General features: G+C 31.8%; 9 protein-coding genes and 1 pseudogene across 19 annotated transcripts; 4 read left to right on the forward strand and 6 right to left on the reverse strand.

The window, feature by feature from the left end:
• Positions 1-742: 742 nt before the first annotated feature.
• LOC127243886 (7-deoxyloganetic acid glucosyltransferase-like) lies at positions 743-8,899 on the reverse strand. Its single transcript, XM_051264108.1, has 2 exons — positions 8,096-8,899; positions 743-1,801 (listed from the first exon to the last, which is right to left on the reverse strand). The coding sequence occupies exons 1-2, from the start codon at positions 8,586-8,588 to the stop codon at positions 870-872; spliced, it is 1,425 nt and encodes a 474-aa protein (XP_051120065.1). The 5' UTR covers positions 8,589-8,899; the 3' UTR covers positions 743-869.
• A 31,291-nt stretch (positions 8,900-40,190) lies between these two features.
• On the forward strand, positions 40,191-43,056 carry LOC127243989 (7-deoxyloganetic acid glucosyl transferase-like). The gene is made up of 3 exons (XM_051264261.1): positions 40,191-40,764; positions 41,370-41,829; positions 42,479-43,056. Exons 1-3 carry the CDS (start codon positions 40,239-40,241, stop codon positions 42,981-42,983), a joined length of 1,491 nt encoding a protein of 496 aa, XP_051120218.1. The 5' UTR covers positions 40,191-40,238; the 3' UTR covers positions 42,984-43,056.
• Positions 43,057-46,355: 3,299 nt separating this feature from the next.
• Positions 46,356-49,078, reverse strand: LOC127243991 (7-deoxyloganetic acid glucosyl transferase-like). Its single transcript, XM_051264263.1, has 3 exons — positions 48,395-49,078; positions 47,493-47,931; positions 46,356-47,006 (listed from the first exon to the last, which is right to left on the reverse strand). The coding sequence occupies exons 1-3, from the start codon at positions 48,933-48,935 to the stop codon at positions 46,505-46,507; spliced, it is 1,482 nt and encodes a 493-aa protein (XP_051120220.1). The 5' UTR covers positions 48,936-49,078; the 3' UTR covers positions 46,356-46,504.
• Positions 49,079-49,408: 330 nt separating this feature from the next.
• On the forward strand, positions 49,409-52,142 carry LOC127243896 (uncharacterized). Of its 2 annotated transcripts, XM_051264122.1 has the most exons (4): positions 49,409-49,933; positions 50,058-50,129; positions 51,779-51,801; positions 51,948-52,142. In XM_051264122.1, exons 1-4 carry the CDS (start codon positions 49,604-49,606, stop codon positions 51,949-51,951), a joined length of 429 nt encoding a protein of 142 aa, XP_051120079.1. In that variant the 5' UTR covers positions 49,409-49,603; the 3' UTR covers positions 51,952-52,142. The 2 variants fall into 2 exon arrangements, with proteins under 2 accessions (XP_051120079.1, XP_051120078.1); XM_051264121.1 differs by lacking the exon at positions 51,779-51,801.
• Positions 52,143-56,260: 4,118 nt separating this feature from the next.
• Positions 56,261-59,588, reverse strand: LOC127243705 (uncharacterized). The gene is made up of 2 exons (XM_051263855.1): positions 58,847-59,588; positions 56,261-56,724 (listed from the first exon to the last, which is right to left on the reverse strand). Exons 1-2 carry the CDS (start codon positions 59,215-59,217, stop codon positions 56,487-56,489), a joined length of 609 nt encoding a protein of 202 aa, XP_051119812.1. The 5' UTR covers positions 59,218-59,588; the 3' UTR covers positions 56,261-56,486.
• A 5,636-nt stretch (positions 59,589-65,224) lies between these two features.
• LOC127243770 (uncharacterized) lies at positions 65,225-66,361 on the reverse strand (annotated as a pseudogene).
• A 16,200-nt stretch (positions 66,362-82,561) lies between these two features.
• LOC127243697 (transcription factor MYB1-like) lies at positions 82,562-86,069 on the reverse strand. The gene is made up of 2 exons (XM_051263846.1): positions 85,668-86,069; positions 82,562-83,752 (listed from the first exon to the last, which is right to left on the reverse strand). Exons 1-2 carry the CDS (start codon positions 85,957-85,959, stop codon positions 82,692-82,694), a joined length of 1,353 nt encoding a protein of 450 aa, XP_051119803.1. The 5' UTR covers positions 85,960-86,069; the 3' UTR covers positions 82,562-82,691.
• Positions 86,070-86,282: 213 nt separating this feature from the next.
• Positions 86,283-101,496, forward strand: LOC127243807 (uncharacterized). Of its 10 annotated transcripts, none has more exons than XM_051263977.1 (20): positions 86,283-88,826; positions 89,041-89,672; positions 89,850-90,059; positions 90,569-90,783; positions 90,883-91,015; positions 91,091-91,580; positions 92,687-92,741; positions 93,571-93,737; positions 93,835-93,973; positions 94,070-94,153; positions 94,501-94,728; positions 95,351-95,586; positions 95,751-95,823; positions 96,203-96,223; positions 96,306-97,175; positions 98,048-98,097; positions 98,171-98,299; positions 98,715-98,780; positions 98,965-99,039; positions 99,125-101,496. In XM_051263977.1, exons 1-5 carry the CDS (start codon positions 86,324-86,326, stop codon positions 90,920-90,922), a joined length of 3,600 nt encoding a protein of 1,199 aa, XP_051119934.1. In that variant the 5' UTR covers positions 86,283-86,323; the 3' UTR covers positions 90,923-91,015; positions 91,091-91,580; positions 92,687-92,741; positions 93,571-93,737; positions 93,835-93,973; positions 94,070-94,153; positions 94,501-94,728; positions 95,351-95,586; positions 95,751-95,823; positions 96,203-96,223; positions 96,306-97,175; positions 98,048-98,097; positions 98,171-98,299; positions 98,715-98,780; positions 98,965-99,039; positions 99,125-101,496. The 10 variants fall into 10 exon arrangements, with proteins under 10 accessions (XP_051119934.1, XP_051119929.1, XP_051119931.1 ...); XM_051263972.1 differs by having other exon boundaries at positions 93,835-93,953; XM_051263974.1 differs by having other exon boundaries at positions 93,835-93,928.
• Positions 101,497-119,216: 17,720 nt separating this feature from the next.
• Positions 119,217-120,416, forward strand: LOC127243948 (uncharacterized). The gene has a single exon (XM_051264199.1). It carries the CDS (start codon positions 119,379-119,381, stop codon positions 120,150-120,152), a length of 774 nt encoding a protein of 257 aa, XP_051120156.1. The 5' UTR covers positions 119,217-119,378; the 3' UTR covers positions 120,153-120,416.
• Positions 120,417-122,556: 2,140 nt separating this feature from the next.
• Positions 122,557-126,162, reverse strand: LOC127243771 (UDP-glycosyltransferase 76B1-like). The gene is made up of 2 exons (XM_051263934.1): positions 125,621-126,162; positions 122,557-123,470 (listed from the first exon to the last, which is right to left on the reverse strand). The coding sequence occupies exons 1-2, from the start codon at positions 126,084-126,086 to the stop codon at positions 122,557-122,559; spliced, it is 1,380 nt and encodes a 459-aa protein (XP_051119891.1). The 5' UTR covers positions 126,087-126,162.
• Positions 126,163-144,179: the final 18,017 nt, after the last annotated feature.

Raw genomic sequence — 144,179 nt, forward strand, 5'->3', positions numbered from 1 at the left:
TTAATTAATCATTGAATTAAAATTTAATTTAACGATTAATATAACATTAAAAGTTAAAATTTTAGATTCATGTCAGCACTTTACGACTCTTAAAAAATTATATTTATGCTTATATTAGATAATTACATTCAACTATTAAAAGAATTAAATGGTATTAAAAAGATTATAAAAAAAAGTAATTTCAACTTAATGATAATAAATTATAATATATATATATATAGCACACACTACTATTTCAATAATAATGGACAGTGACGAAATCAGCAATAAAAATCCGGAAGAGGACGGCAAAATATTGAGTCAGTGTTGTTTTCTTATTCATAGTATACTTTAACAAAAAAAAAAAATGAAAAATTTAAATGTAATGGAAAAATTTTCAACAAAATTACATAAAATTTAATATTTTTTTACTATCAAAAAATAAAATTTAAAGCCTAATAAAAGTATAAATCAACAAACGAGATTTTTTACATTATAAAATAAAAAATCAAGATGAACAAATTACTATAAAATATATAATTTATTATTTTTACATTAAAAGATATATATATTTTGAGAGTTGGGATCAGCTAACCCCTCTAGCCCTTCGTAGTTCCGCCCCTGATCATGGAGCTAGTAAAATAATACCAAATACACAATCAACAATTCATAAAAAATAAAAAAAGTACAAGAAAATTATAACATTGGGTAATTTTTTTTTTCGACATAATTTTCAATATATATATTTTTTATTTTTTTCACAAAAGTTAACATTCAATATAAAATATTATTTTTTTTATTATCGACGTAATTTTTTCAAATTTAAATAGCAAACAAACAAACCATAAAACACTCTAACGTAATTAATTTCCATTGTAAATTTGCTACATTCAATTCCTAGGTATCCTCATGAACTTGATGTCTTCAACAAGACAATCCAAAGCAAGAAATGAAGATCCACCATGGCCAACACTTTTTCGAGCAAGTTTTGCCATCGCATCGGCTTTCTCCGAGAACTCCTCCTTCCTCGACCCCATAAGCTCCCTAATCATCCCCTCGATTACACGTCGATCGCACTTATCCTTCATGTCCAATCCCAACTTCCAAACCTCTTCCACAAATCTACTGTTCACCTGTTGGTCGACAAAATACGGCCAGCAGATCATCGGTTTCCCCTCAACGATACTTTCTAGAGTCGAATTCCATCCACTATGCGTAAAAAATCCTCCCACTGCCGGGTGGGCTAAAACCTCCTCTTGTGGGGCCCATTTAACGATAAAACCCCTCTCCTTCGTATTTTTCAATAATTCTAATGAAATCTCGTCGAATTCCGGAATGTTGTCTTCGACAACCGAGTCAGGCCTTTGGACCCACAAGAATCTTGTCCCACTATTAATGAGGCCGTGCCAGAGCTCGACGAGCTGTCGTTTGGTCACGACGGCGAGGCTTCCAATGCTGACGAAGAGAACGGATTTCGAGGGTTGCGAATCGAGCCAGGAGATGCAACTCTTGTCTTCTTTCCAGATGCTTGTCGATCGGTCTTGAGGTGGCGGCGATCGGGATTTTAGGTGGGTGTGGAGAGGCCCGACGGCATAGATTTGTGGGGAGATGTTTTGGAACTGAGATAAGACGGGAGCCTCGAGTTCTTGGAAGGTATTGAAAATTAGGCCTTGAGCTAAGGGGATGTGCTTGGCCTCTTTGAGGACTAGTTGAATTATCGGGATGTTGAGGTCGTCAGTTCGGTAAAAGTTGGGGAGATCACGGCGCCGGATGATACCTTCCATGCCCGGTATCCCTGGAACCAACTTGTCCAAGTCGTCGTCTAAAAAAAATACAACGGTTAATTGGAGAAACAACGCAAAATTAATTGTTTTCAATTTTTATGTGAATTTTATTCAACGGTAATTTCAAAACAAAATTCATTGAACAATTTGAACATTGATACTCAGTGGCGGATCCAGCCGGATCTTTAAGTGGGTGCACGTCCCAGATAATTTGTCCACATTAGCTAGGCACCAAATTTAAGATATTATATAATTAGTAAGTAATTAAAAAGTGTATTAGTAAAAATAATTATAATTTAATAAAAATAATTATAAATTTAAAATTAAAATGACTAAATAGTTTAGTTAAAATAAGAAAATTATGAATTTTAAAATATGATTAAAAATTATATTTATATTTAAAAAATAAAATGACAAATTAAGTGGAATAGATGTAAATAAAAAGAGTGAACAAATTATGTGGAACAGAATGAGTAAAATATATAAATTATAATTATCTTTTACGTGTTTTTATATATTAAAAATGTTTCATTACATTATTATTTTTAGTTAAAATTGAAGAAAAATATATTTGGTTTAAAGAGTTGCTGTAAAAAAAAAAAAAAAAAAAAAAAAAATTGAAAAAATTATCAAATTAATATACTTTGTATCTGATGCTGTCATTTGAATACAAAACACAATAGAATGAAGAATATTATCATTTGAATAGAGAGTACAAAAATATTTTTATTAGAAGTATATATTATATATAATTATTTATTCTTTTAAAAAAAATTCTAAATGAATCTTTAAAGTAATTATATAAATGAATGAATTTATCATTTAAGGGTATGTTTGTTTGGAGGTTTAGATTAGATTTTCACTATTCATCCCATTTTTTTCCTCCAAAAACATCAAATCAAACACCTATTTTTTATTTTTTATATTATACTAAAAATTAATTTTACATTCAAAACATCGCATCAACACCTATTTATATCACATCATACAACTATTCAAATTTAAAATTTTTACTATTCAAATCACAACTTAAAATCCAAATCCCAAACAAACACACCTATATATATATATATAAATTCAAATGGGGTCCTGTGACCCCACTTCTTCAAAGTAGATCTGCAAGTGTTAGAGCACCCGCATCGGAGGAGATGCGCCACGTTACAATTTAAAAAAAATATATATATATGCAGATTCGTTGCTTACTGGCATCTCTAGCTTTTACTCTGTTGCCCTATGTTTCAATTTAATTGGAACACATGACACTTATTATATATATATATATATGATATATATTTTTTAATTTATATTGAATTTATTGTTATATTTAAATTTTGTAATATTTTTATAGTTCATAATATTTTATATTCTACAAAATGATACCAATATTGAATATATTTTATCAATTTAAAATTTAAAATATATAAATACAAATATTATATAATTATATTGAACAAATCAATATTAGTAAATTTAATTTAATTTATTACATAAAATATAATTATAAATTTTAAAACAATTAAATAATATAAAATTATATTAAACAATAAATATATTTAGTTTATAATTAATTATACATACATAATTAATAATAAGATATTAATAAAATTTGGTTAGATGAATAATTAAGTTATTTGTTCTTATTTTAATTTTAAATATTTATATTGTAATTGCAATGTAATGTAATGTAATTTTTTCTTCAAAAACTTAATTATTTTTTATATTTTATTTAATTAACCAATAATAATTATAACAATAAAAATACAAATTTGATATTACAATTACAATTTAAAAATAAATTAAAACTAAATTTAATTAAATAATAAATAATATATCTTTTTTTCCATAATTTTTTAATAAATCAAAATATTGACAAATAATAATATAATATAATATAGTATAATAATTAAATAAATAATTAATACTACAAATTAAAACTATAATTAAAAAATAATATATATAATATGAAAATAAAAATTTATTAAAAAATTAGGATGAATATCTTTGTTGTGAATATAAAATAGAAGAAAGTATCTTCGCTGACGTGGCAGGGAGAGAAAATGACGTAGATAAGAAAAAGTAGTGGAGATAGCCAATGGTCTTAATACTCCGAACTATGTTAAATCCTGTTATTTTTGTCATCTAAATTTATATATATTTTTTTCTTTATAGTTATCAAAAATACTATTTTTTTTTTAAATTTTTAATATAATTTCTTTTTTTTTTATCTATTTTTTAAAAAACTTATTCTCGATCAAAATATAATAAATTTCAATCACGGAGATAATATATATATATATATATTTTATGACGTAAGAATATTGCAAACAATGATTTAAATGATTTATTAAGGAAGTTTTTAAATCCGCAACTTTGCAATAAGAAATTCTCCTATCACAAATTGTCAACGTTCCTTTTGAGTTAAATGATTTAATCCCCTAGAGATGGAAATCTTTTATTTTAATTTGAATAAAAAATAATATTTATAATATATTAAATAACAAATTTCGAGTGTGTTCCTTTGTGACATCTTTTTTTAGTTTTTACGGTTTAGATTTCATCAAGTTGTGTAAGAAAATATATTCTTCTAATTTTATTACAAAATATTATAAAAGTTTTTTTTTTAAAAAAAAATAAATTTTCAAATCCAATCCAAATTTTAAAAAATAGTACATTCTAAATATTTAATTTGATGATTTCTTATAATATATTCTTTTAAATAATATAATTACAACCTAATATTATAACAAGAGAAACATAATTTTCACAAATTAAAGGAAGTCAAAGAAACACAACCATAAAAATAATACTTCATTCGTCTCATATCTATATATCCATTTATTTTTTATACGGAGTTTTAAAAATATTAATATTATATTGGGATAAAGTAGAAATAAAGGTAAAAAGACTAAATTAATCCTATTAGTATTGTATGATATAAATGTAATGACATTTGTGCAATATATTGTAAATTAAAATGATATTTGTAATGTTAGGTAGATAATACAATTACTAAAAAAAGAAATGAATATTTTGCTATGGGACGAACCAAAATAGAAAAATAAATAGATTGTTCAAGGACGAATGGAGTACTACTAACTGAATATAAATATGCTCCTAGTTAGTATTGACTTTGTGTTCTTTGTATGAATATATTTTTTATGGTAAACTGTTTTTTCAGTCATGTAATTGGACCCCTTTATCATTTTAGTCCCGTAAGTGGAGCCTGTCGCAAACTAGTCCTATAAGTGAAAAATTTTCGCTATTTTAGTCCTCCGGCGCCGGAGACGCCCGCGTAGCTCGCCGGAGGTGTCGTGTACGCCAGGTGTCCCGCCAGGTCAGCGACACTTGGCGGACACGTGGATTTATTTATTTTTTCATTTTTTTTTATTTATTTTTATTGGACCAAATAAATAAAATAAAATAAAATAAAATACAAATAAAATTAAAAATAAGTTTTAAAAAAATTAAAAAATCCACGTGTCCGCCAAGTGTCGCTGACTTGGCGGACACGTCACCTCCGGCGAGCCACGCGGGCGTCTCCGGCGTCAGAGGACTAAAACAGTGAAAATTTTTCACTTATGGGACTAGTTTGCGACAGCTCTACTTACAGGACTAAAATGATAAGGGGGTCGAATTACGAAACTAAAAAAACAATTTACACTTTTTTTATTGGACGCAGATGACTTGCTAATCCAATCAAATCAATATGAACCGTGCGCTGATTAAATAAATAAATCAACATATGATAAGTATTTCATAAAAAAACTATATTCATAGTGCTAATTGATCAAGTCAAACATATTATATAAAGATAATCAATATATAGTTTTATGTTGTGTTATGAGAAATTATATACTGAGTTATAACATAATATATAGTGCATTATAAATATACTATGATAGTATAAAATATATGTTGAATATTTTTATATGATATGCTAATCCGATCAAATCAACACTACTGATTTGATTGAGTCAACACCAGATCCACAATCTTTTTTATCTTATGTATGAAAAATAATGATATCGGATAATATAAAAAAAAATATAATATTTTGTATTAAATTATTGAATAGAATATATATTATATATAGTGTTAAAATGTATTTCTTATATTTTTGATAATATTTATAGATAATTGTGACACCTAAAAATAGATTGGAAGAGATGATTATTGCAAATAGTTAGAATAATAAATCAAACACAGTGGTTGTGTTCTTTTGTGGGTTTTTAATAATTTTACTGTTCAGATTTTTTTTTTATATTATATTAAATATCTATTTTACATTCAAAATATCACATCAATATTATTTGTATTACATTAAACAACTATTCAAATTCAAATTTTACTATTCAATTTTTATTGTATAACTTTACAATCTTTTTATTGACGAAATGGATGTGGTCATCACTTTTTTTATTATTATTATTAGTACGATTTTCGATAAATATGAAGTATAAAAAATATAAGATTTGTTTGATTATAATTTTTTCGACACGATTCTCAATATATATTTTATATTCTTTCAAAAGTCAACCTTCAATATAAAATATTTTTATTTTTATATCATTAATATGTTTTTTTATGTCTCACATAAAAATTTTAAAAAAAAATCTTCCAAATAAAACACTAAACAAACAAACCTATAACATATACATACACTCTTATAATATATAATATATATTCTATTTATTTAAAAAAAATAATAATAATGTAATATAATATATTATTTTTTATATTAATACACAATTTTTATACCTAATATTAAAAATATATATTCATGTAAAAAACACATGATGAACACTTATATTTTTGTTTCAATTATTAGGTGAAATACCTATTGTATTCAATATTTTACACGACAATTTAATATAATTTTAAAAAATAATACTCTCTATTCGTAATATTTAGTCTATTTTGACTTACCGTGAGAATAAAAAATATATATTTTTTACTAAAAACAAAAAAAAAAAAAAAAAAAAAAATAGTTGAAAGAGAATTTGATTTGTATTTAATTATTATTATTATTATTATATAATATTTTTGAAATCTAGATTATATTTTTATTAAAAATCATAAAAAATAGTACTCTTTATGTTTCAATACAATAATTTTATTTATTATTTTTGTCTGTCCCAAAATAATAGTGTTATTTTTATAAATAACCATATCACTGTAAAATTACCCTTACTTTTTCATTTTTATTACACAATTGTCACTATTTTTTATACTAATATATTCACAAGGACAAAAAAATCTTTTACTTATACTTTATACCAACTACCAATATAATATTAATATTTTTTAAATATCGTGTCTAATCCAATTAAGACTATATTTATATTTATGGTACGAAAGAGTATTAAATAAAAACATAAAACAACGAAAACCCATATGCTGCCGAGAAAAACAATGGCAGACAGAACCCAAAACAAAAACACATGCAGTAATCCAATTAACAAATAAAACAACGACACATCGAAAAAATAAAATAAAATAAAATAAAATAAATGAAAAGACAAAAAGAGGCTTCTTTTTTATGTTTTCAAGAACGTTTTTTCTTTTTAATCAAGAATATTTGTATTTAAATAATATTTACTTAAATCTATTAGGACAAAAAGTTTTTTTTTGTTTTTTTAATTAGGTTCAAATAGTAAAAATGAAAGGTGTATTTAATAAACATAATAAAAAATAAATATTTGATATAATATTTTAAAATAAAAAAACAAAATAATGTCATAATTCATCAATCTCAGTACAAATTATGTTACCATTTTTTTTCCCTTAAATTTATGTCTAATTTAATTATAATATTTTATTTTATCCAACTCTAAAGTTTTCATTTACTTGTTGTGTCATTATATTTATTATTAAAAATATATTTATATCTATATAATTTTTTGTACAAATATCATTATAATACTATTATAAGATATGAATAAAAGTATTTGTGTAATTTTTTCTTAATTTGTACTATATTTTTATATAATAATTAATATTAAAAAATCAACACTAAATAGGACCCTTCAAACTGGAAGGAAGTGAAAATAGTATATAGTAATAATTTTATTATTCATATTTTAATAATAATAACGAATTTATTATTTTTTTTTAGCATCACATTTTTATTAATAATTTAATTACAATTTTATAATATTTAAATTTATATATTTTTATTATTTATTATAAAATAAAAATATTTATTAAATATGAATGCATTTATCTCCAAATAAATTTAGATAAATATTGGTTGGAGGATATATTTTTTTTAAAAGAAAAATTTAAAATATATATGTGTAATGAGAGTCAAAAATGTCGTCCTGCTCACTGACCTGGGAATGGAAACTCTCCATCTTCGATGAGCTTAGGCATACACAGATAACTCCACAGCCCACACGGACTGATCGTGTCAAAGTACAGCAGCGGCACGCCGACGTCGCCGGCAACTTCAGCCGCGAAGGCGAAGATCCCGTCGGCGATCAGGCAGCTGACGGAATCCGGCGACACCATCTGCCGGAAAATAGGCGAGGCCACAGCTTCCATGGATTCGATGAGGTTCCCGATTTGGTCCGCCGTCCGAGGGTTTTCCTCCGGCAGGCCGTCGGGGACGGTCTGGAATTTGAGATTGGGGTATTTGGCGTAGTAATTGGCGGAGGTGCTGCAGGCGAGGAGGCGGCGGTGGACGTGGTCGGTGTTGATGAAGGTGACTCCGACGCCGGCGAGGCAGAGGAGCTCGGCGAGGTTGAGCATGCAATTGAGGGGGCCCTGGAGAGGGAGAGGGAAGATTAGGACATGGGGAGCCATTGGAGAGCTCTGATTCGGCATTTTCGGGTTCGAATTTAAGATTTTTGGAATTTAGTTTTGCAGAAGGAAACCCTAGATTGACGAGGAAGACGAAGATGAAGATGGGGAGAGCAGTTTTATATTGGTACGGCACTGTGTGTTTGTACTCTTATGGTTCTTTCTACTAATTACAAAATTATATATTTATATTTATATAATTTCTATCTTTTTCTTCTCTACGCTACGGGCGTTTGGGAGAATAAAATTGCTGTAGAAAAGTCAACAAAGTTGGCTCATCTCTCCCGGCAGAAATGAGTTGTAAATTCACCACCTGTTTATTCGTTTCAGATCATCCCCACAATACAATATTCCTATATTCTAATTGTGTTGTATCTATTATCTTCTCTCATAATATAATTTTGATTGGGGTCCAAGGACGTAGGCAAAATTTTATCAAACTTCGTTAAATTTGGTGTTCTTTATTTTATTGTGGTGTATTAGTTATTTGGCAGTTATTTGGCAGTTATTTATTGTGCTTTAATTTTGTTGGGAAAATTCTGTCAAAAAGACTATAAAAGGTCTAAGAAAATTGGGTTTTAAATGAGCCTCACGTCTCCTCCAATTACCTGGGAATTTTCTTCAGTATTAATTGGGTACGATATTTCGCCGATTGTGTAGGGCTAACCCGTTTTTCACAACAATTGGTATCAGAACCCAGGTTGCTGAGTATGCTCTGTGGTCGCAGTTAATCTGATCTTTCACATCAGAAAAGCGTCTCGGTTAAGCTGTCTTTATTGTGTAATTTTTTTTGTTAATTAAACACTGGAGCAGGAATGGCGGAAAAATCCGGTGAAAAATCAACTTCATATTCAAAGTCGTTGGTGACGTCGTCATCAAGAACGATGGTCACGAATGCCAAATTCGACGTCGAAAAATTCGACGGTACCAATAATTTTGGTATGTGGCAATGCGAGGTGTTGGACATTTTGTTCCAACAAGAGTTGGACAGAGCGCTTGCAGAGAACAAACCGGAGGATGTTGATGATAAAGACTGGACGAGAATCAACCGTCTGGCGTGTGGTACAATCTGGCTATGTCTCTCCAAGGAGCAGAAGTATCCATTTATGAGAGAGACGATGGCGCACAAATTATGGAATGAACTGGAGGACAAATTCACGAAAAAGAGTACAGAAAATAAGCTCTACATGAAGACAAAGTTGTATCTCTTCCAGTATTTGTCAGGTACCACTATGAACGAATACATAACTAGATTTGATTCTCTAGTTACCGATTTGCTGAATTTGGATGAGAAGATAAATGATATTGATAAGGCATTGATACTGATTTCCTGATGAATATGAACATATAATTGTTAGCATGTTGATTGGGAATGAAACAATTTCTTTTAAGGAAGTTACTACTGTTTTGTATTCTAACGAGATCGTGAGGAAAGATAAGTTAGAACACAGGAGTTCGACTGGTGAAGTCCATTTTGTCCGGGGTCATAACCAAAAATACAAACCGGTGAGAAGAGACAGATCCCAATTAAGAGGCAGAGTAGCAAAAGATGAATGTGTCTTTTGCCACGAGAAAGGACACTTGAAGAAAGACTGTCCCAAGCTATAAAAGAAAAAGGGAAAAACAATAGCTGAAGCATGTGTTGCTGATAATAATGAATCAGATTATACATTAGCATGTGCCTCATCGGTGACTTGCAGTGACGACTGGCTGCTGGACTCAGGATGCTCATTCCACATGTGTTTCAGGAATGAGTGATTTGTCAATTTTGAAAACGTTGACGACGGAATTGTCTATCTAGTTAACAATCAACCTTGCCAGATAACTGGAGTTAGTTCGGTTTATCTGAAGAACCACGATGGAACAGTTAAAGTGTTGACAGAGGTTCGGTACATACCAAAGTTTGCCAAAAACCTCATTTCAGTGGGAGTCTTGGAATCTAAAGCCCATTCTATCGGCATTCAGAATGAGATTCTTAAAGTGATCTCAGGAGCACTTGTCGTCATGAAAGGTAAAAGAAAAAATAACCTGTATCACTTTCAGGGCAACACAGTGGTTGGCGTAGCAGTAGCAGTATCATAATCAGATAAAGAAGATGAGATGACCAAGCTCTGGCATATGAGACTTGGGCATGCAGGTGAAAAATCCTTGCAGACTCTGGCAAAGCAAGGATTATTAAAGGGTACAAAGACTTGCAAACTTATTTTTTGCGAGCACTGTGTTCTGGGAAAGCAAACGCGGGTGAATTTTGGAACAACAATCCATAACACTAAAGGCATTATGGATTACATTTACTCAGACGTATGGAGACCAACCAAGATAGCTTCTTTGGGAGGAAACCATTATTTTATAACGTTTGTTGATGATTTTTTCAGGAGAATATGGGTATATCCAATGCGAACTAAAGACGAAGCTTTCAGCAAATTCCTCGATTGGAAGAGAATGATGGAGAACCAAACCGGGAGGAAGATTAAAGTGCTTCGATCTGACAATGGTACGGAATATCGAAATGACCTTTTTTTCGATATTTGTAAGAAATAAGGCATCTCCCGACATTTCACAGTACGGGTTACGCCACAACAAAATGGGGTGGCCGAACGCATGAACCGAACCTTGCTGGAGAAAGTTCGGTGTATGATGTCTAATGCTAATTTGGGCAAACAATTCTTGACTGAAGCGGTCACATATGCAAGCCATCTGATCAATCGACTACCATCAGCTGCACTTAAAAGCAAAACACCTTTGGAGGTATGGTTTGACAAACCTGCAAATGATTATGATTCTTTACGTGTGTTTAGATCTATTGCATATTATCACATAAGAGAATCAAAGCTAGATCCAAGGGCGAGAAAAGCTATCTTCATAGGGATATCATCTGGAGGAAAAGGATATCGCTTATGGTGCCCAGATATGAAAAAAATGATCTTTAGTAGGGATGTTACTTTCAACGAATCAGAGATGTTAAAGAAAGTAACCAAGCAGCAGACAGAGAATACCCCCAGCAGGTGGAGTGTTCTTCCAAGGAGGTGGAGTTCCAGACATCTATGACTAAACTTGTAGATGATCAACAACTGACGATGATGGTTCTTGTACTGAAGAAGAGCCCGGAGAAAGAGAGGTTTTAACCTAAGAACCTCAACAGCAACAAGATTTACCAATTGCAGTTAGGAGGCCAAGAAGAGAAATTCAGAAACCTGCTCGATTTCAAAGTATGGTGGCCTATGCACTTCCTGTTATTGAAGAAGGTATACCACAAACTTTTCTTGATGCAGTGCATTGTTCTGAAAAAGAAAAGTGGAAGAAAGCCATGAACGAGGAAATGCATTCCCTTGAAGCAAATCACACATGGAAGTTAGCTGAGCTACCGAAGGGAAATAAGACAATTGGTTGCAAGTGGGTCTATACTCAGAAAGAAGGATTTCCCAATTGTAATGACGTCCGCTACAAGGCAAGATTGGTAGCCAAAGGCTATGCTCAAAAGGAAGGAATTAATTACAATGAGGTATTTTCTCCTGTTGTAAAACATTCCTCTATTCGTATTTTGTTGGCCTTAGTAGCGCAGTATGATTTGCAACTAGTTCAAATGGATGTACAGACGGCGTTCTTACATGGTGATTTGGAGGAGGAAATCTACATGACTCAACCCGAAGGATTTAAGGTTGCTGGGAAAGAAGATTGGGTATGCAAGTTGAACAAATCGTTGTATGGATTGAAACAATCTCCAAGACAGTGGTACAGACGATTTGATCAATTCATGACCAGCCTGAAGTACACCAGGAGCAGTTTCGATCACTGTGTATATTTTTGTAAGCGACCTGATGGATAGTTTATTTATCTTCTTCTCTTTGTAGATGACATGTTAATTGTTTCGAAAGATAGAAGAGGGATAACAGATTGAAGTTCCAACTGAGCAAGGAGTTTGAAATGAAAGATCTCGGTGAAGCAAAGAAGATTCTGAGTATGGAAATAACGAGAGACAGAAAGAGAGGCACATTGTGCTTGACCCAGAAGCAATATTTGAAGAAAGTACTAGAGCGATTTGGCATGACTGACAAAGCCAAACTTGTTCCTTATTCAAATGCGGTTGGTAGCTTGATGTATGCGATGGTGTGTACAAGGCCTAACATTTCACATGCAATTGGGATCGTGAGCAGATATATGCATGATCCAGGCAGAGAACACTGGCAAGACGTGAAATGGATTCTAAGGTATATCTTGAAAACCTTAGATTTTGGATTGATGTTTCAAAGAAATAATGATACTGGTCAACATGTAGTTGGGTACTGCGATTCAGACTATGCAAGAGATTTGGATAAACGACGATCAACTACTAGTTATGTGTTCACTCTTGCAAATGCACCATTTAGTTGGAAGTCGACCTTACAGTCTACAGTTGCTCTATCAACAACAGGGGTTGAATACATGGCCATCACTGAGGCTGTTAAGGAGGCAATCTGGTTACAAGGATTACTGGATCACTTGGGAGTCTGTCAAAAACATATTACAGTGTTTTGTGACAGCCAAAGTGCTATTCATTTAGCAAAGAACCAAGTATATCATGTTGTCGGACGGAGGTGGAGACTATCCCGCATCTCTTTATTGGTTCGGGGGTTGCCTGACGAGTATGGGAGCACTTTGCAGCGCTGTTCAACCTATCTTTACCGGAGACACATACACTGCATCTACTTGTGTCTTCGTGGCGGCTCTCCTCGGCGCACCCTCAGAGTATCAGGGCGTATGTTCCGTTGTTGATTTTTTGGTTCCTTTGGATTGCTCGGAATGATGCGAAGCACAGGGGGCTTCGGGTATCCTCCGAGAGGATCATCTGGCGGATTCATACACATTTGTAGACTCTTTGGCGAGCTAGGATCCTCTTATGTCGACATTGGGCGGGTGACTTTCATATTGCCGAGGGGCTTGGACTTCGTTACCCCCTCCGACCCCTCGGCCCCCGATCATGGTGCGATGGGAGGCACCCTCTCCGGGATGGTTCAAGCTTAACACCGATGGTGCTTCGCTTGGCAATCTTGGCACAGCGGGTGCGCTGGTATTATCCGCGATTCAGTCGGGGCGATACTCATTGCTTTCCAGACTCCGATTCCACGGGCGACGAACACTTTGGCGGAGCTGACAGCGATCCAGACTGGGGTAGGGATTGCGATTGAGCGAGGATTGACGCCGTTATGGATCGAGACAGACTCGATGGCATGCATATCTCTGATCTCCTCCGAGACGAGCCACTGGACTCTCCAGCGCTACCTTATGCATGTTCGACTACGACTTAGGGATTCGACTTGGAGGATATCTCATATATATCGAGAGGGGAACTGCGTAGCAGATGCCTTAGCGACTTTGGCGGTTTCCCTCCCGATGGAGACGGTGCTTCTCCCCTCAGATATTCCTTCTTTGCTTCGAGGCCTCTTTCGAGCGGACGCCGATGGCCTTCTGTCCTTCCGTTTCAGGTAGTAGGCCTTTCCCTATCTTTGATTCTAGACTTAGCATTGATTGTTGTTACTTAGACTTGATCACTTAGTATTTGATTTATGCCTTCTTTAGGCTAGATACTTACTATTAGTTGGTCTTGTCTGTTTGCTTTACTGAGACTGTATAGCTTGTATTTAGAACTACGTATGGCTTGATCCCGTTTGGGTACATAGGCAGCCCATCCGGGCGCAGCCACTGCTATATAGTTTTTTTAAAAAAAAAATAATAAAAAAAACCAAGTATATCATGCCAGAACAAAGTATGTTGATGTACGATACCATTTTGTGCGGGAAATAATTGAAGAAGGTGGAGTCAGGGTGCAAACGATTAAAACCACTGAGAATCCTGCAGATATGTTGACAAAAGGTGTAACTTGTATCAAGTTTGAACATTGTTTGAACTTTATAAATGTTCTAAAAGTTTAAAGATTGGCGCTGAAAAGCGCATTTGGAGGCCCTGTCATATTTTATGTCGTGAGAGTTTTGAAAAAGATCTTTGGATGGGATTTTGAGATCGCCAAAGGTGGAGATTTGTAGAAAAGTCAACAAAGTTGGCTCATCTCTCCCATATCGCTTGCCGAAATGAGTTGGGGGTGAATTCTTCTATAAATTCACCCAATCTCCATTCATTTCAGATCATTCCCACAACACAATCTTCCTATATTCTAATTGTGTTGTATTTCTTATCTTCTCTCATAATATAATTTTGGTTGGGGTCCGAGGACGTAGGCAAAATTTTGCCGAACCTCGTTAAATTTGGTGTTCTTTATTTTGTTCTGGTGTGTTAGTTATTTTGCAGTTATTTATTGTGCTTTAATTTTGTTGGGGAAATTCTGTCAAAAAGACTATAAAAGGTCTAAGGAATTTGGGTTTTAAGTGAGCCTCGTGTCTCTTCCAATTACCTGGGAATTTTCTTCAGTATTAATTGGGTATGATATTTCGCTGATTGTGTGGGGCTAAACCATTTTTCACAACAATTACAGATAAATAAAAGTAAATGTTGTGATATAAGTCTGATTATATCCTAAAATTTAGGGATATAATTTGGATATTATATTCTAAATTTTAGAGATAGGATTGAGATATTATTGTCATAGACTTAGACTATAAATATCTATGTATTTTCATTTTAACGGGCGCCTGCGTACTTTATAGTAAAATTTCTGGCTTGGTAGCGCCCCAAACGTAGATCATCGTGATCGAACTGGGTGACCAAATTCTTGTGTTATTTTGTCTTTGTTATCTCATCTGAATTTCCTAGGAATTTCCGTAACAAGTGGTATCAAAGCCCGGTTTGTTGGTAAGGTGAACTAGGAGGCATTGGATATTGATTGCGGCTGTGGGAATCCCTTGTGACTTGCGGAAGTGCCTTGTGTCGAAAGTCTTGTGACGGTGTTGGGTCGGTCTCGACTGGTAAGTCAGGCAGCGGGTCACCCAAGGTAGGCAGGGAAGGATAAGGGCTTTGGCAAACGCAGCGGAGAAGATATCCGATGTGCTCTCATATCAAGTGAGCCTTGGGTTTATTTGTGGGAGTCAAGATGGATGAAGTCGAGTATAAGAAGATCGATAGGAAAACGATGAGTGCGGTTCGACTAACCCTTTGGGAGAATGTCTCGACTGAATTTAGATTTGAGGCAAAAGGAATGGGTAAAGATCAAGAATTTTCATAGTTGAAGCGGAAGAACAAGGACAAGGAAGATGCAAGTCAGGTGGTATGTGGAACTGTAAGGGGAACTTGAAACGAAAGTGCGGGGCGCCGAAGAAGGATCAGGGTTCGGCAAACACAGCTGAAGAGATATCTGATGTGCTGATTCTGAGCGTCAGCAGTCCAATGGAGTCATGGATCTTGGTCTCAGAAGCGTCATTCCACTCATGCAGTGATTTGGGAATCATGGAATCCTATACCACAGGTAATTTTGGTGTTGTATATCTTGCAGATGATGAGACACTTAAAATTGTAGGTAAAGGAATGATTCGAATCAGAACACCGAACGGTGGGAAGTGGAGATTGGATGACGTGAGCCATGTTTTGGGTCTGAAACAGAATTTGATTTCCGTTGAACAATTGGATGAGGTAGGTTACTCGACAGTTTTTAAACTAAGTCGTGGAAGGTAACCCAATGATCCATTGTGGTGGCCCAAGGGAGAAGAGATGGAACTCTCTACATGACGAAAACCATGTAAGACGGAAGTAGTCCCGTGGTCATAAATAATTACACAAATTTATGATATTCTTGTATCGGACACATGAGCGAGAAGGGGATAAGGGAGCTCATTTCAAAGGGAAGATTGTCAGGTCTCAAGTCCGTCGATATTGGAGTATGCGAGGCCTGTATCTTTGGGAAGCAACGAAAGATGGCGTTCTCAAAGGGTGGGAGAGACCTGGAAAAGGAAAAGTTGGAGTTGGTTCATACGGACCTGCGGGAACCAGCTTTTGTATCGACCCTTGGAGGCTCACAGTACTACCTCGTGGTCATTGACGACGTTACAAGGGAGGTATTAGTATATTTCCTTAACTGTAAATATGATGTTTTTGATACCTTTAGGAGGTGGAAAACACGTGTAGGGGGAGTAGTGAGCCGATTTATGAGCAATCCTGAAAGACAGTCTAAGGTGGTGACCTTAGATGAGTTGAGGTTGTGTTCAACTTCAATTGGCCTCGATGAGTGAAAAATGAGGCTTGGTGTTGTCATTGCTGATGGAGTATAATGTTGAAGTGGAAGATGTAATAAATCTTCAAGTGGGAGATTGTTGTGATATGAAGTTTGATTATATCCTAAAATTTAGGGATATAATTTGGATATTATATTCTAAATTTTAGAGATACGATTTGGATATTACTGTCATAGACTTAGCTTATAAATATCCATGTATTCTCACTTTAACGGGCGTCTGCGTACTTCATAGTAAAATTCCTGATTTGGCAGCGCCCCCACACGTAGATCATCGTGATTGAACTGGGTTACCAAATTTTTGTGTTCTTTTGTCTTTGTTATCTCATCTTGTTTCCTAGGAATTTTCGTAACAGTAAAAATAAAAAAACACAGTTATTTGAATGAATCGAATAATAATAAATAATTAATCAAATAAAAGAGAATTTTAACGAATGAGAATTAATGAAAAAATATTTTTGATGATAAATTATATACGATATGGTGTAAGATTATAATATTTTAGTACAAAAAAATCGTAAAAATTAAATACTTGAATAATAAATTGAATGTGATTTTCGTAAAATTGAAATAATATAATTTTAAAAAATTATAAAAATTAAATAGTATAAAAACAAATAAGAAAAAATTAAAAAATAATACTGTAACATTCATTTCTCTCCATTTTTCGTGGATATGAGAGAGAAATGAAATAAAAGAAATAAAAATAATTTATTTCTAAAATTTCTATTTCTCTGATTCAAGCAAATAAGAGAAATAAATGTGATTTTCATTTCTCTGTATCAAACACCTAAATATAATACTCCATGTTATGTAACGATTATAAATAGAGAAAATAATACTCCCTCTGTCTTATATCTATATATCTATTTGTTTTTTATACGGAATTTTATAAATATTAGTATTATATTATGATAAAGTAGAAATAAAGATAAAAAGATTAAATTAACCCTATTAGTATTGTATGATATAAAGATAATGACATTTGTGTAATATAAATATTTTTTATGGGACGTACCAAAATAAAAAAATAAATAGATTGTTAAGGCACGGAGGGAGTATATATAATTAATAAATAATTAAAAAAATATATTAGGAAATTAATTCGAATAAAAAATATATACTATTAAAATTGTACAAAATTTACTTATATTTTCACAAAATTGCGCAAAATTTACTTTCAAAATTGCATCCAATTCTCTTGTAAGTTAAAAGAACCTTATGTGAGGGTTGAACCAATGAAAATATTAAAATAAAAAAAATAAAAAAAATTATTTATTAAAAATATTATATTATATAATTAATCTTTAGTTATAAAATATAACATTATATTCAAATGATTCATTAACTAATTTTTTTAATATATATGTAAATAATTGCATATTAATATTAAAATAACTAATTTAATTCATTAATATTAAAAAATGATTGATATAAAATTTAGAATGTGACTGAAGTGTATAATAATTTTATTGAAAAAGAAAATGATAAATAAAGTGAGACGGACAAAAATAAAATAATGGAAAAATAAGAAGAGATGGAAGAAGTATAAAGTTTAATTAAATATATGTTGGTAAAATTGTCCGTAACTCCCATGTCGTTTCGAAACTCAGCGTAAATCTTATATATACCATAACGTCTCCTTATAATTTCAAAAATATTGCATGAAACCATTTTTAATATTTTTTATGTGATGAAAAAATGTTTTTCTATTTATATTTTTTTCCATGATGGATGTTTCATGTAATACTTTTTAACGCATAAGAGGACACTATGCAATTTTTTAAGTACATAAAGAATTTATGCTGAATTTCGAAATTATAGGAAAATTATGAACAATTTTACCATATATTTTTAATAAATAATCAAAAGATTTATTTACTTTAAACATTATCAATAGTAGTAGTATTTGTTTTGCAATTTTCGGTAATTAGAAATAGTCCATTAGTCTCGCCATAAGGTATATATTTATTTTTGCACAGAATTTAAACGATAATAATATTTTAATTAAAATGAATAGTTGAAATAGTGTAAATATAATTTTATCTTTATTTTTTGGTAAAAAAATATTTATGTGATGATAAAGTTGAAGTATTTATGTAAAATAGTAAAATCATAATTACTTTTTTAAAACATATATATGTTAACATGGAGTCAACGAAAAAATATATATATATATACATTAAAGCAGGACAAAGAGAATATAGAGTATTTATTTTTCTTTACCCACCTCACTATATTACTAATAATGTAAATTTAAATCCATTTATATCAATATTGTTATACTCCGTTCGTCTCATAAGAAGGGTTTCATTTTTCATTTTCGTCCGTCCTAAAACAAATGTATCATTTCTTAATTTAGTAATTGTACTACCTACCTAACATAATAAATACTCTTCTAACTTACAATAAATTACATAAATGTCACCACCTTTAAATTATACAATACTAATAAGGATATTTTTTCATCTTTTTTAGTACAATACAATATAATACTAATATTCATAATTTTACGTGCAAAAAACAAATGTTACTCTTTATATGAGACGGAGATAATATTAATTTTTATAATATGTACTCTCTCAGTCCCAAAACTATGATCTTATTTGAGTTGGGCACGAAGTTTAAAAAATATTAATATTATATTGATAGTTGATAAAAAGTATGAATAAAAGACTTTCTTGTCATTGTGAATGTATTATTATAAAAAGTAGTAATATTTGTGTAATAATAATGAAAAAATAAGGATAATTTTATGATGACATAAGTATTTATAGAAATAAGACTATTGTTTTAGGACAGAGATAAAAATGATAAACAAGACTATTATATTGTTACTTCCAAATTATTTTGGGCTTCGGGAGATGACAAGCAACCCAACCTGAGTATTCGACGGGCCGGCCCGAACAATTCAATTCGGCCCAAAGCTATATATAGGGATGAAGACAAATTCAACTTAGATAAGGAAGAAATTGGAAAAATGGGCAAAAACTTGTTCCTAAAATAATAGAAAAATTTAAAAAACATATAGAACAAGTAAATTTATAACTATTTAAGGAAGAAGCCAAATTCTAGAAAGTGTAGGAAATTCATATTTTTCCTAAAATCTTTTATTTGCTACTTTCTACTCTCTTGTTTTTTTCTTTCTTTTTCATATGTAACTAGTAATTAAATTTTTGTTGCAATTCGAATAGTATATTTTCGTGCAAGATCGGCTCGTATACTTTCTTGAGTAGATTGAATAATTCAATTGATATCGATACCGACAAATCCAAATCGATTAAGCCGTCAATATAGATTTTAGTGATATCAACGGTATAAAATATATTACGATCCAACATTAAATACTTTTTATGTCCCATTTCAAAGTAGTCTTTTGAAGTTTTGTAGTAAATTAAAAAATAAAGGTATTTTTTTTTAGTGGAAGTGTTTAAGAAGTTTTGACATTTTCGCTATTTGACTTTATGCATAAATTAATTATATGTGTAATATTATTTTTGTAATTTAGGTAAAAATTAAAGGTATTTTGGTATTGGTGTATGATTATTTTTACTTAAATAGAAAAAAGAAATACATGGAGCAGACGGATGAAAATAATAATAAAATATTTTAAATTGGAACAAGATAAAATATATATTAATTTATTTATTTTCTATTTTTAGGGACATGATTATTTATAAATTGATTTTAATACAAAATATTAATTTTTTAAAATTACCAATATAATAATTAATTTTATCGAATACAAAGAAAAAAACGTCAACTGAGAACAGAAAATATATAGACTAGTACTTTTAGAAGAAGCAAAAGTAAAATTTATTTTTATTAAGAATATTGTATTTAATATTTATTTTTTTATTGAGAATAAAAAAATATATATATACAGACGGCCACTGAAAGAACACATCAAATAATTGGTAGCCGACAAAAATAAAAAATAAATAATAATAATAATAATAATTGGTAGGTCGCTGGTTTGGTGTGCTCAGTGTCGCACGACACTTTATGTGATGGATTCAGACATAAAATTAAATTAATTTAAAATTAAATCGATTCAATCATCTGACATATACCTGCAATTTTATTACTAGTATTAGTATTAATTTTTTCGTTTTCTATTAAAATGGTCACATGTAGTATATACTGATAACTAAAAGTTTGTAATGGGTAATTTGTGTATATATTGACAGAGAATTTTATAAGTTTGTAATGGGTAATTTGTGTATATATTGACGGAGAATTTTATATTCGAAAATTGAGGTGTGAATGACTATAGAAAGCGGTCAGATATAGTAAAAGGTTGTGATTGTAGACTTGAGTAGTTATCACAATTATTTATACTATTTTACTGGTGAGTTTTCAGGTTGAACATAGGAATTTTAAGTCGTGAAATTCAAATCTAGTGCAGATCTTGTAAAAACGGCGAAAAATGCAGTATAAGGACCCGCTTTGCAGCAGATCCAAGTTTCTACTCTACGGAAAGCGGTAACTAAAACCGGTAAAGTGAGCGGAGGCGAGCGGAGCGGAGATGAGCGGCGGAGTACCAGTGATGGTCGAGCGAACGGGACACAAGTGGATGACACAATATATATGTATATATATGTAAGCGGTGGAGAGTGAGGGAGATGTGTTGTGTCTGAACTGTGTGTTACTTAATGGCTAGATTTTCCTGGATGAAATGAGCGAGCGATGTTGGTGTATTAACGGATGTATATGTATAATACGAAAGCGGGGAGGAAGATGAAGTAAATATATAAACCAAATTGTAGAGAATTCTTATAATTGGTATATGACCTTAAGGGATTTACAACAAGAATTCAATGATACCCATAATTGGAATATTATAAGAAAGAAACTCTACTATCACTAGGAATTTCTGTGACCTAATAGACAACCACCTATGCCCCATTAATTATTCCAAATTCTGCCTCATTAGTGGTTTTACCCTTCTATTACCTCTTTTTAATCAAAATTTAATTCAAACCAGTAGTTAAGCAGGTCAACAAGGCTCCCGCGTACTTAATTACATTGAACTACCTTGAAAATGTTTGTGGCAAAAGACAAGGCTTAGATAAACAATTCTTCTGTGCTCTAAACCAGTGAGACAAAATTCTTTACAATTAAGATTTATATAAGTGTGAAAAAGTATGAAAAAATTGGGTATGAAGAATTGAATGATATTTCGTTACTTACTAGTAAAACTGAACTTGAGAAATAAATCATTTTCATTTCTCTGTTTTCATTTCCAGAGAAATAGAGAGAAATAATGTTGCAGTATATGTTTTTTTTTTAATTTTTTAATTTTTTTTTGTACTATTTAATTTTTATAATTTTTTTTAAAATTATATTATTTTAATTTTACAAAAAACAAATTTAATTTATTTTTAAAGTATTTAATTTTTACGATATTTTAAGAAATTGTACTAAAATATAATCTTAAAAAACATCGTACATAATTTATAATTTTTTTAAAAAAAAATTACTAAAAATATTTTTCATAAATTTTCATTCGTTAAAACTCTCTTTTTATCGGGTTAATCATTTAATTTTGTTTGTTCATTCATATATCTGCATTTTTTTTAGATTTTTCAAATGAATTCTCTGTTTTATCAAACAAAGTTCTCTACTCAATTCCATTTCTTTCCAATTCTATTCTCTACTATCATTTCTCTGCAATTCCATTCTCTGTACCAAACGCCCAGTAAGTAAGCAGTAAAGTCTTGGCTAAGGGAGAAGGGGAATCCCCACTCCCTCGGTCATTCTACCCTTACAGGGTTGGAGCTCTCGGAGAACAGGAAGACAACTAGAATGCATAGGAAATTAATTGCTATAATACTCCAGTCGAAGTATATTTACATACAGATATCTGACCCTATTTATAGTAGTGAAAGGAATGGTTGCAAAGAGTTACAAGGTGGTTTCAACCGCTAGGCAGTTAGGCGGTTGGTGTCAGTTATTCTGTTGAAGCAGTTGCTGGCCATAACTCCTAGGGAACTCGTTTTGCTTGCATAGATCTTCGTATCTTGTCGGATGACTGGAGGGCATCAGTGTAGCTAGGCGGGCTTGCTTGTGCTGGCTGGTAATGGAATGTTTGTACCGCTGCAGTTGGGACACTTAGTCAATATTTGAGTTGGGCTGCTGTCACTCTACAGCGGTAGATGTCTGGGCCGTCGCTCGCGAGTGGGAGAGACTGCCGCTTGTGAGCGGTGGAAGCTACCGCTTGCCTCTCTTGTCTTAGTTTTCTGGATGGTGTAATCTTCGTTTGCGAACGGAGGTGGCTGTCGCTTGTGTCATCTGTCTTAACTTTTTTGCCACCAAAACACCGCTTAAAATGACAAATATCGTTAATAATCTCAACAAACAAACTCTAGATCATGACAAGCGATATAGATCAATAAAGTATGTCATTAACCAGTTATTGTAATAGTTTTATACAGAAATTTTCAAGTAATACACAGTTTTGTCAAGCTAAAAATATACTCATATTTGGAGTCATCATATACCAAGGCGAGTTTATTTGTTTTTTTATATATATATAATTTATTATTACATCACTTATCATATAATTTTATTTATTTTTATTCATTTTTTATTTTGATCCGTCTTATAACAAAGTATCTGTTTTTTTTCTTTTTTTTTTTTAGTAATTGTACTTTCTACTAACATTAAAAATATCAACTTACAATATATTACACAAATGTCATTGTCTTTCTATCACACAATACTAATAAAATTATTTTAGTTTTTTCTACTTTATTCATATCACTTTAATATAATACTAATATTCCTAAAATTTCGTACAAAAAGCAAGCGAATAGATAGATAAGGGCCGGGGGAGTATCTCGCAACATTTGACATGTTTATTTTTTATAATAAATTTATCAATATTGAATATATTTAACAAATGTAAATCATTTTAATTAAAATTTTAATATCTTAAACGTATGATCCACTCAAAATTAATATATTCTATCTCTCTTTACAATCAGCTAATTTAATTAAATTTCTAACATCTTACACATAGGACTCACTCAAAATTTTTTTATTTTTATCTATATTTAAAATTTTATATTTTTTATAAAATTAATTTATGTTAATTATAAATAAATAAAAATATTTTTATTTAATTGTATTATATAAAATTTTATTCTTTATAAAATGATATCTATATTATATACTTTACTGACAAAAATAGTACTAGTATTTAAAATATTTATATACATATTCTAAATTTTATTTAATTATATTTATTAATTTTTATTTTAAAAATATCAGTATTACCACTCACATAATAATATTAAAACAATATCATAATTTATTATTGTTAACTTAATAAACTGTATTTTATTAAATAATGTATCACTAATTAAACAAATAATTTGATCTCAAAATAAGAGAAAATAATAATTAGTCCGCCCATAATTTAGAATTTTGGGTCTAATAATTTGTTAAAATTAGTAATGAGAAAAATCTAACGGATACTTAAAATAAAATATACATTTTATTATAAATCATATGAAGTGAATGATAGAATTATTTTACTTGAAATAAAAATTAAATGCACCCTTAGGTTATGTTTACTTAGGGGCTGTTTGGTTTAAAAATTTAATGGGATTTAATGGAATTTGGATTTTAAAATCTCATAAAATCCATATTCTGTTAAAAAAAAAATGTGGAATTTAAAATGATGAGATTTAAAAAAGAGGTCTAAAATTCTACGAATAAAGAATTTTTTTTTTGTAATGGGATACCCTGTTACTTTTAAATCTCATTCTTGAAATTTTAATTTTTACATTTATATCATCTTATAAAAAAAATAATAGTATTATATTTATATAAAAAATTAAATAATGTTAAAATTAATTATTATTTGAATTATATATTTAATTAAATTTATATTTTTTTTATTGTACAATATTTTTCAAATAAATTAATAAATTCATTGTTTAAATTATTATTTATTATAAATTTTATTTGAATTATAAAATTATAGGGACGACCATAAGTCGGGTTCAGTCGGAACTGATATTCATTCCAAATATATATTGTTAAATCCGATATTCAAATTGGATCCGATTATACTAGATCCGACCGAGACTATACCCGGTAAGACTTGATGGATCCGAAAAATTCATTTTTTTTACAATTCTTAAATTTTAATTTAAAATTACACATGTACTGGATCCAATGTATGTTAAAATTTATGAATTTTATTAGAAAAATATTATAATAAAATAATGAATCCGTTAAACTCAAAAAATATTTTTAATATAATTATATTATTCGAAATTATTTTTTCGTATGTATGGTTGATATATTATTATTATATTACCCTGATCATGACCCGGATCCAGGCCTAATACTCAAATAATTGGACTTAACTTCAAATAAATAGGTCGGGCTCGGTCGGTTCTCGAGTTTACGCGAATCTATTGTCATCCTATAAAATTATTGATATATTTTTAATTTATATTAATAATGAATTAGAGGTTTAATTTGTCAAAATAAATAAAATTCATTAGAGGACAATTATGTAATTTAGAATATAAAAAAAATCTAAATCCACGAAATATAAAATCCCACCATATTTTACCAACCAAACATAATATGTAATTCTAAATCATAAAATAAATCTCATCACATATTAATCCTATTATGAAATTTCAATCCCATAAAAAAAATCCATAACCAAACAGCCTCTTATAGTTTGATATCATTCTTTTTACTATTCAATTTATTTTTTTTTAAATAAAATAATAATATTTTTATATAAATTGTTATATTCAAATTAAATCAAATCTCAAAATTAAAAATAAAGTCAAACTTAAAAAACAAAATTAGCGGACTGACTAAAAAATTGATATTCCTAATAATACCTATTAACTATATAGTAGTTAAATATTCTCTTTGTTTCCAAATGACTCTTTTTACGGTCTGTTTCATAATTTTTTTTTATTTTTAATAAATTTATCAATCTTAAACACACATAATAAATATAAATCAATTTAATTAAATTTTTAATATGTTACACATATAATTCATTCAAAATCTTTTTATTTATATCTCTCATCTCAATTAATAAATATTTTTATTTGCCTCTAAAAATCTTTTTTTTTTATATATAAAATTAATTTATGATGATTAAAAATAAATAAAGTATTATGTATTTTCTTTTAATTGGGCAACTCTTTTTGATTAAATAGCTTCTTATTATTCTTGACATTTATCAAATTTGCATATTGGATTGATGGATGAATCTCTTGCATATTGTATCAGTTTGTATGTTAGCTCCAAGTTTTGCTCTCTTGAAGTTTTTTGTTACTATTATTCTCATTGTCTATTTTAAAAGTATACATTTATTTTTTACGCTCAATTTAAAAAATAATATTCTTAAAATTTTTTTGTTCCATTTATTATATTTACTCTTTCATTTTCATCCGTCCCACCTATTTTGTTACTTTTTTTTTGGAAAAAAAGTATAAATTTTAATTTTATTTAAATTTTTTTAATTTATATATTTTTTATTTTAATTAAACTAATTAGTTATCTTAAATTTAAGCTATAATTGTTTTTATTATACAATAATTATTTAAGCTATATTTTTATTAGAAGTAATAAATATTTTTGGTTCAATTGACACCTTTCATTAGTGATACGGTGCCTAAGACAAAGAATGTTTAATTAGTTAATAATAGTGAATTATGATATTATTTTATTACTTCTTCTGTAATTAATAATATTTGTAATTTTAAAGTAAATTTAATGTATATATGATTACAAAATTTAGAATAGTATTTAAATATTTTTTAAATGTATATAACAATAGAAAATATATGCAATATGATATTATTTTGTAGAAAATGAAATTTTCTATAATATAAATAAAAAAATATTTATTTATTTATAATTAAGATAAACTAATATTATAAAAGATGTGAAGTTTTAAAAATAAATAAAAATATTAATTTTTTTAGGAGAAATATAGATATAAAAGGGGTTTTGAGCGGTCTTACATGATGTATGATATTATTATATATTATATAGTTAATTAAATTGGTTTGTATTTGTTAAGTATGTTTTGATCTAGTAGCTTTTATAAAAAATAAAAATGTGTCAATTGTTATGGACAAATAAAAATGAAAAATGTATCAATTACATTGGGCGGAGGAAGTACATTATTAATTACTAATTATACCTCTCCTAATTTTACGTATCTACAGTCAAGTGGACATCATAGCTGGGATTGAGTAGTATTTTAATTATATTGAATAATTAAAAATAGTATAAAGATAAATTTGTTCTTACTTTTTGGTATAAAAGTAATGACGTGTAATAGTAAAATAGAGCTATGTATATATAACGTTCATAGTCACTAAAAAATGACTAATTTGTAATTAGACAATTCAAAATAAGAATATGTATATTTTATGAGCGAATGAATAAAATATTTTATAATTTAGGAATATGAAACTACTATTTTTCGAATATGTTCTAAATAAATTTATTACTGAACCTAATGGTCTACAAACTAGACTAATAAGACAAGTCACGTATGTATGACAGACAAAATCTAAATGCATTAAAATTTTTGAACTTATTACCTTATGATCACAACCGATTGAGAAAAAATATTATTTCTTTTTATATTTTTTTAATCTTAAATGTGCTATTTTAATTTATAATCCTTTACAATAAGATCAAAACTTGCACGCATTATATTAGGTATCAAAGAAGATTCATCTTGACAGCAAACAATTTTGGCGGATGTGCCAAATAAAACATCCTAATTATTTGTATTTTATTACATCATATTATTTAAATAAAAAAAATAAATATATAATTTTTCTGGTCACCTCACTTAATTCTAAATTTATTCTACTCAATACTATCAATCTAAATTCTTGTATCGAAAATCAAATATTTCACCGGAATGAATATAATTTATCTATTCTTTGTAGCGGAGGAGATATTGAGTGTGTTTGTTTATTATTTTTAATTTAAGATATTTTTTTTATGTAATGTACTCTATTTGTCTATTAAATTTATTATTATTTTTTTATATATCACTACTACTTACATATTAATTTTATTATTTTTTATTTTATTTTATTAACACTCATATATGTTTTTTAAAGCAAATAGTATAATTTATACCCAACCAAATATAATAATACAGTCATTAAAATTTATGTTCAGTTCAAATAAATACAAATTTCTTGGACAAAAATACAAGTGTATAGATACTCTTTGTTCTTTCATTTTTATTTTTTTTTTCGACTTAAATTTTTTAATAATAATAATAATAATAATAATAATATATATGTAGACAAAAAAATTGTGTTATATTTTTATAAACACAAAATCGTACAAATTACATAATGATTTAAATATATGCGGGTCCTATTCTCTATTCAGATCCTTTGATTCTCTCTCCGGGTCGATCTATTTTTCCAACTTGGATTTGGGTGGCTTCTTTGATCCGAAGGGATTTTGGTTTTCGGTTTGACTTCGTCGGTTTTTAAGAAACTTTGGTATCCGTGTTGGCGATTTTGATCATCGACTTTGGATTGATGCCTCCTTTGGATGATCCGACGGAATTTGATCTTTGAAGGAGGGATTTAGTGCTCCATAATGCTTTTGGCAGCGTATCCCTTTGACTTTTGGATCGAAGAGGGCCTGGTTTGCGCCTTTTATGAAGAACGCGACGAATATTTTGAAGCTTTGGGAGCGACTTTGGAGGCTCTTCCTTGGCTTTGATGGATTCCTCGATGGCTTTGAGAGCTTTGATCCTTCCTCCGGCTCGGACATATGACGAAGAACGTTAACTCCATCGATTTGTCAACCAATATTGGATCATTTGTCCAAATCGGTGACTTTTCGATGAAGAACGCTTCGAAGGACACGAAGAACAATGAAGAACATTGCAGAGAGTCCAGAGAGACTTACCCTTGCGCGAGTCTTCAAATGAATTTCGGTGTGTAAATGAATTGGCCAAGGCTCCTATTTATAGAGGAGGGTGGCCTTGGCTTCCTTTTCGGATGGTGCCACGTGGATGGAAAGATTTTATAATCTTTCCTTTTTCATCGGATGCCATTTTCCATTTTTGACGGATTTGATTATGCACCTTCCTTTCTCGCCAAAATTTTTATATCATTGCCTTTTTTGGAAGATATTAATTTATATACTTCTTTTATTGACAAAATCTTTATATCATTGCCTTGTTTGGAAGATATTAATTTATATACTTCATTTATTGACAAGATTAATTTATTTTGCTGCCAAATTTATTATGGCTCTATTTATGCACGTAATATTTGTACGATATCTTCCAGTTTAAGCAGATTTTTGTATTAATGGTTGATATTTATTGTACAAAAATTAACATATAAGCATAAATAAATATCATATATTTATTTTATTGAAATTTTATTTTCTTCTAAAATATATGATATCTAATTAATTTTAAATATATATTTTTAGTGTCTACTGTATATATTCTTTAAAGAATCACAAACCAATACAATTGTAGTCTTAAATAATTTAATACAATACTTGTTAGCAAATAATTTAATACAATACCCGACAAAAGTAATTACCTAAACAATGATGTCAGCATTTTGGTGTTATTACTATAAAATAGTTTTAGATCTCTGAAAATAACGATCCATTCACATATTTATTAAATAATATAAATGTTTATTATATATAGTATTCTTTCTATCCATCAAAATTGTCTATATAGATACCATAATTTAATTTGAAAAAAAAATATAATCAGTGAATAATTAAAAAGTATATTATTCCCTCTTGCCACAAAATAAGTATACATTTATTTTTGGTGCGGTGATTAAGGAATAATAGTATTTTAATTATAGTGGGTAGGTAAAAATAGTGAAATGACATTTTTGCTCTTACTTTTTTGGTATAAAAGTAATGATGTGATGTAAAATAGGGGTATTTGTGGAAAAAAATTGGGTACTTAATAAAATGGTTACTTCTTAATTGGATGTCCCAAAATAAAAATATGTATACTTTCTAGTTGGACGGAGGAAGTATTAAATATTACTATTAGAAAAAATGTTGATAATTGCAAAAATTTGTTGCAAATTTTAACCCGTGACAATTAAAATTCACATAAAGTAATTTTGTGACAAATTTATATCACAACTTTTTCATTTGACTATTCCGTAAGTAATATTTGTAGAAAAAATTACAAACAATTTTCCGTGACTATTTAAAGTAACGACTTATGTAACGAAAATGTCCAAGATATTTATATTCCGTATCTTTTGACTATTTCGTCACAAAAATTGTCACGAAATTTTTTCTTAAATATTTTAAGTTGCGGCAAAAATAACCAAAATATTTGCAACATTTTAAATTATTACATATATTGTTATTGTATAATTTCCGTGATTTTTTAAAATCAAATGTCACAACATAAGTAACGAAAACAACTATAAATTTTTCTTATTATCGTTCGTAGCTATTTAAAGTAATAACAAAATAATAAAATCATCTTCAATATCTTTATTTATTTTTACTTGTATTATAATTGAATAATTTTTTTTAACTATTCATCCCTGTTTAAAATTAAGTACTGGAATATTAGCAAAATCTTAATATATATATTTATTTAAGTTATTGCAAATATTAACATAAACCAATATTTAACTATTTATAGTTACCATATCGATAATGTTTTTAAATATATTGTTAATTTTGAAAATTTATATGATAGGTTTTTTTTTAAAAAAAAATGATTGAGTCTAAAAAAATAAAAATAAATAATTTATTGACAATAGATAAAATTCAAAAACTCTAATACTAAAAAAATACTATATGTTAAATAAATTTAATAATTTTTTATATTAATAAACAAACTTCAATTTTTTGTTGAAAATTCATGATGATATATTAAATAAATATGTATATTTTGTTAAAAGATAAATTTATATCCAATAATATTTATATAGTTAAAATATAATAACAAACAAAAATTAATATTTTAGAATAGATAGCTAAGTTGACATTACAGATTGTGTAAGTTTTTAATAACTATAAGGTCACTAGTTCAAATCTTTCGACTTGCAGACCAAATTAAAAAATAATTATTTTCCAAAAAAGGAAAGTGACATGGTATGTGGGACGGAGGGAGCATTTTTTTTTTTTTTCAAAAATATAAAGTTACGAAATTGTTACAACTTTCGTTAATATAAAGTCACGGAGGTGTAATGGTATTATTTTGTAACTTATTGTCACGATAATGTCATCATTATAAAATATTCACGAAATTTTGTTACAGCTTCTGTTGCTATATAAAGTCACAGACATGTCATGGTATTATTCTATAACTTATTGTCATAAAAATGTCACCATTTAAGAAAAAGTCACCAGCAAAATTCTACGGAAATGGTTCCGTATATTTTTCCGTGACTTTTTAGTAAAAAGTCACCAGTTTATATTAAAACCGTGACTATTCTTACCGCAACTATAGCCTAATTTTCTGGTAGTGCTACCTCTGTCACCGCGAATCTATCCATTTATTTTTTGCATGTTAATATTTGAATATTAATTATTATATCAAAACGTAATACAAATCCAGAAAAAATGACAAAAATAATTATATTGGTGTCTTATAATACTAATGTAACGATATTTTTACAAAAAATTATACAAATATAAGGATATTTTTAATATTAAAAACAATGACGTCAAATGCAAATAGATAGATTGACGGTGAATGAAGGTAGTATTAAAACTATTATTGATATTTTGCATATAAAAATACTAAAAATTTATTTTATTTAATTATTTATATTTTATTATAGATAAAAAATATTTATACATATTTAGGGCCTCTTAATTTTTATTTTAAAATTATTTAGACAAAATTATTAATATTTTATTTAAAAATACTAGAAAACTTATTTTATTTAATTATTTATATTCTACTATTGGTAAAAAAAGTAGAATATATCATTTATATATATTTTTAGGGATCTGTTATTTTTGTTTTAATTTTTTTTAAAAAAATAAATATTAGACAAAATTATTATTATTATTATTAATATTTTTTGCAAAAAATATTAGATAAAATATTTTTTTTATTATTATTTATATTTTATCATATGTAAAAATATTATATATATATATATATATTTAAGAGACCTAAATTTTATGTCGCCCCAATCATTCAAAAGTCGGGATCGAACCTAATAACACATTCTAATTTCATTTAGCATGTTATTTGTTCATACTTCTAAAAGTATGCCATGTGCTATATTGTTAATTTATGTGATATATTATATTAATATTAATAATAGATTGCACGTAAGAACATTGAGTCCGTTCGTGCAAAAGTTTTTTTTATTTGCAATTTTCTAAAAATAATATTTTAAATTTTTCTACACAATTCTCTCTATCATACAAAAAAATAAAAATATTCAAATAAAATTTTAAATATTAATTAGAAAAAATAAAATATTTAATTTAAAATAATATATTTTATATTTTTAATTTCATGCAATATATCAAAAATTAATTTATCTAAAAACGACTGAGTGAACAGAATCTGTTCATTGTACGTTGTCTTTTACTCGACGATGCACTTATGTTGAATTTTAAAATTACTCGCTGCCACCCCTATTTTTTTCCGTGTTTCAGAATACGATTAACCAGTGTATTTTGATGTAATGCTGTAAATGCTAATTTATTATAAAGAAAATGATATTTTATTTATTTTTAGTAGATTTTGTTATTATACATATATTATATTTTTAAACTTCGTTTATTTTTAAAGTATATATTTAGTTTTAGCATATAATTTTAAAAATAATACTTTCTCCGTCTCATATCTATCTATTTATTTATTTCTTGCACAGAGTTTTATAAATAATAATATTATATTGAGATGTAATATAAATAAAGGTAAAAAGAATAAACTAACTTTATTAGTATTGTATGATATAAATGTATGACATTTGTATAATATATTGTAGCTTAGAAGAATATTTGTAATATTAGGTAAATAGTACAATTACTAAAAAAAGATATAGATATTTATTATGGGATGTATCAAAATAAAAAAATGGATAGATAATTAAGGGACCAGAGTAATATTTTAATTATAGTGGGGAGTTAAAAATAATATAATTTTAAGCTTACTCTTTGTATAAAAATAATGATATGATGGTAAGAGATAAGTATTTATAGAAAAATCTTCTACGTCTATTAATTAATACTCCCTCCGTCTTATTAATACTCCGTCCTTTCTATGAAATTAGTCCTATTTCTTTTTGGCATGCAGTTTAAGAAATATTGTGTTAGGTAGTTAATTAGTTTGATTAATAGATTTAATAAAGTGTTATATTAAATATTTTTTATTTGATAAAATGTTAAAATATTTTTTTATTTTAATTTTTAAATATTGAATTTTTGATTTACTGGTATTATTTAAAAATAATAATTATTATTATATTTATTGTAATTCAACACATGCATTTAGATAAAAAAAAAAAAAATAATGATTTTAATAACTTAAATGTAATTTATACAATAAAAAATGTAATAAAAAAATTATATAAACAATACATAAAATTTGTCGAATTTGGTTGTTGTTAGAGATAGTTTGTTATGACATACCAAATTTAATATCACATCGCATACGTACAGTACAAAATTTTTGGTATGATATTTTACCGTACTGTATAAATATTTTGGTATACCGAATTTGCGAATAAAAAATACTAAATTACGGAATTAACATGCATATTCGTAAAAAAAATACCGAAATATTTTTGAAATTTCGATAGAAGATGACTTTTTTTGTATGATAACGATATACAATAAGATATTTTCAGTATATATAAATAATTAAAGAAAGTTGGTATTTTTGTATATACTGATTATTTGATACAATATCGATATTTTTTTAATAAATTAAAAAAATTGGTACGGTATACAATATATTTCAATATTTTCGGTATACTATCTCAAACCATCTCTAACTAAATTGTATACATGATATTAGAATATAATATTTTACGTCAAATACCGAAATTAAAAATAAGTTTATAATTTTGCTTTATAAATAAGTTCTATTTTTTATTTTTTTTAACAAAGAAAAAAAAATAATATCAAATCTTATTTCTAATTAATTTTTCAGCCATAAATTTTCAAATCAAACATAAAATTTTATTATATATTACATTAAAATTTAATTTTAAAATTAAATAAATATTTATTTATATAATATTTAATATTTATTATTTTTATATTCAAAATTTTAGCTTACTTCTAAATTTACAATTAACAAATAATAAAACTAAATATATTAGTAAGTTAATAAAATATAGTTAAGTTTTTTTAATTAGAAGTATTAGTTATTAATTATTACTAAAATAGGAAAATAGACTAATTTCATGGACCGCTAAAAAAGAAAAAGTGGACTAATTTCGTGGGATGGAGGAAGTAAAATATAGAGTATATTTTTAGTATATTTGTTTACTAGTTTAGATTGAGATAAATTTTTTATATAAAAATATAAAAAATACTTTATATTGAATTATTAAATTTTATGAAAATATAAAATATAAGTATTATGTAATTTAAAATCGCGTGAAAAAAAAATTAAGATAAACCCGATAAAAGAAATTATGAATAGTTTCATTCTTAAAAACCTTATAACCAAATATAATTGTAATAATTTATTTTCTGAAAAAATAAATATTATTATATTAATATTCAGTCTGTTTACATAACGTTTTTAAATGAATTGATTTTTTTTGTAGGGTATAAGAAACTGTATCTATAATATAAAAAATAATATTTCGTGTTGAATAGTTGACTTTTTATAAAGGAATAATATATATTATATTTATGTGTGTATATTTGTATTTTTTTAATAACATTTATGGGGAATTGATCTATTGAAAAATGCGTTGAAAAAATTATTATATCGCTAAAATATAAACTAATTATCGAATAATAAACTAATTCGATAATCTCAATAATTTTATCGAAATAAATTCGATAATCAATTTATCAAAATAGATTTGATAATCACAATAATTTTATCGAAATAAATTCGATAATCGTCACAATAATTTATCGAAATAAATTCGATAATCACGTCGAGTCGAAGTAGAACTTCTTTCCGTAAAATCGAATACGTCCCGTTAGTGCCTCCGGTTCGTGGCGTAACATTCTCAAAGATAAAACGACGTTCGTCTCTGAATTAGGTGACACCCCAATCACTACTAGAAAAAAGGTTGATAATTGCGGAAATTTGTCGCAAATTTTTATCTGTGACAATTAAAAGTCACGGAAAGTAATTTTGTGACAAATTTATGTCACAACTTTTTGTTTTGACTATTCCATAAATAATATTTGCTGAAAAAGCTACAAACAACTTTCCGTGACTATTTAAAGTAACGGCTTGTGTAACGAAAATGTCCAAGATATTTCTATTCCGTGTCTTTTGATTATTTCGTCACAAAAATCGTCACGAAATTTTTTCTTGACTATTTTAAGTTGCGGCAAAAATAATCAAAATATTTCCAACATTTTAAATTATTACAGATATTGTCATAATATAATTTTTGTGACTTTTTAAAATCAAATTTCACAACATAAGTAACGAAAATAACTATAAATTTTTCTTATTATTGTTTGTAGCTATTCAAAGTAATAACAAAATAATAAAATCATCTTCAATATCTTTATTCAATATCGTTCGTAGCTATTCAATTTTTTGTTAAAAATTCATGATGATATATTAAATAAATATGTATATATTTTTAAAAGATAAATTTATAATCAATAATATTTATATAGTTAAAATATAATAACAAACAAAAAGTAATACGTTAGAGTAGATAGCTAAGTTGGCATGTGTGGTTGCATTGAACACAAATTATAATATAATTTTTTTTTTCAAAAATATAAAATCACGGAATTTTTACAGCTTTCGTTAATATAAAGTCACAGAGTTGTAATGGTATTATTTTGTAACTTATTGTCACGAAAATATCACAATTATAAAATATTTACGAAATTTTGTTGTAGCTTCTGTTGCTATATAAAGTCACGGACATGTCATGGTATTATTCTATAACTTATTGTCAAAGAAATGTCACCACTTAAAAAAAGTCACCAGCAAAATTCAACGGAAATAGTTCCGTATATTTTTCCATGACTTTTTAGTAAAAAGTCACCAATTTGTACTAAAACCGTGACTTTTTTTACCGCAGCTATAGCCTAATTTTCTGGTAGTAAATATTTCGGAGCTCCGACGAACTAAAATAAGGGGCTTAAGCTATGTCGAAAAGTTAGGTAAATATAGATTCCGGAGCTTGCCGGAAAACTCGCTGAAAATTGTGTGGGGTGGAGAGGATTAGAGAGGAAGAACTCCTCATGGTGTGTTGTATCAGTGGGGTGGTGGAGAGGGCCTTTTATAGGCACCTCCATCAAGCGGGGCAATTATCGCCCGAGTCAAAACCGCTGACGATAATTAAATTCCGGGAACGTCCGACGATAAACACCATATTTAATTCCGGTCATAAACATCAATTTAATTCCGGTCATAAAAATCAAATTTAATTTAGATCATAAATATATTATTTGAATTTCAAATAATTATTTATTATATATGCATGTAATTATCTGGTCCGGACAGGTGGCATGCGCGCCTGTGACATTTTAACTCACCGAATAATCGGTTCCGAAAATTATGAATTTAATTTAAAATTAAATTTCATCGATTAAATAATTAACCGATTTTCCAACAAAATGTTGAGTGAACAAACTGATTATATTCCCAGCCACAAATAACCATTTTTTTTATTGTATTATAAATCAATTTAATTAGATTTTTATATAAAAACTATTTTAATTCATTATAAATAAATGAATAAATATTTATTGTATTATATAAAATCTATTATTTATAAATAATATTCATATCATATCATATATATATATAATAGCTCAACGTGGACCCCACTTTTTTCAATATTTATGCAATCTTGCAATTTTAGAATTTTAAGATTTTTTTCTTTTTAATTACCGTTTTAATTCTTTATCAATAAAAATGAGGTGGTTTTACGGTTTTCTCAAAATGTTAGTGTTAGTAGGAAAACTAATTTTTACTCATAGTGTTTATAAATGAGTTGAGTAATCACAATTTTCTAAAATTTTCATTTTATTTTTAACAATTTTCTTATTTTCTTTTCATATTCTCTCAATTTTTTACAATTGTTTTGATACTTTTTGTATTGATTATTGTGTCTTTTTGTTATTTTCTAAATTGTTTATTTTGGTGTGGCGCAGAACAAAAGTTATAAAGTTGTTTTCTAATTGGAGGATTCGCTCGCTTTTATTTCTAAATTTTGTTTAGGTTTGTAGATTTCTTCCATTGCCTAATATTTTCTTTTCACGAGGTTATTTTTTGGACGTTGAAATTGAAATTTTGAATTTATTTATGGTTATCCTTTTTGCATTTTGTATTTAAATTCTTTCCATAGTGATTTGCTTTCAGTTGTAGCATCCAAGGTACAGAAAAGAGAGGAATGTTAAGAAGAAAAAACAGACCAGAAAAAAGAAAAAACGGGAACAAAGAAGGAAAAAGAAAAAAAAAAGAAGATAAATGCAGGTGTTTAGTGATAGGTTTGGTGATTTTTTAATTTGTCATATATATAAAAATTATTTTATTATAAATTTAAATGTAATTTAAATTCTTATTAGCAATTTGATCATAATTTATATTAAGTTATATGTTATTTTTATTATTTTTTTAATCACAGAGAGTTACAATATTGTAATTAAATTATCTGGGGAATTGATTTTATTCTTTAAATTGTAAAAATTAGAAATTGTTATATGTATATAAATAATAATTTTTTAATTAATTTTATTCATAATAAATTAAATTGTTATTTTAACCTTAAATTATTTTAGTTATATTGCATATTTTATTCCAAATATATAATGTAAATCATAATTTATATTACATATTTCTTTCCGGAAAAGTTTGTGCTCGAACAGTCGTGGCTGATGTGGGTGTCTGCAGAGGTAGACTGATGCCGGCTCTATCTGGTGCGTGTGTTTGGCCGAGAATTAGTGGATGATGGTAGATGATGATGATATTTTTAGTTCGAGCTTGCAGAAAATCAGGCGGCAGCTTCTTAAATCAGAAGATGTGTTAAAATTGTTGTTATGGGTGTAGTGAAGATTTTGTTTGTTTTTCCTTTATTTTTTAAGTTTTTGAATATATTTTTTATTAATTAATTTTTAATATATTTGTATTTAAAAATGATAAAATAAATTTAAAATAAATATATAAATACTATCCAAAGATGAATGCATATATTTTACTAATTTTAAAATAATTATGTAAATACATATATATATGTTTAAAAAAACCATAGACTTGGGTTTTAAATTATTTTAGAATTACAACGTATATATTGATAAATCATTTTTATTTGTAATTACGATTATAAAGAAGATATAAAAAAATTATGTTAAATTTTTAAGGGTAAACTATTTTTTTAAGTCCCGTAACTGGACTCCTTTATCATTTTAGTCCCGTAAGTGGAGCCTGTCGCAAACTAGTCCCATAAGTAAAAACTTTTCGCTGTTTTAGTCCTCCGGCGTCGGAGACGCCCGCGTGGCTTGCCGGAGGTGACGTGTCCGCCAGATCAGCGACACCTTGCGGACACATGGATTTTTCATTTATTTATTTATTTTTTAAAATTTTTTAAAAAACTTATTTTTAATTTATTTTTAATTTTAATTTTATTTTTTTATTTTTTTATTTAGTCCAATTAAAAAAAACAATTAAAAAATAAAAATAAATAAATAAATCCACGTGTCCGCCAGGTGTCGCTGACCTGGCGAGACACCTGGCGGACATGTCACCTCCGGCGAGCCACGCGGACATCTCCGTCGTCGGAGGACTAAAACAACGAAAATTTTTCACTTATGGGACTAATTTGCGATAGGCTCCACTTACGGGACTAAAATGATAAGGGAGTCAAGTTACGGGACTAAAAAACGGTTTACCCAATTTTTAAAATGTAATTTATTTTGCAATCAAAATTATTTTAAATAATACTATTATATTATAATCTTATATTTAATTAAAAAATAAAAGTAAAATACTACAAAATTAAATATTTATTTTATAATTGGACGGAGATAGTATAATTCATTGATATTATTTTATTTTTTTATATTGATTAAAAATATATATAATATATGAAGAAATTCGTTGATTTCACTTGCGCACGGATATTCCGCTTGTATTATATAATATTTTATTGAGATATAATCTTATAAATATTTAAACACATAGAGTGTTTTTTGTGAGATTGTTCAAAAAAAAGAATAATGTATAGAGATTTGAATAGAAAATATAAAAATAATAAATATTCATAATGCATTAAGTTTTTATTTTTTTGGAAACTTGTGAAAAGAAAAAAGAAAAAAAAAACAAAGGAATATTCTAATTTTTTTTAACCACGTATGCTATTTCATATTTTTAAAACACCAAAAATACTATTAATATATAAAAAAGTTAAATTGCACAAAATTCACCTGTGGTTTTACAAAATTGCGTCAAATCTTCCATACTTCTAAAATTGTGTCAAATACCCTCGTTGTATCATAAACTCTGCGTCTAACCCCCTTAGCGGTCCTTATTTTACTGTATTTGATCTAAATGCGCCCAAACTGTAAATAAAATTTAGAATCTCAATTTCTAACCCCTAAAATTACAAATATAGTATTTATTTTTCTTATATTTAACTAAAAAAAATTAAAAATAAACTCTTAAACCCTCAGGAAAATAACTATTTTTTAGTATATTTATTATTTTTTTAGACTAAATATAAAAAAAAATGAATATATTTGTAATTTTAGGGGTTTAGAAATTTGAGATTCTAAAATTTATTCACAGTTTGGGCGCATTTAAGTCAAATACGGTTAAATAAGAACCGCTAAGAGGGTTAGACGCACCGTTTATGAAACCATGAGAGAGTTTTATGCAGTTTTAGAAATACAGGATATTTGACCAATTTCATGAAATTACGTATAATTTTTGTACAATTTAGCCTATAAAAAATAATAAAATAATATTATAATTCATTAATAATAATAATTTATTAATCTACTTTAATAAATAACCGTGTTTCTAATTAAACATATCTATCTTTTGTATATATTTTTAATAATTGTAATCGTCTAGTGTGATTTGTCCGTCGGATCTAGTTTGCATGATATTAAATTTGGTTCGGAATTTACCCAGTACCTGGGTAGTGGTCGCGGGTTCCCACGTCATTAAAAAAAAATAATAATAATAATAAAAATAAATAAATAAATAATTGTAAAGGAACATGTTGGTATGTGTGCATTACTATTTTATTAAACTTGATTGAGCAGTACTATCTGTGCATTACTATTTTATTAAACCATACAATTTGAAACAGCATCAAACCGCATCTGCAAGCGCCGCCGCGATGGGCCACCAAGCAACCGGCGCCGCCGCCGGTCTCCCGCCGCACGTCCTCATCTTCCCTCTGCCGTTACACGGCCACGTCAACTCCATGCTGAAGCTAGCCGAGCTCCTCTGCCTCTCCCACCTCCACGTCACCATGCTCCTCTCCGACCACAACCACCGCCGCCACGCCGACGTGGAATCCCACTTCTCCCAATACTCCGGCTTCCGCATCGCCACCATCTCCGACGGCCTCCCCGACGACCACCCCCGCGTCGGCCAGCGCAGCCTCGACATCCTCACGAGTCTGATGAGAGTCGGCGGAGAAGAATTCCGGCGACTAATGGAGGCCACCGACGCCCTCAGCGGCGGCGGCTCCCGGCGGCGCGTCAGCTGCGTGATCATGGACGGCGTTCTCAGCTTCGCCGTGCCGGTGGCCAAGGAAATCGGCATTCCGATCATATATTTCCGTACCGTCAGCGCTTGCGCCTTTTGGGCTAATTACTCCTTCAAAGAAGTGGTCGAAGCCGGAGAAGTTCCCCTGAAAGGTAACGCTATATAATTAGGGATGACAATGGGTTCGGGTAAATCCGAGACCCAACTCCGACTCCGACTCCAACTCAGACCTATTTATTTGGAATCGGGTCCGATTGTTTGGGTATCGGGTCTGGGTCAGGTATCGGGTATCGGGTAACCTTATCGGGTCTCGGGTCGGATCTCAGGTCTAAAGGTGGACTCTACTCGGACTTGATTGATATATTACTAATATATTCATTATATATATGAAAAAAAATTAATTATAAAAATTATATTAGAAATATGATTTTAGTTTAATTTATTTATTATTTATTATTTTATTATAATATTTTTGAATAAAATATATAAATTTTAATATATATCGGGCCGTGTTCAAGTACAATTTTAAATTAAATTTTAAACATATTAAAAGATTTTTTGGGTGTCTTGGTTATTGTTCAGGTCGGGTCTGGGTATGATCGAATTCGGGTACAATCAGGTCCAATTTGAATCTTGGGTCCGGCCCAGCCCGATCCATTGTCATCCCTATATATAATATGTAATTAATGAAGACATATTTTTACTGACCTAAATTTTTAGGTGAAATGATCATTTAATAAAATTTAGATGAATATAGGTAAAGATGAGGACAAATATTCGTACGGGAGCAAGCCGGAGTTGGATTTACTAGTGACTAGTGTGCCGGGGATGGAGGGCTATCTCCGGCGCCGTGATCTTCCGGGGTTTTGCCGAGTAAGCGATGTAAACGATGCTATATTTAGCATGATTGCAACCGAGACCCGACAAACGTCTCTTGTTGATGGACTAATTTTGAATACATTTGAAGATTTAGAAGGTCCCATTCTCGATCAAATCCGCAAACCGATCCCCACTCTTTACTCCATCGGCCCTCTTCACGCTCATTTGCAAGCTCGACTCGAAACCGACAAGAAGAATCGATCCCTTCCGGCTATTAGCCTATGGGAGGAAGATCACGCTTGCATGGCCTGGCTCGACACCCAACCCGCTCGGTCCGTGCTCTATGTCAGCTTCGGAAGTATCACGTTACTCTCCAAAAAGGAACTTTTGGAGTTATGGTAATGCCTAATTCATATCTCTATCTTAGTTTGTGAAATTGAATTTTCTAGGAAAGATGACACTTGTTCGGACTCGTCTAACTCCACTAGTATAATATTGTTTGTTTTGGACTAATTATTATTTTACTTTCCAAAAAAACCTCGTATTAGTATCTTAATTTTTTTTTTAGCAATGCCAATGATGAAGATGCTATCTTCTATGCATACTTAATTATCAATTTTATGGTTTATTTATTTCATTAGCAAAATATATCATATATGTTTGCAAAATTTGTCATTTTTATCATCCGGTTGCACATGGCCGTGCGTGGAACAGCCGTCATGTGAATATGACACACTACCAGAGAACAAAAATTTCGACTTTTGCAAACATACATAATATATTTTGGCAACGAAATAAATAAAGAGCAAAAGTGAATGATATTTTTGCAATTTTCTCTGTACTAATAGTGAAATATAATAGGATTACAAGGCTTATTAGGAAAGAGTATGATTATGTTACTATAACTACAAGAAAGATGTACGCTATCATACGATATTAAAATCGAATTCTTTTACGATAAATTACTCTCTAAAGAATTCATTAACAAAATAACAATACGTATATAGATTTGAGTTTGTAGTTAATTCATACTATTTATAATAACAGGTACGGTTTGGTAAATAGCGGGCAAAGATTTTTGTGGGCAATGAGGCCAGACTCAATAGTCGAGGGTGACGGGGAAAGCTTTGTAGTCCCCGCAGAGTTGGAAGAAGGCACGAAGGCTAGAGGGCATATGGCGGGGTGGGTGCCCCAAAACAAGGTCTTGATGCATTCTTCCCTTGCGGCATTTTTCACTCACAGTGGATGGAATTCAACGCTAGAGAGTATTACGGTTGGGATACCGATGATTTGTTGGCCTTACTTTGCCGATCAAACTATCAATAGTCGTTTTGTCAGTGAAATTTGGAAGATAGGTTTGGACATGAAGGACACTTGTGATAGAGCGATCGTTGAGAGGATGGTGAGGGATGTCATGGAAGTTCGGAAGGATGAGTTCTTTGAAAGGGCTCGTCGAACGGCAGAGTTGGTGAAGAAGGCAATCAACGAGGGCGGGAGCTCTTATGCGAATTGGAATCGGCTTATTGAGTTCTTGAAGTCTACGATCTTATAAAGAAGCTCGATTTTAGTGTTTTGATATACCAACTTTAAGATATTTGGCTTGGTATTGTGTGTCTTTTTAGTTTTGTTTATTGTTGTGAATTTATTTCCGAATCTTTGGATTTATCGAACAAACCTCGTATACAAAATACGAAATCAATTAGTAATAACGAAAGCAAATTAAATCGAATAAACCCAAATCTTTATAACCGAAAAGAAATTGAAATTAAGCACAAAGAATTAGGCATAATATCATTCTGGAAATCAAACAAATACTTCCCAGACTCAATTGCAGAATACGAGATTGAATTTCAATTAGGATTTGAACTTCCCTGTTTGGTCTCAAATTTCAGTAACGGATTCCATCCAAGAAACTTAAGTTTCCTGCTTGTCGATTTCTAAATCGGACAAAGACGACGATCGACGACGACACCAGCAAACGTGGCGGTGGTTGGCAGGGAACCGCGGAAGGCGGCTGAACAGCGGCGAACTCCAGCGGCGGTCGGACCCGAACAAGCAGCTCCCTCTGGCGATTTGCACCGAAATAGCAACGGACGGACTGGAGTGCAGGTCTTCCGATCATCTTCTCCAAACTCTTCTGATCTTTTCGATCTTCTTTCGCCGGCGTTAGGGACGCGACCTTCGGCTCAGTTGGTACGAGAATGGCCCGAGGTAACCACGCTTCAAAGTGGAGGCCGGCGCGTCACTCTAAACCTCGACGCCACCGAAATCGGCCATCGAAAAGGGTTCGACACTCACCGGAATCACTCGCCGCAACCTATCGGTTTCTCTCCCTCTCCCTCTCGGCTCTCACCCTCTCTCTGATTCCTACGGTTGGATGGAGTGATCGTCACATACACCTCACCCTTAAAAATCCCTTTAAACTAACTTTTAATAACTTTTTCAAACTAAAAAATCAGACATGCTTTTAATCAACATAACAACCTAACAAATTGAGTTTGATAAATGGGTTTAGGTTAAAGGGTTTGGGTCAAATCCAGTGGATCGGACTACGGAGTAGACCAACTTATTTATTTATCGAGGGACTTGTCAGGTTAAGCCTCGAACGGCCAAAATTCCCCGCAACTATGCAATTGTTATAATTCATATAAAAATACATTTGTTTTTCTTATAAAATATTATTTTCAATATTCAAAATTAAAATAAAAATCAAACTTAAAGTATATTTTTTTATATGGAACCCACACCAGCTATCATTTGGATGCGCTCTGGGTGAACCTTCAGCCGAACTTAATAGTCTACAAACTACGTTCGACAAAACAAGTTATACTAAGTGAACCATATGTGGCAGAAAAAATTTGAAAGCATCGAGATTTGAACCAATTACCTCACGGTCACGAGTTCATCCCCACACTATCAGGTCATTCCTTACGGGATAACATCAAGTATACATATTTTTTTTAAAAAAAAATATATATTGTTATATATAGTGTGAACATATGAACAAAATAATCTTAACATCAATCAAGTTTTTTTTTTTTTTTTTTTTTGTAATGACGTGAAAACCTGGAAAAACGTATACTTTTTTTTGAATGGGTTGTCTCCTATGGCCACCACAAAATTTGGCACAAAATTTGGCTTCATCTTTATGTTGTTGTAAATTGGTTTTCTCTTTTTAGAGTTTTTTTTTTTTTTCTTCTATATATAGCAAAATAGTTCATTAATGTGATCATCTACATAAAAATAAATAAAGATTATATAATATCAGTTTCTTTTTTTATAAAAAAAAGAAAATTAAAATTGTGTAGTCAAATAATAAATAACTAAGTGAATAAATTTAAGCTTATACTATTTTAATATTCTTTATCGACTCGTGTTATTTAATTATATCTAAGTTCTTTTTTTTTTTTTTGAACTCAATTGTAATTTTGGCTCAATTCTTTCAACATTTTTTTTTAATTACGATTTCCAAATAATAGTAATAATATATACAAAATATTTTTTACAAAATTCAAAAGGTCAAAAAATTTCAAATACTCATTAAAAAAATAAAAATAAATAAATACTCCTTACAAAAAATCAAATATTCAACTTAAAATAATATATTTTATATTTTTAACATAACTTATCATATTACACACAAAAAAATCAATCACACAAAAAACCAATCCATCTGAAAATATTGGATGAATGAAACTTTCTATGATTATCAATAGAAATACAATAATTTTTCTAACAAAATATTATATAATATATGTTTTAAAAAATTTATATCGAACCCAAACACAAACAAAACAAAAACTTTAGGATCCTAAATATACCTAGGGTGTATCACTTTGTGTTTTCAATCAATTTCTTTTATGTTAGACATAGAGAATTGTGCTAGTAATATAAAAAATAAAAATTTGGTTAAATTTTATATATTGTATATTGTGTTAATGTGTCAATATAATACTATTTCTGTCCCATAAGTAAATTTTTATTTGTTTTTTGCACCTAGTTTTAGAAATATTAGTATTATATTAAGATACAGTAGAAATATAATAAAAATGACTAAAATAACCTTATTAATATGTGTGATATAAAGGTAATGACATTTGTGTAATATATTGTAAGTTGTAAGTGTATTTGTAATGTTAGGTAGATAGTACAATTACTAAAAAATGAAATGAATACTTTGTTATGGGACAAATTAAAATGAAAAAATAAATACTTTGTTATGGGACGAAGAGAGTATATTTTTAATAATACGTACAAAGAATTGTGCTGTTGAAAAATATAAAATAGACAAACCCATTGTTCCTTTCATCAATTTTGATTATTCACTTATTTCTTACTTCAAATTCAATAATTAATCTACCAAAACAAAGTGATAACAATAAAAATAGAACATTTAGTCCTAGAGGCAACAACCAAAACTGCCTTAAGCTTTTCATCGTCGTTAGAGCATTTGTTGCAGGCTTTACTTCATTATCTCTTTTATCTCTTTCATTCACATTATATTTATCTTAATATTTAAATTATTTTCTTTATAACTCGTTATAGTAATTACCTCCAACATATTACCTTTACTATTTTCTAGGACCCGCACTAATTTATTTATTTCTATATATTTTGATTACATAGAATATATAAATAATTTATCTATTTATACTTATTTCTATATTTTTTATTGACTAATAATATTTTTATATAATATTATATTATAATTTTTAAATATTAATATATATAAATTTTAATATATTGAAACATATAAGTTACCATTAAAAAATTGAAATTATTCGAATAAATCAACATATATATTAGATAATTCTCTGATAAGTTTAAAATTTAAAATTTTGAAATTTTAAAATTTTTTTAATAATATTTTATTACTTTTTTTTTTTGTTAAAGATAATCGATTTTTGAGAAAGTAAATAAATACTGAATAAATGTATCTCTTATTAAATATAATGAGAAAGGTAACCAGTTGTTATAGTAAAAATTCAAAAGACAATCATAAACGTAATAAGGAATCTGACTACAAGAGATACTCTTTTATCGAAATCGAAACAACAAAATACACACATTTCATTATATAGAAGACTTCAAAAACTCAATAAGCCGATTCAAATTCAAATACGAGCTCCCGCCCTCGCTCACCGCCTTCTTCGCCAACTCAGCCATTTGACGTGCCCTTTCCCAAAACTCATCCTTCCGTACTTCCATAACGTCCCTTACTGTCTTTTCCACAATCGCTCGATCACAAGTGTCCTTAATGTCCAACCCCACCTTCCAAACTTCACTGGCAAAACGGCTATTGATCATTTGATCGGCAAAATAAGGCCAACAAATCATCGGTATGCCGGCCGCAATGCTCTCGAGTGTGGAATTCCATCCGCTGTGAGTGAAAAATGCCCCAAGAGACGGATGCGCCAAAACCTTGTTTTGGGGCACCCATCCTACCATGTACCCTCTCGCCTTCGTGGCTTTTTCCAACTCCACGGGGATGGAGGGGCTTCCCCCGTCGCCCCCGACTATAGAGTCCGGCCTCATCACCCACAAAAATCTTTGCCCGCTATCCACCAAACCGTACCTATCGACGACGAACAAATATTTCGAATAAAGCATAAGTTATATAGAAAAATAATTTTTTAAAAGAATTTATGAACTTTTGCAATTTAATTTTAACTAAAGTATTTTTTCTACCATTTTCGTCCATCTCATTTCAAAGTATTTATCTCCTAATTTAGTAAAATTAATTATACATCAATACCAAAATACCCTTATCTTTTACCTAAATTACGAACATACCATTACACATACAATTACTTTTTAGATAAAATCAAAAGGCAAAAATATCAAAAATTTCCACTAATTAATAAAATATTATTATTTTTTAATTTACTACAAAACTCCAAAAAATCCATTTGTACCGAAAAATACTTCCTCATTTAAGATATTTGTTTTTAAAAACGATATTATAAATTAGAAATCATTTTTAGACATAAATAAATATAATCATAATTAAATAGGGTCATAGTTTCTATTTAAAAAAAAATAATTGAAAACAATTTATTACCATATCTCCAAAAGTTCTTCTTTGGAGAGTAACGTGACGCTGCCGAAGCTGACATAGAGTACAGATCGGTCGGGCTGAGAGTCGAGCCAGGCCATACAACCGTGATCTTCTTCCCAGAAGCTACTAGAAGGAAGAGTCGCCTCCTTCTCGAGACGACAATGGAGAGGTCCGATTGAATAAACCACCGGAATTTGATTCCGGATTTGGTCGAGAATCGGACCTTCTAAATCTTCGAATGTATTCAGGATCAAACCGTCCGACAGCGCCGTCCGCCGTGTCTCTGTTATGATCGTGTTGAATCCAGCGTCGTTCACATCACTTACACGGCAGAACGCCGGCAGATCCCGCCGCCGGAGATACCCCTCCATCCCCGGCACGCTTGTCACCGGAAAATCCAGCTCCGGCTTGCTCGCGTACGAATATTTGTCCTCCTCTTTACCTGCTATCGCCATAATTGTTATTTTAATTAATTTTAAATTAATTGTTTATAATTCACTTAAAAGGTCTATACGAGACTTTCTTATTTTTTCTAAAAAGTATTGCTTAAAATTCCCAATAAATTGAATGAAAATTCTGTTTTTCAAAAATATTATACAAATTATAAAAAAAAAATAATTATGATAATAATTAAACAATCATTTTCAAATGGGATTTGTTAGCTTTTAATTTCGGTACTTCTCCATCAAAATATAATATTTTTATTAAAAAAATTCTCTTATTGTATTATTTAAATCAAAAATTTAATTTTAAATTAAAACTATATAAACTCATACTACTTTTTAAAATAAGGAAAACTTGTGTAAACTTTTCAAATATGGTAAGCAATTTTGTCTTAATTCTATCCAAATGGAAAAAAGTTTCTTTTTTTTCTTTTGTGGAGGATTGGGGATTAGGGTTTGTGCCTTTGAGGGGAATTTCGCCGGCGGCGATGACTTCTTTGAAGGAGTAATTGGCCCAGAAGGAGCAGGCGCCGACGGTACGGAAATATATCACCGGAATGCCGATTTCCTTCGCCACCGGCACGGCGAAGCTCAGGACGCCGTCCATGATTAGGCAGCTGATGCGCCGCCGTGAACCGCCGTCGCTGAGGGCGTCGGTGGTCTCGATTAGTCGCCGGAATTCGGATCCGCCGACTTTGACCAGGCTCATGACGATATCCATGGCGCGCTCGCCGGCGCGGGGGTGGTCGTCGGGGAGGCCGTCGGAGATGGTGGCGACGCGGAAGCCGGAGTAGCGGGAGAAGTGGGACTCGATGTCGGCGTGGCGGCGGAGGCGGCGGTGGGTGTAGTCAGAGAGGAGCATGGTGACGTGGAGGCCGGAGAGGCAGAGGAGCTCTGCTAGCTTGAGCATGGAGTTGATGTGGCCCTGCATCGGCAGCGGGAAGATGAGGATGTGCGCCGGGAGATCGGCGGCGGCGGCCGCGGCGGTGGCTGGGTGGCCCATGGCGGCGGACTGGTTTGACCTAGACGATTGAATTGGTTTGATTGATTTATAGAAGAATTTTATGTGTGTGGCTGAAATTTTAACTGTTTTTGGATATTAATATTTAATTTGAGAAACTCCTCGCTGAGCACGAGACCATTAGTACGTGTTTGTTTGAGACTTTAAATTCTGTGTTTGAATTTTGAATTTAAATACAATTTCCGTTCAATGGAATATTATAGTCTCTACCGTCTACTTATAAAGTATGTACTCTTTCCGTCCTAGAGCAAGTTGTCACTATCCATTTTGATACATTTTATTATAAAGTTACCGTTTCTTATTTTAGAAACTTTTATACACATTTAAAATAACAAATACTTTTGTATTTACATTTTATTATACACACATTCTATATTTTTACACAAATAACGAAATTAAAACACATTTAATACTCACATCATTAATTTTATACTTACCTACCCATCTAATATCTATCCAACCCACCATCAATTTTACTCTCTCACCCACCTTCCTCTCGATTAGGGTTTATAACCCTCGCGATCCTCTTCGCCGTTGTTGTCGTCCCTTTTTTTCCGACTCATTTTTTCCAGTGATGTCGTTCGCCCCACGCTTCCCTGCAGTGGCGGAGGGCCGCTCCCCCCTCGAGAGGTATCGTTTACGCTCTGTGGATGGGTTTTCAGAGTTGTTTAGTGACTCTAACGATTCCTCCGAATCGGCCGTCGTCGATGCCTTTTTCGTCCCCGATTTCTCTGGATCTACTACCACGAACACTAATCCCATGGTGCTCCATGGATTCGCCCATGATTCCGAGCCGGAGGTTGATTCCAGTGTTGCCCTTGTTCGAGCCAGGCGATCGCTATTTCGGATACCTTCTTCGTCGACCTAAGGTAGGATCGAAGTGGCTCCATTCAGTTGTTCTTCTACCCGTGGAGTTGTCATCGATATGCTTCGTATATATTGCCCTCTCGCCGTCGAGCCACTGGAGTACGGTGTTGGAGGTTGGTAGATTTCATTATCTTCAAACTCTGGAGATGTTGCCCTAATTTTTTTTTAACGTACCGTGAGTGAGCTTGTTGGTTTTTGTTAATGAACTTATTAATTTTCGTTTGTTGTTGTTTGTAGGCAAAACTGAAAATCATTTGGGTAAATGATTTACTATCCTACATGTTGGATGGTATGATCTCTACATGTGAGGTATAAATCGATATACTTGTTGCGAAAAATCGTGGCTTAGTTGATTGTCCCTGATTATGTGTGTGTACAAAATTTGTGTGGCAAGTCATTGTTGGTTCTTGGTATGAATAGCCTGAGATAATGAAATTTTTAAGCCTTTAGTGATTTGAATTAGTAGGTGGCTTACTGTTGCATAAAAACAAGTTTTTTTTAGACTTATACCTAGTATAAAGTCATCGCTCGTTCAACGTGAGCATGGTCCCTTATTTGATTCAATACATTTCTTAACAATTTATTGAATTCAGGTATTCAATGATCTATACATTGAAAGAATGTTTTAACGTTGTCCCTTGTACTCAATGATGATTTTATAATCTGAGAGCGAAAGTCCCGTGTCCCTAAATCACCTCATTGATCAGAACCAATATGAGGAATCTTGTAGTTGTTGCCCCCATTGCATGCCATTATTTCCCTAAGACAAACTTGCAAGCTTAGGAAAACATTGTTTAAAGTTGTGTCGGATAGTTGCTCAAAAGATCTATGCACCGCCTGTAACAGTTCATCCACGTTTGACGATATGGTTGAAACTTGTAGTGACTGTAGTGCTCGAAACCACCCCAAATCATTTATATTTTTGTCGGGACTGTTTAATGGCTGAAAAGTGAGATGGATATCAAATCCATCGCTGCTTGCAGCCTTCCTAAAGTCCGGATCACTGTCATGAATGTGTGGTTTGACATTGTCTTGTTGTATTAAAATGTTTTTGCTTGCTCTTGCTGGTCATTTCGCTTTAATCATTGGAAGTAACTGCATATATTTGGACATGCATTAATGTGGAACTCATACTCAACTATATTCATATGTAAAAGTGGTAATACCTCATTGATTATTAGTGGCTTGGTGACTTCCTTTGTGATTGAATCCATTGGCTTTGTTTCCAAGGTGTCAACAGGTCGGTTTTTTGATTTATTTCTAGCTGGAACTTGTCTTGTGAAAGGAAAAATACCTATTTTCCTATAAAAAAAAATGCATTGCCCTTCTTCTCCATATAAGGGTTTGCTCACAATACACATAAACATTACCTTTGTAATGAACATTTTGCTTTGGCAGACCCTATAAGGATCAAACTCATCGGGGGTGAGATAATATTTTTCAGTATTACGAGTAATATAAAACCATTTTTCATCTATGTGTACAACATTAGATATGCTCTTAAACCTGATGACATTCATATCTTGGCCCACTTCGACATGATTCAGACTGAATCTCAATCTGTTGATTATGTTGGTTGCTGTCAGTGCTAGTTTTATGGCATTACTGTGGTGCCTGATCAGACCATCTTTGGCCCACCTTCCGACAGTGGACTTGCTAACACACATTTCATGTGCCACACTACGATAACTGCCACGCTTACTGTACGGAAATTTTTTGCATGGTTGTGTTGTCGAGAATGTGTTTCTTTTCACGCCCTTTACCTATTTTATGGTTGTTTAAATTGATTGGCATACTTGATTCTTGTTGTTGCATGACTCTTTTCCATATTCTACGTACTACATTGCGTGAAACACCGAATTTGATTGTTGCTCATTGATCTTTCCATGTGCGGGCCTTCGATTCCTGTTGTTTTCTAACAAAAATTGTGCTATATTATTGAGTTCCTCGCTCGTTAGATTCTTCGTTCTCGTCATTTGAGGTAATGAATTTTATCTTCAAATTCATTGCTATTAATGATGTATTTATAGATGTAGTTTGAGAGAGAAATGAAATTATTAAATTGAGGGATATTAATATTTTGTTACGAGAAAAACTGAAAAACTATTGTATAATTCTCTTTTTCAGGTGAAAAATAGGGAGATGAATGTAATTGGTGTTGCACTGTCCGTGGCCACAAGTGGATGTATGTTTGTGAAAAAATTGTGTGTTCACATTATTTAAGTGTAATATTGTCTATTGATATTAATTATGTATTAAACAACTATATTATGCGTTTTTGAATTGATTATGTATTAAGTAATGTATATTTTTAAAATTAGATTAGTGTTTGTATTAATTAATATTAGTTTACTTTTTAATACTTTATCAATGACTTAAGGGCATTTCTATCTTTTTTCATTATTTTGTACTATCTACAAATATAATATTAAGGTAAAATTGCTTATAACTCCCCTGTGATTTCAAAATTCAGCGTAAAATTTCTCTGTATTTTAAAAATTGCATGATACCCCATTATATTTTAAAAAACGTTGCATGAAACCTCACCACCATGAAACTTTCCTCATGTGATAAGATGATGATTTCATATCTATATGTTTTGCATGGCATGGGGGTTTTATGCAATATTTTTGAAAGTATAAGTGAGTGTCATGCAATTTTTTAAAGTAAAATGGGGATTTATGCTGAGTTTCGAAACCACAAAGTAGTTTCATACAAAATTTTTTAAGGTATAAGCGAACGTCATACAATTTTTAAAGTAGATGTGGAATTTACGTTGAGTTTCGAAACCACAGGGGAGTTATGAGCAATTTTGCCTAATATTAATATACAAAAAACAACGTGACAAAAGTAAATGACAATCTTTTACTAGGACTGAGGGAGTATTAGTATTATATTAATAAGCAAAATTCGTTTTTGGTCTTATTTAGTATCATAATTATTAATTTTGATCTCATTAAATTTTTTTATCAATTTTGATCTTATTCAAATGATAATTTATCAATTTTAGTCTCATAATGGTCGAGTGAGACTGAATACGGACGTGTTGACTTGAACACGACCGTGTTGGATGACTCAGAAGAGTGATAGGGCATCTCAGCAGCCAACACGGTCGTTTTGATTACCCTGCACTAAAGAACACGGTCGTGTTCTGCCCGTGTTCTAAACACGGTCATGTTCTTAATGTTCATGACTCAGTTCTCAACACAGTCATATTCTATATAATGTTTACGACCCTGTTTTCTATAGTCATATTTATTATTCACTTATTCCTTAAAATTATTTGATATATATTTATAATTCAACAAAAATATTTTTTTCAAAATAAATCAATTTTAAATATTTAAAAAAATAATTAAAAAAATAATAATATATTAGTATATATTTTTATACTCAAAGAAAAATATACAATTGACTGACAGCAGATGGTCAGTGGTGTGGTGCGCACGGGCTCCGTCAGTGGCTCATCCAACCATATAATAATAATAATAAAATAATTATAATAATATTAATATTATTATTTAATATAATATCTTCTCCCTGTACAGTACATAGATACGTTTGCGTTGAAAACAACGGCGGCTTTTTGCCGATCCCAACTTTCTCATTCCATCCAATCTTCTTTGTTTCTGCCTTTGTTGCTGAATTCAGCGGTTGCTATCTGCTATTTGGTTTCCTTGGGCGTTTCCGATCACTGCGACTCTTTGATTTGGGTATACGCGCTTGCCACCGGTGTTCGATTGTTCTTCGGGTTTTTGGCGGTCGATTTGGTGGAATTGGGATTCGGGATTATTTCTAAGGTTTGTGATGAGTGGCCGTGTGAATTTGATCTTCGGTTTTTGGTTCGGCCTGAATGGTTATTTGCATGGAAAGAGAATGGATTGTTCGGTAGATCTGCTATCTTTGGGTTCGTGCTGGTATATTATGTATCAATTTTTTTAGTTTTTGCTTTACAGTTCCATTTTTAGGATTGGAGTGGTAGAATGGTTATAAATTGTCCCTGATGTAAATTGAATTGTGTGAAAAATCATTGTGTATGTTGCATGCACTTGTACTTTCCTTGGAACTCAGGTTAGCATCTTTGTGAAGGGGATAATTTGCTTTTCGAATTCCAACTTCTCAAGGGTTTCTATTTGGTCTGTCGTGACGGCTGCCAATAGCGAAACTCGTTCGTGTAATTATTAATTACAAAATAAAATAATTAAATGAATAATACTCTCTCCGTCTCATGTAATATGGGCGTATTGCTGTAAAAACGGGAATTTGGGTAAAGTATAATTAGTGAGTAATTAAGAAGTGTATTAGTAAAAATAATTATTATTTAGCAAAAATAATTATAGATTAAGATTAAGATAAGTAAATAGTTTAATTAAAATTAAGAAAATTATAAAATTTAAAATTTAAAATCCGATTAAAGTGCATAATTATATTTTCAAAAATAGAAATGACAAATTATGTGGGACGGACGAAAATAGAAAATACGGACAAATTATGTAGGACGGATGAAAATAAAAAATACGGACAAATTATGTGGGACGGAGGGAGTATATATATATATATATGAAAATAAAAATTAATAAAAAATATATTGAAACTGAGGGTGTGTTTTTGTAGACGGGTTTGGGGGGATTTGAGTTTAGATTTGAATTTTGGGATGGATTTGAATTTTGTTATTTTTTTGTGTTTGGATTTGGTTGGGATTTGGAGAGTTTTGATGTATATTGATTTGATGGATAATGAATAAAATAATATAAATATGTATTAAATTTAATTGATAAAATTAATATTGTATAATTTAATTATGAAATTATATTATACACAATATATATATTTAAAAAAATTTATTCATATTATAGAAAAATTTATTCCGTACAAAATGACGTATATATTTTATATATTTTTTTATCCTATAATTATTATAAATATTAAATAAATGTAATATTTAAAAAATATATGTATTAATAAAAAAAAAAAGAATGCAGCAAAAGCTGCATTTGCAACCTTTGTCCTTCAATGGGGAATCTGGCTGATTTGAGAGAAAATACTATGCATAATTACACAATGTTTTCCGGCAAACAAGCCTTGGAAAACAGACAGTTGAGTTTCTTTGTTGTGAATATAAAATATAAGAAAACATCTCCACTTATATGGAAAGAAAGAAAATAACGTAGAATATTTAATTCTATCATTATGAAAAGTACAAAAAACTTAATATTCTCTATGTTTCTATTGAATTATTTTTTTTTTATCCTTTTCATTTTCCTTTATTTCATTTAAAAATAGTTTTTTATTATATAATTAATCATATTCTAATATTATAATATCTTTAACTTTTATATATATTACAAATATACTGTATAACGTAGGAAAGAATAATAATGTCAAAATTAATTTAGGATATGTTTCTTTAAGGGAGTTTGGGAAAAATTGGGTTTGGGTTTGGGTTTGGGTTTGATTTTTATTTGAACTTTGGGATGAGTTAGGATTTTGTTGTTTCTTTTGTGTTTGGATTTGATTGGAGTTTGGGGAGTTTTGATGTGTATTGATTTGATATATAATAAATAAAATAATATAAATATGTATTAAATTTAATTGATAAAATTTATATTGTATGATTTTATTATGAATTTATATTATATCCAATATATATATAAATTTTTATTTATTTGTATTATAAAAAAATTTATTTTCTATAAAATAACATATATATTATATATATATTTTTTTCATTTAATTATAATAAATATTAAATAAACTTTTAATTTAAAAAAAAAAAAAAAGAAAAAGAGGGAGTTTGGCGCCTAATATAATGTACACGGTAAATTGGGGCAAGCCCTCTAAAAAAATATACTCTTATATATTTTTAATAACTAATAAAATATTATTATTTTTTAATTTATTAAAAATATAAAAAAAATACATTATTATTAAACAGGAGAAATATTAAAATACTATTTTTTGTTTTCTTCATCACAGAGTTCCACGTCAAGGAAAGAGTCAAATCAAGTGTACAAATAAATTGTGATTGGTGAACATGATTTTATAACACTAAGGAAATATAAAATTATTCTTGCCAAATGTGATGTTTGAAATTTAAAAATTGAACACTTTATTCATTAACACAAATATGCAATTTTTTATAAGCATAAATTTTATTACTCCCTCCCCCCTCGCTCTTCCTTCCTTTCCGTAATAAAGTATCTATCTACTTAATACTCTTACAATAATGTCATCATCTTTATATCGTACATACTAATAAAGTTATTTTAATCATTTCTATTTTATTCCTACTATATCCAAATATAATACTAATATTTTTAAAACTACTTGCAAAATGCAAATAGATGTTATATATATATTCCACGTTTGTGTTTTTAATATTCTCTATCATCCAAAAGTTTGTGTTTTTAATAACAAAAAAAATAAAATAACAATAGCAATAATAGTAAATCAACCACAATTCATCCAACTTCATAGCACATAGCTTGAAGAAACTAAAGTTGTATACATATATGTTTATATATATATATATATATCCAACGGTAACATTGTACAAACTAACGTACATATGCTTCCGGCAGAGTCCCGAAAGACAGCAACCAAGTTCGCTTGCCGGAGCACTCACCGGAGCGCCAGGCCAACGGCGGCACAGCCCCGCCAGCGGCATCACGAGGGTATGTTGAAGTGAAAAAGCCACGAGACAACGAACGCAAAAACCATACAGGCCAGCAGAAAGTTGAGGAACCGGTGGCCGTGCCAGAAGTTTCGCGAATCTGAACTCGGCGCCACCGTCGTTGTCGTCGACGCAGCATCAGCCTCGCTCCTCTCGTTCCACTGTTCCACGGAATCCGTCTCGGCAACCCCCGATACATTCTGCGCGATCGATCCGCATATCTCGCAGGTTCTGAGAATTTAAAATCGAGTTTAACTATGATCGGTAAAAAAAAAAAGATATACAGCTTTTCAACACTTAAAAAAATCGAGTCTTTAGACCAACAAAAATAGAGTCTCGGAAAAGAGGGCATCAAGCGCAAGATGCTGATAAACAGACAACATTGATATCTCAAAGCAGTAAAGAAATTCCTGTAAGAACACAACAAAATCAGTCAAAAAAAGGCGAAAAGGCAGTCGGGTGCGAAACTGTTCCTAGTGCTTCGATCTTTTTATCTACGACAGATTCTTTCGAAGCTTTTTCGCTGTTTGTTTCCGGAATCTTTCTTTTTCCTCAGCCCTTTTAGTTCTTATCAAGAGCTAAAGCTGTGAACTGTCCAAAGCAAAAGCTCAATTATTGAAATCTTTACACTGAACAAAACCACTTTGCTGCCTCACCTCTTCGCCTTTTTTCGTTGTCGATCACTTTGTCTTATCGCGTCAATAATCAACAAAAAACGTCGAGCAAAAATACGCACGTAAACGGGGATTGCAAAAATAGGCAAAGCTATTATCGAAGAAAATTAAAATCTACGAAACCAAATATTATATGAGCTTTTGGGATCCCTCTTTGATACCACTTGTTAGAAAATTTTCTTGAACTTTAATAAATTATTGAAACGAACACTATATACTCGAACAAAACTAAAATCTAATAAACGAAACTTTGTAAGAGCTTTTCGATCCCGTTCTGGTACCGCTTGTTAGAAATTTTTTTTGATGAACACCGTGTACTCAAACAAAAATAAAATCTAAACAACAAAATTTTATATGAGCTTTCCCGTTTGTGTTCTGATACTACGTGTTAGAAAGCTTTCTCGAACTTCAGAAAATTATCAAAACGAAGACTGTATACTCAAACAAAAGTAAAATCTAAACAACGAAATTTCACATTCGATACCACTTGTTAGAAAACTTTCTCAAACATAAAAAACTTATCGAAACAAATACTGTAACTCAAACAAAACTAAAATCTAACAAACGAATTTTCATATGAGCTTTCCTGTTCGTGTTCTAATACCAAATGATAGAAAACTTTCTCTAACTTCAAAAAATTATTGAAATGAACACCGTATACTCAAAGAAAAATAAAATCTAAACAACGAAATTTCACGTCTGATACTACTTGTTAGAAAACTTTCTCAAACTTAAAAAAAAATATCGAAACAAACACCGGAAACTCAACAAAACTAAAATCTAAAAAGCAAAATTTCATATGAGCTTTTCCGTTCTTGTTCTATATGAAATTAAAAAAATTATCGAAATGAACACTATATACTCGAAGAAAACTAAAATCTACCTAATCAAATCTCATATGAGCATTCAAATCCCTTTCTGATACCACTTGTTAGAAAATTTTCTTAAAGCGAACACCATATGCTTAAATGAAACTAAAATATATTAAAAGAAACTTCATCGATCCTATTCTAATACCACTTGTTAGAAAATTTTCTTGAACTTCAACAAATTGTTGAAACGAACACCCATACTCGACGAAAACTAAAATCTACCAAACAAGACTTCACAAAAGCTATCCGATCCCATTCTAATACCATTGGTTATAAATTCTTCTTAGAACTTTTAACAAATTATCGAAACAGACATCATATACTCGACGAAAACTAAAATCTACCAACTGAAACTTCACAAAAGCTATCCGATCCCGTTCTAATATATTAGTTAGAACATTTTCTTAATAGTTCAATGAATTATCTAAACGAACACCATATACTCGACAAATACTAAAATTTACCAAACAAAACTTCACAAAATCTATCCAATTTTGATCTAATACCATTAGTTCGAAAATTTTCTTACAACATCAATGAATTATTGAAACGAACACCGAGGAGACAGCCACGACAAACACTCGATACAAATATCTATAAATATCTTCACTATATAGGGATATCTTATCGATGTAGAATGAACTCTTTCAATCCCATTTCGACGAAACATAGATATAGATGTAAAAAAGAATGCCAAAGATCATCATACTACAACTACAAAGCAAACATTCGAAAATTAAGATTGTAATGAAATGAGATAAATAAACATGACAAAAAAATGAAAATTGAATAAAATTAGTGACTGACTTGTTGCCCTTGATCTTGAACCAAGCTTCAGCACATTGTTTGTGGGCAGCAGCCAAATCTTCTTTGCAAGAACAGCCGAGTTCGATCGGAATCCCGCCGGAATCATGGTGGCTGCTCAAATCCATACTCAGATGGCAAATCCGGCAATCCCTAATAATTTTATCACCAAAATGCAGATCCGAAATCGATGAAATCTCCACCGAGCAATCTGAGCAGTTGGATTCGCATTTCTGATGATGCTTGTTTTTGTCGCCATTAATCTCTGTTGCGGCGGATTGGGCGTTTTCCCCTTCTTCTCCGGCGGCGGCGGGAATGGAAGTAGCGGACTCTAAGTCGACGACATCATGGGACTTTGGGTGTAAAGACGACATTTCTGAGAAAAATTTAAGTTAGGAATCCTCATGTAAGTCAATCTGAGGATTGATTGAGAGATCTGAGAGAGGTTTTTAGCAGAAGAAATCAAAGGGTTTTGGGGGAAATTGAAATCATATTTTGGGAAATGGAAATGGAAATGGAAATGGGAGTCGAATCGTATGTTTTTTTGTTTTTTTTTTTGGTTCTAGTGGTGTGTTAATGACATTGACAATGAAGAAGAGCGATTTGGTGAGTTTCGAATTAAGAAATGGATGTAGGGAGGGATGAATACACTTTCATGAGACATGTGAAAAGGGGAGTGAATCTGTACCACTGTAATACAGAACCAACAGTAGAGAGAGAGAGAGTAGAGAGAGAGAGGGGTTTATTTGAACAGGTGATGCTGTTTGTGGCTGGTAATCGGTAATTGGTAAATGGACTCTCAGAAGTCGACTCTCTTGTGAAAAGGGTTTAGGTGAATAACTTTATTTATTTATTTATTTATTTATTTTTACTTTATTTATATATTTATTTATTTATTTTTACTTTGTTTATTATTTATTTATTTTTATAATGTATGAACTGCTTTAGCTATTCTTATTGAATTTACAAGTTGGAAAACTAGGGTTGATAAGACAATACTCCCTCCCTTTCAAAAAAAAATATTCATTTGCTTTTTGACGCATTTTTAGAAATATTAATATTATATATTAGATATACTAAAAATAAAGTAGAAACGACTAAAATAACTTTGTTATTTTAATGACATTTGTGTAATATATTATAAACGTAATGATATTTGTGTAATATATTGTAAGTTGTAAGAGTATTTGTAATGTTAGATAGATAATACAGTTACTAAGAAAGAAGATACTTTGGTATGAGACAAACTAAAATGAGAAAATGGATAATTTGTTATGTGACGGATGGAGTGGTACGTATATATTTTTAATGTTTTGTAAATATTCATTAAATAAAAAATTGTTTATTTTTTTAAATATATCAAATATTTATTTTCTTTTTATAAATATTGCATTAAATATTTTTAATATTTTAATATTTTTGAAACTTTTTGTTTGGCTGCTATATCGAAATAATTTTTTTAAGAAAAATGTTCCCTTCGTCCCAAAAGAGATGTCTTTAAAATGTAAAATATTGAAATGCCTTTGTGTTTTTAGAATTTTAAAAAGTAAGTTAAAATAATAATTAGAGATAGTTTGAAAAAATATATATAATTTTGTTATAAAATGGAAACTATGATTACTAAATAAAGAAAACGAACAATTGTTTTGTAATGGATGAAAATAGAAAAACAAAACAATTCTTTTGGGATGAAAGAAGTACATTATATCTGTCCTTTTTTAATTTGTCATTCGATCTATTTTAATTTTTAATAAATTTAACAAATTTTATATATATTTAAGAAAATAAGTTAATCTAATTAAATTTTTAATAATTTTTCCGATGCAGTAAGAATAAAGTACAAATGACTAAAATAATCTTAGCGGTATTGTGTGATATAAAGGTAATTGTGTAATATATAATAAGTTGTAAGGGTATTTGTGATGTTAGTAGACAGTACAGTTACTATAAAAAAATTAGATACTTTGTTATGAGAAAATAAAAAAATGGATATTTTATTATGGGACGGAAGGACTGTTTATAGACCATCCAAAACTTCTTTATATTTTTATCTCTACTTAAAATTCTTTATTTTTTTTTTATAAAATTAGTATATGTTAATCATAAATAAATAAATATATTTGTAATTTATTTATATTATATAAAATTTTATTTTCTATTACAAAATAGTCATATTATATATTTTTTTATTGAAATACATGATGTGTTTGTTTAGTGAGATAATTTAAAAGAATATTTTTTTCATGTGAAGTGCAGCTAATTATGTAAAAACTAAAAAGATAATACATATATGTGATATATTAATATTTTTTGAAAAATATATGTAAAAAAAAATATAAAAAAATAAACCCTGCAGTGTTTAAAATATTTAAATATTTATTCTAAATTTCTTTTATTTGTGTATATTATTTTGTATTTTAAAAATATCAACAATACCATTCTTATAAAAAATAATAAAATAATATGATAATCTATTATTATTATTATTATTATTATTATTATTAATTTAGTAAGCTTAATTACTTTAAATATCGTGCCACTAATTAATCCGTCTATAGGAATTGAAGAAGTATTATTATTATTTTTTTTATAAAATATCAAATCAAAATACTATTTAATTTAAATTTGATAATATTTTATTTCAATTTAATTTTAAATTACAATTAACAAACCCTTAGGGTGTATTTGTTTGGGGTTCTCGTTTTGAATTTAAATTTTAAATTAAATTTAAATTAAAATAATTGTTTAATACGATATAAATAATTTTTAGATTTGATATTTTGAATATAATTTTTTTTAGTATAATAAAGAAAATTTGATTTGATGTATTTAAAAAAAATATTATTAACAATATTATTTTTTAAAAAAAAAAAATTCCAAACAAACACTTAAAAGCGAATATTTGAATTTTAGGTTCGATTTCTAAATACTTAAATATAGGTATTAATGTTATACTTTAAATATAAAATTAATTTTTAATAAATAAAATAAAATAAAAGAGTTTGATTCGACCGATTAGTAAAATTCAATCCAACAAATAAACAAATCCAGAGTCATCATTATATTTTTTGTTTTCTATAGACAATTTTTTTTATAAAAATATTCTATTTTTATAATTTTGAATTATCACTGATTTATTTTTTTATTAGTCGATGTTGTTGTATAATAATTAGATATTCTTATATTCTTTTTGAAGGGAAAGACGGAGGTGATGAATTTGGAAAATTATCGCTGTGCTTTAAATTAACGTACGTAAAATATAAAAAAAAAATATACAGTTTTTATTATATACAGAGTTATTCAGCTTACATTTACCACTGTAGCGGCCGTCTTATTTAAAATTATAATAATACTATTCCTTATGTCTTTTTCATATGAAAATTTAAGTATATAGTATTAAATAAAATAAATTAAAAAATAGGTAATACGATAAGAAATAAAAGCCTATAATTATAATTATTATTAGTTTTTATTGGAGTGATGTAATGAGATAAAATTAAATTTTTGGTTAATAAAAAATATTTGCAGTATTTTCAAATAATTTGAACCGGTGTAACCAAATTTTAATTAAATAATTTTAAAATAATTAAAATTTTATTCGAATGAAAAATATTTACAATATTTCGAACTGAATAGAATAGAAGAGAATTATTAATATGAATTTTAAAATAAAAATAATATAATCGAAAAAATGTTAGAGAATCGAAAGTGAACTTAATCTAACAAATATAAAATATACAGTATTTGTATTTTAACCGAATTTGCTCGATTAAGTGAAAATTGGATTCAATTCAATGGTTTTGACGGTTCGATAAAAATATTTTGCGCACCCAACTTTTTCATATTTATTATTGTCAAAGTGTTTTTTTAGATAATATGTGTTGATACTGATTTTCAACAATAAAAAGTAAAATATGAAAAAAGAAATTATTTTTGAATTTGATTATTAAGATGCCTGAAATTAAGAATCCTTAAACACCGTACGATATATAAAGAAATTGAAGAAAAGAAAATACTAAAGACTTGTAAAAGTAAAAGGATGATCCCAAAAGAAATTTACTGAATTTGATGTCGATTGAAGATGCCTCTTCCAGATCGTAAAAAGACCTATTTAACAACCCATGTCAACCACCCCAATGTCATTATCAGGTCGTGCCTCCATACCCGCTCACCGGTTGTAATTTCTTCCAACTGCTCTAGAACTGCTATTCATCTACCTGAACACCCACTACTTCGCCTTCCCTTGCCCGACCTTCCTCCGTATCGACCGCTTTATCTTTTTTCGTCCGACTTCCCTTTGTCCGACCTCCATGCCAACCAACCTAAACGCCTACTGTCTCCTTTTTCCTTTGTCCGACCTCTCCTTGTCCGACCTCCATATCAACCGATCACCCAGTCAAAGGTTCTCCCGAAGAAGCCCATTCCTTAATAGCGCCTTGACCATTGGGCTTATATTCAAACTCATTTAAGATCCTAATACCATTGACAGGCTCATCGAACTATACACCAGTCTATAGCACAATTTATGAGCTCATTCTCGAAATCCCTACACATTGATTTTTTTCACTCAACAATATAATTATGATAGGTTTTTACTATTTTGCCTTTTGATAAGAATTTATAAATTATATATAGAAGAAAAGGTAAAAAAGGAAATTTTCTATAAATAAATAAAATTTACCAAAAAGTTTAGATTTTTATAATTAGAAAACTTGCAAAATTTTAGTATTTTCTTGTCCCATGAAATATGATTATTTTTATTTTTTAGTAAATTTATTCAATTTACGTATATTTAACAAATACTTTTTTCATCTCAATTGAAAGAGGTCGTTTGTGATTTCATAGTAGATTAAGAAATAATAGTAACAATGTGTACAAAATTTTGATATTTTTATCAATTGACTTTGGTAATTGTAAGTATAATGATATGTTTGTATTTTAAATAAAATTAAATAATATTTTGGTATTATTTATAATTACTAATCTAAAATATAAAGTAGATACTTTTAAATAGGACAACAAGAAATGGTAAAAAAAGTATTTTGATTTGGAATGAAGAAAATATAAATCAATTTAAATAAATTTTTAATCCGTTAAACGTACCATTCAAAAATTCTTTATTTAAATCTCCATCTTAATAAACAAATATTTTTTAATCTATATTTAAAGTTTCTCATTTTTTTTATAAAATTAGTTTTAAATTAATTATAAATAAATATATAAATTTTATTTATTTGTATTATATAAAATTTTATTGTCAATGTATACTATATTTTGTTAAAATATATTAAAAATATTTAAAATATCAACGATACTACTCATATAAAAATAATAAAATATTAATTTATTCATCTACACTACTTAAAATATCGCCTCCCTAATTAAAAGGATCATCAGACTCGGAACGGAAGGAGTATAATATAGTTTGTATAAATATATAAATAGTTTATTATGAAAAAATCTTATTTATTTTATTGTGAAATTTGAAATTGATTTAAAATATAATATTAATTTAAAATTTTATCTAAATAATATTTTGATATAATATTTTATAAAATAAAAAATAACTTATTTTATTAAAAATTATATAAACTAAATAATGGTATTTTAAAACTCACAACCAATCAACATACTCATAAAATAAAATTTTAGAATAATAGGAGAAAATTGTATTATTCAAAATTGACATCCTACTCTTATACCACAATGCTGAGGCACCACAATGCCGAGGCACATTTTTCCGCTTAGCATTTGAACCCTATTAGGTTATCCGCATCAATGAAACTCTATATGGATTTCTTTCTTCTCTCTAATTTCTTCCACGACATATTTTTTCTCCATCACGTTATCGGAGAAACTCATTTCATTTTAGGGCACCCGCAATCCAGATCTCATTCTTTATCCTGTGCCACGTTAGTTTCACTCTCATCCACGTCACGAAGAACTTCAATCATATTTCATATCCACATCAAAGAACCTTTTAAAATCTCTTTTTTTTTTCCGCTCATTAAATATTTTATATAATAAAATTATATTTTTCAATCATATTTTATTCTTATAATATTTAATAAAAATAAAACAATTATTTAGCATAAATAAATAAAATAAATAAAAATAATAATTTCATACTTGCATAATAATTAAAAATTCAAACTCAAAATTTAATGAAAAATACATAATATTACAATATATTTTTCAAACAAATTAAATAGCCGATTGACCAAACTTATCTCAAATGTGTTCAACTAAATCCGCGTTGAGTTGATGGTGTGTTTCCCTAGCCCGGAGTCGCATTATATTCCGTAGGTATTGCTCCATAGTTGCATGTCTCGTATTGTTGTATGACCAATTTGAGTTAGCACTTGTCTTCACTTGATCATATTAAGATGTATCGTAATAATGCATATAAGTATCTCTTTCATCTTCTACAATCATATTATACAATATGATGCATGCTTTCATTATTTTACATAGTATATTGATATCCCAAATAAGTGATGGAGTTTTAACGAAGGCAAACCAAGCTTGTAATACACCAAAGGTACGCTCAACATCTTTTCGAACCGCTTTTTTATGTTGCACAAATAATTGTGCTTTATAACCTTGAGATAGACAAATTGATTGAACAAAAGTTGCCCACGGAGGGTAAATTCCATCAGTAACATAATATCCCATATTCTATTGATGACCGTTGATAACAAAATTAACCTTTGGAGCTCTCCTATTCAAAACATCATCGAATATCGGGGATCGATCAAGTATATTAATGTCATTGCATGTACCTGGTGTGCTAAAAAATGTATGCTAAATCCATAGATCGTATGACGCTACAACTTCCAATATAACTGTAGGTTTGCCATGATCTCCACGTTCGAATTGCTCTTTCAAAGCAGCTGGACAATTTTTCCATTCCCAATGCATACAATCAATACTTCATAGCATGCCTGGAAAACCACGTGTCTCTGCAACAAATAATAATCGTTGTATATCAACAGAATTTGGTCGTCGTAGGTATTCGTCACCAAATATAGAACACATCCCTTCAACAAATTGCTTCAAACATGCCCTTGCAGTGCTCTCTCCAAGATGAAGATATTCATCAACAGTGTCAGTAGCTGTGTCGTATGCCAATACATGTATTGCTACTGTGCATTTTTGTAATGCTGACAATCCATCTCTTCCTGTAGCATCACGCCGTTGCTGAAAGAACTCCATTTCATTGGAGAGGTGATCTGCGATGCGAAGAAAAACATGCTTTCTCATTCGGAACCTACGGCGAAAATAAGAACTTGGATACACGGGGTTATCAGAAAAATAATCATTGAATAATCGAGTATGACCATCTTCACGATTCCTCTCTATGTATGTTCTCCGTCGAAGTTGTCGCGAGCTTCCCTCATCTTCATTGTTGATGTGCTTAATCTCTTGATACAATTGAGCATATGTTTTTGCCAAATGACACATATTTTCCAAGTCTTCGTCGGATGAATCGGACAGAGATAAGGATGGGGCTGACATTATTTTGGGAGAAAATAAATGTATTTTAAAATATGAAAGGTTGAACTATTGTGTAAATGAATTATATGCATATGAATTGGTAACATATATATAAATAAAAAACTAGTTGTGGGGAATATAGTCGTTGGGAATATAGCCATTGGGAATATAATCGTTGGGAATAAATCCGTTGAGGAATACAGCAGTTGCAATGTTTACTTTAAATACACTACATACTTCATATAATCTACACCATCTCCTTATAAATCTTCTCTCTTCATTTTCTTCTCTTTATATTTTCTCTTGAATTTCCCATGAATGGATCTCAACTCTCAAAATTCATCAAACTCTCAAGATCCCCAAAATTCTTTTTGATTTCCAAGTTTTATGAACATGTTAGGAAATCAACCAATTCCCTACATCTAATCTCCTATTTCAACCATTCAATCCTTCACCAAATTATCAAATTCCTCCAAACTTCTATCCTCCACATTTTCAAGCATTCGGAAGTTCACCATCTCCTCAATTCATGATGCAAGCCACTGAAGCAATGGACACCCCACAATACTGCACACCTATCAATTTAGCAGATGATGATGATGTTCCTGAAAATACAAAAAATAAAGATACGAGGAAGATGTGGAGCTGGACCTAAGACGAACTTTTAATTAGTGCATGGCTAAACACAAGTAAGGATGCCGTAACCAACACTGACCAACCAAGTAGTGCTTTCTGGAAAAGAATTGCATCTTACTACATGGAGAACAAGCCCGAAAGTGCAACGAGCAGAGTTACTCAATGTAAAAATCGTTGGAGTAAGATATGTAAGGCTGTGCAAAAGTTTGTTGGGTGTTATGAGGAGGGTAATCGAAACATACGCAATAGACAAGCAAGCAAGGATGTCCTCGATGCAACAAAGAAGATATATTCAAATGACGGTGAGAATAAAGGCTTCGTCCATGAAGATGCTTGGTGTATACTCAGAAATGAGTCCAAATGAAAGGCCAGTTACTGTGAATCATCTCATAACAGTGGTGGAATTTCAAAGCGAACGAAAATAATTGAAGATGGTGATTACTCAAGTTCGTGCCCGGAGACACCATACTTTGATGTGGATGACCCAACTTCTCCTACTCGCCCCCTGGTATTAAAGCAAGTAAGAAGAGGGAGAAACAAGTGCAAAATGAGGAATTCAATTCAAATCCTACTGAAAAATATGAAAAATTTTACGAAAAAAACAACGAATTTAGTCAAGTTGGAACATATGGCAGCTGTCAAAGAACAAAGTTTGAAATAACAACTCGAGAAAATAGAAGCACTTCTGAAAGCTAAAAGATTGGACAAAACAACGAGGAAGATTGATCGGGATGCTAAACGACTACAAATTACTTCAAATAAGATGGAGATGCTCATGATGTTAATGGCCAAAGGTGATGATAAACTGACTGATTTTGAAAAATGAGTGAAAGAAAGGTTGGCACGCGAATGCTTTCCATAAGTTTGCATTCAAATTTATTAGTATTTTTTATGTATTTTTAATTATAATATATATTGTTTGCAATTTTAATTAGGTCTCTTAAATTTGCATTTAAATTTATGAATAATTTTATGCATTTTCAATTAATATTTTTATTGTGTGTAATTTTAATTAAGTCATGTAAGTTTACTTTTAAATTTATGAATATTTTCATGTAATTTTATTTTTATTTGTATTGTATGTAATTTAATTAAGTTTATATGTTAATAAAATTATATTTTTCTAAGCAATATTATAATTAAATTAATAGTAGATATTAGATTAATTTTTTTATAAAATATTCATTAAATACTATTTAAAATAAAAAATAAGAATATATTTAAAATTTCTATTATTACAAATATTAAATAAGTTTTATATAATAAATTTAAATATAATCTTTATATCAAACAAGTTAAGATAAATATGATATATACAATTTTAATAAAATAAGTATGACATATATAATTTTAATATTATTTATTAAATAGTAAAAATAGACATACTTTAGCCTCCAAACGAGAAGAATCACATGAGGAGACGCATAATCGCAGCGTGCGGTTCTTGATGTCAGAGGAATTTTTTTATTTTTTTATTTTTACTAAAATGGTGATGTGGGAGGCGCTAGGTTGGAAGCACCTCCGGTTGTGGATAGTCTTATACCTCCATCAAATAAATTTATTTACACAAATTTTAATTTCTCTTTTCTCCATATTATTAAATTATTTATTTTTAAAATAATTTAAATAATAGTAATTTTGTATCTAATATATATTAATTAATATCTATTTATTTAATAATTTATAAATAATAAAAAATATTTCTTATTATTATTATATTGTTGTTGTTGTGATCGATATTAATATTATTATTTAATTATAATTATTTGTATTTAATATAATAATCTATATATAAAATAAGAGAAAAGTATTTGCAAATATAACAATGCAATTATTTTAATTAAAATAATATCGAACAACTTAATTATTTGGAGAACCAAATATCTGCCACATCTGTTCAACTAAATCTAATTTTAGTTGATGATGTGTTTCACGATTTCGAAGTTTGATTCGATTTTTTAAATACTCTGTGATACTGCAATGATAAATATAAGAATGGTGTAAGAAACTAGTACAATAATCAATTCAATAAAATTAATGTGATGTAAAAATTTAATTTTATGGTATAATTTTTTGTATTTATGTATCTTTAATTTTTTTAAAAAAAATTTCAATTACATATTTAGTAAGTATATATATTTTAATTAGTTGTGTAATTTAATGAATAAATTATATAATAATTAGAAAATTAAATTTTTATTATTATTAATTGATTATACTTAATTAAAATTTTCTTAAACAAAAATATATATTGATATCATTTTGTAAAAAATAAAATTTTATAAAATATAAAAATATAAAAATTATTAATAAATATATATAACAAAAATAAAGTGCATAAAAGATAACTAAAAATAAATATTTTTTTTTCCATGTATTCTAATTAACATATGTCAATAATTATACCCATGTCAGAGTTTTACGCCAATCAACGTTGCATAGGTAACCGACACTACACCCTGGCATCAAAGAATTTGACTTTTAATTTTTAATTTTTTTTTAACTGTCTGTGTGGGTTTCTCTTGTGGATAGCCTTACAATCATTTTATAATGCCTTATCGTCATAATTGACAATAAAGTCTCAATATAATTATGATGTTACTCCCTCCGTCCCACACAATTTATTCATATTTTCTTTTTCGCCAGTCTCATGTAATTTGTTATTTTATAATTTGAAAATATGATTATACACTTTAATCACATTTTAAATTTTAAATTTTATAATTGTTGAGTTTAGAAAATGGTCTAGGGATTCGCTTTATGGGCCCATTGGATCAAAGTGGACCAGTATAGTTTTGAGTTGTGGGACTTGGTTTCGGCCGAATCAACAAAAGGGTCCAATGAACCGAAACGTTGTGCATGATGAGTTGGGCCGAATGGTTGCAGGATTAAAATTGCCCTGGATGAAGGATAGACTACCCGAAAACTGAGTGGGCGCATCCTTTGATGATAACCGACTTCGGTTATTAGAAGTTTTTTTAAAAGGTAACTGTCAGGCAGTTACCTAGCCAGATTCCGAACCGAATCCATTTGTCTGAAAAAGTGGCAAATGAAAGGATAAGAAGGAAAGTACGCCTAAAGGAAAAAAAAAAAAAAAAGACCTTTGTTCAGACGTTTAATTTCTTGCTCTTTGTCTACATTTCGATTTGCTTTTTAGGTAACGTTGGTGCTTACGGATTCATATGTAATCTCAGTCATCCCATCAAATTCGAAGCATTCATTGGTTTGAATTTTACTTTATTTTGTTAGGATTTGATAGCTAAAATATTAACGACCACAGTGGGAGCAATTCGCAAGATTACCAAGTACACATGTCAAGACAACTTTATTCAACTCTGTTCTGGTCGAATTGTTGAAAGAAGTCATAACCACTTGGTTGGTTCTCAGTCTCAGCCCCCAGTACAGCTGCGGGGAGGATATCCATGTCAGGAGCAATCCCGCCAGTTGGGGGTACAACTCAAGTGCCCACCAAATGGGCGGCCTATGTTCAGCAATTGAACAACCAGCAAACCGCTACCATGCAAGCAATGCTCCGTGATCAGCAAAATTTGATGCAGAATATGATAAATCAAGCTTTCTTAAGGGTTACACTTCAAACAGGCCCCACACCCTCAGTACTATCTCCATCCCGACTTCAGGCGAATTTTGCAAGACCATCTTATATTGAGAGCACAATCCCAAGTGTCACGGTTCCGAGCAGGGCGGACAAGGGGAAGTCGCATCTTACTTACCCCAATAATGTTCCACTAGGAACAAGAACAGAGCCCCCGCCGGGTTATTTGAGAGAAGAACGCCTGGGAGGACAAGGACATGATCCCATCATTATACATGACAACCCACCGTATAGGGTTGACCCGAAAGACGCCGCTCATGTTCTTAGAGTACACTTCGGGATGAATCCTCAAATGATGAACCGCCCAATGTATCAGAGGCCATTTCCAGAAAAAATTATCAATAAACACCCCATCCCAAGGAATTACCGGCCTCCAGATTTTCACGTCTTTTTGAGTGAAGACGATTTTTCTACTATAGAGCATGTGGGGTGTTTTACTGCTCAACTTGGTGAAATCAGTAACAATCTATACCACAAACTGCAGTTATTTGGGCTCTCGCTGACAAAGACGGCATTTTCTTAGTTTGCTAGTTTGCCACCCGGACAAATCCAAAAATGAGAGGATTAGAAGCCATTTTTCATGCCAGATTTTTTAATCCCATACCCACGGTTTCATTAACCGATTTATTGGAAACAAAGAAGATGAACGAAGAAAGTGTATCCCAGTTCATAGAGTGCATCCGGTTGATGAAAGGCAGATGTCCGACCATTATTGACGAGGGAGAGATGACAAATTTGGTATTCCGTAATATGCACACCAAGCTGAGGGAGGCTCTGACGGCCCATGACATACGAGATCTGGCGCAACTTGCATCAAAGGCAGGACGTTTGAAGTCTTTGTTCAAATAGAAAGACCAAAGTCTGAGGAGAGGAAAATTCAAGCAAATGACCAATATATGAGCAGAAGTTTATACCTCCGAAGTAGCAGATCGCGAGGGAATAGAAGAGATGATTTTTGAAGTCATTAAAGGGAAACCTTACGTTTGTTCCAAAGTAAAGCCTACACTAGGGACAGAAACCAACAAGGATCAACCTACTTTTGATACGTCTAAGGCTGATGAAATCTTCGATATATTATTGGCTAATGGGCAAATCCGCATTCCAAAAGGACAGAGGTTGACCACTAATGAAGAGATCAAAGGGCGACCATATTGTAAGTGGCATAATTCATTTACACACAATACGAGTCAATGCACCAATTTTCGAAAAGAAATACAAAAAGCCATCAAAGAAGGAAGATTCAAGTATGTCACTCTGGTGTTGAACAACAACCATTTTTGAAAGTCACTATGGCTACCATCAACATGGGAAAAAGACATGAGTCTAGGAAAATGTCAGAAGTTTTGTCGAGAGTGGCCGAAAAATGGGACAATTCGGCAGTACTTTCATAGTTGAGGTAAAAGATAGAGTGTTCGTGCGCCCTGGATCCATGCGCAAGCCCCAACCACCAAAGAAAGATGGCTGGAATCGAAATCGGAAGCCCTTATCCATCGACATCGATCCAAGATTCCCTGGGATGAATCGTACACAAATTAGAAATTCTAAGCGAAGGTGTGCAGCCTTGCAAGGAAAATGGCCGAAAAATGGTTGGAATAAGCAGAATGATGGGAAATTCAACCAAGAGGCGAATAATAGGCATCTGAGGCAAAATTTGAAAGGGGATCTCAAACAGAATGTCAAGATTCTAAGTCGAATAGACAAAGAAGACCGTCGTCCAGAAAGAATGGAATGTTTTAGGTGCCATTTTTGCCACCAGATCAATACAGGTCCCGAAGAGGAAATAAATTTCGGACCCGTACCGATGGTGTTCGGAAATTTCTCACCAAACAAAGTGCGGGACTTGCTGCGATTAAAGAAAATTCCTCCTAATAGGGAAGACCTGATGGACTCTAAGAAAAATTGTGATCAGGTTGCCCATACTTTTACAGTGAGAATGTTGAGCGCCCACCAAATGGATAAAAAACCAATATAGGCTCATTTTTTGGACGATCCAATGCCCGAAGAAGAGTGGGCTTCGCTGAGCCTATACAAACCGCTCGAATCAACTTGAGCTATTTTCCCACCGATGCCGGAAGAAGCAATCTCACATCTGAAATGACTTTATGTGGATGCACATATTTATGGGAAACTGGTAAGTAGAGCTTTAATTGATAATGGTGTATTTTTTAACGTTATGCCTTTGAAAACCTTGCACAGGCTAGGGAAGAACAAATCCAATCTTACACCAGTCGATATCGAGATGACCAGCTTCACTGGCCAAACGACCAAGCCGAAAGGCATGATGGTTGCTCCTACAGAGGTGTGCCTGAAGATTATTTCTACCGTGTTCTTTGTGGTAGAAGCAGACACCACCTATTCGGTTCTGCTGGAAAGAGACTGAATCCATGCATCTTAATGTGTGCCGTCTTCACTTCATTAGCAGGTTTTTTTTCACGAACTCAGCAGGAATTTATTGTGGTTTTGGTTCGAAAGTACATCGATTGCTTATCTTGGGACTGTAGGGAAATGCCAGGACTGGATCGAGGCCTGATCGAGCATTGGCTTCCTATTCGGACAGGATTCAAGCCTTGTAAGCAAGCTCCGCGATGAATCACACCAGAATTAATGCCTCAAATTAAGGAAGAAATTGAGAAGCTTTTGAAAGCCGGATTTATTCGATCTTGCAGATATGCAGAATGGTTGGCCAACATAGTTATGGTAACAAAAAAGAATGGCAAGGTTAGGATCTGCATTGATTTTAGGGATCTAAATTTAGCCACCCTTAAAAACGAATATGTTATTCCAGTGGCCGATATGCTGATTGATTCGGCAGCGGATCACCATATTCTTAGCCTGATGGATGGAAACGCACATTATAATAAACTCTTCTTGGTTGAAGAGGATATCTATAAAACAACCTTTAGATGTCTCGGAGCTTTTGGGATTTACGAATGGACCGTAATGCCATTCGGTTTAAAGAATACATGAGCTACCTATCAGAGAGCTATGAATGCTATCTTCCATGATCTGATAGGTAACTCCATGGAAGTCTACATTGACGACGTTATCGTTAAGTCAACCGACTTTGAATCACACTTGACCGATCTCGAGCAGACGTTCATTTTAATACAGAAGTACAACCTTAAGATGAACCCAATGAAGTGTGCTTTTGGGGTCTCAGCTTGAAGTTTTTTGGGGTATCCGTTCCACCATAAGGGGATTGAGGTTGATGCTAACAAAGCTAAAGCCGTATTGGCTATTCGCCCCCCTGAAACTGTTAAGGAAGTTCAGAGCATGCTCGGTAAGGTAAATTATTTAAGGAGATTCATAGCCCACGCAGCGGGCAAAATGAAGCCTATCACCAAGCTCTTGAAAGCCAGAACAAACTTCGATTGAGGGAAAGAACAACAAGAAGCTTTAGACGCGATTAAACAAGCTCTTGCGAATCCACCAGTTTTGGTGCCACCCAGGCTCGGTCGGCCTTTCAAGCTTTACATGGCATCTACGTACGATACAGTGAACTGTTTTCTGGTGCAGGATTGGGACGAAGGAAAAGAGATAGCGGTGTTTTACCTCAGTAAGACATTAATCGGACCCGAACTCAATTATACTATGCTTGAGAAAATGTGTTACTCGCTGGTCTTTGCATGTACCAAATTGAAGCATTATCTTCTGCCAAAAGAGACTGAGGTAATTGCCAAATTTGATATTGTTAATTTAACCTTCAAAGGCCTAACATGTAGGGGAGATTAATGAAATAGGCAATTAAGTTAGCCCCTTTTACGCTGTCATACAAACCCTTGAAAGGGGTCAAAGGCTAGGCAGTAGCTGATTTTTCGCCAGAGTTTTCTCAAACGGATGGCATGGATTCTGGTCTCGAATCCCTAGTTAGTGTCAGACCTTGGGTACGCGGGAGCGTTCGGGAGCCGAGGTCTCCTTGGAAGGCCTTGGGGCCAAGTGGATCAAGCTCTATTTAAAGTTGGAAGCCATAACTCATGATTCTTCAGAGTATGAGGCGTTAATTTTAGGATTGAAGACATTCGTAAAGAGAGAAGTTTAGTCAGTAGTTTTAAGAGGGGACTCTCAACTTGTTATCAATCAGGTGTTGGGTTTGTATGCCTGCAATCTTCCCCATTTAAGGAAATATAGGGACCTGGTTAGTGGCTTATTGGCCAAGATTGCCGAGGTCGTAATCGAGCATATCCCCAGGACGGAGAACCGTTGTCCAATGAAATGGCGCAAAACGGTCATACAACGCATTGGGGGATTAATTGCGTTGTAGGGGAAGATCCTGATCAGGAGATACATAGTGCAAACTAGAGAACAGAGATCAAGAATTATTTGAGGAACCCAGACACCACAGTACCAGTCAGTGTTCGTCTGAAAGCCCTACGTTTTTGTATAATCGGTGGATCCTTATATAAAAGGACATTGGAGGATGTTCTTCTCCGATGCCTGGGACCCAAAGAGTCGGTAGCTGTCATGCATGAAGTCCACGGCGGAATCTGCGACACCCATCGGGCATGTTTGAATATGAGATGGACTATTCATCGTTTGGGATACTTTTGGCCTAAGATATTCGAGGATTGCATAAGATTTGCTAAAGGATGCGAAGAATGCTAAAGACATGGCCGTTGAATCATTTGTCCAGTGTGGAATTACAGGCTATTATTAAGCCATGACCATTTAAAGCTTGGGCTATGGATATCATCAGGAAGATTCATCCGTCATCATCTAAACATCATTGCTTTATTTTGGTGGCAATAGATTATTTCACCAAGTGGGTAGAAGCAATTCCTTTAAAGAATGCCACCCAACATGAAGTGATTGATTTTGTTCGAGAACATATTATTTTTCACTATGGGATTTCGCACACTATTGTGACAGACCAGGGGCTCATGTTCACTGGGGAAAGGTTCGTGGAATTTTTGGGAGAATTCAACATTAAGTTACATCATTCCTCGTGGTACTATCCGCAGGCTAATGGGCAAGCCGAGGCATCAAACAAGATTATCATCAATATTATCAGGAAAATGGTGAGCGATAATCCGAGGAGGTGGCACGCGTTGCTACAACAGGCTTTGTAGGCGCATCGAAACAACCGGAATTCGGCTACCAGGTTTTCACCATATCAGTTTACTTTGGGGCAAGATATAGTTTTACCAGCTGAAGTTAAAGTAACTTTTGCCCGAACGGCTTTGACCAAAGTTGATAATAAAAATAATTTGTGAAAAAGGATGTTTCAGTATCTAGAGGAGTTGGACGTGTCTCGAATGGAGACTACTGATCATCTGTATTTGGAGAGCCAGACTCGAATGAAATATTACAAAAAAAGGGTCAATGCAAGAAAATTAAAAAAAGGAGACATGGTATGAAAGACTATTTTACCGACATACAAGAAGACGGATCACCTCGGGAAATGGTTCCCTAATTGGGAGGGACCTTACATAGTTCATAAAGAGATTGGAAATGGGGTCTTTATTATCATTGACCAAAATGGAAAATCAGTACATGATTGCATTAACGCAAAATACTTGAAAAGGTATTACCTAGCCTTTTCATGGCTCGGGGCCGACTGAACGGTCACTTTATTACCGAACCCATGAGGGGATTCGAGGCTATTCGGGGCCCGAGCTAGTCATCATCGGGAATGGTGATGCAGGGGGTATCCTCGTCATTATCGGAATCCGGAGCCTAGGGTCCAACAGTTATTAGGGGATCTTCATCTAAGAGATCATTCAGTTCGGGAAGATACCTTTGTCATTGTTCTTGCATTTCGTCAAGGGTTCTTTCGGTTCTTTTCTTCATATCATCCAGGGTCTGACGTTCTCTATCAACAAGCACCCGCAAACGGGTAAAGGCTGCCCTTTGCTGAGAAAATTTGCTTACCCAGCTGAGGTCCGGTAGGACAACCATCATATGGTGTTCGATCAGATCCATATGGTGTTCGAGATCAGGGAAGGGACTAGGCATGTGTTTGGAGGGTTCATAACTCTCAGTGACCCGTTGCATCAGACGGGTAGTTCGGTGTAAGGTACGGCGTCCTCTCTGAGAAAATTTGAATTTGAAATCAAGTTGTTTAAGCACCTGCAGTAGGTCTTCTGCATGAACAGAGACAGGGTGCTGCCCAACCAAAAAGGTTTGAAGAACACCTTCCCAGTTCGTAATCGGGACACGAATGCGGGGTTGCTGAGAAGACATATTAGTCTCTTGATCTAAGATTTCTACCTAACAGGTATTGATTGTTAGAATTAAAGGCTGGTTGCTTATTTATTGTGTTAGGTTACTGATATTTTGGCCTGATTTATGGGTTTGAGATTTCAAGCTAACCAAGTGTTGACGTAAAATAAGGAAAAACATAAAAGACAATGTCTATTGTAAGCTACAAATTTACAGGCTCATCACATAAGTGAGTTGAGCGCGGTTAGTATGTCTGACCATTTCTGGTTTAGCCTGGTCGCCCTCTGTTGAGCAACAGAGGAAGTTCTTTCTGCTCGTTGTTTGATTCGGCTGGCAATTTCCAGGTCATGGGCAAGGGCTGTCCGGCGGTCTGCTGGGTCTCGTACCACCTGATTTTCATCAGCTAGGCACTTGTCCAATTCAGTCAGCTTCTTTTCCTGTCTTAACAACGTTTGCTGCAGATGCTCGATTTCTCATCTGTTCCTGTCCATGTCTGCAGAGAGTTGTTCCCTAGATAGCTGTAAAATTATTTTTCGTTGTCGCGATCTGCTCAGGGTTGAATCCACATCTTCCAGAGTGCGGTTAAGGGAATCGGTCAAAAAAAGTTGGGGTTCCTGAGCTGTTGCCAATTGAAGAAACGGTAAGTCTATTACGACTTCCGACAGTCGCTTAAGAACCCGATCAAGCACTTGACTAGCAGGGGATCCGACAGGCTGATTGTTCAGCAGACTAAGGAGATTGTCCGTTAGCTTGTTTAATTCGTCGACGGTAAGGCTGGTCAGATCTCCCAACTATCCGGGAGATCACCTATCGGTTGTTAGTAGAGAGAACAACGACAGAAAGAGAGTTCAAAAAACCTGGGGCCTGCACAATAGAAAAAGTGGGACTAAATATGATACAAATATGCTGGTAATAACAGAAATGCAAATTTGGTGACCTGGTCTGGGGCTGCTGTTTGAGCCGAAGGGCCCAAAAACGCGGATGGATCAGGCTGATTTTGGGGTCATTCTGGGGCAGTTAGTGTACGCGTTGAATCCACAGGGGAAGGAATTTTTGTTTCTTCCCTCGTTCGTGATTGAAAAGGAGTTCTTCCAGTCGGCCTAGCAGAACGCTCTTCTGCTGCAGACATGGTTTGCCGTCGCGGATCGTTGTCGCGGATCAGCTTTCACCGTTCCAGATACGTCGCGGCATATCGGCGCGGTGTATCGGTCAAATATCGGTCAACATTATTTTTATATAAAATTTTTTATTTTAAAAAATGATAATATACACGATTAAATATATTAAAACATAAATATAATTAATTTTAAAAATTATATATATAATTTGATCTAAAAAATAATTTTACAATTAGTTATAAGTTATTCTAAAATATCAATTTTAATGAAAATCAATTTGGATAAATTAAGTAAAAATTAAAGACAAATCAAAACAATTAAATTTAAAAATTAAATAAACAAAATAATTAAAATAATCTAATACTAATTCCGATCCAAAGTAAACAAATTAATTTTATACTTATATTTACAAAAATTAAGTTAAATGGACTTAAATAATTATTTAGGTTATTTTCCAAAATATTTTCAATCAATTATTCGCTACTCGTTCTTCTTCCCAACCTGCACTATCCTTTTCCCCAACCGACAACACTGCTCGATCTTCCTCTCCAATCCTCTTCTTCTTCAGCAACCTTCTTTATTCACAACGCAGCCGCACCTTCCACTACTTCTTCATCTTACCGAACAATATCTTCCCTAAATTTATCCTAAACTCACATCTTCTCCTTTCCAAGTTTCAAATTCCAAATATGAAATTGAAGTACTTCACAAGTTCTACGTATTAAATTGAAGTAATGGAAGGAGAATGATTGACAAAAGCATCTCCAAAATAAAAAAAATTGAGTGATTTCATGAAGATTTGGAAGAAAATCGGATTTTTTTTCAGTACCGGAACGGTCCTGCCCATTCCGGTTCCGGATCGGCCGAGTCGGACCCGAATCGGCCGATCCGGCGAACCATGGCTGCAGACAAGGCCGACTCCTAGAAAGTTCAGACAAGTAAAAAAACATGGTTGTTTTAGAATATCCTAAATATAATAACTCACCGTACGTGACTTATCGTCTGAAATCGGGTGTAACTTGGCCTCTGTTCTCGGCAGGTAAGTGTTCAGGAGCTGGAATGTTGGTGGATGGCGGTTATCTTCCGATCTGTGCTTCTAGATTTTGCTCAGTTATTGGTGCGGCGGTAGACAAGTGAGTTGGGTTTGTCGGTGTGATGGCTGGATTGGTGGTTGGCCCAGTTGCAGCTGACATACGAACGAGGTTAGACGTATATATATAAGCAAGATTAAAGTTTCTCCAAAGCATGAATACCTACTAGGGCTCGTTGGACGGCGAGTGATCGGAATTCGGGGAAGAGTGTCATGTCTACTTGGAGGGAGGCTAAGTAGTCTTCCCTCTCTTTGCACTGCTATTCTGACTTCGCCGGCTTGTCCGCCGCAGAGGCCTTGGTTTTCTTGCGGGAGGAGCTAGCCCCGCTGGCTTTCACCCCTCGCTGTCGTTTCGGTCGCGGGGGTCCAAGAGCAACCTGCCCCGTCAAAGGTTGCGGTAGTAGGGCCAGCTGGGACCCAGAATTGGTGACTGGAGGAAAAAGAATTTTCATGCAGTCATCGATTGGCTTCCCAACTACTGGCCAAGCCATTTATGTCCACCATTCTCGAAAGGCCGGAATGACGTCTGGGCAGTCGTGGAAATGAGTATAGATATGGTTGATCAGATACTTAATAAGCTTATCAGTGTAGGGCTTGATGGCGTATTCGGCTACAATGTTTTGTGTATGGGTTCGGACAAGGTGAGTAGTGAAGGTCAAGGCTGGAATCCCTTGGCGACAACCGAATTAACGCGCCAATTAGTGCGGGTAGTAGGGGAAGGCGGAATATGTTTTCTTCATTTTCTCAAGTTTTTTTCTAGCAAAGAGAGAACACGGTCTTAACGGCACTTCCCAGGAGTATTTGAGAGTAGGGTGCGGGGATTCAACGGGTGGCTCGTACGGAAAAGGTATGGACGGGGGATGTAGAAGGGCGGTGTGGCAAAAGTGGTCAGATGGAAGTAGGGATAATAGTTTGAGTCGGTCATATCATACTCCAATATAGCTTTAAGAAGGATTTCAGGGTTTTTGTGGTGTTTACAGTCAGAACAAAGGAATAGGACATACTGACCGAATGATATGTCCGAATCTAAAAGAAGTGGTGGCTGACCGAAGAAGATGGGATGAAAGTATAGACGGAACCAAAGTTCCAGAAAGCAGACCGGACCTGAAAAAAATGGTGTCAAGTTTGGTAGAGCTAGATAGTTTAGTGCAGACTTTAGAAAGGCCCTCGTAAAGACTAGAGAGAAATAGGGTGCCGATCGATAAGAATTGGCCCTGAGCCAGGTGAATGGTAATGTCTGTGTGGGTATAGGTGATGGATTTAGAAGAAGGGCATATCACATATCTGTCATGATTGGGACATGGACGCGTAAGAATATTGTGCAGTAAGAATCAAGAACAAATTCGGAAAATAGCTACATACCTGCAGACCCAATACAGTAAAAAGACAACGTGCTCCTCGTCGGTCATTGGGGTATCTTGTGCGGTGGCATCTTTATTCCCCATCCACGGTTTTTGGTTATTGGTTCATGACCAGTCAGAGTCCCGACCACTGGGTCTTCCCCAACAATCGGAAGGTGGGCGATCGTTAAAACGTCCATCAAAGTCGGGCCAATTGGTCCGGTGGGCAGCAGAAATGCACTAACCTTCGTGGTCCCAGAAAGCGGCCATGGCTAGAATGAATGTTTAATTGATATTGAAGTTTTGACATGACAACAAAATGGCCTTGTCCAACCCCTGCTGCTTCCATTGCTTCCCAAAACTTTTCTTTACCCTTTCGTACCAAGTCCGAAACTCGTCCTTGAGATCTAGAAGGTTGGTTTTGATGTCATCCCAGAGGCGAGCGGCATTAAAAGCTCCGTTGTGTATGGCAAGACGACGATTATGCTGCAAGAAATTCAGTGTTGGGGACCCCTCGGCGATGGTAGAGACAAAAGGGCACACTACCGGAGTAACATTGGAAAAGGGGTTCATGGCCAGCGCCGGCGCAAATCCGTCAAACGGGATGACAACGGTGTTGCTCTCCATAGAGGTGCACGCAAATGATCTAGGCTGAGTACAGCGAAGTTTTGATTTCGCTGGAGGTGTTTGGTAGCAGTGAAGAGAAAAGTAATAGCAGTGAAAAAGAGGGTAATAGCAGTGAAGAGATTTTATTTCTCTCCTCCTTTTTGTGATGATGATGGTACAGACCTAGGGCAAAGTACGGCAGACGTCATGTCAACAGTCATCTCTTTCGAGATGTGACTCTTGATATTCTCTGAAAGAGAGGCAAGTTGTTGAGTTCAGAAAATGGTCTAGGGCTTCGCTTTATGGGGCCCATTGGATCAAGGTGGGCCAGTATAGTTGAGTTGTGGGACTTGGTTTCGGCCGAATCAACAAAAGGGTCCAATGACCAGAAAAGTTGTGCATGATGAGTTGCGCCGAATGGTTGCAGGATTAAAACCGCCCCGGGCGAAGGATAGACTATCCAAAAACTGAGTGGGTGCATCCTTTGATGATAACCGATTTTGGTTATTATAAGTTTTTTTAAAAGGTAACAGTCAGGCGGTTACCTGGCCAGATTTAGAACCGAATCCATTTGTCCGAAAAGGTGGCAAATGAAAGGATAAAAGGGAAGCACACCTAAAGGAAAATAAAAAGAAAAAGGCCTCTGTTGAGACTTTTAATTTCTTGCTCTTTGTGTACATTTCGATTTGCGTTTTAGGTAATGTCGGTGTTTAGGGATTCATATGTAATATCAAACCATCCCATCAAATTCGAAGCATTTCTTAATTTGAATTTTACTTTATTTTGTTAGGATTTGATAGCCAACAATAATTTTTTTAATCTTTATAAAACTATTTAATCTATAATTATTGTTACTAAATAATAATAATTATTATTTTTACTAATACACTTCTTCGTTACATACTAATTTCATTACATACTAATTATATTTTATCCCAATTCTTGATTTACAATAATAGAAGACCCAAATTACATGGGACGGTGGGAATATTATTCAATGATACTCCCTCGGTGCAGGATCATCTTTTTGTTTAGAAACACATATTTTAGATAGCGCACATTAATGACTTATTAATAATAAATTATGATATTATTTTATTATATTTTTATATAAATTCTGTTGTTAGTATTTTAAATATTTTTAATATTTTATCTCAATAAAACATATATAATATGATTATTATTTCGTAGAGAATAAAATTTTATACGATACAAATAAATATAAATATATATATTTATTTATCATTACCATAAATTACCATAAATTAATTTTATAAAAAAACTGAAAGTTTTAAAGATAAATAAAAATATTTATAATTAAAAAAAAACAAATTTTTTTGAACGAATCCAAAGTTATAAATTTTATGAAATATATTTAAGATTTGATAAATTTATTATAAATATAAAAAGTCATCTTCAGCACAAAAAAAAATAAAAAATATATATATATGGTCATCTCGGAACCCCTGGTATCCTTTGGCCATGGCGGTTTTACACAAGAGGTAAAAAAAATTGAAATACTTGGAACAAATATAACAAGAACAATGACAAATGAATATAAGATAGAATACTTATCACGCCCAGTTAAAATAGAATACTCATCGGCTGATAGTATGAGAGATAACTCGTGAACGATCATAAGTTGAAACTCCCGATGCCTTCCGATCGTGCCTGAGTCGCAAGATTCATTTTGCAAACATTGTATACATCGACAATCACCAATTCAGAGCAAAACTTCAACATTCCATGGAAAAGCTAATGCATTTCTAGCGTGCTCAGAGTAAAGAAATCAGCTAAAGCCTTCTACCTGAGCGCGCAACGTATGTGCCGTTGTTGTTGCCACTTCTCTTGTCGTCTTGAGAATTTGGTTTCTTCCTTCACATGGTAAATGGTCACTTTTGGGGCTTCCTTCCACATTCTTACATTCGGATATGCCACCAGAAATTCGCTGGTCATTCCCGCCACCGGAAACACTCCTGGTACTCTTGAGACCACTTCTAATCCAGGCAATATTTTTCAAATCTGCAGCCACATGCAGCATCTCTTGGCTTGAGAAAGTCGGGGGTTCTTCATATTCGACAAATTCTGCTCCCAACAATGAGTTGGGATAAGAATGTCGACTGGAGGCTGCACAGCAGCCATAGCCACATTGGGTTGGAACCACAGGGTCGTCACCAACGAATCTGCAAATGTCAAAACTCAGCTTGGATGGCTGAAGCAGAGACCCTTGCACCGGCAAAGTTCCCGGAAATGGAGAGTCGTGTCTGGGAGGATTATACACACTGAAAGCCCCGACTTTTGTGACAGGCTGAGAAACCCCAGGCTGGCTCTGGTTGGCAGAGGTGTAATTGTTTTCAGATGCGAGTGGATTTCGCTCTGGAAGACAATTGCTTACAGAAGTTCGAGTGTTGTCTTCGAAACTCTTTAGCTGATCTTCCACCGGTCTCACATCTCCCCTATCTGCAGAACTCAATTTCATATTTCCACCAGATAGATTAGGTGCACTTGGTTTGAGCGAATCACATCCTAAAGTAGTTTGGGCTTTGTCATGTTCGCTTGGTTGAATCGTTACGTATTTTATTACCAGATCATCTGAATATTTCGAGGAACTCAAATTTCCGCCTGATGAGGTTTCATCCGAGAATGTTTTGTCCAATACAGTGGTGGCATTAGGCAACACGAGGCCAGCTGCTGGTACTGATCTCCTGTGATTCCCAGACCTTCGCTTTAACGAAGAATTCCAGTGGTTTTTGATTGCATTATCTGTTCTCCCTGAGAGAAGTCTTGCGATAACTGCCCATTTATTTCCATGAACTGCGTGCGCTTCTATGATTAAACGATCTTCTTCCTCTGCAAAGTAAGAACCAGATACTATAAATAATAGTAATTTGACAAACCAAAAAGAAGACCAGTAACTTGAATCTAAAAGCATTATAAGCTAGCAGCCCAAAAAGGAGAAATTAAACAATGGATGACAAATGGGTTAAATTCACAGACCTCTCCCTAATAATAAAATGAAAATGCAGCACAACTAAAACTTGATTAGAATTGTGCAACCACTAACGGGAGAGGAAACTATAGCCTACAAAGTGATCCAGTAATTCAAGATAAATATAGATATAATTGCTGTAGCAATCTCAGAACCAGCAACAACCTTCAGCCCCATACTGCCATCTTTTTCAAGAGATTGGGAAGATATCCATATCATCAACATCAATTTTGTAAAACAGAAGTGTAAATTTTCATGCTCCATTGTGCAAGAAGCATATTGTGTCAACGATGTGATGAGAAGAGACAAGAAAATGGATTGAAAACCAGACAAGTATAGTGAAAACAACAATATTACTGATTGAACACATTATATATTAATAACAATCATCATTTAAGACTCATCAAACTACATGGGGCCCGACATAGTTGCCAATAATGAATGGCATGGCAAGGCGCATAGGTCTTTTGGGCCATGGTGCGACGCGCACCATAAGAAAGTGTAGCACAGCTATTCATAAATTGAAAATAGAAATATGTGTGCCAGTCTTAAGTTATAAATAATTAAATATGCCAATCTATTGTAGAAGATAGGATCCTATAGTGAAGAGGCTCAAAGATGAGATTGTGAGAAAGAATAAATGGCTTGACTAAAATGCTGCATCACTTCATCATAGTTATTTTAACAACAAAAGATAAACTTTTATTATTTGTTTTAATTGTATATCTTTATGCTGTTAAGCTATTTCAGAAAATCTGGAACCGTTACATTGAGGTTCATTCCATTGGTAGCTTCTATTTCATCTTAGTATAAGGTAGAATGTTACTATTGAGGCCAACAATTTTCATAAGTTTGTAAGAATATCTCAGGAACTTCTTACTAATCTCTTCAAAAAGTATATCCAACGCTAGGTTCGATTAAGAACTGAAATGTTTGTACGGTTCCCGTACATGCAAGCGACAAGCAATGATCAGAGAACAATGCAGGAAAATTATATTGATGCAGCAAGATGAATAAGAGATACAGAAAACTTACAAGCAACAAGCAATTGTGCAGGTCAGTTTCTTTGTTAGCTTCTCCATAAACAAAGCAAGCTATTGCCCAAAATTTCTACTAAAATCAAACACACTAATAGATATCGATCCACATATATTTATGTAAATATAAAATCATTCAGCATTAGCCTTACGGTTATCCATATGTAATTCTTTAGAAGTCATGCATGTTAGTACTCCCAGCTATGCAAAAGAAAGAGACTGTTCTTCACATATTAAATAGAAGGCAAAGGAAACGAACACAGAGGATCTCGCCATATATAGTTGTTTCTTATCACAGTGTGATTCCATACTTCAACGATGTAAATCAAACATTGTACTCACACATTAACACCGTAACTAGTTTTTAACAAAGCTCAATAGTTTGTAACCTAATAAACAAAGCTAGATTCGCAAAAACACGAATTCCTTGGCCACAAACATAGCACCTTAACATCTAATCATAAACTATATTCATCATAGGTGACAAAGAGATGCACCATAGATATAACCATCTATAAAAAATCATTAAAATGAAGCAACTCCAGCATATCCCGAAACATGATTTCATCTAAAGTATTGATTAACACAAGACCTACTAGAACAAGGCACAAAATCGAAAACCATTCGTCATTAATTACCAGAAACAAAAGTGCATACTCACATTCAAGCAAAACAAAACACTAGCAATGATAATAGCGGAAAAAATATCTTATCCAACAAACAATATCAAAATCTCTACCAGAAAACGGCCTGCGCTCGACCGAGGGGTCGAGCTGATTGCACCACCGTAGACGGCACGACTTCCCAGTCCGACCGGGAATCCCCCGAGCAATCAGGCTCCAATTCCTCGCCCCGAACTTCCCCACCAGCTCGCTGAGAACCCTATCCTCATGCGGCAACCACGGTCCACGAACCCTCCCCCCCTTCCCCTCGCCGCCCCTCGCTTTTCCCCCATCAACCGCCATTGCATCGCTGCCGCTCGCCGCCTCAACCGGAGACTCTCCCACCACCTCCTCTTCCACTTCGCCCATCCCTCCAACTTACCCTCTACCGCAACAAGCCACCGCAGCTCCGCCTGCAACCGCACCTAACAGCCTTCGTAACTGCAGGGACGACTAACACACAAAAATTTCAGCAAATGCGACTTTCTCCACCGGACAGTTATATACAGCGGTTTTCCTAAAATGACATCCTTGTCCTCATCTAAGAACATTTCTTGGGAGGTGCAATACGACGTCGGAGACAAATAAGTTTTGCAAATACGACGCCGTATTAAGTTCAGGGTAGTTTCGTAATTTGAAGTGGCTGCACTTTCCTGGTGCAACTGCTTAAAAACCCTTCGTTTAAACCCTCTTTTCCAATGCCGGATTTGCTCTGGGTTATCTTTTCTCATTCATGGAGTTTATATGTTCTCCACTCTCAACCCATCCTCAATTTTCTCCTGCATTTCCCTTCCTCGAATGGAGACGACGCTCGAAAATCTTTTCAGGTATGTCCTTATCCAACCCTCGAAAACTTCCCCTGCGTCGCTCGTTTCCGTTTCCCCCTATTTCGGCCAAAAGATCCCTAATTATAGCTCATTGTGGTCGACCGACGAAGCGGCAAAATTATCTCAGGAAAAAGCTTACTCAACAACAGCAACAATTCCAGCAGGCGAGCGGCAACCAGACTCCTCGTAATTTGGATAAAGTAGATTTTTTTGACTCCGAGTTTGTTAACTCCGTTGAAGGAAAGGAGAGTCTCAATGAAATGAATGTTGGTGGTAATTTGCGTTATTCTGATGATACTGGAAATTTAGTAGTCGAACCAGGGAATAAGAAATTTGGGGAATCTATGATGTGGAATAAGCTAGAGAGTTGGGTTGAGCAGTATAAGAAAGATTTGGAGTTTTGGGGGATTGGAACACGCCCTATATTTATTGTTTATCAGGATTCTGGGGGTACGGTGGAAAGGGTGGTTGTGGATGAGGAGGAAATTTTAAGGAGAAGTCGAGTTGATCCACAGTTGGATAATGAAAGTGAGGAAATGGATGAAGTTAATTTCAAGATATCTTTTGCAAAAGATTTGGCTAGAGAAATGGAGAATGGTGGTACTGTGATTTCAAAGAATAGTTCAGTGGCTAAGTTTTTGCCGACAGGTGAGGAATCAAAACTTATGGAAACTATAAATGGTGTTGCATTGAAACCAGGCTTGATATCAAGAATGTCAAGAGTTGGAGTCTTGGTATTATGCAGTGTCTATGTGATATGGGCCATTGGAAAACGTTTAACTACGAAGAAGGATGATAGAAAGTACACAAGGTTGGAGAAGGAAATGCTGCGAAGGAAAATAAAAGCTAGAGAACAGAAAGAAAAGTTGGTTATGGATAGTGTGGAAGTTGTAAAAGCCCCGAAGGAGCATGAAACCTTGTCTCTTGCAAGGCCTAATCTTGATAAGGAAGCACTTATGAATAGCATTATTGAGGTGAAGAAATCTAACAGCAAATTGAAATTGGCGGAGGAATCCACACACGAACAGAAGGAATTTGAAGCAAAACTTGAAGAAATCAGGGCAATGGCAAGGCACGCTCGAGAAACTGAGAGTGGAAACACTGCTGGGGATAATGGGGAGGAAGAGAAATATCAAGATTTGGAAGATTTACCTGACTACGGTGAAAGTCAAGAAAATAAACATAATGTTCAGAATCGTAGCATTGGGAAGTCCGCTGATGAATGTTCAACCAAGGAAAGTGAGGCGGTTTATGAAGATAGTCATGGTGTAGAAGTTACAAATCCTTGTGGATCCGAAAGCACAAGACCTCAAGTATGCAACAAATCCTCCGATTTAGATGAGGCAAAGTTAGACTTGGATTCCCCAGGCAGTCAATCAGACATGAATGAAATTTCTCACCCGAAGAAGTTAAAGATAATAACATCGGCTAAGGAAGCCAGGAAATACCTCTTAAGAAAGAATAATAATGTGGAGGCTAATAAAAAACATAAGGTTAAGAAAGATGATGCAGCAGAAACTGCTTCTACCATGGCAAGGGCAATTGTAGAATCTGGTCATGCAGACAAGACACTAAATTTAGCTGATGACACTTCCCGTTTGGGCTGCATGCATGGGTTTTTGCATCTTTCCGATGATCATAGTGTCATTACTGAAACAGCAAAAGTTAATGTGGTTAACCCTTGTGATTTGGAAAAATCCAGAGTCCCTGCAATCCATGAAGTTAGTATGAATAAGAATGAAGCTGGAATTTCTATGCTGAAGATGTCTGGGGATCAGGAAGATGAAACTAAAACAAGCCAAAACAATAATTGCATAAAACAAAAATCTTCTGTTGTTGACGGGGCAGCTTCTACATCAGCTAAAGTTGATTGTGAAGACCTAAATTCTAGAGAAGTATCTAATAAACTCGAGAAGCAGAATTCTGATGGCTCTGAAAAAAATGAATCATTTGCTCCTCATCAGGTGTCTGGAATTACCAGTGTTAATGATGGAATGAACACAACTGCAGAGTTATCAAAACCCGTAAAAAAGGAAAATTGGATTGAAAATAACTTTAATGAACTTGAGCCCATTTTGGAAAAGATTGGAATTGGCTTTAGAGAAAATTACCTGGTTGCACGGGAGAAAGCAGCTCAAGAATTGGATTCAAAAATTGAGTTAGCTCAACTTCAGTCTGAGTTTTCTGAAGAGGAGCTTGGATGGATGAAAGATGAAAGGCTTAGGGAGATTGTATTCAAAGTAAGAGAAAACGAGTTATCGGGAAGAGATCCATTTCATGACATGGAAGATGAGGATAAATCCATGTTTCTGTGTGGGCTTGAGCAGAAGGTTGATAAAGTAAATGAGAAGATGTTGAAACTACATGAATATTTACACTCGAACATTGAAAACCTTGATTATGGAGCAGGTAAAATATTTGTCATGTACATTATTTTCTTATGCTAAAGCAACCCACTAAGTGCTTTTTTGCGTAGTGTTTTAACTTATGATGTTTTCCTTTGACGAGCAAGCATGATCTTTACGGAGGATTTATTCAAGCCCTTTCTTTTATAATTTGAATAAGGACCCTTCCATTGTGAAGTGTTGAGAATATGCTTATAATGTGTCTGCCATTACTACAGATGGAATTAGTGTGTATGATCCCCCAGAGAAAATCATTCCACGGTGGAAAGACCCACCTGTAGAGAAGAGTCCCGAGTTTCTGGAAAACTTTATGCAACAAAGGAAGGTCCTTGCTGCTGAGAGCCTTAAAAATTCATCTATCTCAAAGAATTCTGAAAAATCTGCCATTCGTAATTCAGAAGACCCTTCTTCCCAGGATAACCTTCAGGAAGTTTCTGGGACTGAACACCAGAAAGATATATTAGCATCTTCGAAGACTGTTATACAAGGAAGTGATGGTTCAGTTAAGAAGGGAAAAAGATCTGGAAAGGAGTTTTGGCAGCACACCAAGAAATGGTCTCAAGGATTCCTGGAGTCTTATAACGCAGAGGAAGACCCAGAAGTTAAAGCTGTTATGAGGGATATGGGAAAAGATTTGGACAGATGGATCACTGAGAAAGAAATAAAGGAAGCTGCTGAGCTGATGGACAAACTTCCTGAAAAGGGACAAAAGTTTATCAAACAAAAACTCGACAAGGTAAAAAGAGAAATGGAACTGTTTGGACCACAAGCTGTGGTGAGCAAGTACCGAGAGTATGCAGAAGAAAAGGAAGAAGATTACCTATGGTGGCTAGATCTTCCTTTTGTACTGGTACACGACGTATTCCTTTTTCATCTTATATCCGTGTAATTGCAAATTTGCAACTGTTGCCTTAACACATCTGATATTGTTATCATTTTTATTCGCTCCAGAGATGAACCTTGGCTGCAATTCTATGACTCAAATAGTTGCCATCTAATCTATATTATTGTCACTCTGCTTTTTCAGTGCTTAGAATTGTACACTGTGGACAATGGGGAGCGAAGGGTGGGCTTATATTCATTGGAGATGGCCGAGGACCTGGAATTGGAACCCAAGCAATACCATGTTATTGCTTTTGAGGATGCTTCTGACTGCAAGAGTTTTTGCTACATTATACAAGCTCAAATGGAAGTGCAGGGAAATGGCAATGCATTTGTTGTTGCTAGGCCACCCAAGGTAATCCGTGCATTTGTGTTATGTCTTAAGTAGTTAAAAAGATTATATTGTATTCTTGAATGCAGGTAAATAATTTTATCCATAGAAATTCAATTGTAATTAGCATGGATAAAATTTGGATCTTTCCAGCTTTTCCACAGAATTTATACCGCCACAGTTGCCAAAATGAGAGGATACGATACCATTTGGGTTGAATTACTTGGTGATTATGTTTGGGTTTTGGGTTTGGTTTAGGTTTAAATAGTGAGTTGGATCTGATATTTTGTAAGAGGAAATAAACCTATTTTTAACCGAAAGAATCACCAAGTAAACATATGCTTTATAACTCACCTTATGAATGTTGGTTGTCAGCAAGTGGCTGAGTTAAATTATTAATGCCGGCTCTCCTCTTCGACACTGTTGTTTTACTTTGTTTGTTGCTAAATCCCAATGATACATACTACCTTCCTTCCAAATTGTTCTTGGTAGAAACAATGAGAATCTATATATGTCACGCTTGATTTTTGCAGGATGCTTTCCGGGAAGCCAAAGCAAATGGGTTCAGTGTAACTGTTATCAGGAAGGGTCAACTGCAGCTGAACATAGACCAAACACTAGATGAAGTGGAAGAGTCTATCAAAGAGATAGGTAGCAAGATATATCATGATAAAATCATGAAGGAACGTGGAGTCGACGTAAATTCTTTAATGAAGGGGGTATTTGGCATCAGTAAATCAACCAAAAGGTAAAACTGAAATCTTTAGATGTATTATGCATCTGAGTGGGTTTGTCCTTTATCCTCAGCCTCAGGCGATACTGATCGTTTGTTTCTCTTTTATTGCAGGAAGAGGTCAAAGCAAATACTGAAACACATCAATCCATGAAAACTAGCTCCGAACTTTGAAGTGGAGGTTTGATGGTTGAGTTTCATCAAGGCTGATCTGATTGCATTGCACCTCAGATTGTGCTTTGTGCTTGTAAGAAGATGCACAATTTCCATAGAGTTATCTATAGATTGGGTTTTTGCATGCTAATAATAGTACATCTTTCAGCATATGCATTGAAGGCGCAAAGCGAGTATGTCCAGCATATAAATAATAATGAGAAAAAGCACGACGTCTGGATTGACAGGCAGAGCAGATCGTATAATCGTATCGTGGGACATATCTATGATCTCATCTAAGACAACTAGCTAAATGCCACCACAAGTTGCCTGAGAAACTGAGGGGATTTCTCGAGCACAAGATATGATGAAGTCGTTAAAAGCGATGATGAACCAGTACTTCCACCTAGTTCGATTACACGAAGCTGTGCCAAGAAGTTTCAAACTAATATTATGGCATTAGTTCTACACTTGGAAGAGGAGAACATGCATAAAGTGGAAGCATGAAGGCCAATGGAAAGAGCGTTGTCAATATTGGAGTGCATCCATGATCCATGCACTTCATTCCGTTGTAGACCACAATTTGTAATGCCCATCGGAGTTGCTACTCACATCATTATCTCATGTGGGATCGGAGGTGTTCTACATTATTTAATAAGGTGGCCTTTTAATCTAATAGTTGGACCTTTCTTTAGTTATTTAATTTGTTAAGCCTTATTTTTATTTTTTAAATTAGTGGGGTTTAAATAATGTGTACTTATTGTCGAGTAGAACTTTTTGCCAAGCTTTGAAATTTATATCAATTAAAGTCTTCTTTTTTTTATTCCACTATATTGAAATTAGTGTGTTAGTTATGATTTTTCCTTGCGTATCATTCTCAAATTGGGTCATTGGGTTGATTCTTTGGGTTCATGGCTTTCGAAACTGACCGGAATTTCTAGTCAAATCATTCGAGTCTCCATTGGTTTAAAGGTGTTTGGTCTAGGCAACGCTTGGGTTCACATCTGATCGATTGACGAATCAGACACCGGTAATATTTTTCTTTATTTACTTAGTTTTCATTCGAATTTAGTTAAAGTTTCGACTAGTATAGTTAAGTTACTTGGGTTGTGTCATCAATTTGGTAGAAGAGCTTGTTTTTATCGGAATTCTTATTCCGGTATAGTACTAGTAATCTTTATTTTATAAGGTAAACTGTTTTTTTAGTCCCGTAACTGGACCCCCTTATCATTTTAGTCCCGTAAGTGGAGTCTGTCGCAAACTAGTCCCATAAGTGAAAAATTTTTGCCGGCGCCGGAGACGCTCACGTGGCTCGCCGGAGGTGACGTGTTCGCCAGGTGTCCCGCCAGGTCAGCGACACCTGGCAGACACGTGGATTTATTTTTTTTTCAATTTTTTTTTTTTTTAAATTAAATCAAATTAAAAAATAAAAAATATACAAATAAAATTAAAAATGAATTAAAAATAAGTTTTATAAAAAATTTAAAAAAATAAAAATAAATAAAAAAATCCACGTGTCCGCCAGGTCACCGCCAGGTGTCGCTGACCTGACGGACACGTCATCTCCGGCGAGCCACGCGGGCGTCTCCGGCGCCGGAGGACTAAAACAGCGAAAATTTTTCACTTATGGGACTAGTTTGCGACAGGCTCCACTTACGGGACTGAAATGATAAGGGGGTCCAGTTACGGGACTAAAAGAACAGTTTACCCTATTTTATATTGTTCAATTTTGTTATGATCTTTTAATTTTTTTTTTTTGTAATAGCATTATCATTGTTGGGCTGCCTCAAGATATGTAGTTGAGAGACCTATTCGAACAGGTATGCCTCCAAATTAGTTTTACATGATAATTTTATCACGGTTGCAACTTGCAACCACAGTTTGCGATTGCAATAATCGGATCATTGCTATGGTTGTACTTGTTTAATATCCGGAAAAATCAGAGTGTGTTTTTTATTTTTTGTATGTTTTCCTCTCATTAATTTAATATAATATCTATAAGTAAATGATCATACATGTATGTTGGTTGAACATTAACACATTCAAATATAAAACAGTGGTTATATGTGTATTAGTGCAACAAATCTTGATTTTTGACTGAACAAATATGCTTTTAATGGTAATACAAATTAGTTCAACATTATATATTATTCAATCGATCAAATTTATTTGATACTACTTATGTTTGTTTTAGTTGAAGTGATAAATTGTAAATAGCACAGAGAGTTGTTAATTGTCATATGAGCCAAGTTGCTTAAAAGCTTAGCTCGCTAAAGTTCAAGCGCCACTTGAGCTTGGTTTGTTAATTATAATATGTTGAACTCAAAAAGGTGCTCAAATAATATGAGTCGAATAGGTTACACTTGATAAGGTTCGATACCACATTTGACTATATAATATATAATTGCTGTGCTTGTTTTGTTGATTTTATGTGAGTGGATATATAGTACATATTGTGTATAGTTATGTGTATATATTATATTTTTTAATAATATTTATTGGGACTCGTGTAGGTAAAAATTGGTTGGATGAACACACCCAATATAATGATGAAAATCCCTATAACTGTCTATTATGCCAATCAATCAATGCATATAATTACATATGCTATTTTATAAAATTAATTTTTATTTCCCCAATTCTTTGCAGCTTGTCGAGTGCGCACACATTTAAGGAGGATGCATAATTTGGTAAACAGAGAAGCAGAAGCATTAGATGGAATTCATCTTGTTCCGAGTGGGATGGATGAGTTTATAGGTATCAAACAGAAGCAGTATGCATTTCATTGTGATGCAATTAAAGGAAAAATTAAACTGGTAATGAGTAAATATTCCTTCTTCCTATGCATTTTTTCTTTCTTTCTTTCTTTTCCTGTTAATATACATTGTTACTCAATCTGTTACTTGCATCTAGCTTTCGGAACCCTTTGAAGTTTTTTAATTTGATTTTTGGAGAAGACCAGACAGTTTTCGTGAAACTGAGCTGCACATAGAAGCCACAAATGAGGGTATTGTTCATGCTATCATCTCATGGTACTTGATTTGGCGCATAGGTCATTTTATTTTGATGTATTATCAACCTTCTCCTTTTCATCATCAATGAGCATGTATTATCAGGTTAACATGTGGATTTATTTATTCTCATTCAGGTGGTTGCTTCCTTCAACTAGACAGTCAAGGCACTGTATTATATTTGACTGCTCCAAATTGGATACACTGCAGTGATGCGAAAGGTAAGAGAGTCCTAAGTAAATGAAGGGCAATCTTCAACACCATCCATATGCCATTCATCTTCACCCAATGTGGAAGCAATTGTGTATGTGTGATATTATACTGCCACTCATCAGCCTTTGTATATAATTTTAGGAGATATATAATCAATTAAGCTGTTGATGACGTATTGCAATTAAGCAATTTTCTATGAACTTGTGGTGATATATGGAAACATCATTGTGTTTATTCTAATACTTGGTCTGCCAAGGAGGAGAGATGATTTATTGCAGTTTTGTTTACGTGAGTTTTTCAGCAGTATAATCAATTTGCTAGCAATCTGCTATTGTGCACCATGCTTATTATCTAGGTACTCAAAATTGGTGCGACCATTGGAAACAAAGTGTTTGGTTCTCCCCAAGATCAGATGACTTGCATGCAGTCAAAGATGAGGAGGTTCAATTACGTGCTGCTCATACTGAAACAAGCATCTTGTATAATTTGAATGCTTCAGGAGACGAGAAAGAGGTTCCACATCACTATTTTATATGGCGATAGTGCCTGGAGATGCATCATGTGTGCCGCCATTAAGAGTGCTGTAAGACTACCTTACCCTTAACAGTAGATGCCATTTAAAGATTAAAGCTAACCCCATGCTCACCTTGAGGAAAAATATAAAAATGAGACTGTGCATAATGTTTGATGCATGTTGAAGGTTGTTTTGCATAGAATTTTAGTGATTTCTTGCTTAACAGCTATAGTTTTTTTCTGTTTTCTGCCAGTTTTTTACCTTTACCGTTTATATTGAATGCTACTATATTGGCCACGGCTGGGATGCTTCATGGATATGAAGAACTATTGCACCTGTTCCACTTTTATGGACTCTACTGTCCAATAAGAAATAAACTGAAGAAATTTAGTTCAGCCTCAATAATTTGCTTGACACTGTTACCATTTATTTATTTACTTATTCTCTTTGGGTGGAGAGGATAATCAACTTTTGATCTCATAATTGTTTGATCTAAATACAGCTGTACAAGTATCTCTTCAAGTTAATGGTATCTTACTTAGATACTGTGTTGCTTTGTTGCCATACATTCCTTGTTTGTTTTCTGCCTATGGTATTTGTCTGTGATCTATGTAACCAATCTAGTGGTATACTAACCTCTTGTCCCTTCTATGCTTGGCTTGACTTGAATACTCTTATTTTCATTTTTCAGTTGCATCAGAGACAATCTCCGGTGTGTTTAGTTGCAGATGATAGCATTTTCTTGTCAGTTGCCATCGCGCATCTTTCCAAGAGTTTGCAGTTACTTGCATTATTTCCTGGACTTGGAAAGAAGGCTGTGCAATATCTGCAATTGGTTGCTGCAGCAAATAGCTACTCTATGGACGTATAGTCTTTATATATAATAAGGATTTGCACTTGACTCTGCAAGCTTCACAACAGAAAAAGGTGAAAAAGATATTACATTTAAATCTTCCACATAAGAAGTTTTGGGGTTAAGAATGATTATTCACTTGACCTAATTGATGGTTCTTTGTATAATTTCTCCGACTTCATGTTTTCCAGTTATTTACCAATTTGCCTCCCACTGAAACAATGCATTTGCTCTGCAGAATAATTTGTTTGTTGCGGAGCCATTCTAGTATGGACATGATAATGCTCTTCCCTGGCAAAATTACGATTTTGGTAGGTTTGAGTCCTTTGCGAGATTTATCAGTATTAAATTACAAGTGTATCTTGCTCAGATAAGAGTAAGATTCCATTTAAAATTATTCAACTTAATTTGTTGTTTCTTTCCACCCATATGTAATTTCCCTTAAACAATAATTTCTTTGAATCCTTTTAAACCCAAAGCACTGCTGGTTTTGATCTGATTTTGTACTTAATGCAAGTGATCCTGGTGTGAATAGAAGCCTGAAAATGAAAATTTCTCTTGTATTTGGTTGTCTTTATTTTGCTTTACCAGGAGTCTGAAACATTTTTGCTTCTTAAGTTGTGAGAAAAAGTGTTTTTCGACTTTGGAGTAATTGGCAGGAAATTAACACCATTGAATTGGTTTTTGCAGGAAATATGCCCAAGGTTGAGTGTAAGTTATGCCATTTTTGCTTCTTGTAGTTTCATCTGTGGGAGGCTGGATCTGTGATGTTTGACGGTAACATTTGTTTCAGATACTCAGCAGCGATGCAGTTTGATTTCTCGAAACCAATGTTCTAGAAAAGAAAAAGACATTGGTATTTTCTCTGGTCAAGCCGTGAAGCTTTTGAATGAACCGAAGCAATGGAGATTAAGGACTGCAATTCTTCAATGGTAGAGGGTGTTTTTTGATCCATCCATCCTCACTCTGCTTCCTTGAGAGAGTTGATCCGTCCTAGCATTTATCATCTGTTTTAGTGTTTTGCTGCTGCTGGATTGAAATCTCAAATCTGGCAAATAGTGCACAAGTCAGTCAGTCATGAGACAAAGCATCAAAGGAAGTCAGTCGTCTTCAGTTCAGTTCAGTTCATATGGACTGGACTGGACTGGACTGACTGCATGATGTGAAACAAAAAACAATGCCTGTGGCTGTGGCTGTGTGGCTCTGGCTGTCAACCATCATCACGTTTTAGAAGAGGAGCTCATCTCATGAAATGTTTCATGCATTCATTCATTATTCAAAAAATCCTCATTAATAGAATAATAGGTTTTTGAAACTATGTAAACAAATGAGTCAGTGCTCATTGCTCCGGCCCTCGCTCCTGCCTGCCCTGGTTGGTCCGCCCCCCTTCGAATTCGTCGATCTCAGGCTCAGGCTGTTACCAAGGATCATTTCATTTATTCAGGTAGGACCTTTTCTTTTATACCCGATCCGACGAAGACCACTCTATTCGGGTCGGATTCGTAAGTAGTAGTAGTATTATAAAATAAATTACTCCGGCGATCTATTGAGAAGCCAATAAGAAGAAGAAGAAGAAGAAGAAATCATCGATGGCGAATGGTAATCTGCGCTGTGGGAAACGAAGCCGGCAGAAGAAAAGGAAGAGGACGAATTCCTACTGACGGTTTGTCTCGCTTGGTTTCCTATCTATCTTTTTGGAAATCGGTTGTTTGTTTAGTCCTGTGACTGTCCTTGTGTGTGTGTGGTTGTGCTCTGGTTTTAGCATTCGATTTTCCGTTGGTTTGGGAGAATGGTGATGCTCTGATGGAATTTTAGGGTTTAAGTTGTAATATCTTTGAATGAATTCATGTGTTTGTGCGTCAAACCCGATGAAGTTTCGATAAATATCTAAAAAGTGTTGGTCTTTCTAAATTAGTGATATGCGTAGTTCATGTTCAATTGAGATTGTTTTATTAGTAACATCTGTGCTTCACGAATAGTCGCATCATTACGCATTCCGAGCAGTGAAATAGCATGATGGAAATGTTAATATAATTTGGGATACACATGTTTCTGTCCTCTCCATAATATATGGATATTTGATATAAGCCATATAAGTGTACAAGCTTGTAATCTTATAGTATTGTTACTGTTCTGATAATTCAATTTGGGTAAACACTAGGTTTGCCATCAGTGACTACTTTTTCTTCATCAAAGTACATGCCTAAAGGAAGTGGCATCTGATTATTGCGAATCCTATTAGTCACACAAGTCCTGTTGAGTCTAGCGCTTTGGATTTAGTAGAGGTATATTTTTTACGTACACCACTGTAGTGTAGTTTGCATTGTATCAGGTTCTTAATTGCACATTTGAGTTTTGAATGTTTGCCCTGAGTTTTTTCCAATTCAACTTAAAATATACTTTGTTCAGTATAGGGCTCTGGTTACTAAATCAAAATGTGAATGTTCCATATAATTTAGCGAATATAAATTGCTGCAACATTTCACTGCCATTATTTTTAAGTATTAATATGGGTCTGATGGTTCACTTGCTTAGGAAACTTTTAAGAGATACTGATGGGATTCTTGCTACATACACAAATCAAGGTATGTGGTTGATAGATGAATATTTTATTTAAGTAATTAGTGGTTTTAAAGATCTCATTATACTTTTTAATAGTATTGAGTGATGGAACTATGTACTGGAGAAAAGACTGAAGAAGACAGTTGCGGATTCCAAATTACAAATTTTTCCCATGTATATGATGATGTTACGCTTCATTTTCATATTATTCGACTTCACAAACAGGTGTGTGGAAGTTTTTTTCTTGGGTTTCTTTTTTGACTAATATTCCATGTTTAGTATTGATGGTTTCTATATGAATTTTGGTCGTGCTAAATTATTTTGTTCATTCTGTTTCTTTTCTTTTTTGTTATAATTTGTTGAGTGGGTGTCATTTGTTCTGTTATGAAATTTTGAAATGCATTAATATGTAGTATGCTTTTCTTTGGTGTTAGTATTCGTTGTTTTTTTTTTGTCTTCCCCAAGTGCAATGCGTATGTGATTTATTTTGGGATCTAAAGGCCTCAGGTGTCTAACAAGCTCACTTGTTCCTATAATGTACATAAAAGTTTCGATCATTTTCTGTTTATGAATTAAAATGGAATATTTACGAGGGTCCATTTACCATGTCACAAGTTAAATATTCATTTTCTCAATGTAGATTTATGCATGGGTTGGTTGCAACTTAAAGCTTGGACATATATATGCAGCTGCACCTACACGAGCCGTAAGTTGAAGATTGTTTTTCATGGTTTGGTTTGTTCTTTATGTAAAATTCCAATATCATTCCATTCTCAACTCCAAATGATGACTACTTTCTGACATGCCTTGGAAGATTAAATATTTGGGGTATCCATCAGGAGTCACTTCTCATTGTTGTTATAAATTACGAGAATTGTCATCTTGCACAGAATGATGGTGTTGGCATAGCTTCTTAATTGGTGGGGCTTCTGATAATGTAGGATCTGGTATCGCACGACGAGCAGGTTTGTTTTTCATAAGTAAATTTGGTCCTACACGATTGGATAGCCATCCATTTACCTCTGATGAATGAAATGGCTTGTATTTCAGTTCTCAAGACTGGTTTCAACGTTATATTTGCTTGTAATATACCACAAAAGAGTCCTGTGCTTGAGGTTAGGTCTATTTCTCTCCCTCTCCCTCTCTCTCTCACTAAATTCGTTAGGTACCCTGACTAGATAAAAAATTGCAAAAATGATGATGTATTGTACTCACAAGCATTATCAGTACGAAGGACTTTAATAGGATGGGAGAATTGAGTGTGAATTATCTAAGCAAAATGAGCATATATAGAAGGTAATTCAGAATGATTTTTCAAAAAATAAATCCAAGTAAATCGTGAAAAATCATCAATAAATATAACATAATACTGAAAACCACTGACGGAAGCAACATGAGAAGGATCCCAAATGTCAGAATGGACTAAAGAAAAAGATTCAGTAGCAATAGATTAACTTTCTGAAAAACTAAGAGCAGATTGTTTGCCAAGTTGACAATCGACACACTTAAAAGACTCAAAACGACCTGGACTTAAAAGACCTTTAGTATGAAGTGACTGGAGCTTACTGGAAGACGCATGAGCTAGGCGAATATGCCAATGAAGACTAAATGAATCAGAGGTAAGAGCTGCAGAGCAGGGATATGTGCAGGAGGTACGAAGAGACTCAAGCTCAAATAACCGACCCGTTTTGCGTCCCGTCCCGAGAAGCTGACCCGTTTGAGAATCCTGAACCTGCACACCACCAGAAGAGAATGTAACGGTAAGACCTTGTTCAACTAATTGACCAATAGAGATAAGATTTAAGGCTAAGTCGGGGATGCAATATGTATCAGGAAGATATAAGGAAGGGGAGGACGCAAGACCGGTGTGGGTAATATGCATGGTAGTACCATTGGCAGTATGTATAGGTGGTAAATGGGAGACAAGGGACATATAAGTCAAGTTCCGAGGGTTAGAGGTCATATGGTTACAACAACCATAATCAAAATACCAAATATATGTACCTGGAGTGGTAGACATAGCAGAATTGGTTTCCATAACCTGTTTGATGATGGCTTCTATGTCGTGAGGATTGTAAGGCGCATGCTGAGTCTCATCAGTAGTAGCAACCGTAATCGTACAGTCGAAGAAGACCCACTAGGCTCCCGAGATTTGGGAGCAAAGCTACAGGAATCTCTAAGAGCAGAACTACCTGAACGTTGAGATCTTGTGGGACAGACCGGAGCAATATGCCCACGCAGAAGACATGAGTGACACTCAATCTTCGGACAGGTAAACCAAGTGTGATCAAGAGATTTGCAAACTCGACATTCAGTACGAGCAGATCAGGACTGGCGAGACACAGCTAAAGCAGAATCAGAACTTGGTGTCTTAGCCAATTGGAGACGGGTCTCCTCAAAAGTAATCTCCTGAATGGCAGCATCAAGAGTAGGCAAGGATGTCGATGTAGGAGTGAGGCACAAACAGCCTCATATTCAGGTCGAAGGGCCATCAAGATCTGAATAAGGTCAAGATGGTCCTGGCCAATTTGTGACTGCCGGAGACGATAACGAATAGGCTGAACCTGAGCAAGAAATTCATTAACAGACTGACCAGGTTGCTGTCGGGCGGAGCTCATCGTCGTCCAAAGTTGATAATAATGAGCAAGACCTGTGGTCTGAAAACGAGCAGCAAGGAAATTCCATGCCTCCTTTGCAGTATCAAAAGGAGTCAATTGTACCTGAATCGCAGGTACATAAGTATTGCGCAACCAAGTAAGAATCTGATGATTCTTACTATCCCAATCTTCCAATTTGGCAATATAATTTTAATGCCCCCGAGATGTGGGATCAACATGCACAAAAGGAGATGGAGAGACAAGTAGTCGAATATCGCCAGTGACAATTCGCCATAACTTCCTACCAATCAAGAAACTTTTCATAGACTGCATCCAAAGATCATAATTATCGCCGGACAAGATAGTAGTAATAGGTAAATGAACGTCCATACGCTCCATAACAAAAAAAACGTATAAAAATATGTGAATCACGAAATCAAAGCCCAAATAAAAAAAAAAGTAGATCGAATAATCCAATAGGTATCAGTCGCAAAATGAGATCAACTCCGATGACAAAACCAACCACACCACGACGTAGGGAACAAAGCAGGAGGCGGCGACCGAAAAAGAAAAAACGACCACCGGAGAAGGGCGGATGATGGACGGCGAACAACGGCGGCAACGACTAGGGTTTTGGTTTTGGAAAATCATGCTCTGATACCATGTTAGAAATTTTGGGGGAAAATAATGAGATTATCTTATTATCGTCAAAATAAGGAGCCTATATATAGGCCATACAAAATAGACTCGATAGACTCAAATCTAAGTAATCTAATCTATGAATAAGATCAAATCTAAATATAAATCTACTAAATCTGAATATCTAAAATATCTCAACAAATAATATTTATAGTTTTAAAGTAAATTTAATATATATGATTAAAAAAATTAAAATATATGTTTAAATATTTTTAAAATTATATAGCAATTAAAAAATATATGCAATATGAATATCATTTTGTAGAGAATAAAATCTTCTATAATACAAGTAAATAAAAATAAATTTTGTTTATTTATAACTAACATAAATCAATTTTATAAAAGGTGTGTAGTTTTAAATATAGATAAAAATATTTATTTTTTTTACGAGAGAGGTAGAAATAAAGGAGTTTTGAGTGGGTCCCTACGTCATTCATGGTGTTGTATGTTATATAGTTAATTAAGTTGATTTATATTTGTTAAATATGTTTTGGTTTAATAAATTTTTTCCAAAAATATAAATGTGTCAATTGTTACGGGACAGACAAAAATGGAAATAGTGTCAATTGTGGTGGGTCGGAGAGAGTAATATTTAGCAATATTACTTTAAAATATTATTTTTTTTATTAATTTATTGTTATTGTTGGTTATGATCAATGCTATTGTAAACAAGCATGCTACTATTTTTACTTTTTGCTTTTATTTATTTGATCAACGGTATATATGTATGTAATAAACAAGCATGCTACTATTTTGTTACTATTGTTTGAATAAAATTACTTCAATTCATTTAAGTTTTAAATATAATTTGATCAATGAGTATATTATTTTAAATATTAATGTATTTTTCATATTATTATTAAAATAATTCTTAATATGACTCTATTTTACTATTTTTCCCCCTATTGTTACAATAAAATTATCTTAATTTATTTAATTTTATAAACATAATTTGACCCGTTGCTATATATTTTCAATCTCTAAGATTATATTATATCATCAATATTATTAACATGATCTTATTATTATTAATTTTTAATATTTCTAAGATAATGAAGTTATAACATGTTCTATTTCGGTGATCGATCAACATGAGATGAATCATTATATCACTACTGACCAAAGTAATATTAAATAATTAACTTTATTGTATTATTGTATTCATTGATTACTATGCACACGTCCGTATATTTGATATATATATATATAGATATAATATAAAAATATATATGATCAATTTCTATTATTATTGTAATTGCATTATTTCATATTACTTTATTGTATTATTATTTTTGGCTAATGTAGTTCACGGATAACAAAATTCTATAGCAGTAAATGAGGACATTGTTCATGATCAACTGTTTAGGGGTATGTAATTTTTGTATTAATATTGTAAATTATAATTTATATTCAGTTAAATATGTTTTGAAATTTAAATTTAATTTTTTTTTAAAAAAAATATGTATAAGTTTTCAGATAAATATTAATGTCAGTGATGAAGATACAAATGAGAATGATCAAGTAGAACAAAATAATTATCAAATAGGTATGAATTATTAAATTAATGTCATTGTTCGTAAACTTTCCATTGTTGCACCACGAAATATTATATATATATATATATATTCTTCATTTAGTTTTTACATTTGCCTAAATATAACTAATATTTATATTAATTTAAATTTCATTCTATTCATACTGGATTAAACAACCAATATGATAATTTATGTTAGTTTTTTTCTTAATTTAATTCTCAATTTAAAGAAAATAATAGATTATTATAAATTTCGTAAATGAAAATATTACTTTTGTAAGAGAAAATATTGAAAATGGAATAACAACAAGGTTGGTTTTGAGGGAAAGAAACATAATATGTCAGTACTGTAAAGCACGCATGTGGTTAGAAGAAAAAAATGTTTGTAGTTTGAATTTGTCTCCTAAGTTCGGGCTTTGTTGTCAATCTGGAAAGGTCTCCCTACCTTTATTACCATATTCCCCGCCATATATAGCTTCATTACTGAATGATTTCAACTTTAGGAAAAATACACGATCTTTGAATTCTATATTTTCTTTCACATCAATGGGTGGAAAAGTTGACATGTTTTTCCTCGAAGGAAGAGGTTGACCGTGCTTTAGAATTTCTGAAGAAAATTATCATAGAATAGGATCTTTGCTTTCTTCACCGGGAGAAAATCATAAATTTCTCCAACTATATATTTTTTATGCACAAAATGAAGTACATCAGAGATTAAGTGTCTTGATAAAAATGAATTCACAACTTCTGAAGTCATCTGTTACGGGTATACAAAGAGTGTTAGATGAGGTGAATCCTTATGTTAGGATTCTCCGTGCTGCAAAAGATATGTTGCAAGAGATATACGAGCTGATCTACATATAAGGATTTTACATTCAGATGTAATAAGACTTATATTAAACCAACTGTGGACAAAGTTGCAGCTTTGATTGTGTGAAAAAATTCTAATGCTCCACAGTATCGTGATGATGTAATTTTCTGCAAAAATGATGGAACTTTGAAGATAATCAATGAGATTCATCCATCTTATACTCTGTTGTAGTATCCATTATTATTTCCTTATGGTACAAATGGATAGAACTCCAATATTCCCTATAATGAATCAGCTCAGCAATTAAGAAGAGAACATGTATCAATGAGAGAGTTTTGGGCCTTCAGAATTAAACATAGAACATCTGAAGGAACAAAAATGTTGCAAGGGGGACGTTTGTTTAATCAACTTTTAGTTGATTGCTATGCATCAATGGGACAACAAAGACTAAATTATATAAAAACACATCAAGCTGAAATGCGTGCAGACCTGTACCAAGGTTTAGAAGATACAGTAGTACTTGGAGATACAGATGCTACATTTGTTGGTAGAAGAATAATTCTACCATTTTCTTTTACCAAATACCTCGTAATATGATGCAACACTATCAAGATGTCATGGCAATATGTAGGAGTATTGGACCACCAGACTTTTTTTTTATTACATTCACATGTAATCCAAATTGGACTGAAATACCACGTGACTTATTACACATCCCTAATTAACGCATTGAAGATAGGCCAGATATTGCTGCAAGGATCTTTAGAATGAAACATAGACTCCTCATGAAACATCTGAAAAAATGAAAAGCTTTCGGTGATGTAATTGCAGGTATGGTAACATATTTTATTATGAATATTATTATTTTTTCTATATTAAAATATTCCAAAAATTTTTACATACAATTACTAAAATATTTCATCTATGACAGATGTTCATGTCATAGAATTTTATAAAGAGGATTGCCTCATTCGCATATATCTCTTACTTTGGCTGAGGGATATAAGCCCAATTCAATTGATTGAATTAATTCATTCATATCTGTTGAAATTCCTGATAAGAGTAAAGATTTTCTTGTTTATCAGACGGTCACACAATGCATGATGCATGAGCCATGTGGAGCATACAATCCTAATGTTTCTTGCATGGTGAATGGAGTTTGTTCAAACGTTATCCAAAGAAGTTTTCAAGTGAAACTACCATTGACAAAGATGGATTTGTGTCATAAAAATGGATAAATAACCTCTGAAATACAGTGATTGTAAATGGAGTTGAATTGGATAATCGATAGGTGGTTCCTTACAATCGTGATCTTCTGGTTTTGTTCGATTGTCACATAAATATTGAGAAGTGTGCATCTTCAAATTTAATGAACTACATGTACAAATACATGTGCAAAGGAAGTGAGAAGGTAACAATTGTCATTGAAAATAATACCGATAGTGCTCAGGCCAATATATGAACATACAGACTAGTAGATGAGGTGAAATGATAATTGGATTTTCGTTATGTTTCATCTATTGAGGCTTGTTGGAGGATTTATGAATTTGGTTTGCAAGGTCATAATCGAACTGTTGAGCGTCTGCAATATCATCTGTCAAACCAACAGTTGGTGTTATTCCACAATGACGATAACTTGGTTAATTTTGTGAATCAAGATAGGGCATATCACACAATGTTAACCAAATAGTTTGAAGCAAATAAAAAATATGTCGAGGTACGACATACGACTTATGTTGAATTTTCTTTCAAACATTTAAAGAGGCTTATGCGGCGCATGGATTTTTGGATGATGATAACGAATGGAATTTCGCAATGTCTGAGGCTTCGACGTGGTCATCTCCATTGAACTTACACAATATGTTTTATACTATGCTTCTATTCTCAAATTTAACCGATCTTGTGAAATTATAAGAGACACACTGAAGTCCTATGATTGATGACCTACGTTATAATATCATGCACCATAATCTCATGACATCAGCGAAGAATATTTAAATGAATTATGTTTACACGAAATTGAGCGCATATTGAACAAGAGTGGAAAATCATTATCAAATTTTCCACCTATACCCACACCTTCTAGTACTACATCTGGTATTTTTTTTCCAAACAAGTGATCTCAGAAGTCTCAATTTTGATCATTTTGAAGAGAAAAGATTGTTTGAAGAGTATTTTCATGGATTGAACAATGAACAATTGCGTATTACAATACTATTCTACAGTCTTACCACGAAAAAAATGAAGGATTTTTCTTCGTCAATGAGAGTGGGGACACTAGAAAAATATAGTTGTGAAGAACATTAATTGCAAAATTTTGATCCGACAAAAAAATTGTGTTAGCAGTGGCGTCCTCTGGAATTGCTTCGTTACTCCTTCCCGGTGGTAGAACAACACACTCCCGTTTTAAATTCCTATTAATCTACATGAGAAATCAACATGTCCGATAAATTTCAATTTTAATTTAGAACAATTAATCCGAGAGACATCTATCATTATATGGGATGAAACTCCAATGATTCATCAATATGTTGTTGAAGCAGTTAGTGGGACTTTTAAGGATCTTTTGAAATGGATAGAAAATTACTCTAATGTATTACCATTTGGGGGAAATTATGCATTTTAGGTGAAGATTTCAAGCAAATTCTTCCGGTAGTCATGAAAGGAACACAAGAGTTGATTGTTGAAGCATATTTACACAATTCTTATTTATGGGAAATGTGTACGGTAAAACATCTTCATAGAATTATGCGGTTATTTGGATGTAATACATCATCACAATCGCTTAATGAGATACACAAATTTTCTAATTGGATAAATTATGTCAGAGAAGGAAAAATACCTTACCAAAATTTTGGTGATGTGGACGAATCAAGTTGAATAGAGATACCAGATGCATTTATTATTTCGAATACAGAGAATGCTCAATGTTTTTTTATTAATCAAACATATCCAAATTTGAAGGAAATGTATAAAGATCATGTACTTCTCCAAGAAAGAGCGATTTTTGCGCCGAAAAATGAAGATGTTGATGAAATAAATACAATGATGCTCTCCATGCTTCTTGGTGATCTTCAAGAATTCTATTTATCTAATTCTTTATGTGTAAGTGGAGCAACTGATATAGACCATTGCTTATATCCCCAAGATGTTATAAATTTTTTGAAAGTTTATGATATACCAAATCATAATTTAAAAGATAAAATAGGAGCACCGGTTATCCTATTGAGGAATCTAAACCAGTCATTGGGTTTATGCAATGGTACATGATTGACTGTTGTAAAACTTAGTTCAAAAACACTTGAATCTCGAATAATGACAGGATCACGGGTCAGTGAACATGTCTTTATACAACGGATTGTATTTACTACAACAGACGCTCAAACAAACATCTCAATAAAAAGAAGACAATTTCCTATGAAATTAGCCTTTGCAATGACAATTAATAAGAGTCAAGGACAATCTTTGAAAAAAGTTGTTTATATCTTCCAAATCCTGTATTTAGTCATGGACGGTTATATGTTGCATTATCTAGGCTATCAGACCCTTCGGGGTTAAAGATCATTTGTGTACCAGGTGGTGTTAGATGCAATAAAATGTTGAATTTTATTTAATTTCTAACAAATTACATATTTCAGTATTATATGTTACTTATTGGTTATAGTATTTTATGATTGAATTTAAATTCTATATTGATTAAACTATGCAGGCACGTCAAATATCATATGCAAGAATGTAGATTCATTAATGCCCACCAGTGAAGTCTGTAACATTAAAGTATGACATATAAGAATTACTGAGTTCACATGTTTAACTTACAAGAATAAAACAATTAGATTGGTCGTTGTCGACATCAAGGTATAACTTTAAAAAAATTTAATCAAATTAATTAAATAACAATATTAACTTCTCTTTTTTTTTTTTAGGGATTTTACATAGAAAGAGTTATATTTGATGCCGACAATATCATTTCTGCCACAACTCTTGGCAAAAGAAATTTATATAGAATATATAATGTAAAAGTTATAATGGACCCGCAAACTTATAAATTTCTTCCGCATTAATATAGATTGTTGTCAAGGCAAAATTCAATATTATAAAAAATAAACTCTCCTAATAATTAGTACCTTCGCCACTTCTTCAACATATTGAGCTTTCGGGTCTAAGTCGACATGCGGATGATGAAACACAACTATTTGGTACGAAGTTCGATTTTTTGAATTTAATTATATCTTTTATTTTTCAATTTTTTTATAATACATGAAACAACATAGATGTATTTGGCATTGTTGCATATATAGTGTCTTCGTTCCATAATCATTACAGACAACTTACCAGAGAAATTATTCTTCTAGATACATAGTATTACTTTTATATGAATATTTTTAATTATTAATATATATTTCTGTTAAATAAACCTAGCATATTATATACTTATAATAATAATAATTAGTATGTCAGTTGTATGGATGATTTTACATGATCAATTAGCAATGTTGTAAGGAGAAATATTATTTCATGTCTTCAACATAACAATGTCATTACAGCATATGGAGTTATTGTAAAAGGCTCATTTGGTATGATTATTGATATTATTATTACTATTAGGAAAAATAGCAAAAAACCCCCTGGTTTTCGAATTTGCTTAAAAAACCCCATGGTTCTAAGATTCCATAAAACCTACATGTTTTTTAAAGAATGTTGAAGAAAATCCATTTTCCGTTAGGACTTAACGGTGAGTGCATCTCAGGCGTCTATATTGCGATTTTTTTGTACAAAATTTGATATATCACTATATAAAATTACAAAAATGCCCTTCTCAAAGCATCTCAAAATATATTAATCAGGAAATAAGGGTATTTTAGCCATTTTACTAATTTAAAAAAAAAATGTTTTCAAATTGCATCGACCACTGTGCACTACTCCTTCCTTCAATCAAATAGATGCGATTCACCCGAAAGAAGAAAAAGAAGATTCCATTTCTATATCGTACGTATCTTATTCCAATTCCAAATCTCAAAATCTATGATATCTTGTAACTATCTCTTCTGTTTCAAATTGTATGCATTTTGATGCGATCCAATTTACCAATAAGTTTCAATTACATATATTCTCTATCTATCTGTGATTGAATTTGGCTATATAGAAAAACAGGAAAAAAAAAAAGAAAAAAAAAAAGAAAGAAGAAGACAAGGAAGAAAAAGATGCACAAAAGGGGGAGTATTCATAAATAAATAGATTGTGATGTTTGTGAAAAAGAAAAAAAAAATGAAATATTTGTTACTAAAATTTTATTTATTTATTTATAAATTACTTTAATATATTTTTATTTGGATTTAGATTTTCTTTTTTTAGGATCTTTCAGTTATAGTTTATTATTATTTCTCGTAGTAGTTTTATAATTAACTATTTTTATTATACATAATTTATTTATTTTTTTAATTTGATTTTTCTTTTACAATTTTTTCATGTATTGATAGTGGAGTTACGGTTATTTTAGTGTGTGAGTTCTTTATGGAGTGGTTTTAATGGCACAAACAATATTTCAAGCTACAATCTATTTTACTGTCTATTATTTTATCTTCTAATAGAAAATTTTATTTCTTTCTCGTCTTCTTATAATTTCCTATTATTTGATTCGTACTAATTTTTATTAATTATATTTTTTGAATTTTTGTATAGTTTTTTAAAGCATTGTTATTTTTTTTATGATAAATGCAAAATCTTTGTACTTGAGAAAATTACCACCGGGAGCAGAAATCGATTTCTTGAAGTAAGTTTTCTAGTAAAGTTTTTTTGAATTTTTGTATAATTCTTTTTACACGGTGTGTATTTTTATGGCAGAAGAAAGATCTGAAACTATAATCAAAAGTTTTATTTTTTGCACATGTTCTTACTGTTTCTTGCTATTTGATTCATACTCATTTTTATTAATTATATTTTTCGAATCTTTGTATAATTTTTTAAGCCGTGTTTTTTTATGGTAGAAAAAAAAAATCTTTGTACGGAGGATATTGCCACCGGGAGCAGAAGTCGATTTCTTGAAGTAAGTTTTCAGATAAAGTTTTTTTTGGAATTTTTGTATATTTTTTTTACACAATATATCTTTTTACGGCGGAAGTAAGATCTGAAACTAGAATCAATTTCTATTGTAAATTATTTTTTTATCTTTTAACATAGTGTTCTATTTCTTCCCCATCTTGTTATCGTTTCCTGCTATTTGATTCATACTCGTTTTTATTAATTATATTTTTTGAATTTTTAAATAGTTTTTTAAACCGTATTTTTTTATGGTAAAAACAAAATCTCTGTACCGGAGATTGCCATTGGAAGCAAGAGTCGATTTCTTGAAATAAGTTTTGGAATAAAGTTTTTTTGAATTTTTGTATAGATTTTTTTTTTACACGGTATTTTTTTATTGCAATAAACTAAGTTTTTTTTATTCTCTAATAGAAAATTTATTTCTTCGGCATCTTCTTACCATTTCCTACTATTTGATTCATATTTTTTTTATTAATTATATTTTTGAATTTTTGTATAATGTTTTGGGTAAATTGATTTTTGTATAAGTGGAAATTTTTTTGCAATGCCTAAGTAGAATCTGCGTGGCACACTGATGGACACGAGTCGGCCAGATCAGTGCTACGTGGCTGACACATGTCTGCCATGTAAATTATTTTTATTTTAATCTCTTTAAATATAAAATAATACAATTATAAACATAAAAATAAAAATTAAAAATAAATAAAATAAAATAAAACTAGGCATATTTCCGTCAAGTCAGCACTACGTGACTTTTAATAATTTATATATTAGTATATTTTTTAATTATATTTTTTATATTTTATATTTTATTTTTAATATAACAAATATAAATTATCCACGTAGCGGATCGCGTGGCGCTGATCTGACATACATGTGGATAATTTTTATTTTTTATTTTATATTTTTATATTTTATATATTTAATTTTATTTTTATTTATTTTTATTAAAAAATAAAATTAAAAAAAAAAACTTATCCAGGTGGTGGACATGTGTCAGTTACGTGTCGGCCACCCTGGCCGACACGGCACGTGTCCGTCAGGCTGCCACGTAGATGCCACTTATGACTAAATTGAGAAAAAATTTCTCTTACGGAACTATTTTAAGATAGTCTTCAGTTACGGAACTAAAATGATAAAAGGGTTCAGTTACGAGACTAAAAAAACAGTTTACCCTAATTTTTTTTTACACGGTGTAATTTTTTATGCATAATATTCTACCGTAAATTTTTTGATCTTTTAAGAGAAAGTTTTATTTCTTCTGCATCTTCAAACGGTTTCCTATTGTTTGATTCATCCTCGTTTTTCTTAATTATATATTTTGAATTTTTGTATAGTTTTTTAAACCATGTTTTTTTTTATAGTAGAAACAAAATCTTTCTACCGAAGGGGATCGCTACTAGGAGCAAAATTCCGTTTTCTTGAAATAAATTTTTGAATGAATTTTCATTGATGAATTATCCAATTGTAGCAAAAATTTATCTCATTCGTTTTACTTTTTTTAAAAAAATTAATTTTATTAAATAAGTTATTTTTTAATAAATTTATGCCTATTTTCATCTTCAGCATTGAAAAAAAAAAAAAAATTGTAGAAAGAATTATCCAATATTTCTTTACATCCACAGTATCTATTTTTTAAAAAATATTTCATGTGTATTTAATAATTACTAATAATTGTAAAACTTCATCTCTTTCATTTACTTTTTTAATTTTATATTTTATTAAATAATTTATTTTTCTATAAATTTAAATTTGTCTTGAGCATTCAAAATAAATTTCTTTATTATAGTATATAGTTTTATACTTGGAAAAATATTTTGTATCCAATAAAAATTGAAATATTAATTTTGATTAGCAAAAATTTATCACCATGTATTCATTTTAGTTTTTTAAATTTATATTTTATTAAATAATTTATTTTCTATAATTATATTTTACTAAGTATTATTTTGTTTCTACACAACTTGATTTATATTACATATTTTATTCCAAAATATGAAAATATTTGAAAATAAATATAAAATTAATAAAAAAAATTCTATAATAAATAAATAACAATTTTTTTATAACCAAGTTATATATAATTATTCATTGATTGAAAGCGTAGAAAATAAATTTGAATAATTTAAAATATCAATAGAAGAATTACATGGATTTGTAAAATATATAAAATAAAATATTATCCAATTATATATTAAATTATTTATACAAATTAGAAAAATTATTGGTATATTTTAATACTTATCATGATTGAATATTTTTTGAAAAATGATAACTCAAGAAAAAAAAAACTAATAAAATCAATTAAAACATTTATTTGAATAACAATCAAAAGATGTAATTTTAAATTATTTATATACAGTAAAATAAATAAATAAATAAAATAATCAAACAATCTAGTCAACCAATAAACTGAAATTATAATTATGTATTTAAAAATAAAATAATCGAACAAATAAATCATGATGAATGCGCAACAATGTGCGACACAACGAATCAAGATGCTAGGGTTCAAATCAAATCTTCAGGTGCATATGAATGTACGAACAATAGGAGTGGCGGACTCAGATTTGTGTGAGCAAGGGAAACGGAGCAGACTTCCTGAATTTTTGAGGCCCTCTTGGAAGGAGAAGGGTGAAAATAAGGAAATAAGGGTTTATTTGGTTCAAGAATTTTTTTTATGGGACTGAGATTTTGCAGTAGGATTTACATGTGATAGGATTTATTGTATTTAGATTTGGAATCCTATCCTGTGTTGGTTGGGAGTGTAGATTTGGAATTCTATCTTGTGTTGGTTGGGAGTGTTTGGTTCAAAGATTTTGATTTTTGATATTTTAAATAACGTAATTATCCTTCCACGAATTTTATTTATTGTGATAAATTGAACTTTACATTTTTTTTTTCATAAACTTTATTTTTTACTAAATTTAGTGTATTCTAATAAAAAAAAAATTAATACGATTTTCGATTAATAATAAAAGATATAATATATATTCATATAAAATATATATTGTAATATATAATCTATACAATAAAAAATACGACAATTTAATTAATTTTTTATACTATCGACATTTTTTCTCATATTTAATATAAAAAAACAATTTAAAATAATAATATAAAATTAATACACCATTAAAATAAATTTAAATTATTAATCGATATTTTAAATTATTAATTTATTTAAATTATCATTAGTAAAAGAATTAAATATATATAATATTTTTATAAATAAATATATGACTTGTAATAATATGCTTAAATATAATATTATATTTTATAAAATCAATAAAATATAATTTAAATGTAAATATATATTTATATACATTTAATATTAAAAATGAAAAGAAATATGATTTTTTTATGGGAGGGTATAATATTAAAATGAAAAACACAATGACATAGGATTTTAAAGTAAGAGGGTACACTGTTGCTGAAAATTCTTGCATTTGCAGGATTTTAAAATCCCATGCACTTAAAATTTCATTATCAATTTTATAACCAAATATGGATTCATTAGAATTTTAAAATTCAAATCCTATAAAATCCCACCACATTCACCAATCAAACAGCCCCTAAGAGTATTTGCACAAGGAAATTGGAAAAAAAAAATAATAAAATTAACCCTATTTGATAAAAACTGATAGAAATGAGTAAAATTGTAAACTTTACATGAAACTGTAAACCCACTAACTATATCACTTAGTCCACGTAAAATTGTGGAAAAAAAATTAAATATATAAAAAATTTCAAAATTCTCTAAATATAAAAATTCTACTTGAAATATATAATAATAATAATAATAATAATAATGATGATGATGGTCTCAAAAGAGAAAAATATTTATATAAAATAATATCAAAATAAAATTTATTAGATAAACAAATCTTATAATTAAAAAAAAAAAAAAAAAGTGAAAACCATGTTAATAATTTGATGGATTGAAGCACTATGTCACGGGTTAACTTTCTTTCCTCAAAGTAATCGTGCTCTCCTTAGCAATTCACTCCCGTCGGCTCCTAAGGTAGACTTTCCGACTTAGCAAAGCACCACAAAAGCCAAAGACTTTCTAGAGAGAGAAAGTGTGGAGATGAATGTTTTTTATCGCCAAAATTTGGGTGATCCAAATGATAGGTGTGAAGGTTCTTTTGTAGGCCAAGGACTCCAAAAAACAACCCTAAATGATTTTAGAGTATACAACCCTCAAAGCAAAAAATACACCAATCTAGAATGTTCTACCAACTACCAAGGTGAGCCCAAAGGTCACGCCAAGTTCTACCACCTTCCGGAACATTCTAGAATATTCTAGTGAGTTTGAGTGAAGTGTTTTGCATATGAAAAAGTGCTAAGTATAGAAAAATCACTGTGTTGCGACCGCTCGAAAGTCCGACCGTGACGTGACAACTCTCCTCCACTTAAGCCTTGATGTCCTCGTCAAGCACTCGCTCGGTACGCCTCGATGTGGTTCTTGAATTGCCATAGGTCTTGCTCTTTCTCCCGCGTTGCCTCGCTATCCGGCTCGCCTTTCCACTAGACTAAGTACTCGGTCCAACAGGGTGTCTCCCGTTTGCCCATCACACGATCCGCCATGATTTCCGCAACATCTTTATCGTAGGACACCGTGGTCGTCGGTGGAGCACGGAGTGACTCGTTCCGGGACGGGTCCTCGTTATCATTGTGGTACGGATTCAATAAGCTTACGTGAAAGATCGGATGGATCTTGAAGTTGTCGGGTAGGTTGAGTCGGTAGGATCAAGAGCCGACCTTCACCACCTCGGACAGTCCCTTGTACTTCCGTGTCAAGTCTTTGTGTACTTGACGGATCGCCTTCACATTTCTCCCCAACATTCGGACCAACACTTGGTCCCCGATCTCAAACTCCCGTGGACCGTGCTTGTCATCCGCCCACTTCTTCATCCGTTTTGCGGCCTTCGCCAAGTATGCCATTGCTATATCGTGCTCCTCGTTCCATCCTTTAGCAAGTTTGTACGCCGCCGGACTCGCTCCTTCGTATCCCCGCGCCAACTCATGGGGCGTCGTCGGTTGTTGCCCCGTCACCAACTCAAAAGGACTCCGATTGGTAAACTCACTATGCTGCAAGTTATACGAGAATTGTACAACACTAAGTAAACGAGCCCAATCGGTTTGGTTGGCACTCACAAAGTGTCGGAGGTAGATCTCCAACAAGTGGTTCGCCCGCTCGGTTTGGCCATCGGTTTGCGGGTGAAAGCTCGTCGAAAAGTGGATACTCGACGCCAAGAGCTTGAAAAGCTCCCTTCAAAACTTCCCGGTGAAGCGTAGGTCACGGTTACTAATGATATACCTTGGCACTCCTCAATACTTGACCACGTGCTTCAAGAATAGTCGGGCGGCTTCCTCGGCTTTGCAATCCTTCGTTGCCGGTATGAACGTCCTATACTTGGAAAATGTATCGATCACCACATGATCGATCCGCATCCGTCCGACCTTGGTAATGCCGAGGTGAAATTCATCGTCACACTATCCCATGGCCGCTGCAATCGGAAATGGCTCCAAAAATCCCACCGGTTTGGCTTGCTCAACCTTGTCTTGTTGACAAACCAAGCATGTCCGCACATAGACATTGATATCATCTTGCATGTTAGGCCAATAAAACGATTGCTCGACCAATGGCTTAGTACGGTGAATACCTGGGTGTCCCGCCCATTTGGAGTTGTGGCACTCCTTAAGGATATCCCGCCGAAGATTATCCCACCACGGCACAAATAGTCGATCCCTGACCGTGAAGAGTAGGCCATTCTCTTCCCAAAATTTCCTCGTCGTGCCCTTCTTAGCCATTTCTATCAAGTTCGTAGCTACGGAATCCTCAGATAATCCCTCATTGATCCGGTCGGTAAGGTCTACTAGCACTTGAGTTATCGCCGTAAATGAGGCCTTCCGACTAAGCGCATCTGCCACGAAATTGGCTTTGCCCGGCTTGTACACCAATGTGTAGTCGAACTCCGCCAAAAAGTCTTGCCACCATGCTTGCTTCGGGGTGATTTTCTTTTGATTTTGGAAGTAACTTGTCGCCACGTTATCTGTATGGATCACAAAGTGACTCCCGAACAAGTAGTGTCTCCATGTCCGAAGACAATGGATGATCGCCAACATTTCCTTGTCGTGGACCGGGTACCTCCGCTCCGTGTCATTGAGTTTCTGGGACTCGTACGCCACGGGATGCCCATCTTGCATCAATACTCCTCCAATGGAATAGTCCAAGGCATCCGTGTGAAGCTCGAATAGCTTCAAGTAGTCCGAGAGGCTAAGTACGGGGTCCTCCACGACCGCCGCCTTCAAGTTCTCGAAAGATGCTTGGCACTCGTCGCTCCATCCCCAGCAACCTTCTTTTTCAACAAATTCGTCAACGTCGTGCCCTCGCCAAGTATCCCGCTATGAATCGTTGATAGTAGTTCACCAACTCAAGGAACGACCGAAGCTCCGAAACATTCTTAGGCAGTTGCCATTCGACAATATCCCGCACCTTCTTCGTGTCCATCAAAATCTCGTTTTGCTTCACCTTGTGCCCAAGGAACATCAACTCCGTTTGGGCGAACAAGCACTTCTCCAATTTCATGTACAACTCATTCTCCCGCAAGGCCCATAACACCAATCGCAAGTGCTCCACATGCTCGTCCAAGGACTCACTATAGATGACTATGTCATCCAAATACACCACAACAAACTTGTCCAAGAACGAGTGAAATATCTTATTCATCAAGGTGCAAAATGTAGCGGGTGCGTTAGTTAGGCCATAGGGCATAACCAAAAATTCGTATGAATCATACCTTATCACGCAAGTAGTCTTCGGCTCGTCGCCTTCCGCAATCCAGACTTAGCAATGCCCCGATCGCAAGTCCAACTTCGAGAACTACTTGGCTTTCCCCAAGCGGTCGAACAAGTCCGCCACCAACGGTATTGGGTACTTGTTCTTGATTGTCACTTTGTTGAGCGCCCGGTAGTCGATACACATCCGGAGACTTCCGTCTTGCTTCTTTTGGAATAACACCGGGGTGCCATAAAGAGCTTTCGACAGTTGGATATAGCAGGCATCCAACAACTCCTTTAGTTGTCTCTGAAGCTTCTCCAATTCGGGCGGAGCCATCCGGTACGGACCCATCGTCGGAGGTCTCGCACCTTTCTCCAATTTGATCTCGTGATCGACCTCCCGCCTCGAGGGTAACTTCTTTGGCAACTCGGTAGGCATCACATCCTTGAACTCGGTTAACATGCCTTGGACCTTCTCTAGGACATCTTGGCCTTTTGACGGGTCGTCTTCCTTGAGAGCTATAAGATACGTCACGTGCCTTCGCTTAAATCCCTTCGACACTTGCATGGCCGACAAAACATGCGATTCGAATTTTTCAATATGTAAAGGGACATGAATAACTACATCACCTTCGGTGAAGCTCATCGACTTGGTTTTGTGGAAGATCACTGTCATCTCCCTCATGAACTTTACACCGAATATCACCTTGTAATCACTCATCGGAAGCACCATGAAGTCCAATTTTCCGTGCCATCCTCTGATTTTAACCGGAACTCATTTGGCCACACTGGTGATTGGTTTGCCGAATCTGCCAGATTCATCCATCCGATTTCCTTTGTCTCCTTTACACCCATTTTTATCGCTTTGTCTTCGGACAAGAAGTTTCGAGATGCTCCCGAGTCCATCAAGACCTTCGTAGGTACCCCGTTTACTTTGACCTTACAGTATATAAATTCATCATTGGGTCCCTCCTCTGTGGGCACCATAAACATTTCCTCATTCGCCTTTACGGCATTGAGGACTCTCATCGCTCCCAATCTCGCCTCATCGGGCTTCTCCCGCTTCTGTTGGACTACGGTGGTTGCATTGAGAGCTTTCTTCTTCAGACAATCCCGAACAAGGTGTGGTCTTCCACACATGAAACAACTCTGATCCTTTGCACCGGTCTCGGCTGCTCTCTCCCAACCTCTAAAGTAGGGTTTGTTCATCGGCTTGTAGGGCTTTATTCCCCTACCTTTGTCCTTAACTACCTTCTTGGGCACGAAGTCCCGTCGGATCTCCAAAAGATCTTCGGCCGCCGATATGGCTTCTTGCAATGTTTGGACCTTTTGGTGCCTCAACTCAACCACCGCCCATATTTGCAACCCCTCAATGAAGTTAAACAATCAATCCTTCTCGACCATCTGGGGAGTTCGAGCATCAACGATGAGTACTCGTTGATGTATCCCCTAACGCTCCTCGTATGTTTGAGGTCGCACAACTTCTTATTGGCCAACTCTTCAGCATTCTTTGGGTAGAATTGATCCTTCAAGTTGGATTTGAATTCCTCCCACGTATCGATTTGGGCTACTCCTCGAGCAATGTCATTGTGGCGCCTCCTCCACCACAAACCCGCATCGTCCAACAAGTACAAGACCGTCATCTTGATTTGTCCTCATCGTCTTGTATTCTTTTTGCATCCATATAGTTCTCGATGGACCAAAAGAAATTATCAACTTCCTTAGTATTACGCTTACCCGAATACTTTGGAGGTTCCGGAGCTCTAACGCGTGAACCTTCCCGTACCTTGGTGCCGCCACCCTCCAAGGCCGCCTTGAACAAGGCTCGATCCTCCTCGAAGCGCTCCAACCTCAAAGTCGTATGTTCCCCCAACTCGCCTAACTCCACCGCGGTCATGGCTTTGAATTCCACCCTCAGTTTGTTAAGGGACGCCGTCATGGTACCCTTCAATGCATTGATAGATTCCAACACGAAACTCCTCAACTCGTGGAGTCCCGCCAAGGTGTTGTTCTCGACTTCGCCCATGTTTGTCTCCAGGGTGTCCAACCGTTCTATGGACTCCCCCACGGCAAGCTCCAGCTTGACTGCCCATGTCTCTAAGTCAGCAAGGAATTCCCGAGACCTGCTCCGTCTCTCCTTGCGTCCATCTTGGCCAACAATATTTCCATCCGACACGTTCCCGTTGTGTTCTCCCGACATCCCTAGTGCTTGCCAAGATCGTTGTTCTGATACCACGTATCACGGATTAACTTCCTTCCTTTGAAGTAACCATGCGCTCTTTAGCAATTCACTCCCGTCGGCTACTAAGGCAGGCTTTCCGACTCTGCCAAGCACCACAAAACCAAAGACTTTCTAGAGAGAGAAAGTATAGAAATAAATGTTTTTTATTGCCAAAACTTGGATGATCCAAATGATACGTGTGGAGGTTCTTTTATAAGCCAAGGACTCCAAAAGATAACCTTAGATGATTCTAAAGTATACAACCCTCAAAGTAAAAAATACATTGAATGTTTTACGAATTACGAATGTGAGTCCAAAGGTCACACCAAGTTCTACCACCTTTCAGAACATTCTAAAATATTCTAGCGAGTTCGAGTGAAGTGTTTTGGATATAATAAAAAAAATGCGTAAGTATAGAAAAATGCTGTAACCGAACAGCTCGAAAGTACGACTTATGCGCTGAAAAGTTTAACAAGATGGAGGGATTGCTATTGGCTGCCTTCAATGGCGGCGCAGGGTTGAAGTTGAACACACCTGTTAGAGACTGCAATTACTTTACCAGACCAGACAAGCCCAGAATCATATTCTAAATCTGCATTTGGCCAGTCATCGACATGGCTTCAAGGTTTTCTCGCAAGTTTGGATTCAATTTCCTCAATCCAGCGCTTTACCCTCTTCGAAATCCCTCGCACAGAACCATTGATTCCTCTCTCACCAAAATTGTGATCCTAAATCAAGTCGATCCTCCGACGTTTCTCTTCAAAGCAGCAGCCGGAATCCACCCGCTGTTCGACCGTCGCCAAGTTTCGCTTCATTGGATCGCTAATTTGAACTCGTTTCAAAACCCTAATGGCGGAATCAGATTCCTATCCACCTCAAATCCGCCTCCCTCTCCATCCGGCGACGAAGTCCCCAAAACTCCAGGCGATAATCCGAGCCAGAATCACGAATTTAAGCACCAGGAAATCACCGGACCAACCGTGGAGCGTGATTTATCAGCTCTAGCGAACGAGACTCGCGAAGTTCTTGAGGCGATGATGAAGTCCGTTTATAGTTTGAGCAAGGTTTTGGCTGGTTTAGGGCTCGTGCATCTTAGCTTGGGCGCATGGATATCTTACTCCACGCGGAATTTGCCTCTTCCGGAGGCGTCAATTCAGAGCTTGCTGGCGTTTGGGCTGCCATTCTCGGTTGCATTCATGCTCAGGCGGATGTTGAAGCCGATGTACTTTTTTAAGAAAATGGAGGAGCAGGGGAGGCTGCAGATTTTGACGCTGACTCTTCAGGTAGCTAAGAATTTGCGTACGTTTTTCGTTCGTGTTCAGGGCGTTTCTTATCTTTGCATTGCTGGTGCGTCAGTTGGTTTGATCTTTGTTGTGGCGTCGAGATGATTGATGTTTGATCAATTTTGTTGGTGGCTTAGTAATAAGGTTATGAAATGATGATGATGATGATGATGATGATGATGTTATGGATTTGGAAGAAAGATTATTGGTTTCTTGCATCTTGTTTTGTGCTGTTTTCGATTGCCATTCATATTTAGAATTGAAATTTTGTTTCGATGCATTTTGTATTGATCGAAGATATAGCAAATATGGAGCATTTCTAATTGCATTTTGTTGTGGATTCCGAATAAAGATTATTTGTTTCTTGCATCTTGTTTGTGCCTTTTCCGATTGCCATTCAAATGTAAATTTGAAATATTGATTTTGTCCATTGCATTTGATTGAAGATGTAGCACATAAAGAATATAGAGCATTTCTAATTGCTGTTATGGATTTGGAAGAAAAATTTACTCTTTCTTGCTTCTTGTTTGTGCCTGTTTTCAATTGCCATTCAAATGTAAATTTGAAATTTTGTTTTTGTGCTTTGCATTTGATCGAAGACGTAGCACATAGAGAATATAGAGCATTTCTAATTGCATTTTGTTATGGATTTGGAAGAAAAATTAATTGTTTCTTGCTTCTTGTTTGTGCCTGTTTTTAATTGCCATTCAAGCATACAATTGAAATTTTGTTTCTGTGCTTTGCATTTGATCGAAGATGTAGCACATAAAGAATATGGAGCATTTCTAATTGCCTTCTGTTATGGGTTTGGCAGAAAAATTAATTGTTTCTTCCTTCTTGTTTGTGCCTGTTTTTAATTGCCATTCAAATGCAAAATTGAAATTTTGTTTTTGAGGTTTGCATTTGATCGAAGATGTAGCACATGGAGAATATAAAGCATTTCTAATTGCCTTTTGTTATGGATTTTGAAGAAAAATTATTGGCTTCTTGCATCTTGATTGTGCCGTTTTCTATTGCCATTCAAATGTAAATGTAAAATTGAAAACTTGTTATGCATTGCATTTGATAGAAGATGTAGCACATGAAAAATATAAAACATTCCTAATAGATATATCGGCATATATGACTGTCTTTAGCACCTAGCCATACCTTTAATTTCATAAAATTCTCAGTAGAACTCAACTTGCATCTGTTCATTGAAAAGTGCCCAAGTTTGAGGGAAGAAGGAAAAATGGTGTTGCTCAAGATCAGTTTACGATTCATAGAGCAGGTTAACAATGGATGATGCCCTATAGATAAGACTTCATTTCCTTGGCGTACGGTATTTGATTTACTGACTTCATGCCCATTATCAATCTTCTCAGTAATCCTGCATTACTGAGAAAAATATAGAGTTCTAGATACGTCGTTTAGATATATTTTTCCGCTCCATCTCCTAGTAACATTCACACTTCTACATTATTCTAGAAAATCAAACTATACTTGTTCAATACTTCTTATGGTTAATGTGACATTATGCTGTTTTCTTCTTGCATTTGTGTTGCCTCCGTTTCGAATTCACCCCGCAGTTTGCATTTTATACGATGCTGCTCTATTTTGTTGTGTACTTAAAAATTTTGTAGAGTAATCTTTCGTGGCTGGGTACTTATTGAGCTTAGATAGCTTTAATAGATTGATATTAGATGTAGCACGATCTAACGGCGAAAGAGAACTCCAACATGGATCGAACTTGTTGAACAATTGGAGCGTAGATGTCTCTTTATTTCAAGTCGATGGTATGAATTCGCTTTTGTCGGGTCTCTAGGAACCGGTAATGGTGTTTAACTCCAATCAACACATTGTAATGATATACCATGCAGATATTAATGATAAATCCAACACAATAGTTGTTGAAACAACATGTGCTAACATGTGATATGTTATCGGATTATATATTATATTAACATAAATTGTGTTGTCAAGTCTCTGTGCTAACACGTTATACGTGCTAGGTATTGCTGAATAATACTCTCTGTCAAATTTATTCTTACCTTCTTTATTTAACACTTACTTGCAGCAAATACCATTAATTTTATTACATTCTCTTTGTTCTCTCTTTTATTACTAACATTTTTCCAAAATACCTTATACTATTTATTTATTTTTTCTACTCTTTCAATGAAATATTTATTTTTTTTAATCTTCGTGCCGACAGAAATAGTACTTTCTCCGTTCGCCTCTGAGGGTCACATTTATCTTTTGCGTCATTGTACTTACTGTTAAAAATATCATTATATTTGTATAAATTTTTGTACAAATGTCCTTATATTAGCATTATAAGATACTAATTGAAGTATTTTTGCAATTTTTTTTTTTTAATTTGTACTACGTTTTGATATAATAATTAATATTAAAAAATTATCATACAAAAAGTAAATGAGACCCTTAGAGTTGTACAGATATAGTATTATTTAGTACCATAACAGCAGAACACTCTAGGAATCACCAAGAACATAGATAACTTAGAAATTCATGTATCCAACATTGGAGATATGAAATCTACTAAGGAATTAAGCCCTTTGTAAGAAGAACCACCATCGCTGAGACTAGACTCTATCTTCTTCTTCAGACATGAACTCCTCTGCCTCATTTCCTTACCTTCTTCCTCCACCATCAATCTCCGAATCTCCGTCGTAATTTCGCCCCTTTCGAACCCCGTCTCCAGCCTGATCCCTACTCTCCAAACATGGCTAACATACCTCGAATTGACTAACTGATCGCCGAAGAACGGCGAGCAAATCATGGGAACGCCCTCACAGATACTCTCGAGCGTCGAATTCCACCCGCAATGAGTCCAAAACCCGCCGATCGAAGGATGGCGCAGCACTTCTTGCTGCGGCGCCCATTCGATGATGCGGCCTCGATCGCTAGTTTCTTCCAAGAACCCTTCCGGAAGCATCTCGACCCAATCGCACCCGCGGACCAATCCCGGCCGGATAGCCCACAAGAACGGCTGCCCGCTGCAGGCTAAGCCCCGGGCCACTTCCTCCAGCTCCCGGACATCCATCTCGACAACGCTCCCGAAACTGACGTAGAGAACCGACTCCGGGGCTTGCCCGTCCAGCCACGGGACGGAGGCCTCGTCGTGTGCGTGGAAGCTGGTGGAGGCAGCGGAGAAGCACTTGTGGAAGGGCCCGATTACAAATGTGGGGACGGGGAAGTAGAGGCGGCGGAGCTTGGCGAGGTCGGGATCTTCGAGGTCGCCGGAAGTGTTGAAGATGATGGCTGAAGCTTTCTTGGTTGCTGCCATCATCTTGGCTATGTTTTGGTATGCATCTTGAGGGTTGTTGCATAGTTGGTCCATGAATGGAATGTCTTTCACCTTTAGGGGTGGGAGTTCTTCCACAGGATCATCTCTCATTCTTCTTGAATTTGAATTTGAATCTGATTATTATTATTATTATTGCAAGAATCAAAGCATAAGTTTATTTACCCCCCGTCCCACATAATTTGTCCATATTTTTTATTTTCGTCCGTCCCACGTAACTTGTCCTTTCTATTGTTGAAAATATAATTATGCACTTTAATCGCATTTTAAATTTTATAATTTTCTTAATTTTAATTAAACTATTTACTTATTTTAATCTTAATCTATAATTATTTTTACTAAATAATAATTATTTTTACTAATACACTTCTTAATTAATTACTAATTATATTTTACCTAAATTTTCGTGTCTACGGTAATACACCCATATTACATGGGACGGAGGGAGTACAACACTTCGTGATCTTTTATGTTGTTATTTACTCTCAAAAGAAGAGATTCATGGCTTCGCCAGAGCCCAATACAAATAGGAATTTATGGGCAGCTGACGCTTCAGTCTCCAAAATATATTCGTGTTTTTAATGTAAAAAGTAATAAATATATTTATTTTTTTTAATTTGACGCTTCTATTTTTTATTTGGTAGTGTAAAAATAATTAAAATTTTGTCTATTTGTTGATTTATACTTTTAACTTTTAATTTTTTTTTAATAAAAAATATTAAATTTTATATAATTTAATATTCTGTCACATATAAAATATTTTTTTTGTCTGTCTCACATAATTTTTCTATTTATTTTTTTAAAAAATAATTATATATTTTAATCATATTTTAAGTTAGTATTAGTTTTATTAATATACTTGTTAATTATTAACTAATTATATTTATTTTTTATATTTTTATTGGGACGAAGGAGTTTCAATCATTTAAAAATACAAAGTGAAAACATCATAGTTTAATATCTGTTTGGTTGGCTTCAAATGTAAAATTGACACCATGCTCTTAATTTTTTTAAAAAATATTATAATACAGGAGATTTACTTAAAATTTATTCAAATATTTCATTTCTATCTTTCTTTCTTTATTTATGTGCAAATTAATTTATGTTAATTATAAGTAAAATTCTATATTTTTTTAATTTATATTATATAAAATTTTATTTTTATATTTATATTGTATATTATAATTTATTCAATTATAATTATTAACATATTTAACACATATTTTCAATTTTTTAATCTTATATACTATATTAAATCATAAATTAAATATTAATTAAATAAAACACTTTCAACTCAACTTCCAACTCAATAAACCAATCGGTAACCAAAGGCACCTTAAGTAGTATAGAATGAATTTATAATCAAAAGGTCATGAATTAACCATATATTACACATTTAAAAAATTTTGTTTAATTTATGGAATACTTATTTATTTCGTCCTGAAAGCCCTTCGAAGGTCAGGACCAATCTTGCCATAAAGATGTCGAGTTAAGGTGGTTAACTTATTAAGATCCCGCATTCAAAATCCATTTAGGGTTGTGTGTCATATATAGTCTAAGTGTGTTTATCGTATTAGCATAATTTAAGTTATTGCGTTCGGCCAGAGTTTATTTAGTGTGTATTCGAATAGTAGCTCGTAGATTGAATTATCATTGAATTATAAGAATTCATTTTTAATAAAGAACTATTAGTGATGAAAGAGGTAATGATCAAAATAAATTATTTTTTTGTATTTTATTAAATAGGACTATTAAAAGAAATGAATGAAGTATTTCTCTTTTTTGAAAAATAAATATTTTAAATAATAAAAATTTGAGAAAAAAAATGTATGTTCGTTTTGTATTTGTTGGATGAATATGTTTTTAATATTAAATTATTATTATTGAACATAATGAGCTAAAATTTCTATTCGTGTTCGGCTTGTTTAATTTAACGAATTAATTTTTAACGACATCGGATGAGCGAACGAGACAAGCTCGCAAACTGTTTGTTTGTTTAACCCACATAAGCATATACTTCATTTGTTACTTAACTATCTATCATTTTTTTTTAAAATTTTGATCTGTTCCTTAAATTTACATTATATTACAAATATGTCACTACAATAAATTTTTACTTTGAGGACATTTTAGTCTTTTTATGTCTATTCATACGGTATTCCAATACAATACTAATGTTTTTAAAACTTTGTGCGAAAAATAAACGAATGGATATATATAAAACTTAATTATATATATATATATATATATATGGAGCACGTAGTACTTGTGTGAGTGAGGTATCCTTTGGCAGCCAGGTCAGAAAGCGCAGCAAAAGCCAGGAAAGAACAAACGCTGCTGGTCCGCATCACAACTCGCCGGACCTCCGCCGCCTCCGCCACCGCCTGCGTGAAGTACCAATTGGCGTCCGTTATTATGCATTTCACTCGCTTCCGAGCCATCTCCGCCGCCAGGCCGCGGCGGAACGGCTCCGCGCAACTGGCGTTGACGAGCCTGATTATCTGCGCGGGATCGGCGGCGGCGGATTCCTCCGGCGAGAGGCCGTCGGAGAGTGGGCGGAAGGTGAATTGGGGGTAGTTGGAATGGCGGGGAGAGTTGAGCGTGGCGTGGAAGATGGAAATGGCGAAGCCTCGGGAATGGAGGATTCTGGCCAGCTGAATCATGGGGCTCATGTGGCCCTGGAATGGCAGAGGGAACAGAATTAGGGTTTCTCTCTCGTCTTCGTCCGCCATTGTTGCCAGATCTGATCCGAGCTTCTGTGTAGTGTAATTACATAGTACTATTTATAAACAAACCCTAACTCTAACTCTTAAGATACATATATGGATATATTTTTTATAATATTTTTAAATTTTATTTTATTTTTTATCATTTTTTATTTTTTATTTTAAAAATAAAATTATCCACGTGTCCGTTAGGTCAGCGCTATCTGAAAGAGACGTGTCATCCACACGCAAATATCTTCTGTGCGAGATGACTAAATGTGCAAAAAAAATTTAATTATGAAACTATTTTAAAATAACTTGACTAAAATAACAAAAAGTCCAGTTATTGAATTTAAAAATTAATTTAACCTATTCCAATTTTTTTAATATATACTATTATTTGTCCTTTATATCCATCCAAACGTTTTTTCAATAAAAGATGTCTTTTTCACGTTTCAATCAAATTATATATTCGAAATTCAATATACAAGTCATGGGTAGAAGATTTTGATTTGAAATTGAGTGATAATTTGAGCTTTAGGGGTTAGTATTCATTTAAGATTTTATTGAATTTTAAAAATTTATGAATTTTTTTGATTTTAGAAAATTCATATAATCTATGTAGAGTTTGATAGATTTTAAGAGTATATATTGATTTAAATGGATTGAATGTATTTATTTAAATGGATTTTTATAAATTTGATTTGATTGTTTATAGATTTATATAAATTTTATAGGATTGTAAAAAAAAAATAATAATAATAAAAATTATTGATTTCTATAATTTTTATAAATTTATATAAAACATATTTGTAGATAAAATTTATTTGAATTTTTATGCAAAAAAATAATTAATTAAAAAATTCAATTAGAAATATATATTTTCAAAAATTTTGCTATTATATTTTTATTTTTTTAAAATTATTATCATTTTCACTGGTATATTATAATTTTTTAAACTATTATTTTTTATTAGGATATTATAATAATATCAATAATAACTATTATCATAATATCTATTTATCATGAGAGATTTTATACTTTACAATTTGTTCATAACTTTTAAAATTAAAATTCAATAAAATTTACATTCTTTTAAAGTTATGATTGTTAAATACAATGAGATTTTAATATTTTAAAAAAATTTTAAAATTTTGGATTGAATATTTTTCTATTTTAAAAGACTTTTAAAAATTTAAATTAAATATACACAAATTTTAAAAGTCCAACAGAACTTTACAAAATTATGATTGAATACACTTTTCCTACCATAGATAGTATTTTATAGAAAAAAAGAATATATTTTTATTAGAAATTTTATCAAAAGAATGATTAAATTTTTTATTTATAATATAAAACAAACTATGTGTTCTTTTATACTATTTTAGGTTGTTTTTTTTTTCATTTTATATGAACAGTGATTTACATGTCAGAGTGTTTTTGTTTTGTAAAATAATTTAAAGGAATTTTTTTTTTTATATGAGATATAAAAAATTATATAAATAATAGTGTTTTTGTTTTGTAAAATAATTTAAAGGGACTTTTTTTTATATGAGATATAAAAAATTATATAAATAATATATAAAAAAAAAATTATGTGTAATATATTTATTTTTTTGAAAAAAAAAATGTGTTGTTTTTGGCAAAAGGAACGCACCAATTTTTATGTAGAAATAAATAAAAAATTCCTTCCGTCCACATAGATAGTTTTATAATATATACTTTTGTGTGAAAAAATAATATTAATATTTAAATATTAGTCGATGCCTTTTTGTGTGTAAAATTTTTTTTATGTTTTAATCTTTTATTGTATTGTATTGTATTGATGTAAATAACTTTAAATTTAAGAATATTAGTATGAAAATTAAGAAACTATATATAATATACTCTTTTCATCTTAATTCGAAATATTATTTTTACTATTTTGATTTGTCTCACTTAAAATATCTTTTTTTCATATTTTAAACAAGGTGATTCATATACTAATACCAAAATATCCTTAATTTTTACTTAAATTACAAGTATACATTGCAGGAAATCAAATAACAAAAATGTTAAAAGTTTTTACACATTTATAATAATTAATAAAATAATATTATTTTTTTAATTTATTATAAAATCTCGATAGACCCTTTAATTTGGGACGAAAAAAATATATTTTTACATCTTTTGCTGCGTGTAAATATTTTTTGGTGGTTATGTTTGAAGATAATTTTAGTATGTAATGTAATCAAGTTTACAAAAAAGTAAAAATATAAATATTATGTTTGGACATAAAAAATGACAAAATATAAATTTTATAGAAGCACCCTTAATGGAGATATCTATCTTTGTGTTTTAAACTTTAAATTAAACTTTATTCATTCATTTAAATACATTTTAAATGATAATTTATTTAATAAATTCAATTTATATTTATTTTCATATCTTTAAATTTTAAATTAATAAATATCATATTCAATATTGGTATTACTTTATAAAATATTAGTTCTGTTTGGCTATAAGAGTCTCGTTTACTTTTTGCACGTTGATCTTTAAATATTATTTATTATATCAAAACGTAGTACAAATTAAGAAAAAAATGCAAAAATACTTTCATTAGTGTCTTATAATACTAATAGAAGGACATTTGTAAAAAATATATATACAAATATAAAAATATTTTTAATATTAAATACAATGACGCAAAAGATAAATGTGGCCCTCAGAAGCGGATGAAAGAAACATAAAATATTTTATAAATAATAAACATGGTAGAAATTTTGAATATAGTAATATATTTAAAATAAATAAATACATATATGGACACGTAACACAAAAAAAAAAATTTCCATCATATTTCGGTATCTCTGCAGATATGCTATATCTCTGAGGATAATAATTTTTGTTCACCCAATTTATTTTTTAGTGATGTAATTTTTATAAATATTATAAAAATATAATATATATACATATTAATTAATATATATTTAATGTATTCACTTTATATATTTAGATAAATATATTTTTTATATTTCCTCCGTTCTAAACATATAATTTTATTGTGTTGGGCACGGAATTTAAGAAATATTGATATTATATTGGTAGAGAGTAAAAAGTAAGGATAAATGACTTTTTTGCCCTTATGACTAAATTAGTGTAAAAAATAGTGACAATTGTGTAATAATAATGAAAAATTAGAGATAATTTTATGGTGATATAGTTATTTAAAGAAATGAAATTATTATTTTGGGATGATTAAAAATAATAAATAAAACTATTGTATTAAGGCGGAAGGAGTACTAAATGCTGGAAATGTGTAATGTAGAGATTTCACGCACAATCTTATTTTAATGTACTCTAGAGTCTACTCTAACAATTAATCTAGGATTATCAATAATTAATATATATTTAATCTACAATAATAATTTAATTAAATAATTGAAATGTTTCGGGTGTGTTTGCCTAAACATTGTCCTCTGGTCTATTTAATTTGTCCACATTAGCTGGGGTGTTTCATGTATTGTGTAATTAATAATTAATTAATAAATATATTAGAAAAAATAATAATAATGTAATAAAAATAATTATAAATTAAAATTAAAATTAAAATAACTAAATAATTTACTTAAAATAGAAAAAATTATAAATTTTGAATTTGAAAATGGAATTAAAGTGTATAATTATATTTTCAAAAGAAAAAATGACAAAGTATGTAAGACGGACAAAAATAAAAAAAATTGACAAATTATGCACAACGGAGAGTATAATATTTTGATATAATATTTTATGGAAAAAAATAATATAAAAAATTGTATAATGTGCACTATAGTAATCTTCAATCGACTTTTTTTTTTCAATTTTTTATTATTTGAATTTTATATTTTTTGAAAAAAAAAAAAGAAGTTATTTTATCTTTTTATAAATTGGCACACGAAATATTTTTTCTACTCAAAATATTTACATTTTACTATTTTCATATTTTCAAATACAAAGTTTATATATTCTTTTTTAGTAAATGTGACCCTCCTACTATAAATTATATTTTTTTTCATTCTTTTATAGATAACTCATTTTTCTATCTGGTCCAATGATCTCTTTTTATCTTGAATAATTTTATTTATTTTAAATATATTTAATAAATATAAATTAATTTAACTAAATTTCCAATTTTTTAAACGTATGACTCATTCAAAATCATTTTAGTTTTATATCTCTTCCATAAACAAATAGTAAATTTTATTTACATTTAAAACTTATCAATTTTTTTTTTAAAAAAAAACTAATTTAAGTTAATTATAAATAAATAAATATATTTTTTATTTATTTGTATCATAAAAAAATTTAATCTATAAAATGGTTATCATATTGTATATATTTTATTAAGATATAATAGTAAAAATATTTTAAAATACATATTTTATTTTTTAAAAAATTATATATATTAATTTATATTTTTAAAATAACAACAACATTACTAATGTAAAAGATAATGTTGGGTTTTTGTCCTTTGGATCCACCCCAATACAATATATTATACACCTGATCTATGCCGCCCATTAGAATCTGGGTCTGACCTGTGATCCACGATCCGCGCCAGCCTGCCCTGATCCGTGAAACGTGACCCGCGCTCGCACCTATGCCCACTTATCTAGTCTGTACTTTTGACCCGTGCGCGACCCATGACTCAGTTCAAGATCCGCGTCTTTTTTATTAGACGAGATCTGTACCATCCGATCTAGGTCTTAGATCCTGGTCATTCATTCCCTTATATCCTTCATATATATTCAGTGAGAGATGAGCGTCGTCTTACAATCAACCAACACTCTCTCTCTACTCACACACCTCTCTAGCCTTTCTCTCTCAACCTCCCTCTGGCCTTTCCTCCGGTGTCTTTTCACGGCGATGTCTTTCCTCCTGTAATCTTGTAGAGTTCCTATGGCACGTTTCCCCTTTGGTTTGTAGTCGCTCGTAGCCGCAAGGGGCTCGTTCGACACTGTAGGCCTTCGGTTGCCTTGTCTGTTTGTTTTGTGGGTTATTTTTCATGTGTATTGCGGTCATGGCCGGTTCTTATGTGTAATCGCTAGATTATGTGTGTTTTGTTTCGATTTTGGTTTTTCCGAGTTGGTTAGGGCTGAGCCTAACAAAAGCTAGTTCAATATTTTGTTTTTACTCGATTTTGTTAATAAATCTTAGTTTCCGTTCATATTTTTTAATTACAAGTAGTATCAGAGCTTTTTGGTGTATTTTTGTTTTCGAAATCGAGTAATCTTTTCGGTTTTAAGGTTTTTTTGTTGTAAATCGTTAGATCTATCAAGGATCTGGTTGAATCAAACTGTTTTAAAGTATATCGATTCTTTTCCTTGTAGATCTGCTTGAAACTGGCAGAAATCTCACTCGATCCATGCTTTCTAGCCTCGGTCGAGTGTGATTTGAGTATTTCTTAGACTTAATCGCTACAAATCTGTATAGTTTGGTTAAGTTTGAGTCGAGTTTGGCAAGTTTGTTACAAAATTGTTTCTATTTTTGATAAACGAGTTTTTGTTTTTCAAACTTTCTTTAAATTCAAGGTGTAAATCGGGTTAGTTGTCTTTGTTTTGTAAAGTTTTGTTAAAGATCCTTGTGGATCTATACTTGGGGAGTCAAAATCTAAAAGATTTTTTCAAATCTTAAAAGTTTGATAAATATTTTAAAGATCTTTTTATAATCAAACTAAATCTCATTTGAAATCTTTAAAATCTTTAAACCTTGTTTTTGTTCTTGTTCGTTTGTGTCGGCTTGTGTATCAGTCCTTCAGTTTCGGGGATTCTAACACTTTGTTAGAAGAGAAACATTTTGTGTTGTTTTTGTTTTTGTTAAACTGTTTGGCTAACCCCTATTTTCTAGAAAAAGAGAATAGGTTTTTTTTTTTTTTTTTGTGTTTTTATCTACTATTTTGTAGAAATATAAAATTTTTGTTGGTGTCCTACAAGGGTAACACCTTAACTCATATTGTTTACTGTTTTTTGTATTTTTTGAATTAATTTCTGCATTTAATTTTTTTTTTGTGCCCAAAATAAATTGTAAAGGATATTGTGAAACCAATGTTATTAAACTCCAATCCTCACTTTGTGAGTGATTCTCGAGTACCTCGGTTGATTAGTCACGAATGTATGTTGTAATAGTTAGGTGATATATTTCTTTGATTGCCTAATTGCTTGCTATGATTATCTGTTGTGTGTGATAATTTGTGTTTGTTTTGTTTCATGAGATTTGTTTGTCATATAGTTTGTTTTTGTGTGAAAATTAAAATAAATAATTTTCTGAAATTAAAGACAGAATTGGTTTAACTCTAGTTTTAATATTCAACCATTTGATGGGAAAATGGATTTTGCAATTTGGAAACAAAAAATGAGAAGAATTTTAGTCATTCAAAGAATGATTAGAGTAATTGAGCCGGATCATGTAGCTCAAGTTCCTCTAGAGAGGAGGGTTGAGTTAGATGAAATGACTTACTCTATTATAATACTTCACTTAGCAGATCATGTAATTAGAAAAGTAGGTAAACAAGAATATACTTTGGTATTATGAAAAAAATTAGATGAATTATATGCTCAAACTTCACTTCCTAGTAGATTGTATTTGTTAGGAAAAAAAATTAGTTTTAAACTTGATTTGTCAAAATCAATTGATGAAAATCTGGATAATTTTTCAAAAGTAACACAAGATACTCCCTCCGTCTCATAACAAAGTATCAATTTTTTCATTTTAGTCTGTCCCATAACAAAGTATCAATTTCATTTTTTAGTAACTGTACTATCTACCTAACATTACAAATACCCTTACAACTTACAATATATTACACAAATGTCATTACTTTTATATCACACATACTAATAATGTTATTTTAGTAATTTCTACTTTATTATTACTACATCCCAATATAATACTAATATTTCTAAAACTACGTGCAAAAAGAAAATAGATATCTAGTTATGGGACGGAGGGAGTATAAAACTTACTGGTGATAAAAATATTGATGATTATAGTGCTATAATTTTGTTAAATGTCATACCTAACTCATACATGGATGTTAAATCTGCTATTAAATATGGACGTGATTTTGTGACATTATATGTAGTCATTAATAGGTTAAAATCTAAAGAATTAGACTTACAAATTCATAAGTCTAATAAAGGTGAAGTCATGTATACTAGAGGTAGGTCTCCTTTTAGATCAAATTAAAAGGGTAATTTTGAAAATAGTAATAATAGTAATACAAACCAGAATAATAGTATAAATATAGATCTAAAAGTAGATGAAACAATAGATTTAGAACTCCAAATAAATGAGATAAAAGATGTTATAATTGTAGTAATCCTAACCATTTTATACGTGAGTGTCCTAAAAAAAAGAATAATAACACTACAAACAGTAATAATAATGGTAGCCAACATGTTAATGAGTTAGCCAATATGACATTACTTGATCAAAATTGTGGTGATATATTTACTGTTATTGTCGACTGTTTGAATGTGAACAATGTATGTATAAATGAATGGCTTATTGATTCTGGATTCACTTACCATATGACTCCTTTAAAATCAATTTATTTTTAATACAAAACTTTAGAAAATTGCACTATTTCTATAGCTACTAATAGTGTTTCTAACATGCTTGGAATTGGTAGTGTAAATTTAAAATTTTACATTGGTTTTGTCTTAAAATTAAACAATGTGAGTCATGTTTATGGTTTATCACATAATCTGCTATCTTGTGCTGTTTTATCAGATTTAGAATAGAGGAAAAATAGGAAAATAATTGTAAATTACTAAAGGATCTTTAGTTGTGTTTAAACCTGTAAAACGTAATAATCTATACGTTACTTGTGCTAAACTAAGTAATATACCTGTAAACACAATAAATTATATTAAAGAGAATACTGATTTGTCTCATAAGAGATTAGGACACTTAAGCAATAAATAATTAGAAACTTTACATAATAATGGATCCTTATGAAATATAAAATTTAATCAAGTGTCATTTTGTGATAATTGTGTGTATGTAAACACCATAGGGTCCAATTTTCCTCATCCCCTAGTGAAAAACATGAATTATCTAAATATGTGTTGGATTATTTACATGTTGATGTGTAGGGTGAGCCTACACATGGTGGGTCTAGAAATTTTTTATTTGTAATTGATGATTTTTCAAGGAAAACATGGGTATTTCTAATGAAAAATAAATCAGATGTGTTTGAGATTTTCAAAAATTTAAAAATTAAAATTGAAAATCAAACTGGAAAGAAAATTAAATTATCTGAGAACTGATAATGGTTTAGAATTTTGCAACTCCTACTTTGATGATTTTTGTCAAGAAAATGGTATAAATAGACATAGGATTGTCCCCTACACACCCTAGCAGAATGGGGTGGTTGAGAGGATGAATCAGACTCTCTTGGAGAGAGTTTGAAGCCTTTTGGCTTCATCCAGTTTGTCTAAAAAATTCTGGGGGGAAGCTGTTATGACAGCAGCTTATATAGTCAATAGATCACCATCAATTCCCTTCAATGGTGCTTGTTCTAAATTTAATTGGACAGGTACGAAAATTGATTTTTCAAATATTAGGGTGTTTGAGTGTTCTTGGGGGGAAGCTGTTATGACAGCAGCTTATATAGTTAATAGATCACCATCAATTCCCTTCAATGGTGATTGTCCTAAATTTAATTGGACAGGTACGACAATTGATTTTTCAAATATTAGGGTGTTTGAGTGTTCTGTTTTTATACGTATTAATAAAGACAAATTAGACCCTAGAGCTGAACAATGTATTTTCTTGGTTTATCCGGAGGGAGTTAAAGGGTATAGATTATGGTTAAGATATAGTTCTGGTTTTAAAACTGTTAGTAATAGAGATGTTGTTTTCAATGAAAATGAGATGTCCTGTTTAAATATTGAAAAATCTGTTTTGGATAAATTTGAGATTAATATTGAAAATCTAAACTATAGTAATATTCCAAATGAGGTTGAGTCTAATGTTGTTAGTATAGGCGAAGCAGAAAATATTGAAAATAATGCTGAAATTCGTGTAGAATCTAATGCGAGAGAGGAAAACGTAACTGAAAATGATAAAAGCATTTCTGAAAATCAAAATGAATCTGATTTTGATGATAGTAATTAAAATTAGTTAGAAAATTATCAATTGACTAGAGATAGAGATAGGAAAATCCCTAGATTGCCTACTAGGCTTGGTGATTTTGATTTGTCTTCTTTGGCTTTTAGTGTATATGAGAATTTAGATGGTAATGAACCTAAGACATTTAGGGAGGTCATAAATTCTGAAAATAAAAATAAATTGTTAAAAACAATGAAAGAAGAAATAAATTCATTATATGATAATAAAACTAAGTGTTTGGTCTCTAAACCTCCTAATTGTTCCTTAATTGTAAATGAATTTATAAAGTTAAACAAAAAGATAATGCAATTAGGTTTAAGGCTAGATTAGTAGCTAAGGGTTTTACCCAAAAGGAATTAATAGATTATAATGAAATTTTTGTCTCTGTTATCAAATTTATTACTATTAGAGTCATGTTAGCTTTAGTTGCATTTTATGATTGGGAGCTAAAATAATTGGATGTTAAAATAGCTTTTTTGCATGGTAAATTAAATGAGAAGATTTATATGAAATAACCTGAAGGTTTTGTTGATAAAAACAAAATGAATCATGTTTGTTTGTTGAATAAGTCATTGTATGGTTTAAAATGGTCACTTAGACAATGGAATATCAAATTTGATAATTACATGAAAAATCTTGATTTTATTAAAAGCAAATCTGATTATTGTTTGTACTTTAAGACTGTTAAAAACCAACTTATTTTTCTTCTCATTTATGTTGATTATTAGTTCATGTTTAAAGCTGATTGATCAAGTGAGTACGTGTTTATGTGATAATTTTGACATGAAATTGTTGGGTGATGCCAAAGTAATTTTAGGCATGTGTATTACTAGGGATAAAGAAAATTCAAGACTGTTTTTTAATAAGTTTGCTTATATTTCGAAAATTCTTAAGAAGTTTTCTATGAGTGATGCTAAGTTTGTCTATGTTCCTATGACTTCTAATTTTGTGTTAAGTAGGGATCAATGTCTAAAATCTAATTTTGAATATATGAAACATATGTCATATTCTAACGCAATAAGTTCCATAATGCAGTTAATGGTTAGCACTAGGCCAGATTTAGCTTATGCTATTAGTTGTTTAAGTAGGTATATGTCGAACTATGGTTTAGAATATTGACATGCATTGAAATGACTCTTTAGATAGGGATTCGAATTATGAAAATGATAGAAATAGTAGGAAGAGTACAACTTCCTACGTTTTTACTTTGTGTGGAACTTGTATAAGTTGAAAATCTCAATTGCAACACATTATAGCACTATCCACTATAGACTCTGAATATGTTGCAATAACTGAAGCTTTAAAGGAAGCATTGTGGTTAAAAAGATTAATCAGTGAATTAGGTTATTTACAGCATGTTGTTAATATTTTTTCGGATAGTCATTCGGGATCCAATTATGTAAAAAACCATGTATTTCATGATAAAACCAAATATATTGATGTGCGTTTTAATTTTATATGTGATATTGTGTCTAAAGGAATTTTAAAAATAAAAAAGATTCTTTATGAGTATAATCCATCTTATATGGGTACTAAGGTTTTACCTGTAAATAAATTTGTATCTTGCATGAAATACATACATTATGACACATTTGATTAGCTTTGTACTACCGAGAGTAGTTGATAGGCTAAGTTAATATTTTTGACTAATATTATGTCTTTTCTTTTATGCTGGTAAATACATGGACAATGATGTACTCCATCAACTGGTAGGGGTGAAAAAAGTAAACACGACCCGAAAAACCGACCCGTTCAACCTGAAATTTTTCAGGTTCGGGTTTTGGGTATTTCGGGTTTGAAAAAAATCCGGTCGACCCGAACCCGAAACAAAAAAAATTTGTGTCGTGTTCGGGTCGTGTTTCGGGTTGACCTGATAACCTGAAATATAAAAATCAGGTTAGGTTTTAGGTTTCGTGTTTCGGGTCGACCTGAAATTTTTATTATTATTATTTTAATTTATAATAATTATATTATTCTAAATATAAAATAATATAAAAATAAAAATAAAAATGATATTTTTTAGGTCAATTTTATTTTTTTTAAATTTTCAGGTTTGTTTAGTGTCGGGTTCGTATCGGGTTTGTTCGGGTTTCGGTTGACCTGAAACTAATTCAGGTCAACCTGAACTCGACCTGAAAGAATTTGTGTTGTGTTCGGGTCTAGGGTTTTAGGTCAGATTTCGGGTTCGGGTCGGGTTCGGGTTGACAGTTTTTTTGTTATCCCCATGGCTCAACCCGACACAAACATGACCCAAAAACACGAATTGACACCCCTATCCACTGGGACGAAAAATCAAGTGGAGGATTTGTTGGATTTTTGTCCTTTGTATCCACCCAAATACAATACACTACATACGTAATCTATGTAGCCCATTAAAATCTGGACCTCACTTTTGATCCACGATCCGCGCCCGCCTGCCATGATCTGTGAACCGTGACCCGCACTCGCACTTGTGCCCACTTACCTAGTCTATGTCTTTGACCCGTGCGCGATCCGTGACCCGGTTTGAGATCCGCGTCTTTTTTATTAGACGAGATCTGGACCGTCTGATCTAGGTCTTAAATCCTGGCTATTCATTCCCTTATATCCTTCGTATATATTCAGTGAGAGATGAGCGTCGTCTCACAATCAACCAACTCTCTCTCTCTCTATACTCACACACCTCTCTGGCCTTTCTCTCTCAGCCTCACTCTTGCCTTTCCTCCGGTGACTTTTCACAACGGTTCATGGAGGTGTCTTTCCTCCTACAATCTTGTGGAGTTCCTGACACACGTTTCTCTTTTGGTTTGTAGTCGCTCGTAACCGCAAGGGGTTCGTTCGACACTGTAGGCCTTCGGTTGCCTTGTTTGTTCGTTTTGTGGGGTTATTTTTCGTGTGTATTGCGGTCGTGGCCGGTTCTTATGTGTAGTTGCTAGATTAGGTATGTTTTGTTTCGATTTTGGTTATTCTGAGTTGGTTGGGGCTGAGCCTAACCAAATCTAGTTTAATATCATGTTTTTACTCGATTTTGTTAATAAATCTTAGTTTCTGTTCATATTTTTTAACTACAGATAATATAATATTTTATCATTAATAATTTACTAATCTACACTACCTAAATAACCATGCCCAAAGTAAAAGAGTAATCTGTTCCAAAGACGGACGAAGTATATAAATATCTTTACAATTACACATATTTATATCACTGTTGTTAATTTTTTTTTTTTTAAAAAAAAAAAAACAAATTATCATTAAATATTTATTAAATATTACTCCTTCAGTTCGCAAAAATTAGGTCATTTGGAGTTAGAGCAGAAATTTTAAAAAAAATGAATATTTTATTGAAAAATAAAAAAATAAAATAATAGTTAAAAAATATTTTTTAAAATTTAGTTTGTAATTAAAAAGAAATAATAGAGAGATTGTAATAAAATTAATAGTATTTATAAATAAATGTTGAATGAAGAATATTAATTAAATGTCGACTTTTTTACTTTTTCAAATATAATAATGGGTAATTTAATGAATTAAAAAAAAGTAAGAATAAATTTTATGCAACGAGGAAGTATTAATTTTTAAATTTCCACGCCAAAAAGTAAATATCATTTCCTCTGTTATTCAGTTAATTCTTATTTTTCTTTTTAATATCATAAAAAAAAAAAAAGATCTTGTTTTTCTTTTAATAGAAAAATATACTCCTTTGTCATTCATTTGTGTTCTCATATTTTTGAACACTATTTTAATATAAATGTGTACTTTTTGTTATTTTTTATATTTATTAAAGAAAATATAATGATTTTTTATAATCGTCTAAAAAAAATAGAACAAAATTAGATGATATAATATTATTTTTGTCACTTTTACTGTAAAAATAAAGAGTACAGACTTACATTAAAATGTATGCCCAGTATAAACATATAATTGAATGAGAATAAGATTAATTTTTTTATTTTTTTTCCTAGATGTATGTATTGTGAATTTATATTACAAATTGAATGACTTTAACGAATAAACTTCGTAAATAGAATACAAAACTTTAGTAAAAGCAAAATTAAAATAAACCCACATTAATAATTCCGAATCGAAATAAAAATTAAATACTAATATCATAAGGGAAAAAGTAATGAAATCAAAACAAATTTTATTAGAAAGTATAATATATTTTAGTTCGAGCCATACAAATTGAATAATGTAAATTTTAGTTTAAAATAAATATATATATATGGTTTTTTTTTTCTAATTTTAATTTTCATTTTAAAGTGTTCTTTATGTAAAATCAACACATGTATTTCTCCCCCAAAAGTTAATATTTTCTCTGTCCTACAAATAAGTATCAATTTGCTTTTTATACGTAGTTTTAAAAATATTAATATTATATTAGGATATAGTAGAAATAAAATAGAAATGACTAAAATAATCTTATTAGTACGTGTGATATAAAGGTAATGACATTTGTGTAATATATTGTAAGTTGTAAGGATATTTGTAATGTTAGGTAGATAGTACAGTTACTAAAAAAAAAAAGAAATGAATACTTTGTTATGAGACGGATTAAAATGGAAAAATAGATACTTTGTTATGGAATGGAGGGAGTATATTACATATGTATTCATTATTTTTATATTATTTCACATTAAAAGATATTATTTCAAACAATTCACAAAACAAACACACCGATCATTGTTCCGATTTAATGTATCTTTTATTTTTTGTAGTAGATTAATACTCTCTCCGTCCAATTTCTATTGTACTAATGTATATTTGTACGATTTTTTAGGTGATTATCTTTTTGTTATGGATTGACAAATTGCCCTTAATTGTATGATAGAGATTAAAAGTAATAAATGAATGAAAGGTAAAAATGTAAAATTTGTATTTAATAAAGGAAATAGGACAATAGTTGTTAACGTCCCAAATAGAAAAATAAAACATTAGTTTGGGGACGGATGAAGTAGTAATTTACTATTTATTTAAAATGTGTAAGAAATTTTTGTGTTTGTTTTTTAAAATTGTTGGAAAGAAAAATTTTATGTGGGTATAGAAAATTGTGTAAGAAATATAAATATAATGAATATGTGTAGTATATTAATTTTTTTAGAAAAACGTGTAGAAAAAATTTATTGAAAGAACAAAGAGCTTAAAAGAATTTTGATGGATATGTTCATTTTGTATTTTGTTAGATTAATATATATTTTTATATTAAATATAGAGTATAGTATTGGTAATGTGTTTAATATAAAAATAATAATTTATAAAAATAATAATTTATTGAATGGTTGATTTTATATAATAAGGTGAACAAACTTCGTAAACAATATTTTGAAACTTCGATCCTATTTAATTTTTCAAAATTATCTGATCACTACAAAAAAATAATATATTTGTAAGGGAATTCCGTCCCTAAAGTTCACGTAGCTAACGTAATTCCATTACTAATTCCGTCTCTAATGTTATTAGTAACGGAAAAAGTAGATTTAGAGACAAAAAAGTTTTGTTACAAAAATAATTTTTTCTTGTAGTGGATTAAATATATATTTTAATAAAATATTACATTAAATACTCCCTTCGTCTCATAACAAAGTATCGATTTTTCCATTTTAGTCCGTCCCATAACAAAATATTCATTTTTTTTTAGTAACTGTACTATCTACCTATATATTTTATATATTATTAGATAATTTTTTAAATGTACAAATAACATCAAATATTTTAATATAAATATTAATTATAAAATTAAAATATAAAAATAAATTATTTTACAAATAATAAAAAAGATATCGACAATATAATAAAATAAATAGAGATAAAAATATAATTGATACATACATTGTAGGAATTCTCGTTTTGAGAATTCAGAAAATCAAATAATAATTAATTATTTTGCTTATTTTTAAAATTAAATTATGATAAGTGGGAAAATAGATGAGATAATATAATTATAATGTCATATAATTATGTATTAAATCGAGCTGCGAATTCAGATCGGACATCAAACTGAATCGGTGAGCTCAGTAGTTGAATAAAAAAATTCGAAAAAACTCTATTCATATTAAACGGATAAATCATATTTCAAAATTGATTTTTATATTAAATTTAAAATTATATCTTATAAGATACGGACTCTTGATATCATATCCTAATAGATATGATAGAATCTTACAATTTTTTGTTTTGTTAGGGTGTGTTTGTTTGAAGGATTTTGGAGGATTTCCACTGTTCATCCAATTTTTTCTCCCCAAAAAATCAAATCAAACATATATTTTTCATTTTTTATATTATACTAAAAATCAATTTTACATTCAAAACATCACATCAAACCCTATTTATATCACATCATACAACTATTCAAATTCAAAATTTTTACTATTCAAATCCCAATCCAAAATCCAAACCCCCAAACAAACACACCCTTAGTATATTTTATTATTAATGCAGCAAAGTCATGTAAACATTAATGATTTTCATTTTTAAAACCATGCATGGCACGTGCTTTCGCGAAGAACTCAGAAAATGGTACAATTATTAAATGCATGCAGAGGACTGTTGTACTACAATTATTTAAATCTTTTTTTTATTATTTTTTTGTGTTATTTCAAAAAAGAAAAATATATTATACTTCCTCCGTCTCGTAACAAAGTATTCATTCTTTCATTTTAGTTCGTCCCATAACAAAGTATCTATTTTTTTAGTAATTGTACTATTTACCTAACATTATAAATACCCTTACAACTTACAATATATTATATAAATAACATTTACCTTTATATCACACATACTAATAAGATTATTATAGTCATTTCTACTTTATTTCTATTATAATACTAATATTTCTAAAACTATGTGTAAAAAGCAAATAGATACTTCTTTATGAGACGGAGAGAGTATATTAAATTCAAAAAAAAAATTGAAATTCAATCAAAACAAACTCTAGCCTTTAAAGGTGAAGGGTTTGTTTTTAGACTTGCGCACCAAATTTTTATTATTTAAATTTTATATTTTTCAAAAAATATATATATTTTTTTAACAAAATATTTTATTATATATTATTTTAATTTTAAACTTAAACAAAATTTTTTTCAAACTCATAAAAAAAAAAATAAACCTTAAGTATTACCATATGCATTGACTATTTGTTAGACCTATTATGTGCCGGTAAATTTTTATTTTTATTTTTAATTAAGGGTAGAATATACAATATTCTCTTGTATTTTTATTTAAAATATAAAAAATATTTTATATTATATTTATTGTGTGAAATTCTTTTATGTTATATTAAAATTTGCATAAAACACTCTATTTTTTCAGAATTTATATTTAATCGGTTGTAAATATAGATTTAAATTATGAAAATTCTATACAAAAAAGAAAAAAAGAAAAAAAGAAGTAAAAGATTTTAAATGGAGTAATATTTTTAAATAAAATAAATATTTATCAATCATTCATTTTTATAATTTTTGTAAAATTAGATAACAATTTCTCTACATAAAACTATAAAATAAAGAAACAATCAATTATTTATTTATTATTTTATTAAAAAAAAATATTTAATTTATTTACATATTTTATTTGTATAAAATTTATATAATTATAGTATTAGTTTTTATACTAAAATATCAATTTTAAACGAAGATGATGTTTTGTGCAAATTTTAATACTACTTCTAACCCATAAGAAGGGTACCGTTTGCGTTTTGCGTCATTGTGTTTAACATTAAAAATATATTTATATTTATATAATTTACTCTACAAATATCATTCTATCTATATTATAAGATACTAATAGAGATAGTTTTGTATTTTTTTTCTTGATTTATATATTTTCTAATTTTTATTGTGTATATTATTTTTCAAATTGATTTGATTTGAACAATATATTATATATAACAAATATTAATTACTATATAATTTTGTTTATACTAATATATTTTCTTTGATTTTTTGATACATAAAACACAGACAAAATAATGATTATAAGAGGAATATGAAGATTAGGAGAAGAATACTGAAAAACATGGCTCCATTAGTGTTCATGATTTGTTTTTTTTTTAAAAAAAAAAAAAATTAGTGGTGAGATTTTTGATCAGATGTTTGTAGTTCAACCATAATTTTATAAAATGTGACAGATTTCTTTGATTAGTTTTCTTGATCTTAGTTTTTCTTGAATTTATTATTTTTATTGGTTAATATAGTGGTGATTATTACCTATTAACATGCATTATTGAAAAACTCTTATATACAATTTGATTATAGTATATTTTATTTTTAATATTGTATTTTTTTTATAATTTATTTGCAAATATAATTTGTTATCGTTCCTCGTGTTCTTATTAAGAGATTGTATTTTTCTATTTTTATATATAGTGAATTTGAACAATAGAATTTTTTTATTAATTTTAAAATTTTTAAACTTGATTATGCATAAATTAACTATCCTATTATATTGATTCTATTATTTTTATTGTTATTTATTTTTTTAGTTTGTACTAATCAATTATTATATTCATATTGTGATGCAGAAAAATTATTTAAAAAAATGAAGAAGCAAAGAAAGAATAGAATGTATATATTTCTATTATTTATTGTATTTTTTTACTAATTAATTTTTCTGTTCTTATTTTATATGTATTTTTTAAAATTGATTTGATTTTTAGTATGTATCCATTTTTCTATTTTAGTCCGTTCCGTAATAAAATATCTATTTTTTTTTGTAACTGTACTTTATACCTAACATTACAAATACCCTTACAACTTACAATATATTACACAAATGTCATTACTTTTATACCACACATACTAATAAGGTTATTTTAATCATTTCTACTTTATTCCTACTATATCCTAATATAATATTAATATTTCTAAAACTACGTGTAAAAAACAAATGGATACTTAGTTTCGGGACGGAGAGAGTATAATATTTTAAAAGATCTTTCAATTTTATAGAACATATTTAAATTTTGAGTTTTTTATTTGAAAGAATATTCCATACAAACAATTATGCTAAGTTTTA

The sequence above is a fragment of the Andrographis paniculata genome, unplaced genomic scaffold (genome assembly GCF_009805555.1).
Source record: "Andrographis paniculata isolate CXL003 unplaced genomic scaffold, ASM980555v1 Contig98END, whole genome shotgun sequence".
In the NCBI taxonomy this organism is placed as follows: domain Eukaryota; kingdom Viridiplantae; phylum Streptophyta; class Magnoliopsida; order Lamiales; family Acanthaceae; genus Andrographis; species Andrographis paniculata.

Excerpts from the sequence above, each read along its gene's own strand:
- LOC127243948 (XM_051264199.1), top strand. The coding sequence starts at position 119,379 with ATGGCTTCAAGGTTTTCTCGCAAGTTTGGATTCAATTTCCTCAATCCA.
- LOC127243896 (XM_051264121.1), top strand. The coding sequence starts at position 49,604 with ATGGGTTTTCAGAGTTGTTTAGTGACTCTAACGATTCCTCCGAATCGG. Across the intron at positions 49,934-50,057 it reads ACTGGAGTACGGTGTTGGAG|GCAAAACTGAAAATCATTTG; the intron begins GTTGGTAGATTT and ends TGTTGTTTGTAG. Across the intron at positions 50,130-51,947 it reads GTATGATCTCTACATGTGAG|GTGAAAAATAGGGAGATGAA; the intron begins GTATAAATCGAT and ends TCTCTTTTTCAG.
- LOC127243697 (XM_051263846.1), bottom strand. The coding sequence starts at position 85,959 with ATGGGCGAAGTGGAAGAGGAGGTGGTGGGAGAGTCTCCGGTTGAGGCG. Across the intron at positions 83,753-85,667 it reads CGAGCGCAGGCCGTTTTCTG|AGGAAGAAGATCGTTTAATC; the intron begins GTAGAGATTTTG and ends CTTACTTTGCAG.
- LOC127243807 (XM_051263977.1), top strand. The coding sequence starts at position 86,324 with ATGGAGTTTATATGTTCTCCACTCTCAACCCATCCTCAATTTTCTCCT. Across the intron at positions 89,673-89,849 it reads TAGATCTTCCTTTTGTACTG|TGCTTAGAATTGTACACTGT; the intron begins GTACACGACGTA and ends CTGCTTTTTCAG. Across the intron at positions 90,784-90,882 it reads ATCAGTAAATCAACCAAAAG|GAAGAGGTCAAAGCAAATAC; the intron begins GTAAAACTGAAA and ends CTTTTATTGCAG.
- LOC127243886 (XM_051264108.1), bottom strand. The coding sequence starts at position 8,588 with ATGCCGAATCAGAGCTCTCCAATGGCTCCCCATGTCCTAATCTTCCCT. Across the intron at positions 1,802-8,095 it reads TGGAGAGTTTCCATTCCCAG|ACGACGACTTGGACAAGTTG; the intron begins GTCAGTGAGCAG and ends TATTTTTTTTAG.
- LOC127243991 (XM_051264263.1), bottom strand. The coding sequence starts at position 48,935 with ATGGGCCACCCAGCCACCGCCGCGGCCGCCGCCGCCGATCTCCCGGCG. Across the intron at positions 47,932-48,394 it reads CGGCGAAATTCCCCTCAAAG|GTAAAGAGGAGGACAAATAT; the intron begins GCACAAACCCTA and ends TGGCGATAGCAG. Across the intron at positions 47,007-47,492 it reads GAAGAACTTTTGGAGATATG|GTACGGTTTGGTGGATAGCG; the intron begins GTAATAAATTGT and ends CGTCGTCGATAG.
- LOC127243705 (XM_051263855.1), bottom strand. The coding sequence starts at position 59,217 with ATGTCGTCTTTACACCCAAAGTCCCATGATGTCGTCGACTTAGAGTCC. Across the intron at positions 56,725-58,846 it reads TTCAAGATCAAGGGCAACAA|AACCTGCGAGATATGCGGAT; the intron begins GTCAGTCACTAA and ends TTAAATTCTCAG.
- LOC127243771 (XM_051263934.1), bottom strand. The coding sequence starts at position 126,086 with ATGGCGGACGAAGACGAGAGAGAAACCCTAATTCTGTTCCCTCTGCCA. Across the intron at positions 123,471-125,620 it reads AGGATACCTCACTCACACAA|ATTCAAATTCAAATTCAAGA; the intron begins GTACTACGTGCT and ends AATAATAATCAG.
- LOC127243989 (XM_051264261.1), top strand. The coding sequence starts at position 40,239 with ATGGGCCACCAAGCAACCGGCGCCGCCGCCGGTCTCCCGCCGCACGTC. Across the intron at positions 40,765-41,369 it reads CGGAGAAGTTCCCCTGAAAG|GTAAAGATGAGGACAAATAT; the intron begins GTAACGCTATAT and ends AGATGAATATAG. Across the intron at positions 41,830-42,478 it reads AAGGAACTTTTGGAGTTATG|GTACGGTTTGGTAAATAGCG; the intron begins GTAATGCCTAAT and ends TTATAATAACAG.